Genomic DNA, 106,811 nt, shown 5'->3' on the forward strand with positions numbered 1-106,811 from the left:
ATGGTCAAAATGATACAAACAAAAACCAATTTTCCTATAGAAATATAATAGAGGATTACATTTCTAACCACAGACCCAATTTTAGAGATACATATATTATATTTAATAATTACCAATCATATATAAAGCATGTAATAGAATTCATTTTAATTATTTTGACAAACCACTGTTTTTTTGACATTTCTCTTCACTTCTAATGTAATGCCATTTCTGCTGTTTCTTTACAGTACATATTACTTGAGACTGGTCTTTCCTTTTATCAACCATTTTTAAGAATAAAATAAATTAGAGATGCTTAAAAATCATCAAAAATACAACACAGACTTCTAGCACTAAAGCACTTAGTGAAGCGACTGACTGGATGATGTGTTTCTTTATATCAAGAACTGAAAGTGTCAATATCACCTATAAGTGCAAGTCAACACACTGCTGCAAGTGTTTTATAAACTTTTGTAAAAATTCTTTTTGCATGTTGACTATGTTAGGGTCTGATTTTTTTTTCAAAGAGTTGCCATGATTTTTGCGTATGTAAATTTTATTTTTCCTGTACTAGTGCCACACATTAAATGCAATAAAAAAAATAACAAGTATGCCACAAGTCACAACATGGAATGGTAATGCTATCTCATCAGACGGCACTAATAACCTATGAGTGCTGATTGCTAAAATCAGCACAATCGTGGTATAAAGTTACAGTGAAAGAGTTGTCAGAGAATTATAAACTTTAAAATAAAACATGTTAAAAAGATTCATGTCTAGAAGTTGAAACATATTTATGTTACATATAAATGCACTGCTAGATATAAATGACACAAAACTTGTTTGCCTGTTAAACAATATAAAACATCAAGTTATGTCCATTTGAGACTTTCTCACAAAATTTTGAAATTCGGTACTTTCTCATTGCTTAAATTATGAAATCATCGTATATGCAGTATGATTATCCACTTCTACTAGAACTGCACTTGAACCTTTTCTGTCCTCTGCAAACAGTGTGTATACCCAAACTAGTCAATGATTATGCATATTCACATATACACTGGGTTAGCATTACATTAAGAACATCTACTAAGTGCTTCAAGTACTAGTTTTTTTTTTTTTTTTTTTTGGTTTTGGTAGTTGTTGGCGCATCGGCTTCTGTGGCCATAGTGCACCTCCCAAGGTTTTTGCAGTACTTTGATCCAAGCCCGAGGCGGGAATCGAACCCGCGACCTTTGGGTTGCCAGGCAGGCACTTTACCCACCTGGCTAGCCCGGTCGGCTCAAGTACTAGTATAGTGTGTAGCATGGAATGGATAAGTTGCAGTAGAGACTTCATGAGGTGTTGGAATGTATCCACAAGTACAGTAACCCATGATGGCCCTACTGCATCCCAAGTTGCAGTGGGATGCCATGGTAGTGGATCCAAGTACTGACCAGTCCATTTCATTACATCCTACTTACGTAAATTACAATATAGTTGTAATCTACGTAACCTGAGGCTAAAGCCTCAGGTTACATAGGGAGTTAACTAACTTGTACACCAATCCTACATATGTTTAACTGGACTGAGATTGGGCAAATTTGGCAGCCATGGGAGGATGGAGAATTTGCAAATCAGACAGGAAGCATTGCCTTTGGTCCAGGAAGGCTTCATCATAAACAGGTGCATATGGTTAGAAATGATGAATCTGTATGAGCCTGCCCCAGTGCTGTACTGATCAATGAGTACAATAAGGTCATTCCCCCCCATTGGCCTGTACTGTTTGTACAAGCCAGTGGGAAGACATAATGGGCTTGGGATATAACGGTCTACCCCCCTTCGAACAAGGGAGTTAAAGAGCTTCGTGTTGAGTATACTACGCCCACACCCATCTGTCTGCATAGCACAGTTAGATATGCAATTTATCAGGCTAGTCGATCTGTTTACAGTCATCCACTCTGCAACAATGGCTCCACTCCCATAGGCACATTTTTTTGTGATAAGTCACGAACAGTTGCATTCAGGCGGGCTGTGATAGCTCAAGCATGCTAGTGTCCAACACAGGGTCCATGTTGAATTGTGTCATGTCATCAGTGTCATACTGCATGGTCAGTCATTCCACTGTGGCACATCAAGTTCTGTTGGATCCTCCTCTAGCCTACATGGGACCTCTGGCTGGTGGTTCTTCCAGAGATGGAAAAATCATCACCCATTCTTAATAGATATGGTGCTATGGGAGCACTGCATAAAGGCAGCCATGCCAGAGGTACTCACCTCTGATAATTCTCCCACTAGAATTCCATTAGGTCACATATTCAATCTATTACTCACAGGGAACACCATTCTACTGAATGTTGTGCTCCCAGGCTTTCTCCTTAGACAGTACTGTAATGTCATAGTAATGGTAGCAGATGCTGCTGTGCACAGTAGATTGGATATTTTCCTAATGCAAAGCTTAGTATATATCCTTGCATGCAAAGACATGAAATGCACAACCTTCAGTGGCTGCTTCAAAAATTCCAATTTATGCTCGTACTTATATTTAGAAATTATGGAGTATTAATGGAGAAATGAAAGAAAATGTTAATCGGTGTGGATTTATAGCAGTGGTATTTGACCTTTTTTTTTTTTTTTTTTTTTAAAAAGGTACCCTTAAGTAATTATTTTATTTTGTGGCATCCCTACTCAATTTTCTGCCTGTTAGATCTGATTCTCTCTCTCTCTCTCTCTCTCTCTCTCTCTCTCTCTCTGTGTGTATATATATATATATATATAATATTTAAATAAAAATGTTATATGATAGTTATTATAATAATATAAGTATATAGCTTTTTATAATAAAATAAATACTTAAATTAAAAAAAAAAAAAAAAACTAAGTAATTTAAACCCAAATTACGAGGCATTCTCTGAAATGTTTTTGCGGCACCCTAAGGTGCCATGGTACCCGGGTTGAAAACCACTGATTTATAGGAAGGTGCTAATTTATGCTTACAGAAATGTAGAATAAAAATTCACAGACCAAAAAAATAAATAAAGTAAATAACAAAACAACCCACACAATTTTCTGGAAAACCATTTATAACTGTTTTATCCTCGTTAATACAGACATTTTTTCAGTAGCTGATTATTTAAAATAAACAAAGTGCATAATAGTGAAAATATGGGTGCTTTAAACAAACTTTTATATCATTATTGCAAGATTTAAATTGACACATGAAATTAAACTATACTTTCAAAAATACAAATGATAAAACTGCAATTTACATCAATAATAGAATTCAAAAACAAATGGCCAAAATGATATTTATCAGGAATTGCGACATAATTGACACATGAAAATGAAAGACTGCATATTTTAATAAACCAAATGTTTTTGTTAATAAAGTTTCAGGTTGATATTTTAAACAAAAATTAGATTTTCTTAATCAGACATCTTTGGTAACAAACATAATGAGTAAGCTTTGCTCACGATACTCGTATAAATACAATGGAACATCTTCATAAGGGAAATGATAAAGTGAAATTTCACATCATCAAACTTCTGAAATAAATATGAATGAAACTGCCTTTTTTATCAAAAAATTACACAATAAAGCTAAATCTATATATATTAAAATTTAACAGATTGTTGCGACTTCAACAAACTAGAAAGTTCTGAATTTTTGTAATTACCAAGGATGGCTTTAATAAAATTGTGCAGTCCAACATACAATATTAGTGTTGTGGAATTTACATACATATTATACATTCAATTATAAGCCTAGCAAAAATATAATAATAAAAAAATTCTTATGATAGACTAGCTTCAATACATTCATACTAGAATGCTTTTATAAAAGTAGTAAGAATATAAAATGTTAGTTCTATAAAGATGAAACACTAAGAAAAATTCAGATCAATATAAAAAATGACACAAAGCTGTTTTGTTTACATTTCACAGAGTTTTATTATACAATAGTTATCATTACTCATGTATATGTTGATTTTTAACAAAAAAAAAAGGGGGGGGGGGGAAGGAGAGGTAGGAAGAAAAAAAAGCAACAAACAGATATTTTCAAACTGTTTCAGATACTTTACCTTCCAGCAATTATGTTCATGTATATTTTGATTTGTCAACATATACATTATTCATGCGTATGTTGATTTTTAACAAAAAGGTGGGGGGGGGACAAGAAAAATATGTGAATTTTCAAATTTGATTTTAGAAACTTTTCCTTCCAGTAATTATGTTAATGTCCATAATTGGGAATCAAACTGAAGCAATTTTAGGAGATATCATTTTTCTTACCCATCCCTCCATCCTGAACTACCATTTTCTTGCATTTAATTGGTTTTAAACATGATTGGTTTTATATTTCAATTAAAAATAGAAATAAAATGTTTAATTCCAATAAAACATTCACAATCAACTCTCAACAATAAAAAATAAAATTTCACAATGCAAATTTGGAATCAACATCAAGAAAAATATACTAAGTACCAAACCACAGTAGGTATGAAAACATACCAATAAACCACTAACAAAATACTAGATGTAAATTTAAGTGCTTTTCTAAAACACATTGGTTATTAACCTAAGGTGCAGCAAATATTCTTTCATATAAGATAATATCTATGAACATAAATTTTAGAAATATATACACTTGATAAATTAAAAATTCTATGTTATTGAAATTAATAGGTATAATTTTGAGTATAAAAAAAAATCTGTAAATAAACTTAAGTGTGAGGGAAGGGCACAACCATAAAGGGCAAGAAAGCTGAACCTGCAGCTAATTGCCCCATAATAGATTGTCCTCCACTACTAGAGCTATTGGTTAAACAATCACTATTTGCCCTTGCCATAAAACTTGCTATTTATCAGAAAAAGCAAAAAATTAACATTGACTTTCACTCGGTCAAACATATCAATAACAGCAGTTCCTTCATATTGGAGCTTCAATAAGTCTTGTATGTCCACTTCAACTTTTTCCATGACAACTCCCATAAATTTTGCAGTGATAGAAAATGTACCTACTTCTTCCATTGGTACTATTTCAAAAGAAACATTCTTTAACTGTACAGAATCAAGATCAGAAATCTCCATCAAGATACCTTTCTCCTGCAATTTAGATCCTGAATATTTTAATACAGTCTTTGATTTTAATTCTTTAGCTACTTTTGCCTTTCCCAGGAGAGGTTTTTTATAAATTTTCTTCTTTCCACTGTCTAAATTTTCCAAACAGGTTTTCACATACTGGTTATAATAGTCTAACTTTTCTTCAAAATATGCACTCTTCAAATCCAGTTGCCTTTGAGTATTTTTCAGTTTTATTAACTCTTTCTGACGTAATTGTCTGTAACTGTGGCGATTGCAGATATCCTTAGCAATGGCACTTAAGACATCTTGATAGTCATTTTTTCTTGAAACATAACCTGCTAACTCCAAAATATTGAGATTGTGATATAAGGCTTTTTGTAAGGCTGATAAGGATGAATATTTTTCAACACTAACAGATCTATTGATAAAAGATGTAGTAGACATGTTCAGCTGATTGCAGTGGTATTCTGCCTGAAATTTGGCTTCTTCTTGATTTGATGTCTGACTATTTAAAATCTCTAAAAGAGTGTTTTTTGGTGATCGGTAGAGCAGTACCTCTACAATCATAAGTTTTACTTTGACATAAAGCTGATCTACATCTGAAGCATCATTACTACTCACTTGGAACCTACTAGAGAGTGTAAGACACACTTCTGTCTGTGCAATACGAGTTAATGTTGCAGGTTCTTCACATTCACCAGCCAGACTGCTCATAGATGGGGGTGTGCCTAGGTCTTCTAATATTTCATGGAGTTTATCTGTGGAAACCGGTGCAACTTCATCCTCATACTCAAGAAGTAACTGATGAATATCTCTAAGCTCCTGAACTGTAAGATAGACTGTTGGTTGAATTAATAACGTTGCTTCTGAATAAGTATCAATGTTGAAGTAGAACTCTGGCTCTTCTACTGAAACAGCCCGGTCAAAGAAACCCTTAAATTTTTCATGACATTCCTTCATAAACAGATTCAGACAAGTTAGATGGCTGGCATCTTGTCCAAAGCCTTTTCCAGAAGCTGCAAACTGCAATACTTTTGCAATGGAACCAAGATTTCTCCTTTGCTCATTTGTTAAACCTTCATCATCCCACAATTCAATTATACCAAAAGCATCTGGAGCAGCAATTGCAGAATTAATATATCGATAATATAATAAATTTCCTATTACTCTCAAAATCTCTTTCTGAGGAGCCAAGGGAAATTTTTTTGATAAAGCATTTTTGAGAACTTTTGATATATATAACATTCCATATGGAATTTTATCGATAGAGTTGATAATAGTATTACAAAATAACTCGGATTTTTCTTTTAAACTTTTTACAGCTAAGTCAAGTCGTTTTCTTACTTCATCATGCTGAAATGCTTCTTCAAAAGTAACATCGTAAGGATAACCACTAAATTCTCCTGTAGTTGATTCCATTTCATTGACCCATACCTTATAGACTTCAACAGGATTTGTGTTAATATGCAATGACTTATCTTCAATAACTCCTTTTACCAAAGGCTTCAAAAGTTCTTGAAGACATTTCTGACCATGGCCATTTCTATTAAAACCAACAATCATCTTAATTACAAGTGGATTTCCTGTAATGATATCTGACAAATTTTGAACCTTACACTGAATTTCTTCCTCTAAGGCTCTACGAAATAAGCATAATAGGAGATACTCTTCACGGGGTGTAGATCCATAGTTATAAAGACTAAAAATCACAGACTCTACAAATTTAGAGGTATGACTTGCTGGCATGGCAAATATTAATCTGGCAAGATAACAAGGCTCAGTCTGGAGTAAATAAAATAACTGTTGGTAGGACTCAAGGCGGACTCTGCTCTCTTTACTCAAAGCTCTTAATCCTTTTCCACCACGAAGCCAGGGTCCATCCCACAGCTGGGTTGCATCTTTCCTTCCATGTTGTCCTTTAGGTCCACGAGTAATTAATTCCTGAAGAGTTATTCGATTATGGACCAAAAGTCCAATTTTCACATCCATATCATTGACTTGCTGCTCTAAATCTTGGTTATAGCGAATAGTTTGGACTACTTTTCCTCTTATCTTTTGTAACTGTAGCTCTTCAGCAAAATCCTGCTCATTGATTTTTAAATGATATACAAATTCTTGTATTGCTGGCAAGGAGGGATTTGGAGAGCGAATTAAAAGCTTAAACTTTTCTCTCATTTTTGCAGTTCTCCAATATGCCTGAATTGTTCTAACAGAATTTTCATGGTACTTGAAGAACTTCTTTCGCTCTAGAAATTTTTTGTGCTCAAGCCACATTCTAATGTATGATTGTATTTTAACTGCAGCTGGAATTTCAGTACACAGGTACTTTAGCCTAGCCTTAAGGGAAAATCTTTGAAGACAATTTCTCCACCATCTTTGTATTTTTATTACCTTTTCTACATTCTTAATGAATTTCTTCTCTCTTTGTAGCATAATACATCTTAACAAGTAGCCTCTGATTCTAGCCTGAAACTTAACAACAGTTGGTTCAACTGAGGAACACAAATTTAAATAATAATATTTGGTATTCACGTCATCAATGATTGCTCTAATTTCATCTTTTGAAAGAAAATATGAAGCTGCTGTAAAACAAGATGGCTTTATCCAATTATTTACCAAAGCTTTAAGATCAAAATAACAATGATATTCATTTATAACACACTCTACCCATGAAAATGTGCCATTATCACATTTGCTTGATTGCTTATTTTTTATTGCTGAACATTTTTGCTCTTTAGCAATCACAAGTTGTTTTAAGTACTCAGATGAACATTGAGGTAATATAGCTTTTACTTCCACGTCAGGACTTCTCAGAGAATCAAGAAGACTACATTTATTGTTATTTTCCACAGCTGTATTAACTGATGCAATAGCTGTACACATTCTGTTTGCTTTATTTGCAATTTTATTTGCTTCATTAATTGCACACTGAATTTCTTCAACAGAGAGAATCCTACATTCCTCATTCTGAAATTTTGTCTTCTGTTCATTAGCTAAGAACTGAATATACAACTCAGCATGTTTAGAGTCTACACATGTGAACATAACTGGATTTGTTAATGCCTTCAAAATATTTGTAGTATCTCTTATAGAAATATAGTTATTAATTTCCTTCAGAATTTTTAACGTTGCCATTTCTTGCTCTGCTTGCTCATTTGCTTCATCAACAAGTGTTTGAATTTCAAAGTGTGTAAGAAAAGAGCACTTAGATACTTTAACCTTTTTTACAAGTGCCTCTGTTAAATTTCTTTGATAATGTTTTGAATTTTCTGAATATATACTATATATATGAGCATCAGGATTTTCCAAAGAATCAACTATTTTCAATACATTGCCATTCTGTATTGCTTTATTGATCACAACAAGTGCAGAAAGAACTTTGATTCCTCCCTTAATATCTTCTAGGCTAAGATCTTTCCCACTTTCCTTCCTAATTGTTGCAAATTCTTCATGATACAACTCTGAGGCAAAGTCATAAATAGGAGAAAGCTGGAGCAGAGGATTTTTTAGAGCTTTTATTGTTGCATGATGCGAATCTTCAAGACCCTGGTTAATTTCCCGAATGGCAACTTTCATTTTATTTTGTTCAGATGCCAGATTATTTGCCTTTCTTATTATCTGCTGCAGTTCATCTTTATTTAGAATGAACAAATTATTATTTGTTGTTTTCTTACTTTTTTCTTCCAAAATACAACTTAAATACCAGTCAGCACTATTGAGATTAACATCTTTCAGTCCCAAATGCGTAGTAGTCAGTGCTTTCATTAAATTATTACAATCATGCATAGCAATTGCTTTATCCACACTTTCTAAAATGAAGGTTGTATTTACCATGTGAATATGGCCCTGAATTTCAGCTTGAGTCAAAAGTTCATCATATACATCAGAAAGAAAGTCAGCATTAATTGACCTGTTTTGTGAATTTTCTGCTTTTACCCTTTTTGCTTCACACAGTATCCTTTCATATTCTCCAGCATAGTCTGCAATTATATTTGTGACATGAGCATTTGTATTTTGTAATGCCTCCAAAATGTCGTTTGCATTCCCTTTATCTAGGGCTTTATTAATAACCATTATAGCAGCGTGTAAAGCGGCATCATCGACACCCATTTCATTTGCTAAAATACCTCCTATTTTACCAAACGCTGGCATTTTAATACCATATTTTTCAAACTCCTTACGGACCACTGCTATTTCTTCAGACGTAAATTTTAATCTCCCATATAAATCTTGAATCTGTGGAGCTCTTCCTAATTTAAATAAATAAAGACTGAGGGCGTGTACACAATATATAACTTTGGGCATATTCTTTTTTTCGTAAAGATCAAAAGTTTCTGGAAGAAAATAAGATGGTAAACCAATTACCTTCATGGCACGAATCCAGTGGTTGATATTATCAGTATGACGAAACTGAAGACCACGTTTTTGATATAACGCTTGATCAGTGTCATAAATCTTTTTTATTGGAAGGACATCAGGTGCAAAAACATGCCCAAGCTTAGCAAGATAAACTCCATTCCTCATCCATTCTTCCAGTTCTGTTGTTTGTGGGAGTTCTTCTTTAATGCATGCTTGAATCCATATACGAGCTTCTTCTAAACGACATAAATATTGATAGGCAACACTTTCTTGGCGCCTTTCATCCATTTCTTCTGAAGAAACACGTTCATCTTCCATGTTGTTACCTGATTTGATCGAGGAAATCATATTTGCGTAAAGGAAGTTTGCACTTCCGTAAAATCAGGGATGAATCACATTCACCACTACTTACCATAAATGCGTGCTTAACACAACCAGCAGGTAAACGTTTTCAAATATCAACACATTTTCCTCCTGGACTGCGAGTGGCGAGCGGATTTGCTAAAAACCAATCAAAATGCAGTATTCTACTGCGCGTGCTAAACAGAGTACGTGGTAATATTTAAGTGCGGAAGCGGAAATCCAAAAAAACACGGCGTAAAAAGGAGATTGAAGTTACTTTATGAATAGTATCTTCTCTTCTTCAAGTTCTCTGCCCTCAAGTAGGTTCAACTCTTAAGGCGGGATTAAAGTTATTTATATATATTTTTTTTTAATGTCAGAAAATGGAGTTTGCTATTTTTAAAAATCTTGTATGCTTGCTAGTCTGTTGTCTAGTTAAAACTTTATGATTTTAATTTAGCATTGTTTATTCTTTGAAATCATTTATTATTATCATTATTATTAGCTATATGGTGCAAGGAAGCCTGTGGCTTATGCTGCACCAGCAAAAAAAAAAAAAAAAAAATCTCTAGAGAGAGAGAGAGAGGGGGAAACACCAAGAAAGATAAGAATGATGATATCCAGGCCCTGGGTGTGCCAAACCCATACTCACCAGATGTGACTTCCTGCTTATTTCATTATATTGTTTGTTTTTTTTTGTTGTTTTTTTTTTTTTAATTCTTTACTTTGAATAGACTTCCTTAATTTGGTTAAATCTGGTTTGATAGACTTGATTTGGTTAAGAAATATGTTAAGAATACTTCCACAATAAGCGGTATCGCTGAAGTACGGAAGTGGAAAATCCAGATTGACTTTTTTTTCTGAATATTATCTTCTTCTCTTCTTCAAGTTCTCTACCCTCAAGCAGGTTCAGGGCTCCATTGACGTCAAGCTTCTCTATTCTGTGCTTTCCTTTTAATTCGTGCATATTTTTTTTTCCCATCCAATCCATCCTTCCGATTCACATTCTCAATCACTTTCCTCAATGCTTTCTCTTCTAAAAACATGTCTTATAAAGTTCTTTTATCTTCTTCTTAGTTCTTTTACTAACGTTCTCCCTTCTCCTACTTTCCTCAATACTTTATCGTTACGCACTTTGTCCACCCATTTCACCCTTTCCATTCTCTTCCACACCCACATCATGATAGCTTCCAGCCATCTGATTTGTCTTCCCAGTTTCCATGTCTCTGAGCATATAGTACACTGAGTGAACAGAAATCATGGGATATCTACCTAGTAACGGGTAGGCCCACCTTTTGCCCAGATAAGGGCAGTCACACGGTGAGGCATTGAGTCCACAATTCAGGAAAACATTCCACAAGTATTTCCATCCATGCTACGATGGTCTGAGACTATTTAAAGGCGACTACGATGGTCTGAGACAGTATTTAAATTCTATACAGTGGGACCAACTGATGATGTTACCAACAGCAAATTCAAAATGGGAAGCATTCAAAGAACTTATCATGGAAGCTATTAGGCTTTGCATACCAATTAAGAAATAAGCCTCGGGCTTCCTTGCACCGTATAGCTGATAATAATAATAATAATAATAATAATAATAATAATAATAATAATAATAATATTGTTCAAGGTTAAATGGATGTTACATGACTAATGAGACATATGGTACAGAAGAAAAATGCATGGAATACATATAAATTAATGGGTGACATGGAAGCCTATGATAGATATAAGCTGGTCTGTAACCAAGTCACAAAGGAGATTAGGCAGGCAAAGGCAGATTATGAGAAATCCTTGGCAAAGGATGCAAAGAAAAACAATAAAGAGTTCTTTACCTATTTAAACTCTAGAAGGAAAGGGATGAATCAGATTGGTCCACTGGATATTGATGGTTCAACTGTTGATGATCCTGCTCAGGTGGCTAACAAACTAAATGAGTATTTTGCATCTACATTCACACATGAGGAGCTATTCAGGGAGGGGAATGCCAGAGGTGAGTTAAACTCTGGCAGTGAGCTAGATGATTTTGTAATAACTGAGAGGAAAGTGGAGGAGATATTGTTGAAGATAAACATAAAAAAGGCACCCGGGGTGGACGGGATCTATCCAGTTATATTAAAGGAGGCAGCAAACCCTTAGCCATAATTATGAGAGCTTCTTTGGACTCAGGGAAGGGACTTTGGACTCAAGGTACCCATGGACTAGAGATGTGCAAACGTGAGCCCAATTCACAAAGGAGGATCAAAGGGCAACAAAAGTAATTATAGACCTGTTAGTTTAACTTCTATTCCAGGAAAATTAATGGAGGCACTGGTTAAAGAAGCACTGCAGGATCATCTAGACAAGGTTTCAGTTATAGCTCGGACACAGCATGGTTTTGTTAAGGGAAAGTCTTGCCTGACCAATTTGATTGGATACTACCATGCAGTCACAAAAGAACTGGATGCAGGGAATAACTTTGATATTATATACTTGGGTCTTAGAAAGGCTTTTGAAACTGTTGCACATGGAAGACTGCTGCACAAATTAAAGCAGTGTGGCATTGGAGGCAAATTGCTGCTACAGATAAAGGGATGGTTGAGGGGGAGAAGACAGAGAGAGAGTGGTAATCAATAGATACTGCTCATCGTGGACTAATGTTGTTAGTGGAGTCCCTCAGTGTTCAGTGTTGGGTCCATTATTGTTTTCTGTATTTATAAATGGTATTGATGATGGTATATTAAGTTTAATGTCCAAGTTTGTAGACGATACAAAGGTTGGCAGGGTTGTTAAGGACACTACTGACGCGATGCTGCTGCAACAGGATTTGGAAAGGTTGAGCAGATGGGCTGAGAGGTGGCAAATGAAGTTTAACATTGACAAATGTAAAGTACTACATATGGGAAACAGTAACTCCAGAGCAACGTATCAACTCTGTGGTACTACACTGACAGTGGTAGAGAATGAAAAGACCTGGGGCTAATTGAGCAGGCAGATATGAAGTTCTCTGAGCAGTGCAGACGGGCTGCATGAGTAGCTCATGGTGTCTTGTCAATGATATAAAGGAATTTTTCCAGCAGGGATAAGGAGGTGATTATTCACTTGTATAAGGCAATGGTCAGGCCACACCTTGAGTACTGTATACAGGTCTGGTGGCCTCATTTCATGAAGGATGTAGAGCTGCTGGAACGAGTACAGAGAAGGGCAACAGGATTAGTGAATGGAACAAAGAGTTGTTCTTATAAAGAAAGGCTTAGGTTTTGCAAATTACAGTGTCTGGAGACTAGGCACCGGCGAGGTGATCTGATAGGGGTGTATAAAGTCTTGAATTGTTTGAGCATGCTCAATTCCGATGGGATTCTTCCTTTATAGCTCAGAATAATCATCTGAGAGGGCATACATTCAAATTGAGGAAAGACAGATGTAGGACAGATGTGCGGAAATTTGCCTTTAGCCAGTGGGTAGTTGGTTGGTGGAACAGACTTCCATCCCTTGTTGTGGAAGTTGATAGCCTAAATAAATTAAAGGTTCAACTGGACAGGTATTTCGAACGAACGGGATTTTGTGTTTCAGCACTACAGGTGATAGTGGGCCTAGACCAGCACATTAGGTTGACACACGAGCGCCAATACTTTTTCGGCCTTGCTCTGCAGAGGTTCTGCACCACCACAGATGAACAAGGTGGAGATGGGCAAATGCCTAGGAGCTACCAGCAATATCACACACACACACACACACACACACACACACACACACACACACACACACACACACACACACACACACACACACACACACACACACACACACACACACACACACACACACACACACACACACACACACACACACACACACACACACACACACACATTCCTGGGTGGACGATCCAAAGCTCGAATGGACCTTTCCACAGCATCCCAAAGATACTCAATAGGGTTCAAGCCCGATGAACAGGGAACTCATTCCATGGTGTAAAATCTGCAGAATGTTGTTTTGAACCAGGTTCTAGTCACCACGGCTCTGTGGGGAGGCGTATTATCCTGCTGAAAGGGTCCGTGCACGATGACCATGAAGGGAAGCAAATGATCTGCAAGGATGGACGCGTAACCTATACCATTCAGAGATGCATCTAGACGTAGCAGAGATCCAAACGTGTGCCAGTTGAACACGCTGAAGACCATTACCGACCGTCCACCTGCCTGAACAGTTCTTTTTTGACATGACGAGTGCATGGCAGAATTCGCATGAACCTATTCTGCCAGATATGCACCCTCCCGTCCACTCCAAATAATAATTAGAAACGGTACTCATCGGACCAGGTAACCATCTCCAATCACCGTAGCCGTCGACGTTTGTCTTGCATTTTTTCAGCCAATCGCAGAGAACTTCAGCGAAACCATTGCAAGAAACGTCTCCATCAAGACCATCAGGCGATCATTAGACGCAATAGGTTATGGGAGCTGCCAACCCACAACCCACCAAGATCCCATTGCTAACACCACGACACAGGACTCTACGCCTGAGAGACTGGGCAAAAGAACACCGAAATATGACATGCAGTGTCATACAGAAATTAAAGTTATAAAAATATCAATTATAAGGTGATCATCGAGTAACTTTATTGGTATATCTACATTTAAAAACGCTCTCGTGGGTAGGACAGTGGTAGAATTGCTGTCCTCCCCACACCGGGTGGAAAAGATCTGAGTCCGAGTCTCGTCGATGACGGGAAGAATTTTTATGGGCCCTTGTCACAACGTCGCTGAGTTAGTCACTCTTTGGTGAGGGAAACATGGGTTTTTCCTCCCGGTTTTTCGTACAGCAAAACAAAAAATCGACCTCACGCAATTTGCAGACAATATACACAGAACAATATTGTCTTGGTCGCTGATTATCCTAAAACCCTACAACAACAACAACATTTAAAGACAAAGAATAATAATTAACCCCAGGGGCTCACATCTGGTGAATATGGGCTTGGCACACCCAAGGACCACAGCTGGATATCATCATTCTTCTCTTTCTTGGTGATTCCCTTCTACTTCTCTCTCTCTCTCTCTCTCTCTCTCTCTCTCTCTCTCTCTCTCAGGGTAACTCGGAAATTTTTTTTAGCTGGTGCACCATAAGCCTCAGGCTTCCTTGCACTGTATGGCTAGTAATAATAATAATAATATGATTTCCAACGGCGATGGCATAATCCACAGCGTAGTATATACTATTACCACTGTGTGGCATAATCAGTCACAGAGAAGTAAGATATGTTACTACTCTGTGTAATCAGTTACCAGAAATCTTATTAACGCTGTTTCTTCTGAACTTTCGATACTGCAAATGTTTATGTGAGTTTAACCGAATCTTAACTGAAGAAGTAAGATGTTTAATGTCATGCACCTTGTAATTTGCTTAAAACTCTGAAATAAGAAACTGCTGTAATGTTTCACCCGCCCACGATATGTTTAAAAGGAAACGCAGAGTAGTGTATTTTTTTACTTGTGTAGAGTATTTATGTAGATTCTCATCCATGATTTGTGTACTGTAATGGCAACTAAGCGCAAGTTCAGTATCCCTGTGCTCGACGATGAAGAAGATAAACTTGAAAGCGTATGTATTTTGCAGTCTTTCAACTAAACTTTTAACTAAGCTTTTATATATCTCAAAGGTATGTAAGAATTGTACTCACTCGACTTGCACACGTAAGGATCAAATTGATTAAACTGTACTTTGGGAATGGGTTGATATATGATTCATAATAATCCTCGAGAACGTCACAGTACTGTATAGTTTGACTATAGTTTTTGTTTAGCTTCGGGATAGCATTAATTATTAGCCCAAGAAAAGCTACCCATTGATAATCACCCTCTGTTTTCTGCCACTCAGCCATCCCTTTATCCATGGCAGTAACCTGTCCCTAATGCCACTGCTCTAATTTGTATACTATTTCATGTGGAACAGAATCAAAAGCTCTTCTGCGCTGTACTCCAGTATATGATGTCAGAATTATTTTTTCGTCCAGTTCCTTTTTACTACATCGTAGTACCTAATTAGATTGGTCAGATAAGATTGCCCTTAAAATATACCATTGACATTTACTATTTACAGCTTCAGATGCTGATGCTCCATAAAGCAAATTATCATTAATATCAATTAACTGTTCGATAATAACAGGAAGAATAAAAGTTTATAAATATTAACCCTCCACTTCTAACATGCCATCTGATTGATATCAATTTTCTTAAATTTTTCTCTTATTTTTTAAATTTGGAAATAAATCCACCTCAGCACCTTTCTCCACCAATATTCTTAAAATGATTGTGGTATTTACTGTTTTCATTTTAATATATTATTATTATTAATTTATTATTAAAAATTAATTTTTTGTTTGGCTTTTAATAGAGGCCATCAGGTGATAGCATTTATGTTTCTTCTACTCAATGCCAGCAAGTGCTGTCAACTTGCCAGAGAACTTTGATTTTGCTGGCATCTGACAGACATCACATGAACATGTAAGTTTAGCAAATCATAATGTGTCTGAGATGCATTACAGACATAATGCAACTTTATTCCATTTAGGGTGCAAGCAGTGGAACATCTATAAAGAATGATCGATATAAAGCTTATTTAGAATTTCTAACCAGCTGATTTTTAAAATATTTATTATTTTTTTTTTTAATTTGTTCTCCCTGAAATATTGTTATTGTTCAGTGTAGCTTATTAAATGACAAAAAAAAAAAAAAAAATCTAGTGTTAACTAAATATATGAGCATGTACACACTAGTAATGAAAGCCTAAAATAGATCTAAAAAAAGCACTTTATCCCCCATTATTTTCTCTGAACCAACTTTATTGTATCCTATATATGAGTATTCATCACAACCATGTTCCTTATACAGAATTTTGTGTGAGTTGCTGCGAAGACTGGATGAACAGACTGAAGGGGGAATCAATTCAGCACAAAATTTGTGATGCAGTGCAGGTAGTTGGTTCATCTTTGTATCTATTTTACCAAGATCTTTCTCAGATTTTTATAGATGAAACTAAGGGAAAATCTTGAATTATTGTAAGTAATGACTAGGTGAACAAAGTGGTTGTTGCAAAAGGTGACTAAACAAACCTTTTAATGCTTTAGAATCTGATAACTTCTATATTACAGATTGAGAGCTTGATAACCTTACTACATGATATTTGTCTCTTGTCGATTTCTTCTGATTATTACTGACAGCTATTGCAGATCAAACTTTTGAGACTTTCAGGTTTTTTTCCTTAATCCATTTAAGGTAACTTAATCATACTTAAAAACAGTGATTATCTAAATATTTAATTTACAACTAACCATTAATTATTCTGTTTTAGGTATCCTAACTTTGTTTAATAAGGATAGGTATTTAAGAGGTTATACCTTCTATATGATGTACCATTAATTTGATCAGTGTGGACTATTAATCACAATTACTGAGAACCAGTGAGAGAGAAACATCATACATGATTATCAAACTGCTGTATGAAGTAGTAGTAGTAGTAGTAGTAGTGGCACTTGATGCAAGAAAGCAAGTGTAGGAGCTTATGCAGCATCAGCCAAAAAAAAAAAAAAAAAATCACACCATACCCTCCAATTGCCTGTCCAGTTCCTCCTTAAATTTATTTAACCTATCAACTTCCACAACGACAGATGGAAGTTTGTTCCAGCAATTAACCACCCGCTGGCTAAAGGCAAATTTCCGCACATCTATTCTACATCTATCCTTTCTTAATTTGAACTTATGTCCCCGTAGGTTCGTATTCTGAACAAGTGGGAGGATCCCATCAGAATTCAGCGTGCTCAACCCATTCAAGGCCTTATAGACCTCAATCAGATCACCGCGCAGGTGCCTAGTCTCCAGCCACTGCAATTTGCAGAACTTAAGCCTCTCTTGGTAAGAGGATCCCTTCATTCCCCTCACCAATCGTGTTGCTCTTCTCTGTACACGCTCAAGCAAATCTACATCCTTCCTAAAATGAGGCCTCCAGACCTGTACGCAGTACTCAAGGCATGGCCTGACCATTGCCTTATACAGAGGGACAATCACCTCCTTTTCCCTGCTAGCAAAATTCCTAAGTTACGGGAATGTTTTCTATAGTGCTGAAAGGTTTGTTTATTTGACTCTTGCCAGATATTTATAGGAACATATGATTTATGCTCATCCAAACATATTGTATGATTAGCATTATATAACTTATTTCAGGATAATCAAGGGGAAGTATATGTTGAAATTTTCTTGGCATACAAAAAAGTTTGCCAAAAGCATCTCTTTTCAAACATGTTTATAGGAACACCTAACTTTATAGGTATTATTATGAAGTAATAATGTCAATTAAATGATATTAATACCATGTACAGCATGAATCAAAGAAAAAAAATTAAACATTAAACATATAAATTAAACTTAGCTTACTTGTTTAATTCAAAATTCAGTTACGTGTCAACTAAATTTAGCAAGTAAATGAAATAAGAACTTTATAACAAGATCATATGAGAGGATATCAAAATGTTTTCCTCTGAGCTTCTTCTGTGTATTCTATGAATGTTATGTTTTATTGACTGCATTGCTTGTTTAATAGTAATATATGTCAGAAGTTTCATTGCTTTAACACTTATGTTTCTTTTGTTACAGAGATGAATATCAATTCATTATCAAATTCTTGTTTTTGCAAGGCAACAGTATGAAGAAGGTCATATTAAAATATTCATATCCACTTGCTCACATATGTTCAGAAAGAATAAAAGCAGGCCTGCTCTGCTGAATTGATTGCCATGTATGATAGCGATCCTTTCCTGTTTTTTTCCCGATTAGTGACCATGAATGAATCATGAATACATCATTTTGATCAAGAAACAAAACAGGTTTCAAAACAATGGAAACATCCATCCTCACCAACTCCAAAAAAGGCCAGAGTGCAACCATCTGTAGGGAAGATGTTGCCGTTAGTTTTGCGGGATGAGATAGGCATTATGCTCACAGATTACCTGGAGAAGAGTACCACCATCAATGCACATTACAGCACAACTTACTGAAGCAATTATATGCAACAATTAAGGAAAATGATGCAGAATGCTCAGCAAAGGTGTGCTGTTGCATCATGACAATGCACCACCCCACACTGCTGTCATAACCACTAATCTTCACTCAAAGTTAGGACTTCATATATTGCCACATCTGCCTTATTCCCTTGACTTGGCGCCTTCTGCAGCTGAAATCATTTTGGCTTGGGAAAGCATTTTTTTGGCAATGCAGAGGTAATTTCTGCAACAGAAGCATGGTTTCAAGAGCAAAGTGAGACCTTTTACAAAAATGGCATAAGGAAGTGCCACAAAAGATGGAAGAAAAGTGCCCCTTTTGGTGGTGACTACATAGAGGAGTAATATGTTTCAAATCAGGGGGAAAACTATTTTGGTATCCCCCTTTTATATGTAAGTAACAACACTAAACATTATTAAGCATTGAGGATTTACATGCAATGATGTGTCATTCCCATTACCTATTGGCAGGCACATAAACATCTATAGGTATATGGAGGGTAGGTGAGCTTATTTTAACCCTCTTCAATAGAAAATTCTAAAATTTTTAATAGATAAAACCAAGAGAAAATTCTTCTTGATAGGTGTTGTAAGTTATGACTAAGTGAACAAAGTGGTTTTAAAGAAAATGTGTGTCCATCACTGTACACTTGATGCTCATAATCTAAGTAATTGTGACATGCAAAATTTTTATATTAATGTAACATTCAATTGCATTGTTAATTTTTTCTCCATATGTGAATTTAGTGATATATACTAGGAGTAGACATCCAGTTGAATTTTCTTGTAGATTGGCTGGGCCCTTTTGGTGCTTGATGTTAAGTGTTACATTCATTAATAAAATAGTGTTATTTTCGCTAATAAAATTTGTTAGAAGATAGATCAATCACTTTTTATGAAATAGTTTTAACAGCAGCATTTTTAGTTTATCTGAAAAATTTTTAAAAATAAGATTTACATTTACATGTTTATTTATAAAATAAAATGGATGAAAATAAATGTACAACTATCATTTTGACTATTTTTTTAGGGTCCATAGCCTAACAAAGGACCCTTATAATGTCACTCGGTTGTCCATCCATCTATCACAGCATTGTATCTCTGGAACTACTCAACTTATTGACTTGAAATTTTGCATGAGTTTGTACATCATGTGGGCAAACACACCATATTGATCATTGTTGACAAAAATTTTCCTGAGAAATGGGGGGGGGGGACAAAATGTTGACAACATATAGCTTATTATGCTTAAAATATTTTTAAAATTAAAAATGGCAGTGCCAGACAGCAAAATGTCAGTAATTTTTACATTCCCCCCTCTATTTCACTAATGGAGCTAAAAATTTAAAAATCACATTAGCTATGCATTATTCGATGCTTATCAAGGGAAAACTATTCCAATTGAAATCTATCATTTACTTTTTGTGTTAAAATTAAAAAAATAATTTTTTATTGCACTTTGATAGCATGCTTCTTTGTACTAAGTAACTTTTGGTGACAAAAAGATTGCTAAATAGTTATTTAATAATTCTATAAAGGTCATTTATAAATTTTGCAACGAGAAGTATTTTTTAACAATTTTCAAAGCTGCAGTTGTCCCGGTAAGCAGGTACTCAGAAAGCCAGTTTTGAGACGGCGGTGGCAGGAAGGCACCTGCGCAGAGTCTTGCATGACCCTCACCTGCTAGTCGCTTCTTCCCCAAGACTTTAATCGCTTCTCCAGGAAGAAGTCAGAGTCACTTCTCCCACCCTTGTCATTCACAATAACTGACAAGACTCAAATAGACGTTTTCGTTAGTTCTTCAGTTTTAGGCCAAGCCAGAGTACTAGAAACTTTTCAGTTACCATAAAGCTCTATTTGAGGTACTCCACTAACGACCATTCGTGACTATGGACCCTTCATCCTGAATGCCTGGCGCTCTGTAGTTGTTCAATTTATTTAAGATTCAGGCTCCCAATTATCTAAAGCACCTGTAAAAACAATTTTTAGGAAGTTCTGGGATGGCATTTTAAGATTACCCCACATTTTATAATTTTTGAAAGTTGGATCTCTGTGCTTTTCTACAATTTTTATTTATTTGTTTGAAATTAATGATGAAAAATGTAGAGAACAAACTTTCAAAAATGCTAAAATGTGGGGCAATCTTTAAAAATTTTACCTTTAAATATCTTTACTTAAATTTATCTTTATTTATATAATGGTCACATGTATAGTTAAAATTTTTAATAGTTAAAATTTTTAATACTTGAAAATGGTAAAATTAATTATAGTTGTATTAACTTGTTTAATATCAGGATTAAAGAATTACAAATTTGTTAACCATTTCCAGGTTTGGCAATACTTCAAACCAGGTAAACTTTTTGAGGAATCTAAAGAATTGCTCAAGCAGTCACCCACCAAGACTTCAGCTACATCTTCACAAGATTCAGAATCAGATCAAGAAAGAATTGTTCAAAGTTATAAGTCAACAAACAATACTTCTGCAGAGATACAAAAAAGAAATGGAAATGAATCTAATTCAGAAGGTTCTGATTCAAAGCGAGCAACATCATTTGAAAGCGCATTTGGGCACCTAAAATCTTCAAAGTTTTATGAATCTGTAGCTAAAGATCTTTAGTAAGTTGAGAAATTGACAAAATAATGCTTAATGGTTAGAAATATTACCAGGGTCAACTGGCATAATCATGCACCACTATCAATGAAAACTTTCCCTTTAAAAGTGATTTTATTTTCTGCTTACTTTCCAAAATGTTCAGAATTAGTGATAAAGTTGTTTCACATTTAGCCATACTCTTTAATTCTTTTTAAGCGTAGCAGGATTGTCTGCCATGACAGTATAGTGGTTTTGCCTCTTGTCACCCAATTGAAGAAGTTTGGTAGATTGGAGGACTTCTTAAATCCTTAGTTTCCCCATGAGTTATTCCAGGTTTATCAGCTTGTACAAATTTGCCTGTTAACACATACTTGTACAAACAATACACACAGCATAATATGGCCTTAGATGCTAATGCACTGTATAACTCATAATAACAAAACAAAATTTGCCATTCATGGATGAGGATTATATCCCTAAGATGTGCATGAACTAAAAATTAGCAAATAACGAGGTAAGGATCAATATGAAAAGAGAAATATATCGAGAACATGTTGAAAGTTTACTGAAGTGAGGTTATAGAATCTAAACTAAAATAACAAAAACAAATTATAAAGCATTGAAAGTATGCTTGAAGAACATATGGATTACTTTTTTACTTTAAAAAATTTAATTGAAAAACATCAGGAATACAATATTAAAATATGTTTTGTTCTAGAAGATCACTCTTAAATTCTCAGTTCATTAAGATATTTTTGCATAAATATATTTCAGTATTGCTGCATCTCTTAAGTGAGGCATGTGGGAAAAACTGACTGAGATTCTGATCCAATGTCCATTCCTCATCCGCTTGTCAAAATGGTTCTTGCTGTGCTTGTCAGGGAACTGGGAACACAGTTCTGACACAATCAATATAAACTTTCTTCCAAACTATTTCAAAAAGCAGTTGCTTCACCTTCCTTGCACTGTATCTTACTTCCAGAATAAAGTAATTTATAATCATTGTTTAGCTGTAATTTTATGATAACTGATTCAGATACCATAACTTAGTTTTTACTGCTAATTAATTTCTTCCTTGCCATATAATCTTCAGACATTGATTGTACCTATCTTACTATTGGTAGTAGCAATAATGCAAGGAAACAAGCTTATGCAGCATGAACACTATGTTTAAGGATTGGGGGTTACATTAGCACTTCTCTAATCCAAGGAGGTCTTCCTGGAGTCTAGTGATGCTCTAATTAACATTCAGTTAATGAGAGAATCATTCACCAAATGTTAACATTCTCATTGATTTATTTTGCTGCATTTATTTTACTACACCCTTTCAGTAACTTATACACCTCAGTCAGATCTTCCCCTAGATATCTTGTTGTGAAACTCTGCATTCCATATCTTCTAACCATTTCTTTTTACACTGTTGCTCAAAAAACATTGCATCACTTTATTTTTTAGGTTTTTTTCTTTATACAGGCAGCTAATCTTTTAGAAATAGCTGAAAGAACATAAATAAGTAATAACAATATGCATATGAAACTGTTAACTGCAGAAAATTTTACTTTGATGCCTTATGAGTAAATATACAGTGAAATAAGAACTTTTCTCCAAAATAACAGCATGTTACTTATGATTCATATAATAACAAAAATTCTATGAAAGCAGCAATTTTTTTTATTACTTTGCTCATACGAGGATAACAGCAGTGGCACGTTATACCTTCATGGGGTTCAAGGCAAAATGGAATTTGGGGACCCCATCAACACTCAATGTTTAATGTTCTTACACTCATTTTTTTATGTTTCTTATACTTGTTCATTTAGATTTCTTATACTCATTAAAATTAAAATCTGCTGAATTATTCCCCTTCACCTCAGTTCTGCTTGGACATTCACTCAAGACTGGTTGATAAGATCGTGGCTACCATCTCCCTGCTACTGTACTGCCTTAAGCAAAAGGGTGCCAGCAGCACCGGTGACACACAAGTCAGTCTTTATTTTTTCATTTAACTCAACTATTTAATGAAGTACTAAATATAAAATTTCTTCAAAATCAGTAAAACCATTTTTGAAAAAAAACATAATTTTCAAATTAATCTTCAAGTAAAGTTCATTGACCTTGGCAGGTAGAAAGTTCAGTTTCTGATAAAAATCACTTAAAAATATTATTAAAAAACAGCAATGAGTTTTTGAAACTGATTTTGGGGCCCTAGGCAGCTGTCTTTTTTCCCTATAGGATAATGCACCACTGATGACAAGCAGCTACATAACCAAATAACACAAAAAAATGCACATTGATATAATATTTCATTGGCCCTCTCCCCTTGTTTTGATGACTGCACATTGTTGTGGCATCAACTAGATAAGGCTCTCTAAATATAATTTTGGGAAATCTCGTACCAAACATGGATTAATGTCTCCTGTGGCTCTCTCAGTGTTTTTAGTTTCTTTTGCATTACTGAAACACCCATTTTGTTTTAACAATTTTCAATTGGATTGAGGTCGGGACTGTTCCCAGGCCATGTTATTCTGTGAATTTATTTATTTTCCACAATTTTTGCAGCTGTGGACAGTAAAGATGGCTTAATAAATTATGTTTATTTAAGCAAGGGTGCAATGTTTCATAAATTTAAAACTTCTGCTAATTTTATGAAGTAGTACTTACAGTTTTGGCTCTATGACGTGGAGCAGAATTGTCCTGAAAAATGCAATTGGCAACAACATCCCCATAGTAATCTTCAGTTATGGGAAGTAATTTTGTCTCAGCATTCACTGTACCCTTCACATATTCAAGATGGCCAACTCCTCTATGTGAAATACAGCTGCATATCATTTCAGATGCAGAATTTTTCATTGTTTAGACAAAGTCAGGATGAAATTCTTCTCTCCTTTATCTAACAGTCTGCCGGCCATCCAAACCATTCAAGTTGAATTTTGACTCATCAGAGAAAGTAACGTGTTTCTACTGATCCTCAGACCAGCTAGCATGCTCATTTGCCCATTTCTAGACATTGGGCTTTCATTTTTTGCATCAAAAGTGGCTTTTTTTTCTTGGATGACATACTACTAAACCCAATGAAAAAAGGCAGCTATGTACTGTAGCAATACTTACCTTTACTCCTGTATCCTCTTTCGATGCTGTTTTTAGATTTGTCAATGAGGATCTGTCTTGGACACACAGATGGACCAGATATCTGTCCTGCACTACAGAAGATATTTGTGGATGTTTGCTTCCTTTCTTTCTATTTGGACTGCCAGTTTCTGATAATTTTCTTAATGAATATGCCACTGTTGACTGATTACAGTGAATCCTTTTAGCTATTTCATACTTGGATGTCCCTGTAGCAGAACTTTTTCTATATGGTGTTAATTGTGAGAACTTAGCCACTGCAATATTACAGAATACTAGGCTTGTGATAGACACCATTTGTACTACTGATAGGGTGATGCAATTGTGTATGGAGCATGACGTCATCTAAAAGAGCTTGCTAGAGATGGATGATACAGTAGGGTAATGCTATTACAAAACATATTTGATATATTACCAAATTTCACAGAAATTCGGTGAATTTTGCAAGTGATGCAGGCACCTCCGTAGCCAGGTGGGCAGGAGCAGCAGTGCGTAGCACATGCTTCTTGATTAGACCGGGGTTCGAGCCCACAAGCCACCAAATACGGAGGATGTGGAAAGGTCAGGGAATGACCACCGCATATCCCCGGAGCAATATGGCCTTAGTTGCTAATGCTCCTAAAAACCAAATAACAACAACAACATGTGATGCAATTTTTTTGAGCATCACTGTATGTGCAAAGATTTGCACTCATTACTAACCTGGTTGCCCTTCTTTGTAACCTCTCCAGAAATTTAAGGTAATTTTTAAGTGGTCTCCAGACCGGAATGCAATATTCCAAATTTTCTCTAGCATCATCTTATATAGAGTGATAATGTCATCTTTCTCCTTACTAACAAGGGATTAAATATCTAGAAATATGTCTTAATAATAGACAAAGTAGCATTCTTAGTAATGGACAATACTGCATACTTGTCTATATTGAGAATGTTGGTTTTGAAGATTTTGGTACAATATTTTGTAAACTTCTTTTCAGTTTTGTTATTTAAAGGCAAAGATAGACTAAGAGGCAGAAATCAACTTTGGAATTAGTTTATTTCCCTGAATATCAAGCCAGTATTAACAGAACAGGAAAAAAATAACATATAGTAGAGTATGTTAGTGAAGATGCAGGGTATAAAGAAAAGTACAAAGTACAAGAAAATTTTTTTAATCAAATAAAAAGAAAACAACCTGTTTTAGTCAGTAATATCAAAAAAACTGGAATAGCCATCACTGAAGTGAAGTGAATAGAAATATAGTTTTTATTCACTTTACTTCACTTTTCAAATTTCACTTTTAATTTTAAAATTAAATTATCAGTATAGCAGTAATATAAAAAGGTGCTTTACTGATTCATGCCCAGAAATATATTCTTTCTCATTTCTCTAATGTTTGTACATAGCGATTTTGTAGTTCACTACTGTAGGGAATATTTTAATTATTAATAAAATCTTTATTAAATATTTTCCAAGTTTATGTGAATAAATTGCAGTTTGAAAAAAAAAAAATAGCATTAAGATTTAATTGTGGCATTTTTTCACTTTCAGTGACGTAAAAAAACCAGAAATATCTAATCCGGTGGTTAAACTTCCTGGTAGCACTAATAGCATCATAGTAAACCCTCGTCAGGTTAGTTTTTTTTTTTTTTTTGTTTTAAATTTAATATCAGAGAATATTAAGAATATTTAAAAGGTAGGATGCACAGCTATAAAAATATTATTTAGTAACATGGCTTGAAGAAAATCAATTATTGTACACAGTACAGACATTCAGACAAAGATTTTAGCTTTTGTACAGAAAAGAAAGTTTTAGCTAATTAAGTAAACTATATTTAAATACTTAAAAGTTATTACTTATTAAAAATGCTTTATGACTAAATGAAAAGGTAATGATTAAAAATTCCATTTAAGCTAAGAGCAGTGTTATTAATATTAGACACTTGCATTAGCAAAATATATTGTTAATTTCACAGCACAGGCAAAGAATACCACTCAACAATATTTTTATATAATATTTTATCGTTTGATGTTCTGCAATAATTCATAACAATTTTTATCAGATTACAAAACAAAAAATATTTATCATGATGTATAAAGTATTGTAACAGTTCATTTCTTTATGAAAAAAATATGGTTATTGCAGTTAACCTGAGGTTCAGAAATTCCAGAGTCACTCTAAAAGTAATGATGCCAGTTCTTTTGATGAAGATCAGATTACTGCTGTGCAACTTTTTCAAAAGAGACTGATCAAAATGAAGAAACAAGTAATTTTCTCTAGGTTAAGTCAGTTTCTCAAATGCTTAAGTTATCCTCCCCTCCCTTGCTCCAAAAAAAATCCTGGGTACACTAATTTTGTTATGTAATCTTTAGAAAGGGAAACATTTCCTACCATTGTTGGCACAGTTCTGTTTTTATACTCCAATATGGCCACTACGTCAGGGGGAGTTAACAGTTAATCATTCTGACAGTGAATACAATCATTAACAATATTTAGGAGTCATCCTGCCTTGAACCACAGTCCACCCAAATGTGTATGCTACTTCAATTGTGTGCTTGACTATTCAGGTATTTTGCTTATATGATTGGGGGAACATGTTTACAAATAGTAGTAAAAATTAGCAGATGGATTTGTGTTACAAATAGAGAGCATGTATCAAATTGTTGACTACAGAAAGGAAGAGTGGATAGCATAAACAGTGAGTGCATTGGATCCCATGCTTACAGAGGTTCTGTGCTCTTCAAAAATTTTATTGTATATATGGTACCTACATTTTAAAAGCAATATTTGAAAAAAAATGACAGAACTATTATATCCATGTTACCTTATTTTGTCATTTAATCGAATATTTGTTTTTAATACATGCTGCCCTACCATTAATATCCAGACATCTGTATATCTACAAATAATATTTATTTACATGAAAACTAATAATATGGTCTGAAACCTTTAACCTTTATGACAACCTCTAGTCTCTGTGGAACATTTGCCATCAGTTTTTTGTAAATGTCCTCCACTATTTTCTGCCATTTGGCCTTCAAAGCAGCAACCAGTTCATTTCTGCAATTTTGGGCAGTCTCTCCTCACATGCATCCATTTGATCCATTTCATCCCGGAAGTTCTCTATAGGATTATGAGCAGGGTTCTGGGCTAGCCAGTCTAACTGTTCAACATTCATGTTCTCAAGCCAGTTCATTACAACACTGATAAGGTATGGGCCTCCGCCAAGTGCTGCCACAACACAGGTAATACAATACTGTCCAGCATTCATGATTTTGTCCAGAACAATCAATGGTCCCAGGCCAAACCATGAAAAATAACCTCAGCCCATCACACTGCCTCTGCCAAACCTTCATTGTCGGGAGAATGCAGTCCAGCAGGTAGCTTTCTCTGGGCATCTGCTGCACCCAAGTATGATGTCAAACTAGTTGAAAAGAAGTGTACTGTGACTCAATACTCCAAAGCACAGCTTTCCATTGGTCTATGTTCCAGGAACAGCAGGCTTTGCACCAAGTTAGACTTTTTCTGGCATTGGGGTGATTTAGTGGCTTGTGGACAGCTGCACAATTTTGGTAAACTGTATCATGCAGCATCTTGTGCCCTGTACTGGTGCTGACATATGTTCTGATCACCTCACTGAGGGCCTCTGTGTGTGCTGCAGACCTGTGTTCCAAGTGAATGATTCTTTACAGGATTCTCCTGTCATGTTCCATCAGTTTTGGAGGTTTTCCTGGTTGTTTTGCAATGGTTTCAGCACCAGTCTTCTTCCATTTGCGATCACATCACCAGTCATCAACTTAGGAATCTTCAGTACCACTGAAATGTCACATACAGACTGATTGCTTATATGGCACATATTATCGTTCTGCTCTGGAAGTCTTAACTCCATCAATCACAGCACCTTGCATTTACAATTGTACTACTGTCTTCTAGAAGGCCTGTGAGCATATCTATAGTTGTGTCTGACACACAGTGCTTGAGTACTAGCTGTCAGCAGAGGGATGTCTAGATATTAATTAGTTTTTAATCAACTTTGATGAACTGTGTGAAGAATTTAATATTCCCCTTTGAGAAAAGGTGAATGTTAAAATGTTAATCAATGATTATCACTTTTTGATTTCAGTTTATTTATACAGTAAATCATATGGATTAAAAGATGGCTCTGCATAAATAAGCTTTGCTTTTAATTAATTGAGTAACTCCTTTATTTATATAGAATTACCACAGAATTGTTCAAATGTCAGTGAAGTATATATTTATGCAGGTTCTAGGCACTATGGCTAATGGCTCGAGTTCAGCCGAAGATAAGCAGCAGTGAACAGCAAATAGTCAGTAGAAAAGACAGTTACTTTGTAAATGATACTGAAACTACTTTTTGATGTCATTCCGCTATATTACTAATCACAGCAAAGCATGTGATAGTTGACTTAAGAGTTTTTGACTATGGCTGCTATAATGGTTGTTAACTTTATATTTTTGTGCAGCTATTCATTTTCAGCACTTATGCTAAATGTTCATCTGTTCAATTATTTTTATGTATATACACTTTTATTCCCTGTATTAACAGTTTTTAGTTCAATGACAATTCTTAACTATGCCATTAGAAGCTGTACCATGTCAACACATATCCTAACAATGAAGTTTGTCGTCGCCAAACTTCATTGTTAGGATAGTGTGCTCTGATAATTAGAATTCTTGTAGTCTTTTTTTCAAAATCCAAAATATCATCTAACCAACACATTATATAGCACAATTCATCTTTCTACAGGTCTTTTTTTTTTCAGAGTCCAAGAACATTGGGAAATGCAACACTTCAAAAAATGTTTGGCATTTGTTTGCATTATATTAGGTTTGTAAGGTCCCTGTCATGGAAACCAATGCTGTACCATTCTCCAAAGATAAGAGATGCAATTATAGTCAATATTTTTGGTGTTTGTACCGCTATGGAGAAGGGAGTTCATTTGAGGTGTCAATGTTCATCCCCTTCCTTCTAGAGTTTACATAAGTTATTGTACTGCCTAAGCTGAGTCCATATGCACATTAATCTAAATTTGTATAGTACATCCCATAATGCTTAATGAAATAAAAGTAAATCTGTGAAAATAACTAAACTTCGTCAACTAGCTCAACTCATAATCAGCTCAAACTACATAGAGCAACTTTTTTTTTTTTTTTTTTTTTTTTTACTTTCATGGAGTGAATAATGCATAGCATCATCCAAACCACAGAGTTACCATCCCTGCCTAAAAGTGGCTGGTCCACTCTAATACAAGGAGTCAGTTACGCCTTGGTTTATTAATCTAGCTTTCCTATTGAATACATCATTAATATAAATGATGTGTTCAATAGGAAAAATATAGTTTATCTGTAAACAGCATTGACACATTTGTTCCATTCAGTTTACGTATCTTTATAATCATGCCCCACTCAAATCCACATATGCTGAAGGACATGCAAATACTAGATTCATACAAATCCAGCCTACTAAGTTTGAGTTTTAGGCCATCCCAGGTGAAGAGTAAATATCCCTGAAGCCGAAACTACAACCACAGTTTTCCCATATAATCTACTGAAGAATAAAGGAGAAAGTCTGCCTTTTTCAGTTTTTTCATCTAATTTGCCATACGTTTATTAAAACTCATTGCATATTGTGAATTCCTCTATTCTTCTCAACTTTTCAATTTGATATAATCATAAGACACACCCACTGTCTGGGCATGACCAGACTCCCAACCCTAAAGTTCACAAGGAATGCTTCTCTTGGTAAAGTATGTTAACATGTTTATAATCAATGAACATATTTACATACTTTTTTGGTGAACATGTTAGCACATTCACTGCATCTGGCACATATAAGCGTCAAATGGTACTACAAGTGTTATGCCATAATGCATATAGGCAGTCATTCTTGAGTGTCAATATACAAGTGATGTAAAAGTAAAGGCGCATAAAATTAACTGCTCAATTCTTTTGGCACACTGATCGTACTCTAGGATTCTTTCAAAATTGCAATCAAATTACAGTAGCATGCAGTGACAAAAGACTGTTTTAAAATCTGACTAAGTCACTTAACTCTGTTCTCCATATTACAACCCACACTGGCTGCTACAGATATCATAGTACCTGCTTCCTTGAAAACCTTTATAATTTACTTGTACTGTGCATGTATCCAACTTGCTTTACTAATGTCAGAGAAATGTCTGAAAGTATGACATAATCATTCAAAAATGCTTAGATGCTATAGTCATTATCTCTTTTATTAAGTAAACAATGTTCTTTATCAAAAAGTGATGAAAACCTTATATTATTGACTAAATTAATTATCGGCATTCTTTTTATTTGAAAAGAAATTGAAGGTGTAATTTTTTTGCCTGTTTTATTTAAGGAATATATTTCCTTAAATAAAGGAATTAAGAAATATATTTATAAATTTATAAATAAATTTAATTTATTTATTAAGGAATAATTGCCTGTTTTATTTATTACAGCGGGGTAATCCATTACTGAAAAGTATAAGAAATGTGACCTGGGAGTATGGTGAAATTGAACCTGATTACATTATGGGAAAAACAAATTGTGCTTTATTTCTTAGGTATGCATTTATTATTTATTGTTATTTTTGTCAGATTTTTATCTTTATTCTGTTTTTATTTTTTATTGTGTATTTTTTATTATTTTTTTTTATTTAAATACATAGTAGAAATAAATTTTACAATAGCAGTAGACAGTTTAATTGACATAATTCCAAGAATATATAATTATGTACCTCATTATCTCCTTCAAAATAAGCTTGCTCTAATTCTGTACATTACTTTCATCTGTCAAGAAACTTTTCAAAAATGCCCAGTTAAATAATTTTGAACATATTTCAGGCCTTTTTAGATGGGGCTGTGTTAGTACTCAACCAAAGTATATGACCATTCCCAGGATTTTCTCCAGTTGTGTCATAACGCAATAGTTTTCATAATTCAGTAAGTGACAGATCTGGCAACCAGATGACTAACAGATGCAATCATATAAAAAATTTGTAAACTGCAACAGTAGTGTGCACTGGGGTATTACCTTAATGACCAGATTCACTTTATAGTATTGATTGTTTACTCTTTGACCCTGGGCATAAACTTGCAATGACAGTCCCTTCATTATATCTTGGGATAGACAACCCTTCCTGACCTGAAATCAGCTTCAGCATAATCTTGGCCATACTCTGTTGAATTAAAAGGAATAATTTGGAAAGAATTAGAAATTTTTAGTTTTACAAACTGCTTCCTTAGAAAGTGTTAGCCTCAAAGGAAATTAAATTGTAATGTTAAATGTATACAATTGTAATTCCTGTGAATATCACACTTTGCACATAATTTTTTTCATTATTTTAAGTGAGAATACCACTCATCAGTACTTGAACATAATGAAGCATGACGCTACAATACTTCCTTGTGGGTAGCACCTGTGTCCTCCCTGCACCAGGTGCAACAGACCTGAGTTTGAGTCCCATTGATTATACAAGGAATTAATTTTTATTAGCCTTTTTCACAGTGTGGCTGAATTAGTCAGTCTCAGGCGAGGATAGAATGGTTTTTTCTCCCAGAAACTCTTGTTTTTCATCCAGCAAACAGAAAATCGACCTCAGAACACACACACAGCATACAGACAAACATAGAGCAATATGATTTAAGTCACTGATGCTCCTAAAACCCAACAATAACAACTATCATACCTTTTTAAGCATTTTATGATTCTGTAAACAATTTTATACAGTTTGAAATAAATATTGTTTCTAATTCGTTATTCCACCATAACAAGATATCTTTGTTTGGAAAACTTGTTTCTTTAACTATAAGAGGTCAGTATAAAATAAATGCCCTGCTCTAGCAGAATAAAATGAGTGCCTAGAGTTTCCTACTCGTGAAAAAATTCAAGTAATACTATCTATGTATTGAGGTTTTTTTAAAACCATTCTGCAAGTGGGTTTCTGGACTGTATAATAAATATTATCATAAATATTTATTAGGATATGGTCAGCATGAATTGGAGTGAATTCTTTTGAGAAATTTTAAAGTTTGTAAAATTGAACTATGTACATAAATGCTTTCAAAATTTTGGTTTAGAAAAATCTGTGGGGAATAAAAAGTTGTCATTATTTAATTTTTCTTTCCAGTAATAGTGTCTGTGCTTATATATAATATTTGAATTATGGATATAAACTTCTGGATCTGAATTGCAGAGAATTTCTTCAATTCAGTTTTGGCTTATATATGCACACATCATCTCAGCCCTTGTTGAAAGGGTGTCCCTTTCTACATTGATTTTAAAAACTACTCTAAACATAAATATGGCTACTATTGCTTTCTAATATAGTTTATAGATGTCAGCTCATCCCTGTAGACTTTCAAGAAAATCTATACATATACAGACAATTTGTTGGTACTGCTTTGAAAAACATATATGCATACTCACAAAAGGATTAATACCAAATTTAATTTTGATAAGTAATTCTCTGGGAATTATTTGTCAGTTTTTTTTGGAATTTATAAGATGCATTCACATTTTGACTAGTAGTTTTATTGTTATGTTTGTAATTGGTACATAATTTATATTCAACAAAGGATGATATATCTAGATACTCCTCTGTTTAATAGCATCTGCATTTATTTAACTGGTATTACTTACTATGAAATCAAATTTAGGAATTTATGGTTAGGTTAGGTTATAATCCTGGTTTTTTTTATAACGATATTTCCTTTGAATTTTAGTTTGCGTTATCATAACTTATATCCAAACTACATCCATGAAAGACTAAAAGCACTTGGTAAATCATTCCGACTCAGAGTCCTTCTTGTTCAGGTTGATGTAGTAAGTATTATGTCATGTTTAATTAACTTAATTAACATCAGAAAAAAAAGAAATAAAAATAGTAAATAAGAACACAAAAATTGTTGTTTAAAGTACCAAACCATTTTATCATTATTAAGGTTTTTTATATTATACAGGATATCCATAAATTATTGACCACATAACAAAAAATTATGAAGCACAAACTAGAACTGATATATGAATGATGTCATTTTAAAGAGTGGCTCAAAGATTTTTTACATAGCATCATGTAGATGTTAGTGTTGATAACAGTTGCAACAACTTGTGCAAACACTGAAATCAGACAGTCTGCTACATCAGAGTACATTTGCTGATATCAATTGGATTGAAAATGATGACTTCCCGAACAAAGTTGTCTTTAGTGATGAGTCCACCTGTCCGGTAAGATCAACCATCACAACTGCAGGATCTGGGGCAGCAAAACCCCTCGTCTTTAGTGAGCATGAATGGGGTCCCCTAAAATTGAATGTGTGGCACCCTTTCCCGTAACCAGTTGATTGGCCCATTTTTCTTCACTGAGACTACCATAAATAGTAACAATTAATTGGACATGCTAAAGCATTTTGTGATTCCACAGATGGCAGAACATCAACCGAACATTGTTTTAGCAAGATGGTGCTCCTCCTCATTGGGCTTTGAATGGGTGACAATTTCTCAGTGAGCATTTTTCAGACTAATCCCACTGGAATTTTTTCTGTGGGGGTTATGTGAAGGATCAGGTGTATCATATGCCCATTGCAAATATGGATGTACTTCATGAGTGAATCACTGATGCTATTGCTTCTGTGACTCCTCGCTTGGTGTGAAATCGTAAACTGTTTGGGCATTCGACGTACTACAAATTTTGCCCATGTGGAAACTTATTAACTTTTTGAGTTGTCCTTTCCATTTAAAAAACTGTTTGCTGATATCTATTGTAGTTCTTGATATATAATAATTTGTAATGTGGTCAGTAATTTATGGATACCCGTAGGTCTTTCTTACTTTTTAAAATGATTCACTGCAATTTGAGCCATTGAAAAACAGGTTTAAAAGTATTTTTGTAAAGCAAATACATTGTGAAAATCTGATCATCTGTAGCTTTTGTTATGTGGTTTGCAATGTGTTTCTTGTAAATACATTCACTTTTTATTACTTATTTTTACATTTGCCATTTCGAGTGAACAAAGGTGAATGGTGCATTCACTTTTGTTCTTCTCATGACTTTAGGAGTGAGGCTAGATATGATTAATCTATGAGGGGAAGTTGAAAAAAATCATGGCCTCAGTAGGAAGAAGGGTTTATTTGAGAAGTCTGGTAACATGTTACTTTTCAAATAGCCCCCCCCTCCTTCAGAGTATCTTTTCCCACCGATGGTAACGTGTTACTTTTCAAATAGCCTCCTCTTCAAAGTATCTTTTCCCACCGATGGTAAGGCATTACTTTTCAAATAGCCCCCCCCCCCTCCTTCGGAGTATCTTTTCCCACCGATGATGCAATACGTTGATTCCTGTTGTGAAGAAAGTTTTCTGTTCCCATGAATGCATCCACTGTAGCAGTGATATCAGTCAGCAGGAAAATGCCAGCTGGGTATTTTAGGAAACAGGTAAAAGTCTAATGGTGCTAGATCTGGCGAATGTGAAGGATGTTCTAAGATTTTAAAGCTGTATTCATGTAGTGCAGCCATGGTAACGACAGACTTGTGAGCGGGCAAATTTTTCCTTTTTTTTTTTTTTTTTTCCTCCTCAGTTTGTCTCTGTTTTCATGCAAATGCGTCACAAGGTCTGCATAATATGCCCTTGTAACTGTCTGGCCTTTCTGAAAGTAATCCACTAGCAACACTCCATCAGCATCCCAAAAACCTTGCTAGCAGAAGGAATCGACCTGGCTTTCTTTGGAAGGGGAGTAGATCTGTGTTTCCACTGCTCCATTTTTTCTGGCTGAAAGTGGTGGACCCACATATCATACATGGTCACAAACCTTGCAAGGAAATTTGCAGGATCTGCCTTAAAACAAAACAAATATTCATATTGACAACTCTTGTGGTACCCATTGTGTTGATATGTTTTTCATAGTGAGAACCTGTTATTATGTGGGAGACACATTCAGATGAGATGCCCAAGGTGATAACAATGTGCCAAATTGTCCCTCTTTGATCACTCATCACTGGATTGTGCACACTGTCAAAAACTTCTGGAGTGATAGACATTGCAGATCTTCCACAGCATGGATCATCATCCAGGCTCTCCCTCCCTTATTTAAATTGTGCTGTCCACTTCTTAACCATGGAATAGGAAGGGACACCTCTCCCAATGTTGTAACCACATCCTCCAGAATTGCCTTTGGCATTAGTCCCATTTTCCCCCCCAAATATTGAATGACTGATTTTGTCCATCTTTCGTCATTCACACAACTTTGTTGACTTTAGGACTTGTTATTAAAAACAGGCATTATTGAAACTCATGAAACTTGGTGAGTTACTATTTGAAATGTTGTTTTAAGTACAGAAAATTTTAAAACTCTACTCTTACCCTTTCATACTGAGGCCACAAACTTTTCAAATGCCTTCATAGTAGTACTCCTTAAAAGTGTATGGAGAGTACTTTCCATACACACATACATTCAGACATACTTAACATTTTTTATGACTATAACTCCTGCCTCCGTAGCCAGGTGGGAAGGAGCAGTAGTGCGTATCACATGCTTCTTGATTAGACCGGGGTTCGAGCCCGTCACCACCAAATACGGAAGATGCAGAAAGGTCAGGGAATGACCACCGCATATCCCGGAGCAATATGGCCTTAGTTGCTAATGCTCCTAAAAACCAAAACAACAACAACATAACTCCAAAATTCCAGTAACTTTAAAAAAAGTTCAGTGTTGCCACAACCTGCAGTATATACCTTATTGAAAAAAAGGTGACTTCTAGGTAATAATTGCTCAAAATGTGTACTGATTATAACAGTTATGTTACCAATGCCGGTAATAATCATTCTTAGAACCACTAGTAACCATTTTGATAACCATTAATTCCATTATTTGGGGTTGAAGGCATGGCTTTATCAGATCTCTAATCACACTCAACTAGAAATGTGAGGACAAAGTACTTAAACAGTTTTTATGCTCTGATATCTGAAGGTGCTGTATTGCTCCAAACAGTTATTTTTTGAGAATTACTGATGTAAGGGTGATATTTGGTAATAGTGGCATGTTATAAGAAGTTAAGGTTTACTCCATCATATACAGATTATTTATGTATTTTTGCATCTTGAAACCTTTGAGTTTGAAAATGCAGAAGCATTAACTCACTTTTTCACTTCTCCTGTGATAAGATAACACGTCAGCTATTACCTTCTCTCCTTTGCTTGATCACACTTTTTTCTTGACCAGTAGCTCTTCTCCATGCTACAGTGATAAAACAGGCATCTTGTACTACAGTATGATTTTATTGATTGCTATTTTCCTTTAGAACTAGCTTAGGTTGACAACAGTTATGTCTCTGATAGTTGCTTACACTGTTTGGCAGTGCTGTAACTTAACCAATTCTGAATGTGAAATAGGTGCCAGTGTCGTTACAGCAGTAACCATGTTGTGTGTTCACATCCACATCAGTGTCAAGGGTGTACCAAAAATGGACTATGCAGAACAACCAGAAACAAATGGGTAACAGCTAAAGACACAGAGTCGTACTTGTAAAGATTACAAGTGTTTTTTGGACAAGCGTGTCCCATTCATACACCTGTAATCTTGACTGGCCTTCGGTGGCTTTAGTTAAAAATCTCTTGTTGAAAAGTTCAAATAACTTAATTCCTTAATATATATTTTGTTTCATATGTTTTATATGTATTATTTTTAAGGTTGACCCCTATCCTCCGTTAAAGGATTTGTCACTGATTGCTATTTTAGCAGACTGCACCCTGATGGTAGCATGGAGGTAAGATTATTATTATATTATCTTAATAGTTTAATAATTTACTATCTTAATAGTAAGATTATTATTAACAAGATATCTTCTGTTTAGAAAACTTGTTTCTTTGGCCATGAGCGGTCAATATAAAATAAATATCCTGCTCTAGCAGAATAAAATGGGTGTCTAGCGTTTCCTATCTGTAAACAAGGTTTACATAATATTTGTGTATTGAGGAATTTGGAAATTTGTAAAATTGAACAATGTACATGAATGCTTCCAAAAATTAATTTTTTTCCTGTTTTGACTTTATAGCCAATAATAATAATATAAATATTAAGATTATTAACAAGATGTCTTTGTTTTAGAAAACTTGTTTCTTTGGCCATTACAAAACATATGGAAAGTCAAGTTGCATGTAATGCATTCACGAAGCCTTCCACGTAATGATATCACCGCCGACCGGGCTAGCCAGGTGGGTAAAGTGCCTGCCTGCCTGGCAACCCAAAGGTCGCGGGTTCGAATCCCGCCTTGGGCTTGGATCAAAGTACTGCAAAAACCTTGGGAGGTGCACTATGGCCACAGAAGCTGATGCGCCAACAACTACCAAAAAAAAAAAAAAAAAAAATGATATCACCTAGTTACTTCTTATTGAGCATGGGTAGGAAAAAAGATGCATCTCTAATAAGTTGTATTCATCAGGTGACTGAGAAATATATTTTTGTTATGTGTTGTCAGTGATGTGCATGCTTCCAAGTATCATGGTCTTTAAAATACTATTTGAACATGATAGCTGTTTCAGTGTTTGTTTGTTTTTTTTTTTAAGTTCATGAAAATGGGCAATGGTTATCACACTCAGCCAGTAACAAGTAAATGGCAATGTTGATAAAATGAAAATTATTCATGCTAACTGATATGTCATTGTGTGTTGGTGGTGTGGGGGGGGGGGTGAGAAGGTTACATTTCATTAGTGCTTATAAATAAAGCATAACGTATGTGGGCTTTGTAAACATTTCAGTTGTTAAGGCTTCTTTCTAAGGTAAGATTGGGTGGGTGATAAAAATTTACATGAATTTATATTCTTAAGGGGTGGCTTGATTTTTTATTTATATGCATATAAAGGTGGGGCGAACTCTAGGTTGGTGCATCACATCCATCCTGCACTGGAATCAGTCTAGTACTATGGTATCGCATTCAGTTTTAATTATGTTATTGTTCTCTGATCTGGCACAACCACCAGATAAGAGGAGTTTACAATAAATGAGGAACACAATTGTTAATTGTATTTAGCAGTCACAGGCTTTAACTAGGGTCCATTCAAAGAGCATGTGCACCTACATTCTCACTTCTGACCACTCATCTACATCTTTTGGCCAAACAAAACCATGTCTGTGAAGCATTTTCTCGTTGGGTATAATTTATTTAATTATGTTTGTATATTAACACATATTCCTATAATGTACTAAAACAATAATATTTTGTTTTAAAAATCTAATGCATAAGTTAATTTTCATAATTAATTTATAGCAAAAGCTTAATTTGTCCAGTACTCACCTCTTAATCTGTATTTATAACTTTTTGAAGTCCATAAACTTTTAAAAATTACTTTAATAATTAAGATATGCTCAGAGGAAGTGCACTCCCCCCCCCTTTTAACTCCGGTTGTCTTACATTTTTGTAATGATACCAAATATTCTGTTATTTTTTATTTAACTTATCTATAAAAAGATCCTAAAAATATTAATTTCTGGGTCTATACATTTATTTTTAGGATCATCTGAATGTATTATTAGTTATGTGAAATTTAACATCAAGCACCAAAATTTGTGAAGCTGAGTGACGCATCTTTTTTAGCAAGATTGGTTTGGACACACACACAATTCTTTGAAATCGGTCATTTTCTGAAAAACACAAAGTGCACTGCATGACCGTAATGGTGTCCTAAGTAACAACTGACAGTCTGAAATAAACAGTCGATGATGCAGATGATTACATTCTGTCGCCACCTTGCAGATAAAGTCATTGCATTGGTGGGGGTGGAGACGTTTCTCTATTGATTATAAATAAAGCATAATGCATGTGTTCTTTATCACAATACCTTTCTCTTCTGGTTTAAAGTGTCATTTCTTTTAGATCCACTGAAAATAAGTTTAATGTTTTGCAGCATAGCCTGCATTCTGAAAAGCCTGCTTGCCTTTTTGATCTAGTGAGTGCTTGTTTATAAGAAAAAGTTACAAATTTTAGAACTGAACTTTTCAACTTCATAAAGATCAATTTTTCAATTATCATAGAATTTAAAAAAAATAAATAAAAATAAAATTCTTTGTACAGTGCAGAAGAAGCAGGATCATATTTGGAAACTTACAAAATGTTTGAAAACAAATCAGCAGAGATGATCATGGAAAAACAGGAAGATGATGTATATTCTCAGGTATGAATATTCTCAGCTGGTTTATTCTGTAATTTTGCAATATTAAAATTTGCCATTTCCTTGATTTTTAGTTTGCTTTACTCAGTTAAAAGAAATAAATAGATTCATTAATTGTTGATAATCCCATTGTAATGTTTCCAATGATAAACGGGACTGTAATGTTCCTTCTTCAGCTGTGCCATCACCAAAAAATAGTAAAACTTTTAAAAAAAAAAAAAAATTTAGTAGAGGTCTGCTTATTTTTGTTAACAAATTCTGTCCGGTATGCTAGTCTACACTGTAAAATAGAAGTGTAGGATAATATAATAGCATTTTTCTCTATAATGTGTGATCATTTCATTGTACTTATGTGTCTAATTTACAATGTTGTTCAGTAAGATGAAAAACATTGTAAACATACATATAAGATTTTCAATGTATTGTGAAATCTGAGAAAGGTAACATGTTTGCCTTGTGTACTGAATGTAAATGGATTTTTCAATTTCAAAAAGTACAAATGCAGTGTAATCAGACATTTGCAAACAAATAAGTATAGTGGGCAGTGACAGAAAGAAATACAAAAACACATGTAGCATTTTGTAATCGCAATGATGTCATATATGCTGAGTGTTTTTTTGCATCTTTTGTCATAGAATATAATCATTTTCTGAGTTGTGGTGCTCATAAGCACAGTGTTCAGAAATGTTTCCCACCAGTGAAATAACAAAAACAGAACTGAAATGGAAAGAAGTGGCAGTGATGGCTCTGAAAAATGTTCTGTTTTCAAGTGATACAAAGTGATTTCAAGCTATATCCCATTGTGGCAGTTAAAAAAAAATTCTAGATAAGTTAATGTTTGAAAACAGACTACAGTAAACAGTTGTTGGCTGTATTTTAATATAAAAATGTATTTTTTCAGTGAAATTTAATTCCTAGCACAGTGTGGACTTTTAATCCTTCTGCTTTTCTGAAAAGCAGTTTCCCTCCTGTTTTTTTTTTTTTTTTTGTTATAAATCCCTGCTTTTTTTTGCATAAAGCTTCATGTTTTCCTCCTTACAATCACCTGATCTTCAGCTTTTTGAAAGTTCAAAAGTTGGCAGCTTATGTCATAACCCAGCCACATCAAAAGGTTGTAACCTAATCAGCCAAAGACAAGAGAAATCAAACCCTCCTGCAAAGAGACAGAAAATGGATACAAATGTTATAAGATCTACTTTTCTCATACTCATTCTACCTTTGACTAACTCCTCAATAAACTGTTACCATACTGTACATTTCCAGAAATGTCTGAATAGTAGAATATGTTCAACTAAAATTGTCAGACATTTACTAGCAGAGGTAACTATTGAACAATCTGTGTGATTCTGTAAAACCACAACTTTAGGTGGAATCCCTATAACAGTTTCCTCACATGCCACCTTCAACACCTTATGAAGGGTTTACAGAAGTAGAATTTGTTGAGTCTCTCAGGTGAAGAATTGCAAAATAAAATGGGAAAGAAAACAAAGTCACTGACACAAAACACACTAACAAATAGATGGTATTTTTGTTTCAATGCAGAACATTATTCTCACCTCTAACCACCAGTAGCATAAAAGCAGGTTACCTTAACTGTCATATCAAAACTTGTTACAAATACCAAAATTATGGGCACTTAGACACTGTAGACAGGCAGCCGTTGTGCTGCATGTGGATCAACAGAACACACAGCTGTAATCAAGAACAACCAAAATTATAAGGAAAGACACACTGCTCATTCTCAAGACCATTCTCAGTAGAAGAAAGAAAAGAAGATACAAAATCAGACATAATGCCACATATCCAGAAGCCAAGAAATCATTTCACCATTACAAATTACCAAAAAATCAATATCAGACTGGAGTAGGTTGCTATTGACTGCTTCATCAGCAAATCAGATGCAACACAAACAAGAAAAAGGCTATGACTATCTTAATATAATACTGTCTTCTGCTGTTTCAGCAATACAGTACTATTATAGTATTGTGTGCTTCATCTAAGAGTAAACATAGCAGGAAGATCCAGTGTTAAAAACCCTTTCACAAGAAGAAATGGACACAGAATGGCTATACTTTTCAAAAGATTGAAAGACAAAAAAAAAATAATAATAAAAAAATAAATCAGTCTCTTGTAAGCAAATCAAGGATCCTGCCAACTCAAAATAATGCCTTTCTATAGTGGAACTGTTGAGGATACTGCAATAACTATGATGGCATTAAAGATCTTGCACAGTATGATTCAGTTGCCTTTTGTTTAATACTAAAATATGAATTTTCCCAACCTCAGAGGCCTTTTTCAGGATATTGCCTTTTGTTTACAGGTAACAAATTTAATCCCTAGCACAGTAAATACTTCATTTAAAACTCTATGTTATCTACAGACAGGATTGCACCACAGATAATACAATCAGTTCCACTTGCAGGAGAGTATATATATAATTATTTCACATATCCCCTCCAGCCCTAATAACTGTCAATTTTGCCACAACAGTAGTTTCTTTGTATTTGCCCCTAGTCACTTCTGACAGCCATGTTTAGACAGTAGTATCAATGTTATCACAAAACTTTGACTCAATGTTTCTGAAGTGCAAAATTTGCTACAGTACCTTTGATGGTGAAACTTTGTCAGCAACTGTATTATGATGAAAAAGAGATTTAAAAAGAAGGGGTTAAATTGAGTAAAAAAGAAATTCTTCATCATAAGTTCTGAGAGTTGGCAAATATGAGGTATAATTTGCAGAATGCATATACTCATCTTTGCTCAAAAAGAACTTTTCTTTCCCAGTTTCCTGTGACTAGAAGTTAGCAGGTTAAAAAAACAAACAAGAGAAGGCATTTTTCTCTCTTTAACCAATGTATTTATCATGCAAATGTATTCCCCATTCACAGAGGACCAAAGGTTGACATGATTAATTACAGACCTATTAGTTTAAATTCTGTTCCAGGGAAAATAATGGAGTCACTGGTAAAAGGTAATGCTGGATCATCTAGACAAAGCCACAATTAGATTTCAAACACAGCATGGGTTTGTTAAAAGGAAATCTTGTTTGACCAACTTGATTGGTACTAAAAAAAAGTGCAGCCAATATCAACCCACTGCAGGATGGAAGCCTCCTCAACAATTCATGCTGAGGGAAATGGACCATAATCTGCCACGCTGGTCTAGTGCGGATTGGCAGATCGACCATATTCAGCATCAGGGGCTTGAACCCCGGTCTACTCAAAGAGCATGTGCTGCTGCACTCCCTTTCATAACCACTTGGCTACGGAGGCCATTTGATTGGTACTACGTGGTCACAAAGGAACTGGATGCAAAAAATAATTTTGATATCGTAACTAACTTCAGGAAAGCTTTTGATATTGTTGCACATAAAAGACTACTGTACAAATTGGAGCAGGATGACATTAAGGGAAAGTTGCTGCTATGGATAAAGGGATGGTTGAGTGGGAGAAGACAGAGTGGTAATTAATGGACACTGCTCTTCATGTGCGAATGTTATTAGTGGAGTCTCCCAGGGATTCCACTAATAACATTCGCACACGAAGAGCAGAATTGGGTGTTGTGTATTCTTTTCTGTTTTCTGTATTTGTCAGTGATATTGATGGAGGCATATCAGGCTTAATGTTCAAATTTGCAGATGATACAAAGTTTGGCAGGTGGTTAATGACAGTATGCTACTGCAAGAGGATCTAGAAAAGTTAAGCAGATGGGCTGAGAAGTGGCAATTTTTGAAATTTAACATTGTTAAATGCAAATTACAGTAGTGCGTATGGATAGCAGTAATCACTGCAATGTACTAGCATTTTTCACTACCCTCAGGGTAGTGAAAAATGAAAAAGGCCTGAGATAATTGTGCAGTCAGATATGAAGTTCTCTAAGCAATGCAGACAGGCTGCCAGGACAACTCATGGGGGTTTTTTGTCAATGACATACAGGAATTTTGTTATAGGGGATAAGGAGGTGATTATCCCATTTTATAAGGCAATAGTCATGCCACATCTTGAATACTGCATACAGGTCTGAATGCCTCATTCTATCAAGGATATGATAGCTGCTAGAAAGAGTGTGGAAGGGCAATGAGATTGGTGAGTGGAACAAAGGGGTGCTTTACAAAGAAAGGCTTCAGTTCTGAAAATTGCAGCGTGTGGAGACTAGGCACCTGTGAGGTGATCTGATTGCAGTGTTTAAGGCTTTAAATAAATGGACTGGGCAAGCTCAGTGCTGATGGTATTCTTCTTGCTCAGACTACACATGAGAGGGCATAAATTCAAACTGAGGAAGGATTGTTGGAGCATAGATGCATGGAAGTGTGTCTTCAGCAAGCAGATTGTTGTTTATTATTGATTATTGTTGGAACAAACTTCCATCTGTTGTGGAAGTGGATAGTTTGAATAAATTCAAGGAAGAACTAAACAAACTACTGGAGGGGATGGACAGGTGATGCAGGAGGGTTTTTTTTTTTTTTGGTGTTACGATTATAATCTTGCTTTCTTTCATTATTTGCCAATACTATTAAATGTATATAAAAGTGATTTATCACTTTGATACAAGGAAGTGGGGCCTCGAGTGCCAAGGCCCCATTTCCTTGTATCATCTGTCAAACTTCTGGTCTATTTATACTTACAAATTATAATCAATGTGTGTGTTTCTCACATATATTCTTTTATTTTATCTTGAGCTAGAAACAAATATTCAATTTATATTTCAGCTCATTGATTGTTTAACAGCTGTAAAATCCATTAATAAAACAGATGCAACAGTCCTTTTGTCAACATTTGGAGTAAGTAGTTTTTTTTTATATATATATATTTCTCTCTCTCTCTCTCTTATTTAAATGCAATTTTTTTTATAAACAAATAGATACTAAACAAGTTAGGTAATGCATGTAGCAATTTACATTTCAGGCACATTTTATTAAATTTATTTTCTCTGATTAACTGAAAAGTAAATAATTTACTAATATATTAAGGTAATTTGTTTTACTTCATTGCACATACACTTCAACATAATATTTGCTCAACTTTTTTTGGAATACTTATTTTTATTTTAATAAAAACTGCAGTACAACACATTTCACAGATCTACTTTGATTTTGTAAAATAAATAGCAACATATACCTCAAGTCATAATATGCAGTTAGCATTTTTTAATATACTTATTTCCCCTTGGATCTTAATAACTGAAATTCAATGCGTATTTCACATTTCTGCTGTGATTAATATAATAAACAAATAGTATAATTTATTATTTATACATTTAATAAAAAAAAAAAAAAAAATTAGCTCTTTCAAAAAGCAGTAACTTTCAACTGTGCAGTGCCTAAACTGAAAACTTTTCTTTCTTTACATCTAAATCTTTTTGTATGTCTACCTGAACCAGCTCATTTACAATTTGATCCATAAAAAGAAAAGCTATCCAAAATAAAGGAAAAGTGTTTAAAGAACTGTTACTACAAACAAATCACAGTAGTCATGAAAAATCACATTTCTTACAGGAAAAGCTTGGAAATTTTTCCATCTGATCAGTTATATAGATGAATCTACACATCAGTTCACAGGCTACAATTTGTATTAAGATTATCACACTTTTTTTTCTGTCCGTCTAGTGCCATAAAGTTCATTGGTTGGTTAGGGATTCTTTGGTTCAGATTATTTTAGTCAGTGTACAAATTCATATGTTCGTTAGGTGTATACATTCATGGACCAGTTTGCACATTTGTGTGGCTGAAAAACTTAGATTAGCCCATAGGGGAAAATTCTACGACCATTACCTCAGATTAGCTAATTACGGCACCATAAATTACTCCAGCTTCTGAAAATGGGATTCAAACCCAAACCTCTCCAAATGAGTGATAAACCCAATACAGGTAGCCCTCTATTTACATTGGGGTTAGGTTCCTGGGGGGATATGGAAATGGAACCCTTTATATAATGGAGTCAATCAGAAATCACAGGGTGTTAGGTTCTGGGCACCAAAAATTTTACCAACCACTTTGCATCGATTGTTTTATTTCGTTAGCATTCTTCATAGTCCTACGCACATTAGGGCAGCTTTCACCAGATTCCATCCTCCAAATATTGCACTAGGATTCAATGAACTTCTTTTACCAGACACAGCATCTCTTTATTCTATTAAATTATAAACTTTATAACATGATTGGCAAAAACTGCACACAGATATCACTATTATTTATTTATTAATAGCACAATTAATAAAAATTGTTAGCGTAATAAATTTCCAACATGTGTAAATAACATAAACAACAACCAACTGAATGCTTCACCACATGGACCTTTTACCATTCGCTTCCATGAGTGGCTGCTTTGAGGGCAAGAATCTTTCTCGTCTCTGATATAGATGCACTAATTGCCGATTGGCTCACATTGGCCTAAATGACGTGAACAGTGCATGATACTTAGCACAGTATGATGCCAATAAATTGTCTGACGATTTTAAACTTTCAGTTTATAAAAAAATTGCAAAAATAAAAATGGCTTTGAGGTTAGTAATCGATGCAAATTGGACCAGCACAAAACAAGGGCTACTTGTATACTGTCATGTAGGACTAGTGCCATTAAAACATGGTAATGTATAAGAATTCACGTCTATAATTGGTTATAAAGCTTCTTAAAGAAATAGAGATCTGTTCTTAAATAACTAAAATAAACAGAAAATTTATTACATTATTTTTTTTATTTTTTTTTATTAGACTCTAGAGAAAATAGTTGAAGCCACACCAGATGAGCTTGCTCTGTGCCCTGGTATGGGACCATTAAAGGTAAAAAGATCCCAGATGAATGAATGTATAAATTACTGGAAGTTTTCGTTTTGGGGTTTCTTAAAAGTATAATGGATTAATTCAGTTATTATAGTATTAAGTTTTTCTTTTCCTGTTTATATTTTTTTAAATTTATTTTTCCACAATTTATGAGAAAAACTTTTGGCTGGTATTTACAAGGTTATAATAATAATTTATTATAGTAATCTCTCTGCCTACCTACACCCATACTTCCAGTGATCACTGAATTATGACCATCTTGTCCATAACGGACTGTGCTGCAATAGCTCACAGTATAAAAAGCCGAACAGCTTTGCCTGCTAGAGCAGTGCTAATTTGCATCTCGTCATGCAAGTTAAAGCAATACGTTAGCAGTTATGGGATGTAGTAAAGATGTCAGGGTTTCAGAAGGGCACGATTGTGGGAGCTTGTGCATTCAGTGCTTCCATGTCGGAAACTACACGTCTTCTCAGTTGCTCACAGCCCAGTGTGGTTAAGGTATACAAAGAATGGTGTCAAACCACCTCCCTACGACTGCACAAAGTGAATGTTCATGGTGAGCAAAGGGTGCAGCATATTGTGGTTGTACAGGCTTAGCAGCAGATCACTGTGTGACAGTTGACATTGCAATACAATATGGGGAATGCAAGGACAATATCCCAAATGATATGCTGCACACTCAGACGTATGAGGTTCCACAGCTGATGACCCAGGAGACACCCTCTCCTCACCATTGATCATCATCAAGAACAAATGCTGTGGTTTCAACAACACGCTGGTTGAACACTGGAAACAAGTGTGCTGGTCAGATGAGTCCAAATACCTGGTGCACATGCTGATGGATGCCTTCATGTGTGGCACAAGTCCACGAACCCATCATGCATGGTTCCCACATATAGAGGTGGTTGTTTAATAAGGGCACATTTTGCTGGAAAGAACTAGGACCCGTGGTACATGTGGACCAATGTTTCACTGGTGAAGTCTACTGGCAACTCTTAAGAGACTATGTGCACCCTGCCATGTTGCATCTTGGAAGATCCCATTTACAGAAATGGGATCTTCCAAGACAACGGTGCACAGGGTCATCAGTCCTGCGTGGCGCCTCCGTAGCAAGGAGCAGCAGTGCATAGCATACGCTTCTTGATTAGACCTGGGTTCAAGCCAGTGCCCACCAAATACGGAGGATGCAGAAAGGTCAGAGAATGACCACCTCATATCCCCAGAGCAATATGGCCTTAGTTGCTAATGCTCCTAAAAAAAAAAACCAAATAACAAATCAGTCCCGCACTGTGCAAGAGTGATTCGAGGAACACATTAAAGATATCCATCTCGATTGGCCTCCAAATTCACCTGATCCCAATCCAATTAAACACCCGTGGGATGTTTTGGAACAAGAAGTGACACATATGGACACACAACCATTATCTATTCCAACACTGGAAAGCCTTGCAGGCAACAGAGATGCCTTCAGACATCTAGTGGGGGTCAATGCCCAGGCGAATGGTGGCTGGTTTGTGCAAATGGTAGCCCAACACAGTGGTAGATAGGTGGTCATAATTCAGTGATCACTGAATGTATATATTGCACAGGATAACTCTGTGATGCTACATGTTTGGGACACAAACCAGTTTTTAAAAAAAGCAAAATTTCATAGCTCTGTGGTCTTAATGACCATAGGAATCCTATATATGATATTCCCTCAAGATATCTCTATGTAGACATTGGAATTTTGTACCAATCATCCACCTTGAAACAGTGACTAGTTTTCATTTCCTAGAGGTGTTCAGCTGAATTAATATTAGGGCTCCATACAGAACAAAATAGTGCAAGTAAGGCAAGGCACCTCCGTGGGCAGGAGTAGCAGCGCATAGCACACGCTTCTTGATTAGGCTGGGGTTCGAGCCCGTGACCATCAAATACGGAGGATGCAGAAAGGTCAGGGAATGACCACCACATATCCCCGGAGCAATATGGTTGCTAATGCTCCTAAAAACCAAAATATAACAAGGTAAGGCAAAATTATCCATCAACATTCATAGTTTCCTATACAACAGAAAAAAAATTAGGCTAGGCTGATCATGCAAAACAAACCCAGTCATTACTAGATATACTTCACACCCTGGTGTATACAATTAATAATTGTAAATAATGTATCTGATTAATCACTCCATATATTATCCTTTACTGCTGCCACAAGGTTGGTTGCTTCTATTCTCTGTATAGTCACAATCATTGGCTGGAAATGTAAGATGAGAGGTTGGATTTTGAATAATTTCTTTAAAACACAAATCCTATTCTGTCCAGTGTCTTTTTGATGGTAGTTGGTCCAACAACAAGCCACATTCTGTGATCCATCTTGTGAGTTCAGTAAGGACTTTGCAGTTTCTTACAACAGTGTACTTTTTCAGCTGCCAGCAGTGTCTGATACAAGGCCTTGATGAATGGCAGTATTAGTCTCTCTCTCTCATCGCTGTACATCATTTCTCATAGTTGACTTGAGATTATCCACTTGCTTTGTTTTCTGACAAACAACCCACCCACAGTGTGGCATCCTCCTATAATATTTGGGAGGGATCACATTCTTTTTCTTGTTTGTCATTTTTGCTTCTGAAACTTGTACTTTAATTTATATAACTAAGAGTAATACACACAAGTAGTTCAAAGATGGCCTTTAATTAAAAACCCAGTAGAATCACCTTTAACCTACATGATAACCTCAACCCTCCTAGGCATAATGTCTACCAACTTCCATTATGTGTGAGTTGGAATTTGCCACCTTCATTCTTTCTGCCAGTTTGGTTGCAGCTTAATCTGGCACACTAAATATTCAACAACATCCACAAACAAGTCCAGGTGCTCTTGCTATAAGACACTGGTTGTTGTCTTGCTTGCTGATAATAATAGGGTCCTCTTCTATAGTACACCAAAAGGATGGGATTCCTGGGCAACGTGATGCTGTCACCCCTCTCACAAGTGGACGAACCCACCGTTTGGCAGGTATATAGGTACACTGCATTCACACAGGCAGTAATTTGATGTAGTATGGATAAACATCGTGAGTTAACCAACGTTCAAAGAGGGATGATGGTGGGTGTCCGATGCAAAGGTCACTCTATTGCGGAGGTGGTACAGAAATTGCACTTTCCCCATCTGACAGTATCAAGAGTGTATCGGAAATACGCCATTTCCAGAATAACATCTCATCGTGGACAGCGCTGTGGGCAGAGAAAGGTGGTGAATGAACGTGGCTGTCGACGTATGTCTTGCATTGTTTCAGCCATTTGGAGAGTGACAGCGGCACAAATCACTAGACTTCAACGAGGGAGGTGCCAGAAACGTCTCCCCTAAGACCATCAGGGGATCATTAACTGTAATAGATTATGGGAGCCACCAACCCACCAGAGTCCCATTGCTAATACCAAGACACAGGACTGTATGCCTCAACTGGGCAAAAGAACATTGGCACTGGACCTTGGATGATTGGAGACAGGTCTCCTGGTCCAACGAGGCAGTACGCCTCCCTACAGAGCCATGGTGACTAGAACATATCACAGATTTTACCACCATGGAATGGCCTTCCCGTTCATCGAACAACCTGTGGAACATCTTTGGGATGCTGTGGAAAGATCTGTGCGAGCTTTGGATTCTCCATCCAGGAATGCGACGGAAGTATGGACAGCGTGCAGTAAGCGTGGATGGAAATACCCGTGGAACGCTTTTGTGAACTAGTGGACTCAGTTCCTCACTGTGTGACTGCCCTTATCTGGGAGAAAGGCAGGTCTACCCGTTACTACGTAGGTATCCCACGATTTCTGTCCACTCAGTGTACTATCATAGTGTAAGTCCAGAAATTCCAAGTAGGTCACTTAAGTTTCAGACACTACTACTAATGGACCAGCTAAAACAGCTCCATACCACCAGACTGACTCCACCAAAATTCACTAGAGGCAATACACTCCAACAGAAATTATTACTTTCTGGGCAATTTCCATAAAACAGTGTATGGTAAGAGTTATCACTCCATAACACCTGCTGAATGGTTGCAGGTGTTATAACACTACTCCAAATGCCATTTCACATTGGTGGTAATGCTGTTAGGCTTACTCATTGCAGAATAACATCTGCAAAAGTGGAGTTTGGGAGACCCAGACAAGTTAGTTATATGCACAGAAAGGTAGCTAATGTAACATTCAGCCACCATCCTACATTGAAAGCAAGTTCAATACATGACCTATACTAAAATTAAACCAACTGCAATTACACAAGTAGATCCACAAGATTTGTATTGGTATGTCTGAGTTAATACAAGTGCAACTGGGGTGGAGGGTGAAATGAACAATGGTTGCAGAAGGGGAATAGTTGCATACAATATATGGCTAAATATTTTTAGCCATATATTGTATATACACTAAGTGATCACTGAATTATGACCACCTACCTAATACTTTGTAAGGTCTCCTTTTGCCCTCAGTACAGCAGCTATCTGACGTGGCATTGATTCAACAAGATGTCAATTGATGTATCCAGATGCCTGATATGCCTTTCCATAGTGTCCCACAAGTGCCTGATGGCTCGGCGCATTGTCATCTTGGAAGACACCATCGCTATTCGGGAAAAAGTGTAACATAGCTGGGTGTACGCAGTTTGCAATAGCAGAGACCACTGATATGTTGTTCCACATGCACCAGGGGTCCAAGTTCCTGCCAGTGAAACATGCCCGATACAACCGCCTCTACCGGCCTGCACTTTTGATACCATGCATGATGGATCAAGAGCCTCATGTTGTTGATGCCAAATCCGTACACAGCCATCCACGGTGTAGAGTAAATAATGACTCATCTGACTAGCACACCTTCCAGTCTTCTGATATCCAACTTGCATGCTCTTTGCGGCAATGAACCTTGGTTAGGAGAGGATGCCGTAGGGGTCGGCTGCTGGTGTAGCCCATGTGTGACGCATGGTCATGCCAGATATTGTTCTGGGTTGGCCCATGTTGTATTGGGTAGTCAACTATTGAACAGTGCTGCACCTGTTTGCCTGTACGAGTCATCAGACCCAGCGCTCACCTCTAACATCAACCTTTCACTGACCTTTGTAGTTTTGCTGTCAGATTGTTGTTTGACCATTTTGACGCCAGTCCTGGTACACTTTAACAACGGTGGTTCTCGAACACCCCACCAGTTCAGCTGTTTGGGAAATAGAGGCACCAGCTCACTGAGCTCCCACAATCTGTCCTTTATCAAAGTCCGATAAATCTTTCCTTTTACCCATCACGCTCAGAATTTTACTATGCTACGTAGGTCGACTAACTGCGCACTTTTGTGCCTCGTGGTCAATGGGTTGCATTCACTTTTCATAAGGGTGGTCATAATTCAATGATCACTCAGTGTATATCTCTAAGAACTAGTGCTGCCATGACCATTGGAATGATCCATAGTTTTCTTAACTTGGTATATTTCAGTACCTGTTGGAGGACAGTGTATTTTACAATTTAAAATTGAATATTAATGAAAATTTAGCTGAAACTTTGATTTTGACTTCTGGCTTTATAGTGTTAATTGTGAGAAACTTTTCTCCATTAGCTGTTTAACTAGCCATTTCAGCATGTTATAAAGATTTTTAATTATAGCACATCCTGCTATATATGTTCTGAAAATCAGCACTAATAGAAATGCACATTATATTATGCACATTTTCATATAACTGTCAAGGAAAGGTTCCACAAAGGCTATAAGTTATCAGGATGTATTCCATTTTCAGACTTTTCTTATCAACACTTATTATGCTGTGATATAAATAACATTAAAACCCAAAGTTTATTGAAATAAGACATATATAGACAAGCTGTTTCATTTTTGATGGCTAATTTTTCAATGGGGTATTTTCTTGTATTGGGCTGGTTTTTAAGGTTGCCTGCCTAGCAATCTGTAATGGCTCATCAAATTCAATTTCTTTTGAAGTTGCAAAAGTCTAATCCATGTCAGAAACCAGTTTTGCCAGAATTTTTTTTTTTATTACTTGACATTTTTAAACAAAAAATCTTTTTTTTTTTTTTTTTTTTTTTTTTGTACTTAATTGTCTGTAGTACAGGTAATAAGAATACATAAATATAGGAACTGTATATAAATTTCTATACACAAAATATATAACAATCAAAATGTGCAACATGTGCTCGTGGACAACAATAAACTGAAGCAACATGTTTTGTACACGAACTTTGCATTTTATTGTAGATAATGGCAGACAAGGTGTAAAATGTGTGAGATGAAATGTATGTGTGTGTGTGTACACACAAACACATTTTATTTTTTCCTGTGGCTGTTTTGGTATGCACTAACACACCATAAATAAAATGGCAGTAGGTGCTTTAAAAAAAACATTTGCAACCTACTCCATTTGCATACAGAATCTTTGCATTTTACTTTTTATACTGGTTTTGTAGACTGAAAAGAGGTAAAACATTCTAAACCATCAAGACCAGATATCTGAACTATTTGGTTGTATGTCCACTACTGCATGTAGTAATCAATAAATAATTCCAAATTAATTCTGAAATATGAAATAAATTACTATAATACATAATAATAAACCCCCTTTTCACCCACCACATACTTGATAAAATTTGACAGAAAAATTCTATTAGTTCTTAAAGCACAGTTTTAACTTCTATTTACTAATTCACAAATGGAATTATTTCATGGCTAGCTTTAAATGTATATCACAACATTAACTTTCTTTATTTTCAGGCACAACGATTATATGAAGCCTTCCGTCAGCCATTAAGGTTATCTGGAAAAAAGGAATCAGCTTCTCCTGAAAAGAAAACCTAATAAGCAAATTTCTTGCTTATGTGTATATAAATGTATTTAAAATCTTGTGTTTATTTATAATAAATCTTAAAAATGATTAATTCATTACTTATTAAAAATTGACTCACTGCAGAATCCATCCTTCTGGTAAGATCACCAGATCTCTCTCTCTTGAAAGCATCTATTAAGGCATCTGCCAAGTATAGGAAAAACAAACACTGACAGGTTTCAGCAAGTGATGAACCTTGTTCCCAATTGGTCTTGCAAAGGAGTTCAGCCTATTTATTGTTTTCTAAGACAGTATAGTGGTTTCATCACTAATACTGTCATGGGAGGGGGGCTGGATCTCCCATTTAATATTGGAGGAATTCTTCATGGCCTCTTCTGTCCGAACTTTTTTTTTAAGTTAGCCAATCTTGGGTAGAGTAGGGCTTCCCTGTTTTTTAGCCTATATGATATACAAATCAGCTTGCGAACACAAACCAGTCTGTGTATTATGTGGTAGTTGATACTAATGGGAAAAATTCAGGTCAGCTGGATAGTTACCTATAAACTCACATAATTAAAATTTAACAGAATGAAATACTGACAGGTATTCAGAAATAAACAATAAGTACACGTGAATTTAAAATGTTACTTCATGGATTGTTATTTAAATGAGGTTTAACTTAACCGAAAAATATAGACACGACATTCAGCATTAGTGAAACTTTTCATTGTGAGTTTAGGTTGAATTTTGAAACAGACTTGCTCAGGCTTGCAGTTCTTTATACAGTACTATTTTGTTATACTTTCTGTTTGCATAATACTTTTCTGTTCCTTACTTCTGGAACACAGTTGAGATCTTGATTTATTTTTCTTTGACAAAAACAGGTCTTCTTTGCTTTGAACTTCATATATTCCTAGACCAAAGCCAAGTCCAGAAACTTAAGTGTTTATCGTTTCTTGTTTGTAATTTTGTCCAGTTAGGCACTTAAATCACAAAAAAAAAAAAAAAAAAAAAATATATGAATAAATTTTACCTCAATTTGAGTGATGTGTGTGAGAGAATGACACCCCCAAAACTAAACATACATGAAGAAAACTTTATACAGAACAATATGCAAATCAGAAATAAATGGCTGACATCCACACATAGAAGATGGTGTGGAAAGGTACTGAGAAACAAGAATAGAAATTTGATAAACAAAGGATTCCATATAAAATAAATGTGAAGTAATTTTTCTCCCATGCTAATAATGAGAAGCCCAAAATAAAACAAAATTTGATTTTAAGAAACAAATGCTACCACAGAAGCAGTAAAATCCATTCTCACAAGTTTGCTCAGCTTTCAATTATAAAGCAGATGCACATTGATTTTCCATTGTAATTGTTCAATAATCATAATTATGTCCATCTTTTTAGCTAAATCTATACTATCTTACCAAGGCATGGGGCACTTATAGTTATAACCAAAAAACATTTATTCAAAAAACTATATTGTTATATATTAATTAATGGTATTATTGTGCTTTACTCCTTTAAAATATTTATGGGCTTCCCCTAATGAAGAGGGAGCTGTTTTGGCCTTGTCCTAACTCTGCATTCCAATTCATCCCAAAGATGTTCACTTGAGTTAAGGTCTGGGCTGGCCACTGCAGTGTTCCAATATTCTCTTCAAACCCAATCCTTATTGTGTGATATAAAGTGTTGTTGTGTTGAAGGTGTAAAGGGTGCTTTCATAAAATTGCCACAATTATAGCATACAGAATTTCAAAATTCTTCAAACAACACAGTTCACCTACACACCATGCTGCTCAAGGAATTCCTTAGATTTCAAGATGTTGAGGACAAAGAACTGAACATCCTCTCTTTGGATGCTTTGCCGACTCTTTTCAGAAACTTTTAGAATGGTATATAAATGCATTCAGTCAGGTGGTGATTATCTTGAATAAAAATAAAACCATTTTTGAGCTCCAACTTGGTGTTTTTTTTTTTAATTGCACCAGTCCAGGAACTTTACTGCCACATCTCATATGTTTGAAATTAAGCAATTATACATAAGCATCATTTCTTTATAGGGATATAACAGTACATGCTTTAACATTTTAACACAATTATGGCACACAGAATTACACTATGGTAACCCCCATGAATATTAACACACTGATTCAATGGGAAACTAAATCGACCACACAAGTTTTTAAATTATGTTAATGGAAAAATAATGTATAACACATCTAGAAAAGAGCATATATTTATCAGTAGACAAGCTGACTGATTAATATAATGTAAATGCAAGTCATGGCACAAAAACAGCTATAACAGTGGCTAAAAATAAAACTGAATGAGTTAGTCATATTTCATTAATAATACACTAGTGTGTGTTATGTGAAAAAAAACATTCATTAATGAATGCAGGGAAGTCTAAGATAAAAGACCAAGGATGGATCCTGATAGAAAAAAAAAAAAAAAAACCCTACATACAACCCTAATGCCTTTATATTATAAACTAAGCCAGTGCAATGTCATACTGATGGGATGGCAGTGATGTTTGACAAACAATGATTTCAGAACTGAAAAATGTCAAGTTTACTGTTTGATTGGATGAGATGACTTTTGAAGTGCAAATATTCTTATGGCCCATGAGTGATATTGCAGTCCTAGCCAAAGGTGCATTATTGATGAATTTTTTATATTTGCCAAATTTTTAAAAGCTGACTTGAAGGGCGAGTTAAATTTCATGTGTTTACAGGAGTGTTTCAGAAAAGTATGACATTCCTCTTAGTAAAATTCCAGTTGCTTCTAATATTGTTAAGTGAATATTTCACATAACCTTAGGTGAATACAAAAATTACTCCCATATATTTGTTATTATGTCAATAAAAATATAGTATATAGTTGTGATGGTAGAAACTTGGACAAACACTGAATTGGAAAGCATAACCAGTTTTTGCTGCCAACAACACCCACAGAAATTCACTGTAACTTGTATATGGTGAACATGTAATGAGGAGAAAACAAGTATCAATGTGACATGGTGCATTTAAGTAGAACACAGTCTTCAAGTGATTTCACGTTAACTTAGAATGAAGAAAATAAGAGTTAAAGAAAGGGTATACATACTTTAGCATTAGCAAAGGCACATGATGCAAGAAAGCAAGCTTATATAGCATCAAAAAAAAAAAAAAACCACACACACCCTTCTCATTTCACCCATCCACTCGTTTGTCTAGTTCTGCCTTGAATCTATTTAAGCTATCAACTTCTACAACGACAAATGGAAGTTTGTTCCAGCAATCAACCACCCGCTGGCTAAAGGCAAATTTTCGCACATCTATCCTACAACTGTCTTTCCTCAATTTGAATTTTGCCCTCTCAGGTGATTATTCTGAGCAAGAGGAAGAATTCATCAGCACTGAGCAAGCTCAAGGCTTTATACACTTCAATCAGATCACCTATAAAAATAAAAGTTCAGAAAGAGAATTGCAGGATGTTTGAAGGCAGCACATGAATTGGATAGAATGGAGTAAAGATTTTAAGCTAAAGGAGATCAATATGAGGAGTTTGGGTGGTTGGGATAAGAATTATCAGAGCAGATATATATATTATTACAATCTTTAAAATGGAATTAACCATGGTTAGCAAGATAAATTTTGGATTCACTTTAATTTCTGGATTCATTTAATGTCAAGGAAAAATGATTTATAACAATGTATGCAGTTTAGGCACTACCTTTGTGTGTCTAGTTATGTGCACAAACGAGATCTAACATATTAAACCCTAAATCTTTTTGTTTTGCTGTCTTATGATAGTAATAAAAAGTGAATCTTGAATAGTGGTCCTTTTTTTTTCATCTAATAAAAATACATTGTCTATAAAAAAAAAAAACTTTAAAAAAAATTAATACCTGTCACACACCAACTATTCTCAATAATTAACAGCAATTTGCTTACGGCTGAAATGATATTATATGTACTTCACTCAAGCCATTTTCAGAGCTAAAACTGTACCAATCACTATAAAGAAAATGTAGGTTAACTGGACATATCATTTCTGATTTTTATCCTTTCCTATATTGAGATCAAGTAACAATTTCAGTGATTCCAGTTCCTTTCTTAAATCATCGATTTCCTGCTTCAAGTCTTTATAGGCCTGTAAAATAAAATGGTAAAAATTTCTCATTATGAACTCTAAAAGAGAATTAAAGATTAATTAGCTGTTAAGAAGTGAAGATTTCACAGGTGAATACAAAAATAAAAGAATCAATTTTTGCCACTAAACTTCAGTGTTCTAAAATACTCACAAAGTGTTTTTACAATAAAAATTAAAACTATTTTGATATGAACAATTCTGAATAGATATAACCAAAATTTGTGATAGAATGTACAAGGTGTGGGGCAAAGGTTTCCAGACTGGGGCAATAACTTCCAAACCAACAACACTGGATTGGTGCATTGTCAAGATGCATAAACAAATCCTGAGTGCACTATTTGTTTTGGTGTTTTCTCCTGACATCCTCAAACACCTTAGGACCCTAATGTTGAACTGGTGATTTACAATTTGGCTTGGCAAAAGGAACTTCTAATAAAAAAATTCCACCATTGTCGAAGAAAACAATCAGCATGTCTCTGACATTTGATTTGACCCGGCTTATTTTTTGGGACTTGAAGATGGACTTTTCCACTTGAAGGACTGCTGCTTTGTTTCTGGGTCATAACCATAAAACCAGCTTTCATCCTCTGTTATGGCTATGGAAAGGAAGTTTCTGTCCATTCCTGTCTGTGCTTGCAAGTCCCTATATGCTGAAATCCATTTCTGTTTATTGTTGAGCAAAACAGGGCACATATTTTGCAGAAATCCACCTTGTTTAAATTTTCAGTTAAAATTTGTCACCACATACCATACAATAAGTCTAGAATGTCACAAATATCATTAATCGCATGCAGTTGGTTCTCATGCATGACTTTAACCTTTTCAACATTTCATCAGTCCAACTAGACAATGGACAACCTGACGGCTCAAAATTCTCAACTGAAGTTTGGCCACCTCCAAAACACGTATATCATTGAAAAGTTTGTGTTCTATCCAATCCATAGCATCATCAAATGCTTAAGCATTTCATAAGTCTTAAAAGCTGTTTTTCTAAGTTTATAACAAAATTTGATGCAAATTCACTGCTCATTAATGTCCACCATCTTACTAGACTACATGTAAAGCTATGTGTCAGCTAAAAGTTTACAAACTCTGGCGGTACAAGTCCACTTGCTCATTAGAATAGGTGTCCTTTCATCGTATAACATAATTATAATAATAAGCTATTAAAACTGCATAAAGAAAATAAAATAATAGCTATAATCATTATAACCAACCAAACTAGAAATGTAAACCAAGACTTAAAATTACTGATCATTACAAGGATTCTTTGAATATGCTGTTTATCCTTATAGCCCAGAAACCAGTTGCGAAACTTTTGGTTTATACCTCATACACCAACTAGTGATACATTAAAAACTTTTCTCATTGCATGTATTAAGTCATAATATGCAAAATAGGAGTGATTAATATTAGTCATACAGTGCAATAACTCTTTTCCTGGCCTTTTAATTTCCCCAAACTACCCATGGGAACAACCTATTCCAATGATTAACAACTCCCTGCCTAAAGGAAAAATTCCTACAACCCATCCTCTTAGTTTGAAATATTTCCCAGTTCTAGTGTCATTTAATAACCTGAAATTTTCACCTACATCCATTGTACTATCCCTTCTCAGTGTCTTGTAAATCTCAATCAGATTCCAGACTTCTGAAGCTTGAAAGCAGTGGAGATAACTGTCAGGATGCAAAAAAGTTATATAATGTTTATTAGGGAAGGTTATAAAGTACTGATCAAAAATCTTAAATGCCCAACTAAATTATATGCACCTAATTTTCAAAATATTTATCCAAATCACCCACAAACAAATTTCCAATGTCATAAGAAATGTATGCAATAAGAATGGGGGGGGGGGGTAAATCAGGAATGATTTATTTCACATTTATATAATTGTATTAACTAAAAAAAAGTGTGACTGAGAATTTATCCATTTGCTATAACATGGAAACTAACTTGATAAGAAATGGAATTTCTTATTAAGTCAATAGAACAAAATTTTTCAATAAATAATGTATTATTGCTAAATCTGCTAAATATTATAATATGTAACCTAAGAATTCGTTATTTCTTACCCTGTTACACTGTGACAAATCAGAAAAAGGATCATCAGCTAATGCTATTATACTCTCCTGGGTTGTGGCAGGAAGTGTGGTATTGGTAACAAAAAGTGGCAAGTGGGGCCTCTGGAAGCCAGCTTTCTCAAAAATTTTGTTAAGACTATTCTTATAACCCTAGGCAAAATATAATAAAAAATTACACCTTATGAGAATGAATCAAAGATTGAATTGGACATTATTTTTTTAAAATGCCAATACTACTATGACAAAACCATTTTCATGGCAAGTTGCAATAATATTACTTTTGCTTCTTTCCATGTGATTGTGCTCTTAAGTGTCTGCAGTAGATGCAATTTAAGATGGCACTGATAATATAGTGCTGTTCCATCTAAGTATAAAAGAACAGCACTGTATTATCAAATTTCTGGTAAAACAGAACAAAAAAAAAAAAAATTCTATGGAGGTTACATGTATCGTATAGCAAAGAGATCCTATCATGTATAAGTGTATATGACTGGAGAAAAATGCTGCAAAATAGTCATGAGCCATACTTCTTACAGCCTGCAATTGGCCCTGAATGAGTTTTTTCACTTGTTTGGATTGATGAAAGGGTCTGGAAGGACAGAAATTTCAAATAGATGAAGAACAAGTGCAGTGGCCAATTATTGAACATTGCATTGAGAAAGATTCTGGAAAAGAGGTGTATTGTAGTACATGATACTGCATGTAAAGTGTACATAAAATGCTCTAAGTGTGGAAATAATGCATTGCTGTTTCCTCAGATCTGGTTTGAACTGGGAGATATATTCTTGTAATGAATACAGACTGCCTCTAATGATTTTAACTTGTTCAAGCTAATGAAACAGCATCTGGAAGAGCAGATATTTCAAACAGATGAATAACTTGCATGTAGTGTCCTTAAGTGGTTATGTTTATTCACACATTTTTCTATATCTACATCACTGACTTTACTGAGAATAGAATAAATGTATCGGTGTAGAGCAAAATATCTTTAAAAAGATGTGATAGTATGATCATATACTTCTTGTAAAAAAATTAAATCTGGGTCAACTTGAACCACCCATGTATCTAATTAGCACATCAATAGCAGTACAGTAAAAAAATTTGGTACTTCAACAAAATATTTAATGGTGCTCAATATTTTTATTTTTCTTAATGTAATATAGCAAATTATTTTATGCACTGATGCATCCTTTCTATTAAAATGGCAAAAGGTTCAAGGAAGAAGACTTACTCTGCATCTGCCAAAAAACCTCTTTCATATTATTCCCATAATCAAAAAAGTTGCTATCCAGTTCTTCCTTAAATTTTGCCAGATTCTCTGCCTCAGCTCTCCTTTGCAAGCAACTTATTCCAGTGTTCCACAGCACACCACCCAAAAATATACTTCATAACAACAGACTACACCTTACTTCATAAGGTGTAGTCTGTTGTTATCCCTAAGATTTTATATTTGCACCTTGTTAGCCAGTGACAATATTCCTCCCTCATTCATTTCATTTTACTAATCCCCTCAGAGCCTTATCTACTTCAATCACATCTCCCTCTCCCCTTTCAATTTTTTCTTTTCTGCAGAAGTTCTAAACTTTTTCAAGTGTGATAGTACTGTTTACTTGACTGTTTAATGAACAAGAAGAGATTTAATTATATATATATATATATATATATTTTTTTTTTTAAATATATGGTGTGGGTGGGTCAAATTTGACCAGGTTTTTTTTATATATATATATATATATATATATATAAATCATTACAGTCAGTGCAGTTCATAGAACCCTGCATATCTTCTATTATTATAATGTAATCTCTGTGAAACAATTGCTTGATTGTCATAGCCCATTAATATGAAATAAATGGTATCTGCACACTCATAGGAGTGAACTTGTACTAAATACCATAACATGTATTCTGCTGAATACATAACATTGTGAAACAACACATTATTAGTGACAAATGGGCCTGGAGTATTTGTTAAACACATTATTATTTCTGTTCTCGATAAGGTGTAAATGGGCCTTAAATTGATCAAAGGCTTTGAGCACAGTATGGAGAATATTGTTGTGGTTTTTCATGTTAGAATGGTTGCACACCATTCAAGAAACATTGTGAACATGAATAGAATGGAGCACAACAAAGCAAGGTAAAAATTTGCAATCAATACTGTGAAAATCATGTAGGTTGATAAACTAATGTGTTTATGATGTATTGAAACTGAATCTATTTCAATGCATCATAAACATCTCAATGTGGAATGGAAACATTTGGTACCTCTACCAAAAAAATTCAAGAGTGGTCTCAGGTGATGACCACCATGTCTTGGGATAGCAAAGGTGTTAATCACACGAATAACACCTTTGGCATCCCAAATGAATGCGGGTCATTCATTTCTGTTCAAAATCATTTTAATGAATAACAAAAATATCTTTTACTAGTAACAAGCAATTAAACTAAGCAATCTTATAAATTGTTTAGGAATATAACAAGTATACAGATACATCCAAAAATTTCTTATGGATATTTGAAAGAAAGGAAAAATCACAACAATAATTTTATTAAGCTTGGAGGTCTGCAAAACTAAAAACTTTGAAAGCACAAAACTTAAAACTAAAATGGGAATGTTTAAGTCCATAAAGTTTCAAAATCATTATTTTAAAGCAATATTAGTATATTCTCTATGCTACTACTACAGTTTCATAAAATTCCACTTATACCATTCTTTTGTAATTTCCAAAAAGTACACCTGATGCGGCCTACTTAGAGAAAAAAAAAGTATCACCAAGAAAAGTTTACAGTTTATTATGTTTATTGATAACCTTCTGGTTATCTATACATTTAAGAGCACACGGCACCAATGACATTAAGAGTAGGAGATTGGTATACATGCATGTATACTTGCATGTATACCAATTGTCCCTCTGTATAAGGCAATGGTCAGGCCATGCCTTGAGTACTGTGTACAGGTCTGGAGGCCTCCTTTTAGGAAGGATGTAGATTTGCTTGAGCATGTACAGAGAAGGGCAACAAGATTGGTGAGGGGAATGAAGGGGTCCTCTTACCAAGAGAGGCTTAAGTTCTGCAAATTGCAGTGGCTGGAGACTAGGCACCTGCGAGGTGATCTGATTGAGGTGTATAAGGCATTCAATGGTTTGAGCAGGCTCAATGCTGATGGGATACCTCCACTTGCTCAGACTAAGAACCCAAGGGGGCATAAATTCAAATTAAGAAAAGACAGATGTAGAATAGATGTGAGGAAATTTGCCTTTAGCCAGCAGGTGGTTAATTGCTGGAACAAACTTCCATCTGTTGTGGAAGTTGATAGGTTAAATAAATTTAAGGAGGAACTGGACAAACATTTAGAGAGAATTGTTTTGTAAATTTTTTTTTTTTTTTTTGGCTGATGCTGCATAAGCTCATACACACATTTGCTTTCTTGTATCACATGCCCCACTACTTTTGTTTGTTATTTGATTTTTAGGAGCATTAGCAACTAAGGCCATATTGCTCCGAGGATATGCGGTGATCATTCCCTGACCTTTCCGCATCCTCCGTATTTGGTGGTCACGGGCTCGAACCCCGGTCTAATCAAGAAGCGTGTGCTATGCACTGCTGCTCCTTCCCACCTGGCCATGGAGGCGCCACCCCACTACTACTACTACTATTGTATTATTAAAATACAGTCAAAGCAACTCCATCCACATAAAGGGGTGTGCCTTTAGAGAGATTAGTTTAGGCTAAAGACACACATTATTGTCCTTATTAATTCATAAGGTATAACTAGCTCAAGTATAAAATTCTTACTTGTCAGAATAAAAAACATACTGTACATCTGTTATGATGTCAACCTTCCCCTTTCCATTCCTTCCCCTACCCTTTCACCATCTTCAATTGCTATCATAAAACATGACAAGCTATACCTACGAGTCATAAACAGAAGTATAAATCAGAGGTCAGTTATGTATGAGTGGGGTCATATGCTCTGTGTTTGCATACCTTGAGACCCTACTATACTCAAGGTACAGTCTAACCACTACCTTATATAATGCGATAATCAGCCCCTTGTCCTTGCTGACAAAATTCCTGTATGTCATTGACAGCATCCTGTCTTGTCAGCCTGTCTGCACTAGTCCGAGAATTACATATTAGAGACTACAATTATCCCTACGTGTTTTTCATTCTCCACTACCTTGATTTCGATACCATTCAAATGGTATGTTATTCTGGGAACATTACCACATTAATGCAGTATCCTGTATTTATCAAAGTTAAACCTCAGTAAAAACCAACATTAAATTGCCCTCCCCTTATTTAAATACATTACAATTTAAAAAGATATCTAAATATCAAAAAAAAAATAAAAATATAATGAAAGCAAACTTAATTTTTGGATGCTTTCAAAATTGAAAGAATGTTGAATTAGGCCCATCTATCTAACATCAAGTTAGTCCATGAAATTTGCTTATTAGAATAGGTGGTGCTATTTCAATATCCTTTCACTGTATAACATAATTATAATAATAAGCTATTAAAATTTCATAAAGAAAATATGTTTGCTTTCATTATAATTTTTTTTTTTTGATAACCAAGGCTTAAAATTATTGATCATTACATAGATTCTTTGAATCTGCTGTTTACCTTTGTAGTGATGTCCCCATCTTGCAGTTCAGTTTCTAAAATATCCCACTGTTGTCTGATATCTGAAGGTAACCATGGATATACCAACATTGCATCTTTGTGGCAGATCACAGGAGTTGAAAAGTTGGCAGTGTACTGACACTTTTGAGGTTCAGACACATTCGTCAATTCTTCTTTGGAACCACAGTTTAATGTTACCTAGTGACAATGATTTCAATTATACTATCAAGTATAAATTTAAAAACTACTTAATTATTGATTTATACACATACAGTTATGTCTTGCAGTTTAGTTACAAACCCACATTCAAGCAGCAGGAAACAACAAGCCCAAAGAATATTAACAATACAGTTAGAAGTTGCAAACTACTGTTTGTACACAGAAACTTACAATACTGTAGGTGTATAGCTGCAGAGTGGAAGTATTCTTGTATAACTTGAAAAAAAAAAAAAAAATTCCAAAGTAAGTCTGAAATTTTGTCATAATTGTGCAGGATTGTTGAACCTCTGAACCTCTTTTTGTAATTACTTAGAATCAATTCTGTTCGAATAGTTATATGATGAGAGGTGTTCAATTTTAACTTTTAATTTGTTAGTTTCCTTTGTGACAGTATGATAAGTTTGCCACTTTTTGTTTGTTTAGAGAAGTGTCACTTAAAATTCCATTGGAGACAAGAAAATTTAAAGGGGCATATACTCAGGGATGCAGTTAGCCAATTTCAGGGTTTCTCCCTGTGAGTTATTCTGGATTTTTTAGCTCAAACAATATGCAAATTAACCGGATAACACACAATTGTACAAACATAATAAATTGTACAAAATGGTATAACATATGACCTAGCACAATATGGCCAAAGTAGTTGATGCATCAAGTAACCACCAATCAACTAATAATTGATAGCAATCATATGTTTTTCAAGTCACTGTTCCTAAGCCATTTCATTCCACCAAAGGAAAAGTTACATCTGTTAAATATTTTATGACCACACAGAAGAGTTTACAGTTAATCAACATCAAATATAAACAATAACTCTATTGATTGTATTTGTGTATTTAGCAGTCATGCAGTTTGCACCACAGTCCATTCAAGCACATGTTTGTGCACTCTCACACTTGACCACTCGGCTACATCAGGCGACAAAATAATACATGGGCTTGAACCATGGTTTCTCAAATGTGTGTACTTTTTACCCTCACATTTGGACCACTTAGCTGTGGCAGTGACAGAGAATAGAATCTTTCCAACAGTTTCAATTACATCTCCATACAGGACATACCAAAGCCAAATTAAATTCATAAATATAACATTAAAAACTTCTAACTCTATTGAACAGGTTTTGGTACACATTTTTATAAAAAGTATGCAGCACTTCTAATTTGCTTTTTGAAAATATCAGAGTATCTTCTTCCATGTACATTAAATCAGTTAAAATAAAAATTGTGCTTTTGCATAACCACATTTCAAAAAAAGAAAAAAAATCAATATAAAAATATTTTGAAACCCATTATTATATCAAACTGGGGAATCAAATATTTAAAAAAAAGAAAAAATATATTCTCCAACAATACTGCTATCAAATTGGGGAAGTAAAATATTTAACTATGAATTACCTGAATGGTTCTTTCTGTGTTACTGCACAAATCACCATAGGCAAATACCATTGCAACAAACTTATTGTTCTCTATCTGCCAATGATCCCAGACGCTAATAGAAAATAGTTTAATTATTTAAAAATAACTTTCATATATAGTTAAAATTAAATGAGCAAATATAATTCTTTCATAAAGAACTCAATTATCCATCCCATAGTTAATGACATTTTGTTCAAGTTTAAAAACGATTAATCAGTTTAGTTATGTTGAGAAATTGATAAAAATAAATAAATCTAATTATCTTCATATAATAAGACTAATAAATTAAAAACTTTTGAAAATATTCAGTGCTCATTATGCCCATCATAGTAACGACAAAGATAATTATATGAAATATAAAACATCTTTAAAAGAGTTATACAACTATCAGTAATCAAATATGTCAATTATACAAGGCTAAATTTCAGAACTCACTGAGTACTTGACATTTTGGAGATTACATATTACTTAAAAACTGTTTGGTTGGTATTACTGGAAAATTTTGGTGTCAGTGTTCAAGTTCACATATAAGATAGCTAACATGATATTTTTCTTGTGTGTGTGTGTGTGTGTGTGTGTGTGTGTGTGTGTGTGTGTGTGTGTGTGTGTGTGTGTGTGTGTGTGTGTGTGTGTGTGTGTGTGTGTGTGTTTTATGTGCACGTGTTGTGTGCATGCGTGTGTGTGTGTGTTTTATGTGCACGTGTTGTGTGCATGCGTGTGTGTGTGTGTTTTATGTGCACGTGTTGTGTGCATGCGTGTGTGTGTGTACATTCAAAGCTCTATCCTTATGTTGTGTGGACTTAAAAACCAGAATAACTTAAAAAGATACTCTAATCCTTCTATCAGCTAACTACAGCTAAACTGAAGAGAACTTTTAAGTATTTATCCCGGTCTCCAAACACAAATCTCTCTCTCTCTGGATGAGTGACAAGTTGCAAAATGAAGTAGTAAATTGTCATGGAGGACATGTAAAGCTGACTGAGAGAAAAAGCAAAATGCACGTAAACTAATACTGAAAATTTTTATTTATTGACCTTGATGGTCATTACAAAACAAACCATTATAAAAACATGATTATGCTTGAATTGAAAAAGAGCATCAATGGAAAGATGATTGCATGTGATGGGCTGGGAGTAAAATAAGCAAAATCTTTGTTTGTTTGTTTTTTTTTAACAGGACTACTATTACTAAATATATTTTTGTTCTTGTATATAATATAGTATCAAAATAAAGAAATGTATTAAAAATTGCAGTTTAAACTATTTCTTGCCTTTATTCCAAAAATCAAAAGTGACTTTTCAGCACATCCACTATAATGAGGGGATTTGAAAAGTTTGTGGCACAGTGGTAAAAATTTCTATACTTAATGTATAGTAACCCACCAAAGTTTCATGGAGTTTCAATAACATCTGTTTTTAATTATAGGTCCTAAAGTCAACAAAGCTGTGTAAATGAGAAGAGATGGACAAAATCAGTCATCTTGCAGCCATCCAATATTTGGGAAAAAAGGGACTAATGCCAAAGGCAATTCACGAAGATATGGTAACAACACTGGGGAAGGATGCCCCTTCCTACTGCATGGTTAAGAAGTGGGAAGCAGAATTTAAATGCAGGAGGGAAAGCTTGGAAGATGACCCATACAATGGAAGACCTGCAACGTCAATCACTCCAGAAGTTGTTGACAACGTGTATGATCTAGCGATGAGTAATTGACAAGTGGCAGTTCAGTATGTTGCCAGTGTCTTGGGTATCTCAGCTGAATGTGTGTACCACATAACTTCTGTTATTATGTGATACACACAAAGTTTAAAAAAATAAATCTGCACGATGGGTCTCAAAGTTGTTGACAGCAGATCAAAAATGCACAAGGGCTGTAGAGTCAAGTGAATATTTGCATCATTTTCAAGAAAAACCAGCAAATTTCCTTGCAAAGTTTGTAACCATGGATGGAATGTGGATCACCACTTTCAGCCAGAGATTAAAGAGAAATCCAAGCAGTAGGAACACAGATCTTCTCCCCCTTCAAAGAAAGCCAAGTCAATTCTTCTGCTGGAAAGGTTGTTGGGATGCTGATGGAGCATTGCAAGTGGACTACCTTCAGAAAGACTAGTCACAGGGGCATATTATGCAGACCATGTGAGGCACTTGTGTGAAAACATCACAGATGAATGCTAAGGAAAATTCAGCAAAGGAGGCTTGTCCCTGCTCTCAAAGTCTCTTGTTGCCATGACTGCACTACATGAGTATGACTTTGAAATCTTGAACTATCCTCCATATTCACAGGATCTAAACCATATTTAGCACCGTTGGACTTTCACCTGTTTCCTAATTTAAAAAAAAATACCTGGCTGGTATCCATTTTCCCACTGACAGTGATGTCATTGCTGCAGTGGATGCATTCCTGGGGGTCTAAGAGAAATGTTTCTTCACAGCTGGAATCATCGCATTGCAGCTTCAGTGGCTAAAGGGTACTCCAAAGGGGGGCCATAACATGTTACTAGACCCCTCAAATAAACCTTTCATGCTCAGGCAATGAACTTTCCAAATGCCCCTTAGAAGGTTAACAAGCTTTGCCTTGGTCCATAACCAGAAGAGTTTTGGAGGTGGGTGGGGAGAGGTTTGTTTGTTTGTTATTTGGTTTCTAGGAACATTAGCAACTGAGGCCATATTGCTCCGGGGATATGCAGTGGTCATTCCCTGACCTTTCTGCATCCTCCGTATTTGGTGGTCACAGGCTCGAACGCCGGTCTAATCAAGAAGCGTGTGCTATGCACAGCTGCTCCTGCCCAACTAGCTACGGAGGTGCAGGGTGGGGAAAGAGGACAGTTTTTAATTACTACTTCACATTGGATATAACTGGTAGTGCATATTTACATTGTTTTTTTTATTCATTATACATACCAATTCTTATCCAAAATTAATAAATTTAGCTAAAACTTAACTAAAAGAAAATTAACTTTCTTTTAGTTAATTTTAGTACTTTTCTTTTCTAATTATTATATTTAAGAATTATAAAGTCAAAGGGAAGTAAATGCAGAGATTATAAATGTTTGCTTCCTGCAATACACTGCCCTGTGTTCTTAATGTTGAAGGATTTTGAAAAAATTAATACACACTAAATGCTCCCTGAGACTATTTTCATGCACTAGCCAAGCACATGAAATTGTGCAAAATTTGTAAAATGAAATGAATGAAAAGAATAGTCTGTCAGTGTTTCATTTTATTCAAAATATTCTCACATTCTTTGAATATGCTAAGCCAGTAGAAGTGATAAGGTAGCCTTCAGCAAGCATCTTTATTCACTGGAGATTTCGAAAATCCTTCAATACTAGGACCAGAGTATGGTGTAGAAAAGAGACATATTGCGTTTATACTCCAGCATGACCACATGTGGGCTCAAACCACGTTTTCAACAATCTATTGCAATCCTGCACTGACCACTCTGCCATGCTAGTTTGCCCTACAATTTGTTTCAAAGTTCTTAAAACCAGTGGTTATAAACTTTATGTATGCATGCATGCATTTTTATTAAGTATAAAATATAACTGTATTTCTTCTCTCATTATTATACAGCCTTTCTTTTTCTGTTCCTTACAAAACTACACGTTTTTATAACGTTTCTCACAGCATCTAAGAAAAAACCTTTGTATATTTACAACTGCTTAATGCACTATATGCCAAAAGACCTCAACCTTTTTACTGTAATTTTTTTTTTTTTTTCAAAGATATATCTTTCTAGTTTTATCTAACAAAGCAAATTTATTCTTACCCAAGAACACCTTGATATGCATTCCATCGTGGAATTAATTCATGCTGAGTAGTATTTTGAAAAGGGCAAAAGTTGTATCGATATCTGTTCAGGTAAAATAGAATTACAGTGTAAATCAAATAAATGCATAAAAATTTTTGAAATATATACTGAAAGTATGCCAAACTCAATCATAATAGTAATCATAATAAAAACTTAGTTTTAGCATTGTTGTAAAAACTTATCTAATATTTTTCTGAATGGAACAAGTTACAATAATTACTATCTACAACACAGCAATCTTGTTCTGCTTTCATCGATATTATTAACGTCAAACTATAAGGAACCCAGTTGGACTTTGTGGGCTCTCTTTCATAACCATGGTCCACTGGATACAATAGCCATTTATATCTACCCTTTACCTTCTATCATTTAATATTCCTTTATACACTGTAGTATCTTCCAACAATTGTTTAAATTTATACAAAAAGTTTCATTTGGGAATGTATCAAAAGCCTTATTAGGGCCTAAATATATGTTCAAGATATTTTCTGTATCCAGCAATTTTCTGACAACCTCATAATAGCTTACCAGATTACAGTTAGATATTATCGCCCTTTAATCCTTTCTGAAAGGAGTTTTCCGAACATGTGGACTCTCAGAAAGGAGAGAGTAAAATGAATGAGGATAAAATGAATCATTTATAAGAGTGAAGAAGTTTAGACTGGATTGTATGAAGTTTTGTTTTATCCAGCGAGTTCTTAATTACTAGAATAAGTTGTTAATTACAGTAAACCCCCGCTATTCGCGGTATCTGTATTCGCGGTTTCGCGTATTCGCGATCGCCGATTTACTATAAAATGAAACCTAAAAAATGTAAATTTTAAAGCGCCGTGAATATTTTCCGCCATAAAAAAAACATGGCCGTGGCTAAAATTATCTTTCCCGGTCAAAACAGCGCTCAGTGGGTGAGGGGAGAGGGGTGACAAAATCGCGAGCGTGAATGTTTCTCGCTAATCCTTGTTCAATATGTGTTATGCGCTTGTTATGGAAGGTTTCGTCGTTTGCTTTTAATTTATATGCTTATAAATTGAATAAATTTATCAATTTATAAATTGATATGCTTACAAAAGTGATAAATCTACCGTTTTGCAGTGTAAAACAGACTTTTTCGAGTGTGTTAACGGAAGAAAGTGACTTTATTGTGGACACGTTTTTCTAACCCATACAAAAATATGGCTACGAATAACAAGGGAAATTTGAAAAGATCAAAGAAGGTGATGACATTAGCGAATAAAATTGAGTTATTAGACAAAATTTCTAATGGTGAAAGTATCTCCTCAGTGGCAAAACATAAAATCAATGAGTCAACAGTACGATCAATCAAAAAATCGGAAGAAAAAATCCGCCGTAGTGTCCGTGAAAACGCGCTAATTCCTTCAAAAATTTGCTCTGTAACTCGTGATGTTAAATTAGAAAAAATGGAAAAAGCTTTAAATCTGTGGATAGAAGACCGAACTCAAAATAAAATTCCGTTAAATTCGCTCATCATTCGTGAAAACGCAAAACTCCTTATCAACGCTTTAGCGAAACTGGTGATAGCACTGGCAGGATAGGTTTTTTAGCTAGCAAAGACGCTGGTTTGAAAGATTTGTTTGAAATTTCGAATAAATATTACATTTAATATTAAATTGTTTCTTATTTTCATTTCGATGCCATATGCTTGCATTTCACTATGTACTGTCTATGTATATAGTCATATTATGAAGGTACATATAATACATAGACAAAATTTTAGACTAGTTTTTCTTATATATTTCATACTTTGGAACGGAACCCCTTTATTACTATGGGAGCCATAACTCAGTATTCGCGTTTTCGGTATTCGCGGCATTTCTCAGGAACGTAACCCCCGCGAATAGCGGGGGTTTACTGTACTATATTGCCTTCATGGGTGGCTGAAGCTGAGAGCTTGTAAAATTTCAAAGGTCAACTGGATAGTGAGGGAATTACAAAGTTTTTTGTGTTGTTTTTTTTGCTGGTGAATTTAGTATTAGTAATTACAATTAGATTTTACTAATATAAATAATTATTACAATAATAATATATAATAACTATAATGATACATAATGCTAAATTCCTTATGATATACTGTTTCAGAGACCAACTGTTTTAATCATCACAGTGCAGTGATGTAATGGGTGCCTCCGTAGCCAGGTGGGCAAGAGCAGCAGTGCATAGCACACGCTTCTTGATTAGACTGGGGTTCGAGCCCGTGACCACCAAATACGGAGGATGCGGAAAGGTCAGGGAATGACCACCACATATCCCCGGAGTAATATGGCCTCAGTTGCTAATGCTCCTAAAAAAAAAAAAATAATAATAAAAATAAAAATAGCAGTGATGTAAAGCCATTTATATAATGTAAATTTAAGAAGTATTGCATTTTCTTTGTCACGGTCAGAGTTTTTTTTTTTTTTTTTTTTTTTCTTAATCTAATTAAGAGAGATTACGATAATATCAAATAACTTCAGTTGTTTTCTGAAAATGAACTCTTTTATCTTGTTCTTGTAAATATATTGTTAAATGTTTTTGTTCATCACATGATAAGCAGTGATACTATGAAAAATAAATAGAAAATAAAATATTCTTCACTGAACAGCAACTCCTGTGTGCATTTTTATAGGCAGCTAACAATAACTAACTTGGGCTTTAAAAGCTTAAGTTGCCAACTGAAGTTGAAGGTGTGATGAAAAGTTTTAACACAAACTGAAGTCATGGGTGGACAGAAATTTTTCATTGAAAATCCAGAAGTTTAGGTTATATAGGAAAATACTTTTAATTTGCATATGTTAAGTATGTCCAAAATATTTAAAATTCACATAAATAATCTTGCTTGTACAGTTTTCACTTTTTCTTTTTCAGAGAAAAGACAGTCAGCAAATATCATTCACTTCCTTTTCCCTGTCCTTTTTTCCAAGACATCTGATAGAGAGGAACTAAGCACTGCTTACCAAATATACTGAAGAAACTTAAGCTTATGTACCAAGCATCAGTTAGAACTTTTATGAAAGTAGAAATTACATTTATTTTATTAATTCACTTAGTAAAACCATAGCTGCAAGGCTCAATAACTTCTACATTGTTACAATATATTTAAAAGAGTAAGAGATTGCCTCAATCTTTTGCATAGAATGCTTCCAGTCAATGCTCTCCAAATGTAACGAATAAATAAAATAAATTGATAAAATAATGTAATGAATTCTTTCACTCATAGAGATATGACCGATTCGACGTGCAACGGAATCAAAAGCCGAGAGCCCGACCCGACCCCGAAACATATCAAACCAACTCAATAAGACCATGAGTGTGAGAAGACATTGTCAGAATAAATAATTAAAATCAGAAAACTGTTCACGAGAATAAATAATTAAAATCACAATTAAAAACTCTTGAAAGGAAACTACATGAAAATTCTATCACTATGTGATGTCCATACCTAATTTTTTATTTCTAGTCTTTTTTACGCATGCATCAATACAAATAATCTCTCCATTTAAGAGCCTAACACACTTTGTGATATTTTCATCCTGTGAACACGGTGATCAGTCGAAAAGCATTGTCTGCTTAAGGAAGGGAAAAGCTGTGAATTTTGTTTAATGTGTGTTCATCCAAATTTTTAATTGTGATTTTAATTATTTATTCTCGTAAGCAGTTTTCCGATTTTAATTATTTATTCTGACACAATGTCTTCTCACACTCATGGTCTTGCTGAGTTGATTTGATGTGTTTCGGGGCCGGGTTGGGGCTCTCGCCTTTTGATTCCGTTGCGCATCGAATCGGTCATATCTCTATGAGTGAAAAAATTCATTCAATTATTTTATTTTATTTATTCGTTACATTTGGAGAGCATTGACTGGAAGCTTTCTATGCAAAAGATTGAGGTAATCTCTTACTCTTTTAATTTACTTAAGAGAAATAATAAAATTAAATTATCTACAAAATATAATACTTATCCAATTTAATGCTATCAAAGTTTTATGACAACAAAAACCCTACTCACTGATCTTGGGTAAGATTATAACATTTTCCTAATAGATGTCGTAGATGTAAAGGTCCTGAAAAGTTAGCAGGTTTGGCACGAGCCACTAGAGTTTCTTGAGTTTCAGTATCCAATACATTACCAAGGTATCTAAAATAAAATCAAAATATGAATAAAGCCAAATATTGGTGAACTAACTTTAAATTCACTTTTAAGTTTATTTTAAATTATATTTAATGCAGTTTTCTTAAGTGTCTTTTCAAATTAAAATGGTATCAAAACATTGAAGGAAGAAAATAAAAATATATTTACCCATAATTTGCAGGTTCTTTTACTATTTTAATTGGAATTTTGGAACTATCTAAAAGAATACCTAAAAAATAATAATAATTATGATGATAAAATTCAGTATTATATATTCACACATGGACAGCATTATACACCAAAATTTGATAAGCATGTATTTACCTACTTTTAAGCTAACACATGAAACCTTTTCAACAAGATTTTGTATTTTATAATTAATTCTGTTATTTTACTTCTGAATCTAGACATGCACATTTTTACAGCACATCACAATTATCAAAAAAAAAAGTCTGAAAATAAGCACTACTTACTAAATGTTAAGCAAAACAGAGGAGTAGGTAGAAAGGATGAATCGAAATTATGAGTCATCTGCTTTGAGAACCTATAGGTTTGTGCATATTAATCAGTTGTCATCTGTGAACATCTGAGACTGGCACAACATCTGAGATTGCGCATGTTACTTGCTTTTCTTTGTATAAAGTGGTTTTCTGATGATTAATATGGAAAAATGACATCACCATAGATAGGTAAATTCACTGGATGATTTTTTATTAAGGAGATCAAAATAGAATCTGGGATCAAAAGCTTTGGGGACCAAACTAATATTTATAAAATAATGAAGCATACTGGCTATTCAGACTATTGGAATTGCTAAAAGTTTCTGTGTCGTGTTCTGAATAATTTTCTCAGATGTTGCAAATTTGTGACTTTCAAGAGGGCATTAAACTTGGGAAACAAAAAAAAAAATATTTCAGAAAGCTAAATCCAGTGAGTATGGCACATGTGGGACCACAGAAATGGAGTGGTTAACAAGAAAGTCTTGAATGTAAAATGCCAAGCGTGCAAAAGCACTGTCACAATGCAAGTGCTGATACTCTGAAGCCCACTCTTCTGGTCGTTTTCTCCAAACAGCATTATGCAATTGCTGTAGACTTCTGTAGTATCCTTGGTTCACTGTTTGGCCATTCGGGACAAATTCATAATCAACAATACCTAGCATGTCAAAAAATACAATAAGCAGGATCTTCACATTTGATACACATTTCAAGATTGCCTTTTTTTTTTTTTTTTTTTTTGGGCCTTGAAGAAAATAGGGTCTTTCAGTGATAGGAATGGGCCTTTGTGTCAGGATAACAGCCATACACCCATGATTTTTACCAGTAATGATGGAATGATGGATGAAGTGTGCAGCAGCACACTGGCAATGATCATGAACATGAGGCACAAACTCACCTGAAAATTTTGCTAAAACATTGATCACTCCTGATGAAATCACAAACATGAGTGATCAAATCAATGTTTTTTGAAGATGAAGGTTAGCCAGAGCAAGGATTGCCTTCAATGGACAAGCAGCCCTCTTTAAACTTTGCAAACCAGTGAAAAGTCTTTGAATGATACATTTCATGGATTTCTGCTACATTTTCCCTAATTTGAAACAAAATTTAATGCAAATTAGCTGCTGAATAAAATCACTCATTTTTAAATGCGATGCAACAGATAAAACACCTATTCAATGTACATTAATTCATACTGACTGCAGATAAATGGGTCATTCATATGTTACTAGGTCTGGATGAGTAACTGAACATGTTTTTAACAAGTTGAAACTCAATAAGGCACTGCAATTTCAAGATACAAAGTCAGTCTCCAAACATTTTGATCACACCTTGTACATGAACAGACTTGTCTGCCATACATAATTCCACAGCTAAGGCTGAACCTTGCTAGTGATCCACTGAGTGATCACTAGCAGGGAGTAAACCTGGTGCTTCCAGGAACTTTATGTTAATGTTATAAATCAGTAGTCTGTTCGTGACCATATATGTTTAGATTCACGCCATAAGTTTGTAGTTTGCAAGTTAAAACTAAGTGGTGACAGATTTCTTGCAGGACGTATAATCAACATTAACAGACTTATAATCCTCCTGATTTGCATCACAGACCTGCCTCCAGACTTAGCATATGCTTGCCTTCTGATAAGTTTATTCATGTATGGCACCTTAAATGGTTGCTGTACACCAAAATACATGCTACAGTAGTTTTTTTAAAAATCTGCCTGAAATTAGTGTTTTATGCATCATTACTTAAAATTTTTTCTCAGGTCCTCCTTAGAGGAGTCCAGGTATGAATATTTTGTACATGACTTGCAAATTTATAAATGAATCTCTGGCTATATCTGGTTTTCTGATATGATAAAATATTCTAAACTTGTGTAGCCTTTTATGTACTCCTGTAAGACAGTCTGGTTTACAATGGTCAAATTTTTGCCAAGTTATTTTTGTGGCAATCATTTTGATTAACCAGCATCTCTTACTGAGCACTGATGGTTAACCAGACTGGTTCTCATTATTGCAATATAAACATGGCCAAATGAGGCAGCATATTATTCATTTCTTTGGAACAATTAGAAAATGCCCACAGTGTGAATTCTGTATAAATAATCTTCAATTGTTTTGCCTGAAAATATGTTATCTTTCCTGAAAACTGATTTATAGAAAACTGACAACAGTGGAGGCTCAATTTCGTGTATAACATTCTATAAAGTAGTGTTACACTGACATACATTTCCTTGTATAAATGGTTTACATAAATACATAATATTATTCTGGGAGAAAAATATAATTATCAGATCACTTTAATATAAGGATTTAACCTTTAATCAGCTGCTTATAAGGAATATCTCAAAAATATAAACCATTAAATAGAAAAATCCATTATATCTACATGACTGCAGTTATAATGTATTAACATTATAACTATAATCAAAATAACAATACTGTAATTTATCAGTTCATAATATTATTCTAACTTACATGACAACAATAAAATAAAAAATGATGGTATCCTAAATGGCTTCCACAGAAGACCTGTAGGATTCAACCCATGTTGATTAAGCATCTTTTCCAAATGCCTATGTCTCATTTTTGGTGACATGTCTGACATTTACTTTTCACAAATCTGAAAAACAGTAAATATGAAGTGCAGTGAAGTACTGAATGAAGTGATCAGAACTCATCTTCTGTAAATATGAAATGAAAATGCTTTATTTATTCTTAATTTTTATAATTATTTTATGTATAGTTTATACATTATATAAGCTAAAATGCAATAAAAAAAATTATATAACAACTGAAATGAGACTTTAATTCTTATCTGTTCTACACCCACTTTCCTTTCCTTGTGTTTTGTTTATATAATAATACAGAATACAGATATATTACAGGTGAACAGCATTTCTAATGTAGATAGTATAGATAAGGTAAGCAACAACTTTGAAAATATACTAACGTATTTGACCACAACTTGGAAAGTACAATACAGTACTCCTCTCACCACTCACTTTCTTTCAACAATTTAACATTTTCATAGTAGTAGCAGTCATTTTTATGCTTTAACTTGTTAGTAGGAGTCATCTTTAAGCATTTTAAATATCTCAAAATTTTAATAAAGAAATTGGGGGAGAGGGACTTCTCTTGGAAAATAATGTGAATTCCCACTAGGGGGTAGGGTAGTTAATGTAAAAGAGTTCAAAAAAACATCTTTTGCAACTATTAATGGGTTAAGGTAAAGTGCAGTTGTGTACTGACAATAATTCAAGTCTTGCATTTTATAAGTTATATTTGAAACAGAAGAGTTAAATATAACTCTTCTGTTTTAAATATAACTCTTCTGTGTAGAAGAGTTAACAGAAGAGTTAAATATAACACTTCTCTGCATTAGCTTTAAAGTCAACTGTGAGGGGATTCTGTGGTTTCTCCAGTGATAGTAATAGTGATTGGGCATTTGCTCTTTAGAAATGACTGTTCAAATAGTCAACCTAAAGTAATTAGTACCACTTCTAATCACATAACATCAACAAGTAGGTCAATCTGTTATCTATTAAAAACTGGAGACATTGCTCTGACCGATTTCAAAACTTATTGGTTCCATCATCACACATCAGGTAGGCCTATAAGCAACCTTGTGTCGGGCAGTGATTCACAATTTGTACAGCAGTCTTTAATTAATTTTATTAATTACATTTACAGTATTGGTTATATCTTTCTATAGGAGTTTACAGTCTACATAACATAAGTTGAATTACCAAATGGAGGTTTTTCTTCCAATCTGCTACTTGTGAAGGGCATAAATTCAAACTAAGGAAGGATGGTTGCAAGAGTGGAAGTTTGCCTTCAGCCAGCTGGTAGTTGACTGTTGGAACTAACTTCCATCTGTTGTTGTTGTGGGAGTGGCACAAACAACTTTGAATAAATTCAAGGAAGAACTAGAAAAACTACTGGAAGAGATGGACAGGTGATGTGTTTTTTTTTTTGGCTGATCCTATATAAGTTTCTCTCTTGCATCATTTGCACTTATTAATAGTAATATTTTAGTATTAATAATGTAATTAATAGGGGGATCATTTCAAATGCAGTTTATTAGAATATTGGAATACCCATGGTGAATATTTTGCCTAAACTGTTTCAAGAAGTAAAGCAAAGGTGTCTGTGGGATGGACTTGTGTAAAAATGCAATTTGATAATTTTTTACATGTATGATTATATCGTCCTTTAAAAAAATTACAATTATTGAACAAAAATTATGTGGACCTGAAAATGACTATGTTGCCCATGAGCAAAAACGACAACTTTTTTTAAAAGTCTGACCCTGAGATTTGTTGACTCTGATGACAAACGCTAAGACATTCTTTTTTTTTATTTTTAAGAAATTATTCTCAAAATAAACAGCAAGTTAGTCTCACTGGGAGCTAAATCAATTCTTGGGATTTGAAAATGGTCAGAAAATTTTTTGGAAATTTTTTTTTTTTGTCTGGAATATTTTGATTTATACAATATTTTTTTTTAAAAATTGCTTGAAGATTTGATTGTTTAACTTATTGAAAGGGATATTTCTGCTTACTAGGGCCTTTGAAAAATCACTTTTCTCTTCTTTTGAAGTACATGGCTTGGTTAAAAGAGACAAAGGGACTGTTACTATAAATGGAAGAGCAGCAAAACCTCGGTGCTTTAAGAATTTCAACCATCAATTTACATGAATTATAGACATACTGATAAAGCATGAATAGCTGCAATACAATTTTGAGTGGCTGCAAAATTTCAACAAGAAAATGAGAATTAAAAACTGCAATGTGTTTTGTTTTTAGATAATGCTCCTTGCCACAAAGCAGTGGATCTTAGTAAAGTGGCAATTGAGTTCCTGTCTTGTAATTGCACAGGTTTCCTACAGCCTCTTGAAGCTAGAATTATTAAGTGTTTTAAGGCACATTATAAGAGACATCAGGTGAATAATATAGTAAAGAGCATCAATAGTAATTGTTCATCTAAATTGTCCTTGAAAGACACATTGTTTATGATCAAACTTTCATGGGATGAAGCTTCACTGCGAACAATAAAGTCACTGATGGACTCACAACGGGCTTGTTGAAAAAGTTCATTTAGATCAGGGGTTCTCAACAGGGATGATATCGTCCCCAAGGGGGAAAAAAAATCATGGGTATTACAATAGTTTGCAGCCCTCCAAAATTCAACCCTACCCGACAACGTCCTATTCCTTAATATTTAATTTCTCTCACTGGGGTTTCATTTCCCCCTGAGATAAATGATTTTTAACATATAGTTATATTATATTAGGAGTTAGTGAGAAATTTTGGTAAAAGGAAGATAGTAGGGCGATTTAATTCAACCACATTTGCATAGGCATTAAATGCCTAAGTGCTTTCAGAAGTAATGTCTCTGCAATTCTTGGAGTTTGCACTTTTCCGACAGCTGCTACCTTGGCATGGTGGGCATAGTTTATTTATTTATTCTTTTGTTTCATTGGTCAATATATGAGGCATGGATGGGATGAGGAAATGTTTCAGTCTATTGTTTTTACTTCCTAAGCAACAATTAGTATTGATTTATTGTTTCCTTGTGGAAGTTGTTTATTTTTCATCCACAGCACTTTTGTGAGTGACATGGGCTATGACAGTTAAATAAAAATAGTTTATGTTTTATTATTTAATTATTTGTAGTTATTCAACCCATCATCAATCATGGCAAGTGCTGAAAAGAAAGTGTTGACAGTATCTGGATGAATATCTAGCTTATGGTTTTATTGAAAACCCATTCGACTCAAGACAGCCCATGTGTTTTATGTGTAATAGTTCTTTTTCAAATGAGGCTATGAAGCCATCAAGACTTTTAGATCACTTAAAAAGGGCACATCCTGATAAAGTTGGTAAACACATCAAATATTTTAAAAATTTAAAACAGAATTTTGAGTAACATAACACTGTTACTTCCATATTTAAGAACACACAAACAAATGACAATGGAATGTGTGTTATAAAATTGCAGAAATCATTGCAAAAACTCCTAGTGCTCATACAATTGCAAAATGATGATTGTAAAATGCAAGATGTTTTTAAAATCTTTAAAAATTGACTATATTGGAGCATCCATTATTGCTGCTATAAAAACATGGTTTAAGGAAAAACAAGTACCATTGGAAAATTTGGTATCCTGTGCGACTGATGTTGTTACTTCCATGGTTGGAAGACAAAGAGTTTATAGCCCACCTAAAGGAAGTACAGTGGCAGACAAAAAAACTGCATCACTTGTGAATTTTGCAAATACAGTAAACCCTCGCTATTCGCGGGGGTTATGTTCCTGAGAAATGTTGCGAATACCGAAAACGCGAATACTGAGTTATGGCTCCCATAGTAATAAAGGGGTTCCGTTCCAAAGTACGAAATATATAAGAAAAACTAGTCTAAAATTTTGTCTATGTATGTATTATATGTACCTTCTTAATATGACTATGTACATGACAGTACATAGTGAAATGCAAGCATATGGCATCGAAATGAAAATAAGAAACAATTTAATATTAAATGTAATATTTATTAGAAATTTCAAACAAATCTTTCAAATCAGCGCCTTTGCTAGCAAAAAAAAACATCCCGCCAGTGCTATCACCAGTTTCGCTAAAGTGTTGATAAAGAAGTTTTGCCTTTTCACGAATGATGAGTGAACTTAACGGAATTTTATTTTATTTTGAATTCGGTCTTCTATCCACAGATTTCAAGGTTTTCCATTTTTTTTAAATTTAACATCACGAGTTACAGAGCAAATTTTTGAAGCAATTAGCGCGGTTTCACGGACACTACGGCAGATTTTTTCTTCCGATTTCTTGTTTTATCGTACCGTTGACTCATTGATTTTATAATGTTTTGCCACTGAGGAGACACTTTCACCTTTAGAAATTTCGTCTAATAACTCAATTTTATTCGCTAGTGTCATCACCTTCTTTCATATTTTCACATTTCTCTTTTTATTCGTAGCCATATTTTTGTAGGGGTTAGAAAGAACTTGACCACAATAAAGTCACTTTCTTCCGTTAACGCACTCGAAAAAGTCTGTTTTACACTGCAAAACGGTAGAGTTATCATTTTTGTAAGCATATCAATTTATAAATTGATAAATTTATTCAATTTATAAACATATAAATTAAAATCAAACGACGAAACCTTCCATGACTAACACATACTGAACAAGGATTAGCGAGCAAACATCCACGCTCGCGATTTTTTTCACCCCTCTACCCCCACCCACTGAGCGCTGTTTTGACCGGGAAAGATAATTTTAGCCACGCCCATGTTTTTTATGGCGGAAAATATTCACGGCGTTTTAAAATTCACATTTTTTTAGGTTTCATTTTATATTAAATCGGCGATCGCGAAACCGCGAATACAGATACCACGAATAGCGGGGGTTTACTGTAATGTGTTTTGCACTGCACTGTGGGTTGCAGAAATGTTCAAAATGCATTTGTTAGATGGGATATATATCTCTGTGAATGAAATCCAATAAAAAGACTCCACCCAATATACCTAATTGCCATAAATATCTTCCCAAAGGGTGAATTTTGCAAATAATGTGTTTTGCACTGCATTGTGGGTTGCAGAAATGTTCAAAATGAATTTGTTAGATGGGATATATATATATCTCTGTGAATGAAATCCAATAAAAAGACTCCACCTGATATACCCTAATCGCCATAAATATCTTCCCAAAGGGTAAAATGCGTAATTAATGGAAATATGAGAACCAAACATACATTTTATTGCATTTACGTGTACAAACTGAAATGACAAGTTAACTTAATAGTATTATGAACTGTAAATCAGCAAAATAAGTCCTCAATATTTTGTTGTTCCTCCTCGAGCTGCAATTACAGCCTTGCAGCGATCTGGCATAGAGTTAATCGACTTCTGGATATACAGTTGCCTAATTTCGTAGTACCACACACTTATGATGCTCTCCTGCAGCTGAATCTTACTTGTTGGCTTCTTCTGAGTAATTTTAGACGACATTATGTACCAGCAATTTTCAACAGGATTCAAATCTGCACTGTTGCCGGGCCAGTCCAACACTGTAATGCCAGCATTTCTGAGGTATGACTGCACCTTAAGAAGAAAAATGAGAAAAAACATTGGTGTAAGTATGTTTTAAGCCTTGTGAGATAAGAAGACAAACTCATCATTAAATCTAAATAGCATAAAACTTACCAATTTTGCTGTGTGGAAAGGTGCTGAGTCCTGTTGAAAAATGCAGTTTTGGATGTCTGTGTAGTGATCCGTAATAACGGGTTTCAGGTGCTCCTCTAAGATAGCAGTGTAGGTTTCTGCATTCACCTTTCCATTAATAAGCTTAATTCGTCCCACATCTTTGCTTGTTATGCATCTCAAGACCATTTGATTGGCGGGGAACTTTACAGTCGGGGATTTGCAGTCAAAGCAGTATGCCTCCGATTTTCATCTTCTGGCATATCACTTCCCATTCAAGCCATGCAGATTGAATTTTGATTCATCAGAAGAGATGACAGTGTCCCATTGCTATTTTGTTCATGAAACATGCATTTTAGCCCAAGCAAGTCACTTCTTCCTCATTTGTTGGGTCAACAAAGGGTTCTTCTTGGGCTGATAGGCATACAGACCACTTTCCAAAAGCCGCCTTTGGATAGTTTGTGCACTTGTTTCAACACCAGAGGCCATTTCAAAATCCAGTTTTAGATAAGGAGCACTAGTATGGTCATTACAAAAGCATAGCTGTTTCAAATATCGATCTGGGGAGGTGTAGTCACTCTCTTACGGCCTGATCCAGGTCTTCTCTTCTCTTCTCACTGTGCTCACTGGTGGCAGCCTATTTTATCAGTGATAGCACATATAGAAAGCCCTTCGTGGGACAGAGCGACAGCTACACTTTTTTTTCTTGGTGTCAACTGAACATATATAGCCATGCTTACACCTCCGCAAAACAGGATGCTAATGAGTGTGTATTAGCATTAGCATTAGTAGAGGCATATGATGCAAGAAAGCAAGCTTATTCAGCATCAGCCAAAAAAAAAAAAACACACACCACTCCCATTTCACCCCTCCGTTCGTTCGAAATACCTGTCCAGTTCAGCCTTAAATTTGTTTAGGCTATCAACTTCAACAACAAGTGATGGAAGTCGGTTCCACCAACCAACCACCCGCTGGCCAAAGGCAAATTTCCGCACATCTATCCGACATCCGTCCTTCCTCAATTTGAATTTATGCCCTCTGAGGTGATTATTCTGAGCAAGATGAAGAATCCCATTGGCATTGAGCATGCTCAAACCATTCAAAGCCTTATACACCTCTATCAGATCACCTCGCCGGTGCCTAGTCTCCAGACTCTGTAATTTGCAAAACTTAAGCCTTTCTTCGTAAGAGCAACCCTTTATTCCATTCACTAATCTTGTTGCCCTTCTCTGTACCCGTTCCAGCAGCTCTACATCCTTCTTGAAATGAGGCCTCCAGACCTGTATACAGTACTCAAGATGTGGCCTAACCATTGCCTTATACAAGGGAACATATATAGCCATGCTTACACCTCCGCAAAACAGGATGCTAATGAGTGTGTATACCCTTCCAATGCCATATTTATAGAAACAGCTGGCGCAATATCTTGTAATTACAGTCTAAAGCAATACCTTTGCTTTGTGACAAACAAAATTACTGTAATCAAACAATATCTTTTACGTTTCCCTACAACTGTTACTTTTTTTTAAGGAGATGCAGTTTTTTTGTCTGCCACTGAATGTCCATGCAATACACTGCATTGTGCACCCACATCATCTGGTTGCAAAGAAATATTAGTCCAGTTCTTTATCAGCGGCGTATAGGGCGGGGTGCTGGGATTTCAGAGACTAGCATTAGCAAAGGCATATGATGCAAGAAAGCGATCTTATATAGCATCAGCCAAAAAAAAAAAAAAACCCTTATTTCACCCATCCACTAGATCCAAATGTTTGTCAAGTTCTGCTTGAATCTATTTAAGCTATCAACTTCTACAACAACAGGTGGAAGTGTGTCCAGCAATCAACCACCTGCCGGCTAAAGGCAAACTTCCGCACATCTATCCTACAACAGTCTTTCCTCAATTTGAATTTATGCCCTCTCAGGCAATTATTCTGAACAAGAGGAACAATCCCATCAGCATTGAGCATGCTCAAACCATTCAAGGCTTTATACACCTCAATCAGATCACCTCACACATGCCTAGTCTCCAGACACTGTAATTTGCAAAACTTAAGCCTTTCTTTGTAAGAGCAACCCTTTGTTCCATTCACTAATCTTGTTGCCCTTCTCTGTACTCATTCCAACAGCTCTACATCCTTCTTAAAATGAGGCCTCTACACCTGTATACAGTACTCAAGGTGTGGTCTGATCATTGCCTTATATAAGGGGATAATCACCTCCTTATCCCTGCTAGAAACATTCCTGTATACCATTGACAAGACACCATGAGCTACTCTTGCAGACACTGCTCATCGTGGACATTAGTCCACGATGAGTAGTGTCCATTGATTACCACTCTGTCTTCTCCCCCCGAACGACCCCTTTATCCATAGCAGCAATTTGCCTCCAATGCCACACTGCTCCAATTTGTGCAGCAGTCTTCCATGTGCAACAGTATCAAAAGCCTTTCTAAGATCCAAGCATATAATATCAAAGTTATTCCCTGCATCCAGTTCTTCTGTGACTGCATCATAGTATCCAATCAAATTGTTCAGGCAATACTTCCCCTTAACAAACCCATGCTGTGTCCGAGCTATAACTGAAGTCTTGTCTAGATGATCCTGCAATGCTTATTTAACCAGTGTCTCTATTAATTTCTCTGGAACAGAAGTTAAACTAACAGGTTTATAATTACTTGTGTCGCCCTTTGATCCTCCTTTATGAATTGGGGGTCACATTTGCACATCTCCCGTCCATGGGTACCTCCCTTGAGTCCAAGGAAGCTCTCATAATTATGGCTAAGGGTTTGCTTACTTCCTTTAATATAACAGGATAGATCCCATCCACCCCAGATGCCTTTCTTATGTCTATCTTCAACAATTTCTCCTCCACTTTCCTCTCAGTTATTACAAAATCATCGAGCTCACTGCCAGAGTTTAGTTCACCTCTGGCATTCCCCTCCCTGAATAACTCCTCATGTGTGAATGTAGATGCAAAATACTAATTTAGTTTGTTAGCCACCTAAGCAGGATCATCAACAGTTGAACCATCGATATCAAGTGGACCAATCTGATTCATCCCCTTCCTTCTAGAGTTTACATATGTAAAGAACTCTTTGCTGTTTTTCTTTGCATCCTTTACCAAAAATTTCTCATAATCTGGTTTTGCTTGCCTAACCTCCTTTGTGACTTGGTTACAGACCAGCTTATATCTATCGTAGGCTTCCATGTCACCCATTAATTTGTATGTATCCCATGCATTTTTCTTCTCTGCCATATGTCTCATTAGTTCATCTGACAACCATTTAGGCCTGAACCTTGAACAATATTTCTTGGTTGGTATGTAAAGCCTGGTAGCTTCCAAGATTAGTTCCTTGAATGCTTCCCATTTTGAATTTGCTGTTGGTAACATCATCAGTTGGTCCCACTGTATAGAATTTAAGTACTGTCTCAGCCCATCATAGTCGCCTTTACGAAAGCAAAAACCCTTCCCTTTACCTCTGATGGTAGTTATCTCCTTGAGTAAATCCCACTTCAGCACACTGTGATCACTGCCACCTAGTGGTTCCTTTATCTGCAGATCCATAATGCATGAAGAATCACTACTGATAATCAGATCAAGGGTATTACGGTTGGTTGGTTGTTGGGTTTTATTGGCGCATTAGCAACTAAGGCTATAATGCGCCAAGAGTATTACTACCTGTAGTTGCTTCCCAAACATGCTGATGTAGAAAAAATCATCCAATAAATCCCCAAAAGCCTTGCTAGTGTGTGAGTGACCAACCACAAATTCCAGTCAATATCTGAGAAATTAAAATCCCCCCAGAATTTCATTTCTTTGATACCAAAGAAATGAAAGTGGAATACATTGGAAGAGCAGTTTTCTGTCACAAGGTTAGCATCTCAGACAAGATAAATTTCCTTAGGTTTCACTCAACGTGGTGCAAGTAGGAGAGAAACAATCTTTTCTTAATCTTAAAATATTGCCAATATAACATCTGAACCAACAAATAATATTGTGGTCTATGGAGCAAGTATTTAAATGAAAACGTTAACTCTGTTTTCGAACTTAGGAAGAAAAATGTTTTAGGTGATATTCAAAATGCTTGTAAAAAGGTTTATTATAATCTTAGCACTTCATAAGGTAAGTCATCAGTTGAGTTGAGAAAATTAGTCTTTTAAGAAATGTATACTTTGCAGTTCAAAAATGTTATTTTAATTTAAATTTTGCAAAGAGTCTACTTTATGAGTATAAGAGACATTTATATGTACACATTTATTTAGCAAAACCTTTTTCAGAGGAAAATCAGTCCTCAACTTGTGTGATAATCAAGGGAGACCTGACTTGGCCATACATGGCAATATTCTGTAACTTTTAATTCTAGAAATACTCTTTCCTATAAGGTTAAAGAGGCCGCAGTTCTGGGAGAAAGAAAGTTGTTAACCTTAAATGAACAACTGTCTTATTTTTATATGGTTCGTTTTTAGTGTTAACTCGACAGCATTTGTGCAAGTTAAAACCAGAAGAGTCCACACCACAGAGAAGTATCTTACTACTGTGCGGTCCACACCATTAAAACTTTTCGAATCTTAGGTCCACATGTTTGGAATCTTCCACGCTGATCAAAATTTAAAACATCGAGATATTAACACAATATAGTAAAGATAAACCAGGCTATTGCTATCGTTTCCAAATGTTTCGTATGAAAAACTGGATGCAGAAACATCGTATCAATTAAAGTACATCATCATAAGTATGCTAAACATTACTTACACTTAAAAAAGGTATGTCGCAACTCATTCCTAACTGTATTATAAATAAAGTTCTTGCTGTTTATACTATCGTAATTGTGGGAATAATTAATAAAAGCACTCACGGTGTAACTGAGAACCTACAGTAACTAGCCACTACAGATTAGTAACATTTCTATTCACTTCGTATTGTAAACATTGCCCAGTGTGACGTCTCTCGAGATACCTGGTGAGTGCAAAATTACCAATTGCTCACATTTAAACTAATAAAAACACAAAATAATAGATACAGGCAGATGTAAGGAGTACTGTATTAATTAAGCGTCAAAGCGACTAAGGCTAGTGGGCTGTGTATTGTATCTGTAAATGCGTGTATCCTTTCAGTCACTTTTCTGGACGAAAAACCCTAGTTTCAGGGTATAAAACATGCAATGCTCGCCTGAGTAAGACTAACTCATCCCATTGTAAAAAAAAATAAATGTTCCTCGGCTCGTTGAAAAAAATCGACCACACACGAAAATTATAGAATCATAAAATGTTCCCAATTTTTTTTGGACAGCCACTAATCATGAGTTTAAGGTTTTATTGTTACAACTTTTCCCGTGAGTATGGGATTGGCACACCCAGGGTCCCGAGCTGGATATCATCATTCTTCTCTTTCTTGGTAATTCCTTTCTAGTTCTCTTTCTTTTTCTCGAGGGTAATTCAGAATTTTTTTTTTTTTTTTTTTGCTGGTGCAGCATAAGCCACAGGCTTCCTTGCACCATATGGCTAATGATAGTAATAAAAATAATAACAATAAAAGACGCATTTCATTTTTGCAGCAGTGTATTAATTCGAACGCAGGACTTTCGTACCACTAACTAATATTCCCACAAGTCCTAAAATGCGTTTTTTACAAAAACTATTTTCAACGCAAGATACCCTCAGGTACAATTAAGAAAGTTTTTTGTCCCTAAAACTCGGATTTCTGTCTGACAAAACAGAAAACAAACAGGGAAGGCACGCAATTTATGAACATTAGCAATAGACATAGCAAAGGCACATAATGCAAGAAAGCAAGCTTATATAGCATAAGCAAAAAAAAAAAAAAAAAAAAAATCTAATTTCACACATCCACTCCCTCCAAATGTTTTTGTCTCGTTCTGCCTTGGATCTATTTAAGCTATCGACTTCTACAACGACAGATGGAAGTTCGTTCCAGCAATCAACCACACACTGGCTAAACGCAAATTTCCCCACATCTATCCGAAAACTGTGTTTCATCAATTTCAATTTATTATTATTATTATTATTATTATTATTATTATTATTATTATTATTATTATTATTATTATTAGCCATATGATACAAGGACGTCTGTGACTTATGCTGCATCAGCCAAAAAAATATGCCCTCTCAGGTGATTATTCTGAGCAAAAGGAAGAATCCCATCAGCATTGAGCATGCTCAAACCATTTAAAGCCTTATACGCCTCAATCAGATCACCTCGCAGGTGTCTAGTCTCCAGACACTGTAATTTGCAAAACCTAAGCCTTTCTTCATAAGAGCAACCCTTTGTTCCATTCACTAATCTTGTTACCTTTCTCTGAACTCGCTCCAGCAGCTCTACATTCTTCCTAAAATGAGGACTCCAGACCTGTATATAGTACTCAACATGTGGCCTGACCATTGCCTTATACGAAGGGATAATCACCTCCTTATCCCTGCTAGAAAAATTCCTGTACGTCATTGACAAGACACCATGAGTTACTCTTTCAGACCGTCTGCACTGCTCAGAGAACTTCATATCTGCCTGCACAACCACCCCCAAGTCCCTTTCATTCTCTACCACTGTCAGTGTAGTACCACACAGTTCATACGTCACTCTGGGGTTACTATTTCTTATATGCAGTATTTTACATTTGACTATATTATATTACATTTGCCAACTCAGTTCATCTGCTTAACTTTTCTAGATCCTGTTGCAGCAGCGTACTGTCATTAGTGTCATTAACAATCCCGCCAACATTCGTATCGTCTGCAAACTTAGACATTAAGCCTGTTATACTATTATCAATATCATTAATAAATACAGAAAACAACAACAATGGACACAACACTGAACTCTGAGGGACTCCACTAACAACATTAGTCCACGAAGAGAGTGCCCATTGATTACCACTCTCTGTCTTCTCCCACTCAACCATCCCTTTATCCATAGCAGCAATTTGCCTCCAATGCCACACTGTTCCAATTTGTACAGCAGTCTTCCATGTGCAACAGTGTCAAAAGCCTTTCTAAGATCCAAATATATAATATCAAAGTTATTCCCTGCATCCAGTTCTTTTGTGACTACATCATAGTATCCAATCAAATTGGTCAGGCAAGACCTTCCCTTAACAAAACCATGCTGCGTCTGAGCTATAACGGAATTCTTGTCTAGATGATCCTGGTGCTTCTTTAACCAGTGCCTCCATTAATTTTCTGGGAACAGAAGTTAAACTCACAGGTCTATAATTACTTGTGTCAGCCTTTGATCCTCCTTTGTGAATTTGGGTCACACCTGCACATCTCCCGTCCATGGGCACCTCCCCCTTGAGTCCAAGGAAGCTCTCAGAATTATGGCTAAGGGTTTGCTCACTTCCTTTACTGCCTCCTTTAATATAACTGGATAGATCCCATCCACCCCAGGTGACTTTCTTATGTTTATTTTCAACAATTCCTGTTCCACTTTGCTCTCAGTTATTACAAGATTATCAAGCTCACTGTCAGAGTTTAATTCACCTCTGGCATTCCCCTCCCTGAATAACTGCTCATGTGTGAATGTAGATGCAAAATACTAACTTAGTTTGTTAGCTCCCTGAGCAGGATCATCGACAGTTGAACCATCGAAATCCAGTGGACCAATCTGATTCATTCCCTTCCTTCTAGAGTTTACATAAGAAAAGAACTCTATGTTTTTTTTTCTTTGCATCCTTTGCCACATATTTGTTGTAATCTGCCTTTGCCTGCCTAGCCTCCTTTGTGACTTGGTTACAGACCAGCTTATATCTATCATAGACTTCCGTGTCACCCAATAATTTATATGTATCGCATGAATTTTTCTTCTCTGCCATATGCCTCATTAGTTCATCTGACATCCATTTAGGCCTAAACCTTGAACAGTATTTCTTAGTTGGTATGTAAAGCCTCGTAGCTTCCAAGATAAATTCTTTGAATGCTTCTCATTTTGAATTTGCTGTTGGTAACATCATCAGTTGGTTCCACCGTATAGAATTTAAATACTGTCTCAGACCTCCGTAGTCGCCTTTACGATAGCCAAAACCCTTCCCTTTACCACTGATGGTAGTTATCTCGTTGAGTAAATTCCACTTCAGTACGCTGTGATCACTGCCACCTAGTGATTCCTTTATCTGCAGATTCTTAATGCATGAAGAATCAGTATTGATAATCAGATCAAGAGTATTACTCCCTCTAGTTGCCTCCCGAACATGCTGATGTAGAAAACAATCATCCAATATTTCCACAAAAGCCTTGCTAGTGTGTGAGTGACCAACCCACAAATTCCAGTCAATATCTGGGAAACTAAAATCCCCCCATTATAAGACTCTCTGATTTACTGGCCCACTCTATTTCCTGCACAGTTGTTTTTTATACTCATCAGAGTCATTAGGCCTATAACACTCCTACTCTCAATTTTGATTTCCCAATGCTTATGTCACCCCAAATTGACTCGACACTGCACTCTTCAGCCATGTCGACTGGATGTACTTCCTTGGATTTTTGTCTATCCTCCCTGTACACATTGTACTCTCCAAATTCCATTTCTGCATTCCATATTCTTGTGTGACACCACGTCTCTGATATCCCATCAATATCTGCCTTTGATGTTTTGATTAACTCCTAAAGTTATCAAATTTATTTTATAAACTCCTAGCATTGGTGTACACGCAAGTATACATATATGCACCTATTCCTATTCTTAGCTACCCTGACAAGCCCATGTGTTTACTTGTACCGCAATGACTCCCAGCAGTCTCTGAAACCCCCTGTATCTTGTTTTCCAGGCTGCTGCTCATTCCAATAGAATCAGTGCAAGAATCACTTTCATCTCTGTCAGCGGTTATTGTTAATCTATTAGTCCGTATCTCCCCCAAGCTAGCAGTTTTCTAACCCAACTAACACTGCCTCGATAGCATCAACAAAAATCTTGCACCCTTTCTATTTAAGTGTATCTCATCCCTGTAGATGCAGTGTATCCTGTTAACAAGCACAGACCAGTTGAGAAAAATTCTACCCCTTGAGCCTTGCATAATATCTCCAGGGCCAAATTGATCGATTTATGGTTTTCTTTCCTTTTAAAAAAAAAAAGAAAACCATATATCAAGGTTCTCCGATAACCCCGATAAAAGAAAACCATACATTTCAAAACTGCAGACCAATCCACGCTCAGGCTATTCACTGGGGAGGGAATATACTTTGTGGCCTTGCGTCATAAAGACAAATTCGATCAATGGCTGAAAATAGCCATAAAGACTTTTACTGCCCTAAATAGGAAGTGTAAATGAACGACGGGAATCGAATCCAGGCATTTTCCACTCAGTATATGAGAGCAACGACGCCATCTGTTTTTCTACACGAGAGAAAATGAGTAGTTGCATTTTTCCAACCTAGAAACAAAATCGCAGAATCAAACAGAACAACTAAGGAAAATTTTTTTTCAGGGTGCTAATATTTCTAAAATGGATTATTTTCATTTTCCCCATCTTCTACAGATCTGAATCCTACTAAAAATATATGGAGTACTTCACAGTATGAGGTCGAGAACTTATGGCTCTGAGCCCACAAAACTGCTGCTTTCATTTTGTTCATTGATTATAAAATGTAGAAAAAATCAAATATTATCTATTTGATTTTTTTATTGATATAATTCAGCACAAAGTCATAAAATACCAATTATTTTCTGTTGTTGTTTATCATATTTACTTCTTTTTAGAATAATCCTGTATAATATGTGTCCTCCAAAATTTGCCTTTTCTGCTCGTATTTTTATTGTTTGGTCTTGGCAGAAAAAAAAAAAGTTACCAACTCCTCTCTACAGTGACAAGTTTCATGTTATCAACCCATTCCCTTGCCCGCTTCCAGAACCTTACACGAGTTAAAAACTGCTTTCCTAGAACACGAGTTTCAATATTCGTAAAGCTATTGGATACTCTTGTTAACAGCCTGAAAACCTAATATAGTTAATGTTGACTAGCAGAAACACTAATCCTTCTAGTAGTCTGCGCGAATAGCACAGTAGTATTGTCACCGTTCTCCCCACACCGGGTGGAAAAGGCCCAGGTTCGAATCCCGTCGATGATGCGAGGAACTTTAGTGGGCTTTTTTCACTCCGTGGCTGAGTTAGTCAGTCTCAGGTGTAGATAGCAAGTTTCCCCACCCCCAGAACTTGGGGTCTTTTCGTCCAGCAAAACAGGCAAATCGACTAGGGAACACACGCAATTTACAGACACAAATATGGGTTAATATATTAAATTACGGATAACCCTAATAATAATAATAATCCTTCTAGTAAGAGCTACAGCCTTTACTGTTAGATACTCATTTTCTATTTAAAAGTTGTTTAGACATAAAGCCAGATACAATACTTGTTATTATTATTATTATTAGCCATTTGGTGCAAGGAAGCCTGAGGCTTTTGCTGCACCAGCCAAAAAAAAAAAAAAAAAAATTCTAATTTACCCTAAGAGAGAGAAGTAGAAGGAAATCATCAAGGAAGAGAAGAATGATGATATCCAGCTCAGGACCCTGGGTGTGCCAAGCCCATGCTCACCAGATGTGAGCCCCTGGGGTTTATTACACGAAAGTAATATATTGACTCTTATTCAATTTGTATAGGCTAGCATTCGAAATGAAAAAAAAAAAAAACACACCAATGCTCATATATCATGTATAAAAAAAGGAAAATATATATTTTAAATGGAAATAAAAATATAACAAAATATTCATTATTCATGAAACTTAATAATCAATGTCTAAAAGTTGCACACAACTTTGTTTGCAGAGATTAGACAAAAAATTTATTTTTTTTAAATTCATATTAGGACCATCCAAGAATGAGCTTTTCTGCCCTTGTTTATTGAATCCATAAATTGCTTGTGTTCTCTGCTCGATTTGTCTCGACCAAAACCCCGAGTTTGCTGAGATAAAAACCTTGCCATCTACGCCTAAATCCGACTAATAAGCAAAAAAAAAAAAAAAAAAAAAAAGTCAAACAACTCCTCGCGTTACTGATGGGATTCGAATCTGGAGCTTTTGCAACCGCGCAGCACACAAATCGAATTGAATAGTCTGTCCACAAGATATATACTACTAAATGAAATCAACGCAGGACACTTAACGCGCCGGTTCAACAAGTAGTTCTTATTTTGCATAAAGAAAACATTGTGACATCACTTTAGAATGAGTTTTTCTGTTTCTTTGTTTCTTCACCATAAATAAAGCGGAATTTTTTTTATATAATGAAGCTAAATGGGTAATGACTGTTTGCTTAACGTTAAAATGAGGGTGGACAGAGGGAACAACTGTCCTTACCAAACTAGAACTGCAGAGTTCCATTATTTTTCATGAAAATGACTGTTTATATGTGTTAAGACGTTTTTTGTCAGTAACTTGTAGGCTTGATTTCACTGAACTGAATTTAACAATGCAATGAAATCGCAGAATTTCTGCAAGTAATGTCTTACTTGCAGAGATGCTTGCTGACTTGTTGTGTACACCCAGCTATGTTACACTTTTTCCCGAATAGCGATGGTGTCTTCCAAGATGATAATGCGCCGAGCCATCGGGCACTTGATGTGCAGGAATGGTTTGAGGAACACAGTTCTGACTTCCAGCATATCGATTGGCCTCCGATCTTACCCGATATCAACCCCATAGAGCCCTTGTGGGACACTATGGTAAGGCATATCAGGCATCCGGATACAACAATCACCTCCATACTTGCATTGCTAGCCGCATTACACACAACTTAGTTGGCCATACCTCCTGAACGCTTCCGACATCTTTTGTATCAATGCTACGTCGGATAGCTGCAGTACTGATGGAAAAAAGGAGGACCTACGAAGTATCAGGTAGGTGGTCATAATTCGGTGATCACTTAGTGTATATATATTTTTTTTAATTTAATTTTATTATTTATTTATTTTTATTTATTTTATTTTTTTTTTTTTTTGTTGTTGATGCTTTGCAAGCTTGCTTTCTTGCATCGTTTGCCTCTTCTAGTACTTTCACTGTATTGGTAATTATTTCTTGAAGTATTTTGCCTGTCCATTTGATGCTAATATTTCATAATTTATGAAGTTGTGACAAGATACAGCCAGCGACGAAAGTATCATAGCAAGTCCATCACCGCAGGTGGCTTGAATCAGGATCTAATGGCAGGTTTGATAATTTTTAAATGCTATGTGGGGCCATTGGTTAAAAGACCCATAATTCAATTTCGACTCTGTATATAGCAATGGTTGGTTGGCATTGTAAGGTCTTAGGGTGCATCAGCAATTCAGGCCATATTGTACCATGTATAATGTCTGTAAATTGCATGTTTTGGTGAGATTAATTTGCTGTTTTCTGGATGAAAAACACGAGTTTCTGAGAGAAAAACCATGCTACCCTCACCTGAGACCAGCTAACTCAGCTATGTTGTAAAGAAGATCCATAAAAATTTCCATTATCAACGAGAATCGAACTCAAGTATTTTTCAGCCAGTGTGGTGAGGATGGTAATTATACCAACTGTGCTACAGCAATGGAAGGTACATTTTCTAACTGCTGTATTAACCCTAAATGTTGATCTGTAGTGATACTGACCAATTCAAACCACTTTTACTTGTAAAATTCCCCGAACTCAGAATCTTTCTTCTCTTGTGGTTTGTGTAGGCAGGGTTGGCCTACGTTTCAGGGACCACAGCGGCAAGAATTCATGTTGGGATTACACAGTTCTTTTAGCTGTACGACAGGTGGATCCTTTTTTTGGATTTAGAGCCATTTACAATGTGGGAGGACTGGTACATTTCTTCCCTTGAGTGAGAACCAACCCTGAGTTAGCAACTCTTCATTCAGTAAAAATCCTCCAATAACTTCTTAAAACATACTTAAATCATAAGAGTTAGGCAATTTGAAATACCAGTTGTCTAATGTTATCAGGGAAATTGCTAGTTTTTAATATATTAACTGTTCATTCACATTGTCTGACATCTCACAAATTCAAGATTATTGTATTATTCAAAAAAGCATGACGCATACCTCACTCACCAAATACTCTCCTAAGAAGGCTTCTTCCACATCTACAGGAGATGGAAAAGTAAACTTTTTAGCTTTAGAGTGTGAAACATCTCAACTTATGCAGTACAGGAAACTACTTTTTCCATGGTAAAAGTTGTAGCTATTTTAAAAATCTAGCATTAATTTCCTTTAATGCTATATTTTGTATCTCTCTATTACAGCTGGCTCCAAGCTATCTTGATTCATTGTTCCTACATTAACAAAATTATCTTCCTGCTACTCATTTGATCCATATATTCCAGCCATCTCTCCCTTATTTCTAATACCCTATATTCGTTGCTGGATTTAAGGTTGTTGTGGTCCCTAAGCTATCTTTTAAGAGTCCTCCCCCCACTGAATAAATTTTAAGTTTAATAGGGTTTCATGGTCATCAACGGTGCATATGAAATGCTACATACATTTTTATTAATTGTTAAAAAAAATTAGATTTTTTGACAGTGTCAATCATATCAATTAAATTAATAATATAATGAAACAAAAGAAATTATTTTCAATCATTTTTGTTTAAAAAAATAAAGGCGTGCATTGTAAAAACAACCTAAGTGTATTGCGATAAATTGCTTTTTACAACAAAAGCAGAAAAGCAGTGTATAATAACAATAATTTTCATATTTTTGTATAGTGATGTTCATTATTTATAAATTATTTTTTTTTTATTAAATAGAAATATAAACAAAAGATATTTATCAATAGTTAAGGCAAAGCTAAGTAATATTTGACAGGTGCTCTCAAAATTTTCCAAAATGAGCATTGGCAACCTTTATACAATAGTTTTGATAAACACGCCAATTATGGCTGAAATGTTATCAGTTTATCATTTTAAATGAAAAACAAAATGAAAAGTTCACCAGGTGCAAACTAATATTTAGTTGAACCACCTCTGGCCCCGATGACAGCAGCACACCATTGAGGCATTGACAAGATCAATTTCTGAAGATAATCAACTGATAGTTCATGGTTCCAAACATGAATTATGGCTTCCTGAAGTTCATGAAAGGTCTTTGGTTTCTTTCTGGCAACTGCAGATTCCACACGATGCCAAGTTCTCTATAGGATTCAGGTCCGAGCTGTTTCTTGGCCAGCTAACAGCTGTAATAGACCATTCTTCCATTTTTTCACCTGTAACAAATGTAAAAACATTACTGTCGAACCTCTAATGCAGAAATGAAGCTAAAGTAACTACAGAAGTGCCTACTTACACTTTTTGCCCAATGACAAGGAGCAGAGTCGTCGTGAAATATGCAGTTACTTGAAATGGTCTCTAATGGTTGGCAGCAATTTGCCTTCCAATACAGCCAGGTATCCATTGGCATTTACGGAACCTTTTATAAACTGCGGGTGACCTACTCCACGATATGAAATGCACCCACGTATCATTTGGCCGGTAGGGAATTTCACTGTAGTCACCATAGTCTGGATGGTATTCTTCACATCTACGGCAAATCGTTTGTCTCCCATCAGAGCCATGCAGGTTGAATTTCTTCTCATCTGAGAAAATAACTGACTTCCACTGCTTGGCGATCCATTTGACATGCTCCTTACACCAAATTAATCAGGCCTTTTTCATTTTTTGTTAAGGGCCTCTTCTTAAGACAACTGGCTACAAGTCCATTTTTGAAGAGGTGTCTTCTATTACTGCACTTGCTACCACTTCTGTATGTTCTTCCCATTCTCTTTTCAGCTCAGACGAAGAAGCTTTACAGTTTTTAAGGGCATAAGCACTTCAAAACGCAGCCATTTTGGATAGAGACTCGTTTGCATCCGTTTCCTTTTTTCCCTATCAGCAGAACCAGTATTCTTCAGTTTGGAAAGAAATCTACTCACTGTTGACTGATTACAAGACACTCTAAGCAATATGACAGGAAGAACATCCTTCCTCAAGTAAAGCAACAATAGCACTCTTTCTTCATGGCATCAATTGCATGTAACTCGCCATCCTGACACAAGCAAGGAATGACTGCAACTCTTGCAGAGCATGTTCATATAGCTGAAAGTAACAGCTGATGCAATAATTACATCATCACCTCCACGTGTCAATCTTATCCAATGCAATCTGTAAGGAATATTGCCATATACATAGGTTATTTGGACGACAATTACAATTTTAAGGGGTGATGCACTTTCTTTGAAGACCAGTGTATGTGATTATTATTATCTATATGGCACAAGGAAGCCTGCAGCTTATGCTGCACCAGCCAAAAAAAAAAAAAATTTCTGAATTATCCCGAGAGAGAGAGAGAGAGAGAGAAGAAGGGAATCAACAAGAAATAGATGAATGATGATATCCAGCTCAGGACCCTGGGTGTGCTAAGCCCATACTCACCAGATGTGAGCCCCTGATGAAACACCCTGCACATACTTGGCACCACAGTTCAGCTTATTGACTATCACAAAAATATAATTTACAAAATGCTAACATCAATTTGTTAGTAGAAATTTTGCAACTGGATTATTTGTAACTGAGCACACAAGAAACTAAACTCCAGCAGAGTTGGCAACCTCGATCGCGAGATGTGACATCTTCGGAACAATATCACTTTTTCGAGATCTTGATGTAGTGGTATATAAAGTAGAGTTGTCGAAAGGTTTGGTGAATGTTGCAAAAATTAATTTTATTCAACAATAAATGTTTACATTGTTAATATTTTTCAAGATTTTTATTCTAAGCAATTACAGACTTGCTCCATTGTTCCTACCACTGATCAAAACATTTGGAAGTCTCTTCTTGTGACTGCTGTTAGACAGTCCATTATATTTGATTGGATTTATTCAATTAACTCAAATCACTTTTATGTCTTACTTTAGTTTTTGGTATAGACAAGTCACATGGTGCCAAATTAGGCAAACAGTATGGATACAGAACAATGGTAGTTTTTATCAAAAATTACGTCAGTGACATGGTTTGGTGTATTGTTGTGGGGAAAGAGACAAGAAACTTATTGAACTGTTTTAATTAAACCTTGTACATCATGGATTTTGTATAAACGCAATGGAAAAGTTGCAAGGCATTACACTGTGGTCATGGTCCTCAACCACAATCCTGCTGGACTTCAGTTTGCTCATGCAGCCATGAATGTTCTTGTTGCAAAATTGCTATTAATCTACTGATTTTCAAAATTTGCTTCTTTTTATTTTTTGCACTATTATAGTTATGATGTTAGTGCTAAGAGCAGTGGTGGGTATGCTAGTAAATTTTTAACTGGCTTGCTAAAAAAAAAAAAAGAGACCAAGAATGTGTGCTATATTTATTAAGTTTTATTGATTTACAATTAGGAATATAAAACTTTCAAACAATAATAAAATATTACTGTGATTTCCATATTGCTAATTGATTCACACAAAATGTTTTCATTGACATTAGCATTAGTAGAGGCATTTGATGCAAGAAAGCAAGCTTATGCAGCATCAGCCAAAAAAATAAAAATAAAAATATAATAATAAAATAAAATAAAAATAAATAAATAAATAAAAAATAACCACTTCCACTTGCAAAATTCTTGAAAATTTAACAATCAGCTCAAGCGAGCCAGCTCCAGCACACCAATGGCTAAGAGGTTTCCAAGACACCAGAGGTGCTTCAATCTAGCTCACTAAACAATTCACAGGCCTCTTCCTATATGTGCCCATCACTTCTAAACCTATTGCACAATACGCTTCTGAGATTTCTCCCCTAATCTACTATCCTGGATATTTACAATGCCACTTACTGTATAATTCTTCCTTCCCATAGAACAACATACTGCAATGTGAAAAATACACAATTTTGAAACTTACATAAATTCTTATCAACGGAAACTTACAACAGCTGTTTAACTGTTTGGGAGTTTTTTTTGGTGAAATGGCTTCTTTGTCACAGTGATCTAGTTTGTAGTGTTTCAGGATGCTGATGGGCAACTACTACTTTCTTCACCTTCAAGTGAAAATTTTTCCTCAGAAAACCTTTCAAGACAATTGAAAACTATTTTTTGAATCTTAGCATCATCTCCATAACTGTAGCAATGCCACAAAATTGCATGTATTTATAGGCACATAAACCTAGAATAATTCACGGGGGGAATAACCCCTCTGCCTGAAATGTATTAACTACAGACCCAACTGTAGAGACATTTAAGAATTCCTGAAGTCTGCAAATGGATTTGAACTCTGACCTCTCAAAAGAGGAGAAAAGTTATAAACCTCCTACACTGTCATAGAGCTTTTAAAATTGTACTTCACATCAGCTGATAGCATTATAATGCAATTCTGGTTCCAAAAGAATAACTAATAGCTAGTGGAAATGTAGCTGATGTATTAGCTACATTTCCACAGTCCTTGTGGAATTGTAGCTAATACTGTATTTCAAAAATATTTTGCAATACAGTTTTTTGCACTAACTCCAAATTATTTTGTCCCCTTCTCCCATATTTTAAACTTGTATTAAAAGCAACTATATAGAAATAATTTTGACATGGTGTTATGGTTTCAAATGACACAGAAAATAAGGACTTGAAGAAGAAAAGTACTATTTTATCACAAAAGAAGTTATGCATAACACATCAGAAAAAATATTTATTTATAAAAACTGTAATTCATTATGTTCACAAATATCACATATCATATGAGCACAGTATTGTTCAAATTATTTGCATGGCCTTTAACTTGCAATTCAAATTAAATTACAAATGGTAAGTGTACTATTTCTTTCTTCCTCTTGCCTCAATATAAAAGCAAGGAGCATATTTACAAAACAGAGCAGTAATGGTGTTTTATAAGAAATTGTTCTGCAAGGCAACAATTATATAGTTTCTCATTTATGACAAAGCTGTACTATTCACAAACTCAAACTAAATAAATTTTATAGTTATAATGTCCTGTTACACAAGTAGAAGAGGCAAACACAATCCATTGCAAAATAACCCAAAAAGCATGAGGATGATCGACATATGGATGCAATAAAACATATCCCCAGTAAAATCTGGATTACAACTTTACAACCTAGAAAATCAAACTCACATCAGTCATGCCCTCTCCACCTATATCAAACCTGCATTGTCTGTGACTAAAAATCCGACATATTATTCACAACCCCACAAAAGAAAAGATAGTGGCAAAATTTCAACAAGTGCTTCACAAATTACATATTTTGAAAATCATAAAAAGAAAATTATTTTTAGAAACAGATCCTTCCTTACTTTCATTAATGAGCCACTTGTACTTCTCTATCATAACACAGCCAAATAAAGTTTGTTATTATGGCTGGAAGCATGTAATACACTTTGGACAGATACAAGGATGACTGATATCAGGACTTAGTGGCCACCAAACTCCATACAAAAAATTCTAAGCAAAAGATACTATTCACCTAATGACACTTGAAATGTTATATTCAGATAAATGAACTTGAAAGCTTGTTTATCTGAATGTGACAATGAAAATGCCTTTTAAATAACGGTTCCTTGTGTATTAACCAGCAGTGTTGCATACTCTTTACATTTCATAAAGCACACACAATTTACCTTCATAATTAATAAGCTGATGTCTCAATTCTTTGGAGGGAAAAATGTATAAAAATCATGGTAACAATTTTCAACTTTTTTTTTTTTCTACTAAATAAGCCATTGTATATTCTAGTATAATCACTTGGTGGCAAGTAAAGTTTACATCTTCATGTTTTATGATATCCAATATACAGTGTTCAGTTAATAATAGGCTATGCATTTTTTATTTATTTTTTTTTTGTGGCAGTTCACGGATTCAAACACAAGATGTACACATCAGTATTTGTGGACTTAAATACCGAAATGTGCCCAGCGTTCTTTCAGTTACCATGCTTTTTAACATTATGTCATAATTACTCACAAGTTCCATTAAATTAAAAAAAAATTCTCTACTTAAGTTACATGTACACTAACCTAAGACTACAGAACAGCTCTAAAGCTTTGCATCCTCAATTTAAGGCATTATAGCCTTAGTTGCTAATGCACCAGTAAAATCTAAATCCTCATTTTAAGATTGAAAATCAGTGGTTGGGCAGTTCTGCAATGGTAAAAACTGGTTCTGGAACAGTGAGTTGGAACCAGCAGCATATTCTTGAGAAGTACGGATCTCTGCAAGTTTTTAGGTTTTCAGTATTGTGTACTGATAGATGAATAGAAGAAATTACTGGTAATATTAATACCAGGAATGGCCTCTCTCTCTCTCTCTCTCTCTCTCTCCAAAAGTCATGAAAGACTAAGTCCTCCATGACAGCAAATCTGCCATTTGCAAGGGGTGATCAAAAAAGATTTAGACTACTAGCTTTACTACATGAAATGTACAAAAATTATTAATGAAAACTATACATTTAAACCTAGCAGATATTCAACGCTAACACTTTTTTCTCTGCAAAATCTGCAATAATTTCTGAAAATTAGAAATCAGGGATAATGCCTACAAGGAAAATAAGGAATAAACATCATGCCAATAAGAAATTCTGTCTTACTGAACAAAACAAACCAACAGAAACATTAGAACTCTTGCAACAATGCCTATGGACAACCTGCTACACCAAAATCCACTGTATTTAGATGGTATAAGTGGTTTAAGGATGGAAGGACCAATACAGAACATGTCCCTTGTCCAACAGCATCAATAATTGAAGTGGTCATTGGCATAGCTTCTGCTGTTATCCTTGAAGGCAGATAATTGCAATCAGAAAACATGTAGAAGTCTTGGTATTAATTATGAGAGTGCCAAAGCATTTTGAAAGAACATTTGGAATGACACTTGCTCTCATTGGATCACACAACTCATTACTTCTGAATAAAGGCAAGTCAGTGATCACAGCTGTGTTCACCTCAAAATCAGCAACCATTTCAGAAAAATGTTTTTAAGAAGAATCTATAGATAAAGCCTAGGTCCACCATATGATCCTGAAGTAGAATATCAAAAGTTAATTTTGTTGTTTGCAGTGGGAAAACAGCACACCTTCACCTCCAAAGAAGGCATGGTCCTTGAAGTCTACTAGCAAGTGTGCAATAATGATCTTTTTTAATATGGAAGGCATTTATAATCATAATGTAGACAAATGTAGTGTCTAGACACTATTACAATGCAAAGTTCTAAAGAAACTGAATCAGAAAATGGGACAAAAAAGGCCTGATATGGATTTTCTGATGGCCACTGCATCACAATAATGCAAGAGTGCACAGCCTCAATTTTTGAGAAAACAATACATCAAAACATTTCTACACCCCCCCCCCTCTTATAGTTCAAATTTTTCCCCTTGTGACTTTTATTTCTATTTTCTAGGCTTAAGGGTAAAATAAATAAAAGAATACAATTTTACAACACTAAGTAAATAAAGGATGTCTTAAATCATCTCACATACAATGGCTTCTGTAAAGCATTTGGAAATTGTGTGGAGAGATGGGATAAGGCTATTGAACTAAGTGGGGGTCATATCAAAAAAGGAATAACCAGCAGAAGCTAAAAAAAAACAATGTTTTTTATATTTTTAATTTAATTTATTTCAACTTTTAATTACATTTTCTCCCTTTCTACACACGTTATTCCACTTTTTTCAGCCCTTCAGCATGCAAATCAACCCAACACACACACCATTTGCAAAGACATACATCACATAATAAGAAACACTAGAAAAATAAATAATCCATATGTTTCAATGGATGGATATCAACCTTTTTTCCTTCTGCGGACAGGGAGATAGATATAGATCAGAGATTCTCAACAGGGGTGATGTCGGCACCCAGGGGGGCAAAAAATCATGGGTATTAACAATGGTTTGTAGCCCTCAAAGTTCAACCCTACCTGATGACATCTTATTCCTTAATATTTAATTTCTCTCATTGGGTTTTATTTTGCCCTGAGACAACTGATTTTTAACATATAGGTATATTATATTAGGAGTGAGTGAGAAAGTTTGATAAAAGGAAGATAGTGGGTGTGATTTAATTCAACCTCCTTTGATTTTCACAGGCATTAAATGCCTAAGTGCTTTCAGAGGTAATGTCTCCGCAATCTTGGCATTTGTGCCTTTCTGACAGCCGCAACCTTGGTGGCGGCGTGGTTTATTTATTTATTCTTTTGTTTCTTTGGTCAATATATGAGCATGGATGGGATGAGGAAATGTTTCAGTATTTTTTATACTTTCTAAATGACAACTAGTATTGATTTATTGTTTCCTCCTGGAAGTTGTTTATTTTTGATCCACAGTGCTTTTGTGAGCGATATGGGCTATGAGAGTTAAATAAAAATAGTTTATGTTTTATTATTTAATTCTTTGTAGTAATTCAACCCATCATCAATCATGTCGAGTGCTGAAAAGAAAGTGTTGACAGTATCTGGATGAATATCTAGCTTATGGTTTTATTGCAAGCCCATTGACTCAAGACAGCCTGTGTGTTTTATGCATAATAGTTCTTTTTCAAATGAGGCTATGAAACCATCAAGACTTTAAAAATCACTTTAAAAGGAAACATCCTGATAAAGTTGGTAAACATATCGAATATTTTAAAAATTTAAAACAGAATTTTGAGCAACGTAACACTGTTACTTCCTTATTTAAGAAGAACACACAAACAAACGACGATGAAATGACTTATAAAAATTGCAGAAATCATTGCAAAAATTGGTAGTGCTCATACAGTTGCCAAGACTATTATACAACCTGCATTAGAGACTGTAATTTCAAAAGTGATACATCAAATCCTTCCAGTATTTTAAAAGCATTGCCATTGAGCAATGATTCAATTCGAAGGTGAATTGATGAGATGTCAGGTAATATTGAAGAGAAGCTAATTGACAAACTAAAAATGAGAAAATTTTCTATTCAGATTGATGAATCCACAGTTACTGACAATAAGGTCCTTCCAATTGCATACATTTGTTATTTTGATGACAACTGTAAATTGCAAGGAGAGATATTTGTAAAATCTATAGAAACAACTATACTAGAGCAGCCATTTTTGCTGTTGTAAAAACATGAAAAACAAGTACCATTTGAAAAGTTGGCATCCTATGCCACTGATGGTGAAACTTCCATGGTTAGAAGACAAAGGTTTTACAGCCCACCTAAAGGAAGTATATCCCAAAGTTCTTGTGATACACTGCATTGTGCACCGACATTATCTGGTTGCAAAAAATATTAGTCCAGTTTTTTATCAATCTCTCAGTATAGTTATTAAAACCATCAATAAAATAGTCACATAGCAAATATGATCGCCTTTTCAGAAAATTTTGTATTGATGATAAAGAATAGTATGTGAGGCTTCTTTTACATACAGAAGTCATATGGCTTTCTAAAGGAAATTGTCTAACAAGATTTGTACAACTTTTTGATACGATAATTAGTTTTTTATTAAGCAAAGGAGATCAGCAAACACAAAAACAACATATACTGTATGGCTTGGATTTTTCGAAAACTTAATGAAGTATGACTTCAACTTCAAGGAAAATTAATTACGGTGATAGATTGCAAATGCATATTAAAAGCCTTCACTAAAAAACTGGTAATATTTGAAAGCAATTTAATGAGAAAATAATTTCATGGCATGCAAGAGTTAGCTGAAATCAATCTCTTTTCACTGAGAATAATCTTAAAGAATTATTCAGATCATTTGTGTTCTTCAAAAGATGAAATAAAAAATAGATTTTCAGATTTATTTTCTTTTGAAGTGAAGCCATGGATGTTAGATCCAAATGAATGCAATGCTGGGTATGCTAGTGATGAAATTCAGGAACTCATTCTTTGTTACATTGAATTAAAATGTAACAAAGAATGCATATATAAATTCGAAGAAGGTGGATGACTGAGTTGTGGGGATCAAAAACAACTAAACTTCTTTATCCAACAATGTGATCTGAAATGGTGAAAGTACTTCTTTGTTTTCCAACATCTAATATGGTTGAAAGTGGTTTTAGTTCAGTAAATAAAATATTCACCAAGGAAAGAAACAGAATTGATATACATTCAAGTGGAGACATTAGAATTAAACTTACTAACATCATATTGAACTTTTAGCTAAGAAGCATCAGGGTCAGGGATCCCATTGAATAAAAAGAGTTAGTATAAAGTATTTTCTTGTTTAAAATTTCATGGGGTGCGATTAGAAAAAAAAAAATATCTAAAAAAGCTCTTTAGGGGGTGATAATTAAAAAAGGGTTGAGAAACACTGATAGAGATTCGTGCCTAACAATGACAACACAAAGAAAACTAGTAATCAGGGATGTCTACAAGAAAAATAATAAACAAACAGCACGCCAATAAAAAAAAAAAAAAAAAAAACTGTGTCCTACTGAACAAAACACAACAGAGAGGTGATCTCTTGTCTGCCAGTGAGCAGCTGGCAGACAAGAGATCAGCCTGATTTCATTATTGTCATTGACCTTTCCCAGAGTGAGCAGCAAGTTTTTCACTAGCAGTAGGCTATAGTGGAGTGCTTCTTCATGAAATTTTGTAAATTCATAAAAACAACTTCATACACGAATGCTTTTGAATATTAGTTTGTTATTTTGATTTATACTGACTTAATATTGTTGCCCAACATTAAGAGCAAAATTATTTTAAAAATCAAATCAGAATTTAAAAAACAAAAAAAAAAAAAAAAAAACCTCTTCATTACTTCTTTTTTGACATAATACTATCTTCTTCTTCATTTTTGTATCACACTTGATTCAAATTTCATCAATCTCTAGATCTGAATTCTAGATAATTTTAGCTATTCCAAGCCAAAATCAACTTGACAATTTCATGATCTTCTCCTCCGATATTAAAATCTATTTTAATGCTATCATCTAGAAAAGATAAGATTTGTAATTTACTGAAACATTAAGATTCATATTTTAAATGTATGGGAAAAACACATGTATGTATCCCTTGGAGACAATGCACAATAAAAACATATACAGTATACATACTCCAGAAGAGGCTAAAAGTTATCACCCATGTATGATTTAGTTTATATAACTTAGTGAAAATTAATTATTAGCCTGGAATGAGAGGAACATGAATTATCTTTATTGCATCCATACATAATTCACCTTCGTATCTTTGAATCATTTCATGCAGGATTGTTTGCACTTATTTTAAAATAAGTTTTACAATTAGCACTGCTGAAAAAAAAAAAAAAAACTAAGAACAGATGAGATATGAACCTACAAAGTCTCAGCTACTGCATTATTAAATTTATTCACTATGATAAAAAAATAAATAATGCATTCAAATTTTGATTATCCAATTTTATATATCCACACAACTATTCTATGTATAAAAGCATTCCTTTAATTACAAATGAATAACTGGCTTATTTCAAAATTCTTTACATAATGCCTAGCATAAATAATTGTGAACAAAAAGCATACACAGTTTCCTATATACTGTTATATAAAGCAAATAAAATTT

General features: G+C 34.9%; 3 protein-coding genes across 4 annotated transcripts; 1 reads left to right on the forward strand and 2 right to left on the reverse strand.

Moving 5' to 3' along the window:
* Positions 1-4,791: 4,791 nt before the first annotated feature.
* On the reverse strand, positions 4,792-9,720 carry LOC150084065 (ras GTPase-activating-like protein IQGAP1). The gene has a single exon (XM_090376104.1). The coding sequence runs from the start codon at positions 9,718-9,720 to the stop codon at positions 4,792-4,794; it is 4,929 nt and encodes a 1,642-aa protein (XP_090232230.1).
* A 5,264-nt stretch (positions 9,721-14,984) lies between these two features.
* On the forward strand, positions 14,985-53,276 carry Ercc1 (DNA excision repair protein Ercc1). The gene is made up of 10 exons (XM_090375012.1): positions 14,985-15,330; positions 21,111-21,397; positions 26,031-26,112; positions 30,969-31,072; positions 33,234-33,333; positions 37,191-37,267; positions 39,572-39,671; positions 44,377-44,448; positions 46,378-46,446; positions 53,193-53,276. Exons 1-10 carry the CDS (start codon positions 15,268-15,270, stop codon positions 53,274-53,276), a joined length of 1,038 nt encoding a protein of 345 aa, XP_090231138.1. The 5' UTR covers positions 14,985-15,267.
* LOC150084067 (N-acetylglucosamine-1-phosphotransferase subunit gamma-like) lies at positions 52,691-87,296 on the reverse strand. 2 transcript variants are annotated; one of them, XM_090375014.1, is made up of 10 exons: positions 87,130-87,296; positions 76,643-76,787; positions 73,836-73,896; positions 73,545-73,673; positions 69,503-69,586; positions 65,713-65,806; positions 64,103-64,300; positions 59,462-59,620; positions 57,214-57,389; positions 52,691-53,259 (listed from the first exon to the last, which is right to left on the reverse strand). In XM_090375014.1, the coding sequence occupies exons 2-9, from the start codon at positions 76,770-76,772 to the stop codon at positions 57,285-57,287; spliced, it is 960 nt and encodes a 319-aa protein (XP_090231140.1). In that variant the 5' UTR covers positions 76,773-76,787; positions 87,130-87,296; the 3' UTR covers positions 52,691-53,259; positions 57,214-57,284. The 2 variants fall into 2 exon arrangements, with proteins under 2 accessions (XP_090231140.1, XP_090231141.1); XM_090375015.1 differs by lacking the exon at positions 69,503-69,586.
* Between the last annotated feature and the right edge of the window lie 19,515 nt (positions 87,297-106,811).

The sequence above is a fragment of the Mastigoproctus giganteus genome, chromosome 6, assembly GCF_048544385.1.
Source record: "Mastigoproctus giganteus isolate SK-2022 chromosome 6, ASM4854438v1, whole genome shotgun sequence".
NCBI classification, from domain to species: Eukaryota; Metazoa; Arthropoda; class Arachnida; order Uropygi; family Thelyphonidae; genus Mastigoproctus; species Mastigoproctus giganteus.

Coding starts and splice junctions, on each gene's coding strand:
- LOC150084065 (XM_090376104.1), bottom strand. CDS start 9,720: ATGGAAGATGAACGTGTTTCTTCAGAAGAAATGGATGAAAGGCGCCAA.
- Ercc1 (XM_090375012.1), top strand. CDS start 15,268: ATGGCAACTAAGCGCAAGTTCAGTATCCCTGTGCTCGACGATGAAGAA. Junction 33,334..37,190: donor TTCTTGTTCAGGTTGATGTA/GTAAGTATTATG, acceptor ATTATTTTTAAG/GTTGACCCCTATCCTCCGTT. Junction 44,449..46,377: donor TCCTTTTGTCAACATTTGGA/GTAAGTAGTTTT, acceptor TTTTTTTATTAG/ACTCTAGAGAAAATAGTTGA.
- LOC150084067 (XM_090375014.1), bottom strand. CDS start 76,772: ATGTCAGACATGTCACCAAAAATGAGACATAGGCATTTGGAAAAGATG. Junction 73,674..73,835: donor AAAGAACCTGCAAATTATGG/GTAAATATATTT, acceptor ATTTTATTTTAG/ATACCTTGGTAATGTATTGG. Junction 64,301..65,712: donor ACACAGAAAGAACCATTCAG/GTAATTCATAGT, acceptor CATTGTCACTAG/GTAACATTAAACTGTGGTTC.